General features: G+C 40.5%; 1 protein-coding gene across 5 annotated transcripts; it reads right to left on the bottom strand.

Moving 5' to 3' along the window:
• Positions 1 to 14,916: 14,916 nt before the first annotated feature.
• On the bottom strand, positions 14,917 to 75,766 carry NUDT14 (nudix hydrolase 14). 5 transcript variants are annotated; one of them, XM_061376471.1, is made up of 7 exons: positions 75,614 to 75,734; positions 64,847 to 64,913; positions 51,497 to 51,566; positions 47,835 to 47,878; positions 33,532 to 33,596; positions 27,959 to 28,196; positions 14,917 to 16,866 (listed from the first exon to the last, which is right to left on the bottom strand). In XM_061376471.1, exons 3-7 carry the CDS (start codon positions 51,545 to 51,547, stop codon positions 16,626 to 16,628), a joined length of 639 nt encoding a protein of 212 aa, XP_061232455.1. In that variant the 5' UTR covers positions 51,548 to 51,566; positions 64,847 to 64,913; positions 75,614 to 75,734; the 3' UTR covers positions 14,917 to 16,625. The 5 variants fall into 5 exon arrangements, with proteins under 5 accessions (XP_061232455.1, XP_061232458.1, XP_061232456.1 ...); XM_061376474.1 differs by lacking the exon at positions 51,497 to 51,566; XM_061376472.1 differs by lacking the exon at positions 64,847 to 64,913 and having other exon boundaries at positions 75,614 to 75,727.
• Between the last annotated feature and the right edge of the window lie 60,188 nt (positions 75,767 to 135,954).

Raw genomic sequence — 135,954 nt, 5'->3', positions numbered from 1 at the left:
GGGGGACCCTACAGGCCTGTCACCATCAGGTCTTTGGGTTACTATTCCTACAAGTGAGGAGCAGATGATACCAGTCGTTTTGGCCTGTGGTTGTACTATCTCAGGCTGTGATCCTATCAGACCTCGTGAGCCTAACAAGACAAGGCCACAGCAGCAGCTGGCTGGGAGATTTCCAGGAAAAAAAGCAAGCAAGTAGCCTGGACAAATCTGACCCTCTGCTCAGCTCAGTGCAAGCAGATTTGGACATGGAGCAGTATGGGGCATTAAAGCCTCAAATCTGGGGTCAGATCAAAGACCCCAAGTCCCAGCACAGCTCTGTGACATGGCCTGGGCCGGAGACAGCATTTTCCAGCTCTTTGGGGCTGTTGATAGAGTTACTTCGGATGTTTAAAGATTGTGTCTTCTTGCTTGGACTACCATTGAACAGAGATGGAGAGACCCCACACAATCCCTGAGCAGGAATGGGACCTGCAGAGCCAGAAAGGAGGGCTGGGATCAGAGAAAGGAGGAGGAGCATAAAAGCTTGGAGAGAGTAATATGTTCTGCTCTCATTGCTGAAGGCAAGTGACCAGGTGCTTTGATAACAAACAGCAATCTGGAGAAGACCTGGCAGCTTCCATCTCCTGCCTCCTCTGGGCAAGAGAGATGATCCCAAGGACACAGGCAGCTGGCACGGAGGATATCCCAATGCCCAGGAATGGAGCTGGCTACCCCTCCAGACTGTTTGGCAGGACCAGTGTGCGATGGACCTGACCCTCCAGGCATACTGGTCCATGCCAGTGTGGCACATCCATCAGATGCATATTGGTGGAGCAGCTGCCCTGTGTGCTGCCACTTCTCTGAAGCAGACACCTCTGCTGGAGGAGATATGGGAGGGCACTGCCTGGTTCCTTGGCCTCCAAACACTCCCGTGGCTCTATGGACAGGAGAAATGCAAGTGATAAACTCAAGGGAATAGGATGAAGCTGCATCAGGGGAAGTTCAGATTAGACAACAGGAAAACATTCTTCACTGAGAAAGTGCTCAGTAACTGAAACTGGTTCCCCAGGATAGTGGCCACAGCACCAAGCCTATCAGAGTTCAAGGAGCACCTGGACAATCAATGCTTTTAGTTATATGGTTTAGTATTATGTAGTCCTGTGAGGAGCAGGGATTCCAACTTATGATGCTTATGGGTCCTGCTCCCTCCCCCATGATCCTTATGAATCCTTTCCAACTTGAGGTACCCTATGATTCTATGTATTTTGATGACTCTGGGAACATCTTCCTATAGGAGATTGTCACTGTTGTTTGTCCCAGTCTGTAGTGGTGCAAAGACAGTCTTTATGTCTCCATGCTTGGAGAGAGATGGGGCCCAGTGGCTTAGCAGCTCCCTGTGGGCATTGCTCCAGTGAGTGCTGATTCCTTGTTTCACAGCTTTAATAGACAATTTGTTGTGATAATAAGGTGTGTTTATTTTCATCTGAGACGGCTCGCACATCTCTAGCTTTTCACAGATTAATTCTTGCTCCCTGTGGTGTTGGTTTTTCAATTTTACAGAAACTTGACTCTGGACTCATTTACTCTAGAAAGAATGCTTCTCCCTTCAGCTTCCCGACATGGGTTAAAATCAATAGCATTAAAGTTTATTTTAAACACTTTAGTTTATCAAAGCAATTTTCTCGGCATTCCAGCCTGCTGTCAGTTTTTTCACTGTTATTTGCAATGCATTAGGTGTAGTAAAAGAATGTTTCACAATCCCATCTGCTTTTAAAGACCTTTTTAACAAACCCTGCAATGAGAATATAATTCATTTGATGACCTTGGTCAAAAACAAACACAGGCCCCAAGGTGCAGCATGTGCAAAGGGGTTGATACACTCACAGTTTTTGCTATAAAAATGGTTTTATGTGTCACTGTCTTGCCAAAGCTGACCGGCTTTGTGTACACCCAGCAGCACTGCTGCTGCTGCCTGGGAGGCTAGATATTTCTTTGGCTCATTCAGAAACCATGAAATATATTTATGTTTTTAAATAAACCCCATAGCCTGGCAAATTTCTGTGGCTGTGAGCTGAGGTTTGCAAGTACATTATGCTGTTATCAGCTGAATAAATACCTGTGCAAAGCTGCTCAACTGCAGAACCTGAAAGGGATGATCAGACATTTTTGCCAGTGAGAAGAGTTTGGAGGAGGCAAGGTGGGCTAATAAATTTGCCACAGATGAAACACCTCTGCAGGTAAGTCCCCTAATGTGAGGGCAGTTGGGTTGTATGTGCATGGTTTCCTTCCATGTTGCAGACCTGCCCAACTGGTACAAAACAGGGTTTAAGCAGCTGATTCAGCTGTGAACTCGGCCACTTCTGTGGAGTATCACACCATACATGGATCAGGCTTTGGAATTTCCCAACTTCTGAAAATCAGGTCAACTCTTGGGTGCTGGCTGTGGCATTAAAAGTCTAATTTTAGGCTCTTGGCTGCAGCAAGCAACCCTGTAAAGGCTCAGCTCTGCTGCCAAGCTTCTGTAGGCTGGAGTGGAAATTTGCATCAGCGAGGCTTTAGAGTTTGCCCTCTGAGTTGGGAATTAAGAAAACAAGATACAGAAAGATCATCTGGATAGAGCTACCTCTGACAGGGCAACATATGCAATAGAGACAGAATTAGTTATTTTGTTTTTCACCACAGTTTTAGGGCCAAACTTGTGACTTTCCCCATATTTCTACCCTCCTTGCATCAGCTCCTGGCAGCTGCAGGCTGCCACTGTACTGACTGTCCCTTGGAGTAGGCCATGCTTGGTGCCAACACCAGCAATTGCATGTAGAAACAAAACTGAACCAGAGGGTAGGTGTGAACAGAATGAGATGCCCTTGAGTCTGTTGTCACATCTGCTGCACATGGGGAGGGCGATGGGGACAGCAGAAAACCTCTCTTCTTGTGGGAAGGAGGTGGGCGCAGAACGGATGGTGGAGGCTTAGAGGAAGGAGCGGATGGCTGCTTGCCACCCTATACCCATGTTTTCAAGTACATAACTGATATTCTGAGATGACCCCTGGGTTATCTGAGGATGCAGATCAGCTAAATACTGGTTTGCAAAGGACAATTCTTTTACAGTGAGTTATCTGAGATGCAAGCTATATGCATGAAAATACACTACTTTGAGCTCCTCAATTCAAAGCACTGTGATGTGATAGTGAGATACATATTATAGTGTCTTAAATCATGTCCACAGCACTGATTACAAATTTACATAGTCCTGTCTCAGCTTGCACAAGGACTGAGGTCAGACCTGGAAAAGAATCTTTGGGGATGGACTATTCGAGTGCTCCAAATTCCTGCTTGGTCTCTAGGAAAGGATATTGCTTAAGTGTTACCTTCATTTTCCAAGCCTTTCAGCTGGAAGAAGCCTGTGCCACTTGCAGAGAAGGTCATGCAGATGTCTGGGACACAGCAGTTACATCCAGCCACTGCCATACTCCTTACACAGGATTACAGACACAGAGCAGCTGGCAGAGTCACATACTGGCCCTATCAAAACCAGTGGACTGACTTGTGCAGGACAGGGTTTCACCAGGCATATTCCGGCTCTACTTCATACCCCTCTTCCTGGTTTATTAGAACACAAAATCCAACTGTAAAGACCAGCCAGGCACCACTCAGAGAAATGTAGATGTTTTCCAGTGTTTGCAGGAACAAGGATGGTTACCATGTCCCGGATCTCCTGTGGCCATTTACAAGGCAGCATCTCAATAGCTAACCACAGCACTAACTTCCCTCCAGCTGTTTATTCCCCATTTTACAGGGAACATCTGAACCACTCCTGCATTTGCCCTCACTGAGGGAATTTGGCTTCTCCAAGGATTCTGGAGGATAAACTTGCAACTGATTTTCAGAGGAGCTGTTTGGTTGGTTGGTTGATTTGTTGGGTTTGTTTGGTTGTTGGTGGTGGTTTTGTTGGGGTTTACTTATTTATTTATTTTTATAATGGCTTTACACTTATATGACAATATTAAATTTTTGCCATAAGTTCTGGTCCAATATGTCATATCCGGGGGTAGATACATGGGATGTTTAAGGCAGCCACTCTGATGAAGGATACAGAGACTTCAGGTAAGGAAGATGCTGTAGGTCCATGGAGGGAAGTTAAATGACCACCCACCCATCCTGACCCCTCCTGTGTGTATGCCAATACAGCCCCATGTACAGGGACTGCTTTCAACAGCTGTGTTTTCCAAGGCATATTTCTAATGGAGATAAAAGCACTCAAATCTGAAGACTCTGACTTAGGGGCAAAAAACTCTTAATCTCCCCGAGCTTCTCTGAAAAACCCTACATGTATGAGGCCCAGTACTGCTACCGAGATGCTCTTTTTTAAATGAGCCTTGCTTAAAGAAGACCTAGTTGGTGTGTGGAAGATAACTTTAGATAGGGGAGTTAATTAGTTTGCAACCTACAGCTGCGAATATCAAACGCTGGGAATAGCTTCTTGTCTCACCCAGCTCTGCAACTCTATAGAGGAAATAATGGCCATGCATTGTACTGGGGTAGCCTCCAGCCAGGGCTGCTGATAAGCAGCAGAAGCAGCAGTAGGGCAATAAGGCAGGCAGACAATATCTTGTGAAGCCACAGGGCAGGGACTTGCTGCCAGATGCTGCTGCCACCAGATGCTGCAGACACTTTCCTGACCAGAAAAAGGTTCTGAGCAGAGGCAGGTGTGTCTCTGGAGGGAGGGAAGAGCAATTCCTCTGCATGTCCCCATCCCCATGTCCTTTTTCTGGTCAGGTTTGTGGTCAGAAGTCCTGGAAACCCTGCCAGTACTCCTTTTCTTCAATAGCAGATCTGAAGTTTGGTGTTGACAGTTCCTTGTAAGCCAGACACGTTGCTTCATGAGCTGTGCCAAAACAATCAAGTCAAAGAAAAGTCATGTTATCTTCCTGTGCAGTGTAAGTCAATATAGACACTTCTCTGACAACAATGGAGCTGTATTTATTTGTATCCAACCTAGTCTGGCCCCGAGGCTACAAATAAACCCATGTCATTTCCATCAGGGCAGCCAGCAGCTGAAGATTTCCCTGTGCTTTTGGAGACCTATTGAAATGGGGATACCTCATATTTCCAAGCAAATTATTGAAATTTGAAAGGATTAAGCTACAGTCCTTTATCATTACCGTGTGGGACACCTGCACCTCTCGTGGGGATGGCAGGAGAAGGATAGAATTTGAGATGAACAGAAATCTCTATCTCTGTTCAATCAAGGTCATCTATATATGACCTTGATTGCTAAGGTCATATACATGTCATAGCTGAAGGTATGAGGACAGTGAGGCTCAGGCTCCCCGGCCTGATGCCACTAAACCTGAAAGCATGTCTGTGCTGGGCTCAGTGGAGCCACCAGCTCCGTGGTTGCCCCACCTCCATCCTGAAGGAGCCATACTTCCACATGAGCATGGAGGAAAGGCCTTCATGGTGGATATGTATGGAGTTACGATCCTTTCTGTGGCCCTGGGTGGTGTGGGATGCTTCATTTGTGCTATGGCACAAGTCACCTCAGGCACTGCAGGGTGACAGTAACAGACCTCTGTGCTCCCAAGCACTTTCCTCCCATCCCTGCTTGAGTGGACCTCATCCTTTGGCATCCTGTGTTCTCTGATGATTTTCATGGGTTCTGAAAAGCAGCTAGACAGTGAATTCCATAAACATCCCCTTAGATGGGTACCAACATGCAACTTACTGGGAAAAACACCTTCCTGAAAAAAATACCTTTAAAACACAGCTTGGTTTAACTCTGCCTGCTCTCAGTGCAGGAGGAAAGCTCCCACTGATGGCTATGAGCAAAATTAAAAGCTTTTGGCTTGTGTGTCTATAATTAGACTGAGCAGAAGGCAAAATATTCCGTTATGACAACTTCAGAGTTGAAAGAAATAGGTCTGAGCAGATGTTGATTTGCAGGATAAACAAATTAATTCAATTCAATTTAGTCCCCTCTACTGTTTTAGTCCTTTGTTCCTCGATTTAAAGTGTCAAACACAGCTCTCACACTGTACGCATGACAAGAAACACATGCCAGGACAGACACATAAATCTGCAAATAGAAAATATATCCAGTCGCCTTGTAGGTCTGCTGTATTTCCCTATCGTCCTTTAACCTTCAGGACCTTGGCTTTTACCCAGGTCCGGAGTTCGACAAAGAAATACTCCATTTACAAAGCTTTAGCAGCTTACCAGTGAGATGACTGCCTTTGATGCAGAGACCTCTCAGAATTACAGTGCTGCATTAGGCTTATAAAAGGCTGCTAGGTAGCATCGGACCAACTTGCACGCACATGACAGGGCACCCAGACCCACCTGCACGTCTATCTGTTATCACCTAGGATGGCACAGTCCTTGAGGATGGAGCTTCCCTTGAAGCACTTGAAACAGTGTTCATGCAAATCACTTGGAAATAAGTTTGATTGAAAACAAACAAATGAGAGATCCTGAAGTCACATGCTCTTTCTGAAAATCTGAGCTGGATCTAAAGGTGTTTACTTGCTCAGAGGTCTCAGAGAGGTCTGTGGCTCCTCTGGCTTCCAAGTTTAGACCGAGACATAATTCATCCCTTTTAATAATTGAAAGTCATTTGAGTCCTCTTAGTCCAAAGGAACAGATAAGCAGCTTTCTGAGTACTCAAACTCAGGTTGGTTTTATAAGGGGCATTAGTGCAATAGTCGTTCCATGCTTAATAATCTGTTTTCTAGCCTAATAGGAATATTAGTGTACACACAGGCTTAGAAGAACTGTCTAATATTTTTATTGTTCAGCATTTACCTTTCTTTAAATGTGAATGCTGAGCTATTGTAGGCTAAGACAGCATTATGAACTGAGATGCATGACCTTTGTAGTGAAGATGTGAATACACTGGTACTTCAAACAGCAACAGCTAAATGTTTTAATTGGTAAGGAGGAGGTGAGCACGTTCAAAAAGTCAGTGCTCAAACACAGATCCCACAGCAGAGTGTAAATGGATGGATCAGAGGGGAAAGAGGGATCCTGACTTTTGTGCTGCAGCACAGCTCCTGAAGACCTGGTTCTTTCCTGACCCTTTTTTACTTACTGGTGTTACGTATACAAATGTTGAAAACTACAGAAATATTGGAAGAATTAATTTGATCTAGAGCATCTGCAATCTGCAAGCAAATGGCTGGTGGGTGGGCTGAGCACTGCAACACTTTAATGACCTGGAATACCATTGAGGCACTCCATATAAGATGATGCTGCATGAGATCTACCATCTGAAAAGCAGCTAGACAGTGAATTCCATAAACACCCCCTTAGATGGGTACCAACATGCAACTTACTGGGAAAAACACCTTCCTGAAAAAAATACCTTTAATATAATAATAAATATAATTTACCTTTAAAAAATACCTTGAATATAATAAATAAATTTTAATAAAAATACCATGAAAATCATCAGAGAACACAGGATGCCAAAGGATGAGGTCCACTCAAGCAGGGATGGGAGGAAAGTGCTTGGGAGCACAGAGGTCTGTTATTGTCACCCTGCAGTGCCTGAGGTGACTTGGTGGTGTGAAGGGGCAGGCACACACCCCTGTGCTCCAGAATGACCCATCTGGCCCAAAACTAGTTGAATAGTTAGTTCCTAACCTGCACAGATGCCTCCTGTTGACTTCCCTCTCTAATCCCTACAGCTCAGCCTGGTGTGACAAGGCAGAACACGTTCTGCTTTGCTGGCAAACAAGAGGAGCTGTGAAATGACCCAAGCTGCATTTAATTGCTTTCCTACAGGTGAGCACTTCCTTTTGTTTTGAACAGTTTATAGGATGGAGCAGCAGGTGGAGGATGGCTCTACTGGTAGGGCATGTTGCATGAGACCAGACTACTGCCCCTACAGCCTTGTTGGGCTCTTCTAAGCACGGAAGGCATCCTTGTGCCATGGGAGTCTTGGCTGGAAGTGTGTCCTACATCCCTCAAAGAGTGCAGAGTGGTCCTGCCTGGCTCCAGACCCTCCTTCCAGACCCATCTGCTTCCAGGGGCTCAGCACAGGGTTTCTTCTTGAAAAAGAAAAAAGAAGCCCCAGAATTCTTATTCCACATAACAGATCCAAATATAGAACCTGAGGGAATAAAATGTTCCCCATTTTTGTACCAAGAGTAAATGCTCTGTGTTAGTTCTGCACTGCCGTATGCACTTTCTGCATGTGATTTATGAAGCCAGCGAGGTAAAACCAGACCTGCAAGCACCACCCCTGCAAAGCCAAACCACCACACTCAGCTCTGATCACCAGGATCCTCTCTGATCTTCTCCAGAAACAAAGTTTTACAACAAAACAACTCTTAATGTAAAAATGAGTCACTTCGGTTAACATTAAACTGGTTGCATTGCATATTTCCATCTCCTCTTTCTCACTACCATGCAGCCCTGGGGAGGTGACCAGAAAGCAGAGCTTGGGGTCTGTGTCCATGGGATGCTCATGTCTCCTCTCTGTGAGCTTGCTCCCTCCAACAGCACTGTTAAACCCATCCTGAAGCAGCTCCATTGAGCATGGAGGTGCTGGGGGGTGGGCAGTAGCTGCACCCCCTCACACTCGGGGGCAGGCTGCATAATCCCTGTTTCTCTGGAAAAAGCAGCTAAAAATAGCCAGGGGAGATGTGCCACAGGCTGTGCTCTCCCAGTGCCAGGTCTGGTTTATATTGCAGCAGGCTGGGACTCGTGCCCAGGCCATGCACTGTGTCTGGGGGCAAGGGCCAGGGATCAGGGGGGCACAGGGCTGGACAGCTACAAGCCAGCCCCCACAGCTGGGGCCAGCTCCATCCTTTGACCCACACCAAGAACTGCTTGGGATGTTCATTAGTTCTGAGAAGGTAATGAGGAGGGTTGAGGCAGTGTCAGTTTCTTTATCCCTTGTAAGAGGGTTTGCACTATAAGACGATACCTTACTCCAGAGCAACCTGGTCAAGTGGAAATCAACACTAGCTAAGTAAATGCTGATCATCCTGCTTAGAGACTTGAATTAAAAAGCTTTGCCAATCAGCCTTGATTGATAGAAAAAGGACAGGGCATTAGGATCAGTCATGAGGCGTTAGAAGGCAAGAAGCCAATTTTTTTCTTTCCTCATTAATCCAACTAGGAACAGCCACGTATCATTAACTGCAGAATATTTACACATTGCTTTTGCCAGTGACAAAAAGCAAATTACACATTAGTGTCCATCTAGGAACTAAATCCTGATCTAGAGAGACCTGTCACTCTACTGGGATCAATAAACCCGTTAGCCTTCCCTCAGTGCTTTGGCTCTGTGAGAGTCCCTGGAATCAGATGTTATTATTTTGATGTATTGGTGTTATTTTGGCTGTGCTCATCTGAGAGATGGGATCAGATTGCGTGGAAGAGCAGTAAAAAGAATGAAAAAAAAAAAACCCAGAAGACCAAACAGACCTGAACAAAGACATTAGAGGTAAAAGAAAGCCATTTGAAAGGATGAAGCTGGCAGTATCACTTGGAAGACAAAGCAGAGGAGAACACTGGGTATGAAGCTGGTACCTGGCTCAGTTGTCCCCTCTGCATTGCCCATCTGTGTGCAGCCTGGAAGCTGCTGAGCATGGCACTGCTGCTGCAAAAGGAGGCTGCTGCAGATGGGACAGCCTCGGCCCTTACACAATCAGCTGCTGTGGCATGCAAAGGATCGTGGCTGCTTTGGAGAGCCCATGCAAGGCCATGCAATTTTCATACACACCTGGCATCAGCCTAAATCTACTCTCTTTTTTTGCACTGGGAGCCTGTTGTAAGCCCACCCCAATTCCCCCCTGCCTGCCCTTTAAAGATATGGCATAAATATCAGTCAAAAGTACTGGAGGCAGAGGTTGCTCACCACAGCAAATGGGTTTTTCCTAGGCACTTTCAAGACTAATCACAAATCTCAAATGTGACCTCAGCTGCTTTGCTCATTCCTGAGATGCTGGTCCCTCGACTTCTGCTACTTTGATAGGACGAGACAGAACAGATCCTAACACATGGCCCAAAGACCAAGGAGAGTCGTTACGGATGTCTCCCTCCCTCTCCTGTTTCTCTGGGCTGTTCCAGCTCCAGGGCCTGTATTTAGCCTCCCAATGCTTGGGGCCTCTCCTCTGCTGCTGGAACCATGCAAATCTGCCAGAGTGGGAGCAAATGTGGTGCAAAACCACCCTGGTCTCTGTGCATGATTGATAGCAGCATGGAGCGGTGGGGCTGGCAGAGTGGATTAGCAGCTGATGGATTGCTGTAACTCAAGCCCTTGCATTCCTGCGGCACCTCCAGCTCCAGGTCAGCAGCGTCCAGGCTGCAGTACGAACCTGAGCGGGCCAGGAGGCTTCAGCTTAATGTCTGCTGAAGTTGGGAAGCCACGGAGGGCAAAACCCAAGCTATGTCTCTGGGAAGACCTGTGTGAAGTGCTAAAGTCCTTACAAAGTCCTTTGGTTTCATATTGACTAGAAAAAAGGAGCTGGAGATCATGCAGCATGGGCTTGCAATACCTTTGGGTTTGTTTTCCTGGTTTTACCGCACAAGGAGCACCCTGAAACCCCAGAGAGGGTGCAGGGGCAGCCTGAAGTGGGGGAGCGAAACGAAGGAGGTTAAGAAAGGAGCGGAGCAGGTTATCGGTGTGAGTGCATTCCTGCGGGGCAGGGCCGCTGGGCCCCTTTCCCAAGCCCTGGGGAGCTGTTTGCACAGCTCCCAACGATTGTCCAAGGACATTTCTTAAATTGTTTCTAGCACTCTCAAGTGTGTGATTGTGCCTTGTCCAGTTCTTTTAGTGATTGCTGAAAGTGTTACCTGAACACCCCATCCCCGCTGAGGGCTTTGGAAAGGGCTGGGGATGGGATCAGTGCTGTGCCAGGCACCCTGAAGCAGCAGGGGGGAAAGGCTCATCACCCATGTCTCCACTGCACCTGGTGCTAGGTGGGATGTTGTCCTCCAAGTCTTATTTCTGGGGCATTCATTACTGCTTTTTTTATCCAAGGCCCTCTCCACAGTCCAAGGGAACGGGGTGGAACTCAGGCTGTGCTTGCAGTGTGGTGGACACACACTTGGACAGCATGACTCAGAGGGCTCAGGCTCTCACAAGGGTGGCCTTGGCCCCAGGAGGTTTCCACGCACACACATGCTGCTCAGGGCTCACACAGCATCCCCAGGTTGTTGGATGTTCTTGAGTTGGGGCTGGCTCCTGACTGCCACCAGCATATTCATACTGATCACAGCAATGTTTTGCTCTTGTAAAATGACAAAATCTTATTGCAGAATGCTCTACCCATCACACCCATATCCCGAGCACTGAACAAGAAATGCCCAGGGATTTTCCTGTTAATTAGGCTGAGGCAAGAGAGTGCCCCTTAACCGATGGTGGTTGACAGCCGTTCCTGCATTGCCCATTCCCAGGCCATTGTCATCATATCCATGTGTCCAAAACAGGTTTCTCTGAGCACCAGTGATTTTGAATGTTTTATTAGAGACTGAAGCCAGCACAGGATATTGAGTACTTCAGCAACAAAGCAATACAGTCCATGGCTGGCAGGGTTTAATGTCTATCTGATTGTCTTTCCAATTACGAGAAATGCACTGAAGCCAGTCCTGAGGCAGGCCAGAGAGCTCCAAGTGCTGCAATCTGGGCCATTTAGCTGCGTTATGACTTCTTCTCCTCACTGATGATTCATTTGGAGAGCAATTAAAGCTCTCATAAAAATGTGTTCCCAATTAAAGACTGAGACTGGCTCTGAAGGATTAGACAAATTGAGAAGTAACCTTTGCAGTAGAGTGGGATTTGTACAAGCATATCAAGCTAAATCCTGTGTGAACCAGTGGGATGAAAACTGCTGGAAACCTTTTCCAAAGTCCACAGTGTCCTTCTTTACATGAGAGTCAAGTCTGGACTGGGGCTGTGGTTTTTGAGCTGCACCTTGCTGCTGCGCTGTTTGAGATGTGGCATTCCAAAAGAGAGCAAGCAAAACCCTTTCCAGGGAGGATGAGCCCAAACAGGAGCTAGATTGCAAATTGCTGGTACCTGCTGGCAGGGCCACTTGGCAGCATCCCTGCGAGTGCAGCGATGGGGACCATGCAGCAATGGGGACCACACTGTACTATGTCCCTGCTCAGGCAGCAGCCTTGCGCTGCCCTGCTTGTTACCTCCACCCCGGCGCAGCCACCGAGGCGGAAGTTGCAAATCCATCCTGTGCGCACAGGCCTTATTCTGATCCCACTGAAGCCGATACATGCTTCAGGCGGTGGCTCCTAAGAGCTTCAAACAACCATATTAATCTGTGACAGCCTCCCCTGCCAAAGCACGCGGGTCAGTGAAGGAGCACAGAGCACAGCAGGAGCTGCACAGCCAGACTTTTATGGCCACAAAGGCCAAGTCGCACCTGCTAACGGTTGTGAATAGCCTTGCAGACAGCACCAGGTGTGCCATTTCAACAGATTTCACAACTGGGTGTGCCTTTCATCTATGTATAGAGCCCCAGCAAGGGGATGAAGCATGCTCTGCAATTGTCCTTATTTAGCAAAACCCCTATTTGGCCAGTGGGTTGCTCCGCTCGGTCGGCACATGTATTTCAGGAGCAATTATCCCACTTGCCCTTGGCCTGGCCCCAGCCATGGCCCTGCAGGGAGTGAGGAGCATCGCGGTTCTTGTTAGTAGAGAGGGATGGTAATGAGGGAGCAGGTGAAAAGGCAAGCGGCCGCTTGCCAGGGGAGCATGTTTCCAGTGGTGCTGGGAGCATCCTGCACCCAGGGAGCAAGGGCACCCCATGCCCCATCCCTGCTCCTGCTTCCCTGGCCCTGTGGTGTAATTCAGCTCTCTTAGAGAAGGAGTTTTAGTCATATCAGTGTCCAGTGCTTAGTACCACGAGACCTGGGAGTAGCTCTGGGCTTGTTGATACTTTACAAACAGGTGAAAAACAGTAATAAATTTAGTCCATGTACTGCAGGGTGCTGGTGATATCTCTTCTGCCACCTAACAGCCAGCCTGACAGCAATACTACATTCAAGATGTTATAATTTCAGGCTTTATTAGAAGCCTCAGTCATGAATTCAGGTTCATTAGATTATCTCTACATCCCAAAGCCGCATTGTAAAGATGAGAGAGATGCAGTGATTTGTTTTTTGAATGCAGACCACTCCATTGTACTCAACAACAGAAATACACCAATCTCATGGGGATGGTTGGATGAGATCAGGTGAGAGTTTTGCAGGGTAGTGTCAGTATTCATTAGCAACAAACAGGACCTTGTTTCATGCTGAACTGTCTTCTCCCCATGGACATATGTGTGGTGGCACAGCCAAAGGATGGGTCTAAAATGCAGACGTGATTTCAAGATTCCATTAGAACCACTTTTTTCCTGCCTGGACTTGGCCGATGTATATCAGATTTGCTCTAATTATAATCTTTGAAGTGAGCCCTGATGAGAGAAATGGCATCCGAACTGCTCTGGTTTTATTTTTATAAATATGAATCATCTGTTGGTTTGAAAAAAATTCAGGACCTTTCTCCCACATTTTCAAACCTTCCTAATTCCTTATTAAAATACCCACCAAAATTAACAGGATAAAAAAGAAAAGGAGGAATATATGTTTATATTTAATAGCGCAAATCCAAACACCAGATACAACATTGCTTTATGCACAACTTTTGCTATAATGCCCTGCAGCTCTTTCTGTGGAAAATTCCCAAATTGTGGAAGGAAAACAAACCAATCTCTTGTCCATTTTGTTTCTGTCTGAGAACTACAAATTGTGGGGAGGCCGGGCAGAGCACAGGGCCAGGTGCAGCATTCCTTGAGTGTGAAGTCTTCAGAGGAACTGCAGTCCCCCAGGAGTTTTTAGGTGTCTGCCCAATAGACACCATGGACCAGGAGGCATGGACCGGTAGGCAGTGGCAATCCTGTTCAGCTTCTTGCCTGGCCTTCTGAATTATGGAGAGATGCTGAGGGACTGCTCAGCTCATGCAGCTGCCCTCTGTCATGGGTATCTGGAAAAGAAGTCATCTGAAGCCTGTACCTTGCACTGGCGAAGTCAACTCGGAACACAGTGGAGGGCTGTGCATTTGCACCTTCCCTCCCTGCCCACCCTTCCATGCTGCGGTACCATGTGCTCTCCACCCTCCTGCCTGAGTGATAGGAGCCAGCAGCAGCAGTCTGGGCCAGATTTTGGCAAGTCTGGAGCTGCCCTTGGTGCTTCCCCACCACACACGCTCTTGTGGCAGGACAGTACATTAGAGGAACAGCCATGGCACCTTGGAGGGGGCAAAGCATGAATGTTTCAAACTGTCTGGTTCAAAGATGTGCAGCCACGGCACAACTGGCTTGCACCAGCTGGGTGGTGCAGAGAGATTTTAGGACCTTCATCCTTCCCCTTCTTGTGGATGGTATTGTGATCTCTCTACAGCCCGGCAGCCCCATAGCTCATGATGTACATGTGATGCTGGCACAGTGGCTTACCTGCCTCCTGCAGGGGTGATCTGGTGAGTCCAAACCGAATGCAGGTGCTGAGACTTGAAGGCTCTTCTAGACAGACTAATCAGTGAAATGTGTGTTTAGTCTGATGAATCACACCTTGAATGCCTGTCACCCACACCTGAGGGTCAAAAACACGGGCTCTCACCAAGGTTGTTAACACAATGTGAGTGCACCCTGTGAAGCACAGAGTCCAGGTCCTGGATGCAGCAGGGAGGGAATGGCTGATGGGAGAAAGCTCTCAGCATCACATGAAGAGCCTCATTAGAAGTGGAGTTTCATCCATTTGTAATTCTGGTCCAAATGGTACAAATACATAAATGCTGCTTTGAAAAGTTTCAAACTGTGACACCCCTCCCCTACACCAGTTTACTTTGCCAAATTACTGCATTATACAGCAAGACAGGCTTTTGACATGCATACACATACACTCATTAGCTTGAGACTAAACAGATCAACAAGCTACTGTGTAGCAATTTTGATGGAATCAAACAGATACTTTGGTAACTATAGCCTGGAATAAAGGACATTATTTATTACACACATTGTAGTAGGTCACAGAGGCCCCAGCAGCAATCAGAACACATAGCACTAGACACTATAAAGATGTGGAGCAGTGGAGATCCCTCCCTAAAACAACTTCCAGTGTAAATACATGGACAGACAGAATTTATTTGCTTTTCACAATAACTCAGCCCTTGACTCAGCACAGACCAGGCAGTTTGACACAAATGTGCCTGAACTCACAAAGATAGTGACTCTCACAGGCAAAGGCTGCTCTTTCTTCAGTGGCTTTCTAAGGACCTTTCCTCCCTGTTAGTAGGGGAACCAGCAAGCACCAGTTCTAAAACCTTTTTAAAAAAGAAATTATTTATTTATAAGGCTATTTAGATATGGAGTGATTTTTAATCAGACACTGGATACCATCAGGTATCTGTATTGCATTTATACTAGTTGCTATATGAAAGTTCATGTATTCACAGTGCTCATCTTCTAAACATACTTAGTATCTCAGCAATCCTAGAAGGACATATAATGTAGGCATGTTAATTAGCCTTAAGTCAGTGAATAACATAAACCAGTGCCTCATTAAACTGCCAGATCTGATTCTCTTTCATTCATGCTCTTAAGTTTCACATGACAAATATTCCACATCTAAGCTATGCTGACAAGAAGTAACATACATTCTAATTAGACCACTTTGTTAAATCAAATTGTGTTGCTTAGTATGTCTGTGAAGGTTGCATGGGCTTCAGTGTAATCTGCACAAATGATCAGAAGTAAAGCACTTCTGATCATTAGATTTCAAGGTAAATTATCTAAGGGGTAAGTCTCATTCTTCCCGTTTGGGTGACAAAGAAACCAAGACCACTGAAATCACCTGTATTAGTCACAGCAGAGCCAAATTAAAAGAATTTGCCCTCTCTAGTCCCACTTTTGAGGACAAAGTTTGATCTCATAAGCAAGTATAACCCATAAAACAAACAAAGCAGCATGTGTTCTAGTAGAAGCCCCCATCATTCATCCCTCACCATCACTGCTGCTCAGCATTATAGTGCGAACACACAGAAGCACATAATCTTACAGCTGGTCTATTGTCAAAATGACACATTAGCAGAAGGATTTACAGACATGTTTGCTTATAAAATGAAGGTCTGCATGTCGAGAAATGCAAACATCTCTGTACAGGAGTTACACACCATAGAGAAAGCTACTCCCCGAAAGCTGTGCTAAACCTAGGAAGGTAGTAATTGTATCTGTGATTATTAAGCTTTGCTGCTTCCACCCCAAAATATGTCAGAAACTACAGTGAACACACAGTTGCCAGTATGTACAGACCCCAGTGACAGGCTGACACAGCAGCTGCACTGAGGTCCTGAGTGAGTCTTCAAAATAGTGGCAGCACAGTGCCATGAAAAAGAAGAATGGAACACTTAATTTGACTTTTGTGCAAAAAACAACATTTGCCTCAGAGGCAAATCCTGGCCCCAGTGAAGCCAGCAAGTGTTTTGCTAATGATGGAAATTGGGTCAGGATTTTAATTGAAATTTTATTTCCAAATTTATTTTCAGAAAGATTTGCCCCATGAGAAGACATGATGATCAGATTTGCAGTTTTCTGTATCCAGAGAACCAGCTGGAAAGCTTTTCTTACAATCGTGGTGCTTTGATTTTATTTTTTCCGTAGGTTGGGTGCTATGTTGTCTTGGAACCATGTGAAGCTGAAGATGACACCCATTGTCTTCTGGAGAGTCTCATCATAAGCAAACTTCATGGAGTCTTCTAAAGGTATTTCTACAACTTCAATCAGCTCGCCTTCTTCAGCTTGGCCACCTCCTTCCCCAATTCTCATCTGGTCTGTGACTTCTGCATAAAATAATGTCTGGCTAGAACCTGTCACACCAACTCCAGACCTGGAAAAAAAGGAGAAGGTAAACTTTGTTTTAGATGAAAAGAAGATAGCTAGGAACTAGGAATGGAAACATGGGCCCTTAACTTGAGTCACTAAGCAACATCAAAATGCATGTCCTTACTCTCTGCTAATGTCATTTAGCACCTATAAATGCAACTCTGTTAATACAGAAATTGTTCAGATATTTCATGCAGAAATACCGACACTTTTGAACGCAGTTGCACATGATACAGATCCATCTTCAAATACTCTGCAACTTTGGAAAATGTTAGTTTGGGAAAACATAAAACAGTTTTTGAATTGATGAATTGTTGTTCTACATATACTAAAGTCAACAGAAGCTTTTTCAACTGACCTTAAGGAGAGCTGGGCTGCTGGATGACTCACAGATTTACAAACAACAGTGCATCTGTATGCAATCATGATACATTTGTTTGCTTGTTTTTACACTAATATTTAGATTTTTTTACTTAAGAAGACCATTCACAGCTGGAGTCCTCTGCTGATGGACTGGATAGATACAAGAATAGAAAGGTAGCCTGGGAGACTTTCTCTGTCCTTCCTGAACTTTAGCCTTGGCCAAAATGGACCACTGTAAGCAAATGTGTATCTAAAGTAATTCAGTCTCCCTGTTAAATTTGCTACAGTAGATTTAGTGGGGGATATTTTACATGCTGTAAACTTTCTCCAGCTAGACCACTTGCTGTGTATTATACTTGTTATTCCTTAATCCTCTATTTCCTTAGGACTATTTCATTTAGGTATTATTAAATAGGGGATAAGTACATAATCCACTCATTTAGTCCTTCCAAGAAAATATTCACATCCTAATTGCAACTTCTTCATTTCACATTATTACAAGTGACTTTTCACATTAAATCTGGATCAAAAGTTCACTGAAACTATGAATGAGGCATTAGGGCAAGCTGAAAAATTAGCTTCCGTATCGTTATACATACAGAGGATTCTAAGATTTGTAGCAGTGTTATGATCTTAGAGTGAATATCCATACTTGTCCAACCATTAGTCAACTGAATCTTTCAGTTAACCTAGCATACATCGCATGCCATACCAGGAATGAATAATTTGTCTTTCAATTTTCTAAGAACACTGGCAGTTTTGTTTGGAGAATTAATAGTGATTATTGAAGTTGGTTTCTTACACTCCTTTTTTTAAAGCATAGAATAGAGAGCAAACCAGTGAATTCTTTTCCCAACATTACTTCGGATATCTTGTCCAAATTCACAGAATGCGTTTCACCCCTCCAGGATCATTCCTATATATCTAAGAAGAGAAACTTAATTATCTTCAGCAGTTCCAGGAACTTTGAAGGCTGCTATGGGATTTCTTTCATCTGTGGCTCACCACTTTATTTCAATGTCAGTGGTGGGGTCTTTTGGATACACATTTTAACCAGCAAAATGTGACCTACTAGCACAGTTTTCCCTCTCACTTCCATTTTACCGAAGTCTACAACCTCCTTCTTCGAACTGATTCAGTATTTACATTCCCTCTTTTATGCAACCTCTGTCCCTGGTATACACTGTTCTGATGACCATCAGAGATGGTTTGCCAATAAAAGAGACGTCTGGAGCTGACAGTCAGGGCTGACTGTACGTGGCACTGGCACCAGATCAAACGTCTTCTCAGGATTCCCTGTGCCATGCTCCCTTTCCCCTTCTCTGATGGGAAACTGCCTGGAAAAGTAATGCCGTTCACCAGCCGTGCTGCCACTCATCTCACTTCAGCTGAAGATCCACCCAGCTGACAGCAAAACACAAACACAGTCTTTGCCAGCAGCAGGAGTTGCAAACTGGGTACGCCATGCTGGCTTAATCATTCTGATCTCGTTATAAAAGTATCGTAGACCTATTTTTCATCAAGTTGCCATCAGCAACCAGCTCGCAAAAGTTGGAATGTCATTTTTTATGCTCATATTCCATCAGCCCTTTCTGCCACAAGGACAATGGCACACTTTACTAGATTCCCTTTGTGTTAAAATATATTGTATTTTTCTTGGTATTATCAAGCAATAATATCTGTTAAAAAGCAACACTGGAACTGAAATACTAATCAAGAGACACAGCTCTAGTATCGGTGGACACTCTTCCCCCAGCTTAGTAACCCTGGTACCTGCCACTGACTGATCGTCGGCCCGTGTGCTACCCAGCCGTCACTATTGTAGCTACGTCCCTTGGAAGACTTCTCACTGAGAGAAGGTATTTGTGATGGAATAATAGACTGCTCACTTTTTGTTCCCTCTTTTCTTTCTTCTTTTCTTGTGTTAGGAGGCAGAAAGGATTTTTGTTTAACCAGCGAGAGATCCAGATCTGTTTTTCTCTGTATGCAGTGATTACTCATTCTTCACTTTTTCTGCAAGAATTGCATTTTTAGTAATTAAATGAACACTGGAAGCCTGGGGTTCAGAGATTGTTTTCTGGTAATGATAAGAACAAAACCCACGTGTTCATTTACACTGTGAAATCTGCAAGACAAAGAATGTAGCTTCTAGTCTCTAAAGGTACCATGAAAAAACACAAGACTATGCATAATATATTTCATGTTGCTATTTCTCATGGGTGTCAAGTCTCAGCTTCATCTGGGGTGACACACCTGGAGAATGAATATGATCCTAAATTGATTATAGTCACATCCACTTGATATTATGTAAAGATTATACACAAAACCCATAAGAGACTTTATTTAAGAAGCCCTTCCATAAGAAACTTCTGGCGTGATTATTTCAGTACAATCTCCTTTTATGCCACCTGTGACCATTTACAGATGAAGTAGCTGCAGCTGTGGGAATCACAGAAGTTCACTTTCCACATACCTTTTCCTTAAAGAAAACGAAAACTGCTTCCTAAGATGCCACACTAAGATTTAGCTTCTAGATGTGGTAGCTCAGAGCGTGATTTCAACATGCTGTTACTTCATTGTATGTATTCTTATGATGCTTCTATTAAATTTGTGATTTTCTTCTTACTAACTAAATACATCAAGCATAGCTACTACATTGAATATACTTTAAAAAATGAAAGCACTGGACAACTCACTGGTCTGTTCTTTGTTATGATGCTCAAAGTTATGGCATTTCTTCACATATGCTGGCATATAATTTGCCACAGAAAAAAACCAAAAAGTTTGCAACAATACATATTCAAAGGACCACATACCCACATGCTTATACTTTCTTATTTGATTACCTAACTTATATTTCTCTGGTGTAACTTTGTCATGAGTTGTTCATTAAAAACTAAAAAACTTTCAGATAAGCTGTAAATAAAATCAAAGAGCACTGGTATTAATATTCATGTTATTCTATTCTTCTCTTTCCCTCCCCAAACAGCAAAGATAACTTGGAATCCCCTCACTATTTTGACATGTGGCTTTGTAGACTATTGCATTGTATTATTTATAATGTATTCACTGCTTTTATTTATTGTCTATGTAAATGCCCATTTCATTGGTTTGAGAAAGAGGCTGAAAGATACATTAATATAATTTAAATCACAAAAAAGGCATATTTTTTACCTTTTCTTGCTTGGTATTTCTTTCTCTAAACTCTCTGGCTCACTCTGCTAGTTGATATTTTTTGCATGGATCCACATGAAATGCCCTTTCTAAATTAAATAATCTCCTTGTTTACTGCTGTCTTTCACATTTCCAGACTCTTACCTATTGATGTATCCTGCCTGTCCTTAGAAAATTGTCCAAAATCAATGTTATTGACATTTAATTTGTCTTAGTACCTTTGATTTTTACAGAAATCAAACTTATCAGGTTTGTTGCTTTGATGCTGTTCTGAATCTCCATCTTGTTGAAGTTATTAAGTGTTTTAACATTTACCCTTGGAAAACGTGTACTCATTTCAGTGATTTTGGGTACTGGGGCTGGAGAAGGAAGAGAGCAGAGAGGGAGAAGGTGGGTCTGACTGGTAAATGGGCAACAGGGAGCTAGTATGTTTTCAGTACATTTTCAGGTTTATCTGTCACTAGGTACTTCCTATGCTTTTGCATACTTACTTGTACTTTCTGATTATGATGTCTTAGGAATTTAGACATACCTTTAATCGTGGCTATGTTCCTTTTTCTGCTGCCTTCTTCCTCTATCCTAAGTCTGTGACATATGTTTTTCCTTGCCTTAGTATTTCACATTACAAATAAATGCTTTTGCCATGGTCTGAAATGAGTCACCTATTAACAGATTACAGCTATATTCATTAGCTTTGCATCTGTGGAAATCACAGGGGTCAGCACACCTGAATTGCAAGTGATGAGTTTCACCCTGGGAAAACCACCCTCCTGATAAAGGTGCCTTCTCAGTACAGAGGAGCTTGGTTTGGGGCAGGGCAAGCAGGGTTTGAACTCACAGCACCAATCCACGGGGGGACTTCAGGCTTCAGTCTCACTTCACAGGTTTAGCACTATGTTGCCCAGATCAGGCACGTCATGGTTCATACTGACCCAGACCTACTAAGCCTGGCTTGACCTAGCTGATTGTTCCAGATGTATTTTGATGAGTCTGGACGGTGCTTGACTCTTATTTACCACTGTGTGGCAAATGCAAATGATCTACACAAAACACAGCTCTGTTTTTCTCATCTCTTTATCATGATGATCAGTTTCCTCTGGAAGTTTATAGTTCTTCAAATTAACAGCTACGTGGCTGACAAATACTCTTTGTCAAATCGTTAGGGCTTAAGTTCACAAACCCTGTGACTTCAATAGATATTTTAAAAAATAAAAGTCTGTTAGCACTAAACTTTTAGTTTTGCTTCAGAGACAGAAACCTCTGTTACCTTTGACAACAGCAAGTCTAAGAATGTAAGCATGTCAAAGTAAGGATAACAAAGTGGTATGGTTTTCATCACAATAGCAACTTAAATGTAAGTTTAACACACCAAAACAAGATTGTGTGCTGCATTCCTGTTTTTCATTTTAAATAAAACACTCAAATACTGTGATTAAATCATGCTATGGCTTTCAAAGCTGTGGGCAACACACTTGCAGGCAACAGAAGAGTGGAGAAGCACTTTCTGTGAAATGACTGCAAAGTGCTTCTCCTCACCTGCCTGGGGTGGGACTGGCTAGCACAACGAGGCTGTAGCTACAGTATTTTCTATCCACTTCCTTCTTAGATCAGAGAAAACACAACAGACAGATTGTCACTCCAATCTGTTTTCGAAGCACGGCAATAGCAGCTATCACAAAGCCTTTGTTTAGTTCTTCCCTTTTATTAAATGCATGAGGAAATACACAGCACATGAAATAGAGCTCACAAAATGGGTCTTTTCACTTGCATACCTTAGTTCATAGATACATTACATGTTTATTTTTTATCACAAGGGGTAACAGTATCTTACTGCTCTAAAAAAAAAGTTTAGTAGAGCCTAAAAGCCACAAGCAAGATTGAGCCCACCTTACGTGCTTGCTGATGCTCAGTAACAGTGAGCTTCTTCCTCAAACTGAGAGCATGAGCCCATGTGTGTGCGCACGCACATGTGCACATTTGTAAACAGGGCTGAAATTCAAAGCATGTGCTCAAGATTAGCTTTGCTTTCTCCTCATCTCTGGGTGCTCATCTGTGACAACCAATTACTGCATAATTATTACCTTTTTAATTTGAAGGTACAAACATGCATGAGAAAATAAACACTATCTTTTACTCTATTTCTCTGCTAAAACATGGGGAGGAAGTAAATAGACTTATCAATGTGAAGATTTACTAGTTTAGCTCAGATTTTTGACAGACAGTAATTAAAAGCTAAATTTCTCTTAATTTCTTAATATTTAAGAAATATAAAATCTAGAAACAGTCAACACTTTCCTGTTCCTGTCAACACATAAATAAGTTTTTGGTTTTAATCTGACACAGTTAATGTGAAAAATCATAAATGCAATATATCCTTTTATAAGATTTAAGCCATCTGGGCGCAGAATTTGGGTATATAGCAAATACATAATTCATGTTTACAAGTAAATGCGTCACAAACCTCTGCTATTTATGCTGAAAGCAAGACCTATTTAGGCATGAAACCTGTAAACTGATGAACAGTGACATGCAGCTACTATTGTCACTTCTCAGGACCTTTGTACAGTTCTGACGTTATAAGCAGCAGGTGCAGGAAAAAAGCAGAGAAGTAATTAACATAAAATTATATTACATTATGCCATCACCCAACAGGTGTACTGGCAGGTGATCTTTCTAATTATAATGCACTTCAACATTTTCAAGGCTATTATTCCTTCTGCATAAAAACCTGTGAATACAAACCATTTTTACCTCATTGCACTAAGGCTAATAGCCACGGCACAGTAATTGGAACATCCAGTATTAATTCTCTGAATGCTCTTCTTTGTTGTATACTTTTGGGGAAAAAAAAATAAATTAAATGTATGTAAGTACCTATGTTAGGCTCTTAAACTAATCCATCTGATTTACTTTTGCAGTGGGGTTGAGAACCTCCAGGTCCTATTGTATCCAATTCATAGCCAAGAGTTTATTAGAACCTCTGGGAATAAATAAAGACACAGTGAAGGGAAAAGGAAGTTGAACCAGAAGCTCTGGCTCAGCGTTAGAATGATGCTCTCAGGTGTTATTCAAATTCAAATAAATTTGCAAATATTGCTAAAGATGACCAAAAAAAATCCTGTAAGTTGCAATGGCAATAAGGACACCTTTAAGAGCAACAACAACAGACTTCCCTGCCCCTGCCTGTAAGGAATCAATTCTCAAGAAAGATAGCCAGAAGTACTTCAACCTAAAAAACCAACAGTTGAACCTCACATGGGATTCAAACTGAAACCTGCTGGGATAACATGAGAGACAGAAAGTTTGCCTTATCTGGTATATGAGTAAACCCAAAATTTTTCATTAATCAAATTTTGCAGTTAGGGAAAAACAAAACAGAACACGGAAGCAAGCTCAGAGAGTTCTTCTAGAGCTTTTAAAAATTAGAAATTTAACTGGCAACAATTTTCATGAAACATCGGTTTACAATTATACTATTAGTATTAGCTTCATTTCATTATTGAGCTGAATAGTTTCTTTACACCCGTCACACATCTACCATCTTTGCTATTTTTGACTGAAGCCATATATACAGCTGACGAGAACTCAACACATCGGTAGGTGTCAAAACTTTCAGTAAGCCTCCAAAAGCCAATTAGCTGCTGCCAGAAGAGAAACCAAACTTTTTGTAATACCAAAATGAGTTTACTTACTGCATGCCAAGCACAAAAGTAGCGATTTGTATAAGCATGATGACAGGAGGAAACTCACCACACAGGTTGAAAACAATACAAATTATTTTTTTTCAAACTGTTCCTGCCTCTATTTACACAGCAAAATGAACCGCTTGCATTTAAATTCACCTTCTGGCTGGCATTTTTCTTAATAGGAACAGATATTTCCTATTCTTCAAAATGTAATTCCTCTGGCCTCCTGCATTCAAATTCCTCATAATATGTTTGTCTTTCTCATTGTTTGCCCCCAGTTCAGTCTCCTTCACTCGCCCACACCACACTGTCCTCCTGCTCCTCGAACAACTTGCTCCAAACACCCTTACTCAGCTAGTGTAAATTCCCCAACCCCTAGCTTCTTTCCTGAAGATCTGCTTCCTGAAGATCTCCTGAATTGCTTTCCTGAAGATCTCTTGAAGATCACTCTGAGATCTCTTAATTCAGTACCTCACTTCTAACTGATGAGTGTCATGACACAGGAGCTTTTACAGAGCTTAAGAATGAGGTCCAATGGCTTATTTGTATGTGCTGTTGAAAGATCTGTAGCAGTATTGTGGTTAACCTTTTCTGGTTAGCTGAGATACATTAAAAAAAAATTCACCCAAAATCACTGCTGCAGGCCCTGATAATAAATAAGAAGAAATAAATGCTATCTTCAGATTACCTGTGATCGTTACTGTTCCCACTGCTTTAGAACAAAGTTCTGCCTGAATACAGTCTCTTTCCTCATTTCATTAAAGAGAATTCTTCTCCACCACAATGCACGTACTCCCCTCAAGTCCATTTAGTTTTCTCAGCTCATCGTTCTTTTCATTGTGCCTTCATCTCTTCTTCTTCTTTTTCTACTTGACAATTTCCTAGTCTATTCCCTCTCCCCCCAGTTCAAGTTCTCCCTACACATTGTCCATGCCCTCCCCTTCTTAATATATTAGCCACAGAACTGTACTGACCTCTCTAGCCAAAACCATTTCTCTTTTTACATTGTATTGTCTTCTGCATTCCATGTTCTTCTGTCAGTTCTAGGTCAAGTCCTGCTTTTATTCCAGTCAGGCAGTCTCCTTCTTGTGACCATGATTCCAGAAAGGGGTGTCATTAGAAATACAAGACAATACTTTGCTTTCAGAGTAAAGCGTGTGACAACACCAAAACCCTGGTTTGTATGAAAGCCTTTTCACTGTGCATACAACTCTAAGGTTTTATCTAAAAAAACCTGATAGACATAACTTAGTAATTATTAATTCTAATTATCTAAATGCTTTAATGTGGTTTTATTTGCATCAAGAAAGGAACAACAACTATCAGATTTTTTGGGAATATATCAAGTGCAGTCAAACTAATAACAGCAATAATAGTGTGGATAAGGGCAGCACCACAAACAATACAACCTCAGTTTATCAAGGCTTTGAATACTAACCCATGTGACAATTTCATTAAGAAACTAGGATATCAAGATATACTTAAACATCAAAACTAGTATGAAAATGGTACTCATGGAATGGATATCAGTGTTCAGTATCCAATTGGAAATACAAACTAAATAGGGATTACACTAGGGACCACTCTCCATTCAATTTAAATGAGCATTTTGCTTAAGGACAAAAACTAGGATGCAATTCAGCAAAGGCAAGTTCAAGGCTCTGTGTTCAGGAAACAGTAATGAACAGCACAAATACAGGCAGCAGGTGAATGACAGTGCAGTACTGCTGCAGAAAATAGTTTTGAGACAGGGAAGGCATTGTGCTCCATGAGTCAACAGTACACTGCCACCACAAAAAAGGCAAACATTCATCCTACAGCATATAAATAGAATAATCTTTAAGACAAGCGAAATAATGCTTTCACTTTATCAGGCACTCATAAAGCCCTCACTAAAATACTGTGCTCCACTTTGGGCACTATTTAAGAAATACGCAGACCAGATGGAGAGAAGGTAGAGGACAGCAGAAGGAATGATCAGACATCTATCATTCTATGATGCTATCTAGAAAACATGGTCTGAAGAGAAAGCTTAAATCAACTAAGATAGTTTTGCATAGGCGAAAGTAAAATAAAGGGGAGATATCTTCAAATACATGGAAGGGGCAAAAGTACTTTATATCACCAGGAAACAGAGTAATAAGTCTTAGACTTGAAGCCTTTGCTTCAAAGGAAATTTAGGGAAGAACATGAGGAAAAGCTTGCTGGTCTTTGTCTAAAGGAAGATGAACAGGGTACTCCTAATAGAAACATTTTAGTAAACATTTAGAATAAAAATCTAATCTAATACAGATTATTCTTAATACTTCCTGTATTCCTTTCACAAGAAGCCTGGTTTATTTTGTAAGAAACTGTAAAATACCATCTTTGAGGCTTCAAACTTTCATATTAATCTAGAAAAGTAAATACAATAAAGGCCCTTCTGACTTCAGCATAGATCTCTATGGGCAGAAAGCTATGCCCTGATAGACAAAGCAGGATTGGGTGATTAACATACTAAGTGCCCTTTCCATGGATCTCAACAGAGAAAACTCCCATTGTGTACTCTCTTTGCAAGTCTGTGCAATTAAAAAAAGGGCAACTGAAAAGAACAAACACCTGTAAGATACAAAGACATTTATCAACCAAACAACATACAGTTTTAGCCAGATGTAAATCATTAATGTTGAGACAAACTTCTACACTGAAGCAAGACAGAAATCATATTATAATTTTCCTATTTTGTGTTTCTATATATATACAGGTGTATATATGTATATATGTCTATATCTGCATGTTATAGCCTGTCAGTGTCACCGAAACTGTGAAATTCTATAGGCAGCTTCTGCTCATAAATCTAGAAAGCACTTTTTCTGTCAGTAGAACAAACCCTTAATCTAGTTTCAAGGAGTCATAAAAGACAGCTCCTGTGATTCACCCCCTCCCCTCAACAGAAGCAATGCTTGCTAATCCAGCAGGAAATAACATTTGCCAGGATTGACAGCTGTGGATTTGTATTCAATTCTCAAATTAAAAACCAATGACAGGGCCTAGTTCAATGGAGATGTCAAGCAAAATAAAGAAAGTAAAGAACTTGCTGCTTTCTGTGTAAAATACAAACATACATACATTCTGGGTAACAATACTAAAATCTGGAAAAGAGATATAATGGGATTAAGGCTCTTTGCAAAAGTTTCCCTTGAGGTTTTCTTGGTTTTTGTTTTTTGTTTTTATTTACCCCTACAGTAACTCATATTCTGTATTTTTACATATTAAATTTTCCTCTTACTCCTAGTCTATGTTTTGAAACATGTTAGAATCCATTTCAAGAACTATTTGAAACCCTGAAAAAAAAAAGGTGTAAAATTTTTCATAGTCAAATCAGCAAAGTCCTCGTATATAACGTTATTGTTCAATCTGAAGAAGGCTATTATGAAGAGATCTCATGGTACAAGTTCTCATGCTTCTGCAGAACTGCATTAATGGTAAATCAAGAGTATGTTTTGGGCCGTTTCTATTATTAAATCAGAAAAATAAGAATCAGAGATGGAAAATGCCTAGCACAGTAAAGGCAGCCTGTTTTCTACTGCTGCAACAAGCTGCTCTGAAGAGCCCAATGCAGCTTTTTCCAGTTCTAATAGTCTTTGGAATAAATCACAATAGCATCATTCTTACTGTGAATTCAATCCCATAATTATGAGGTTATAATTCCTTAAGTCTCTGTAAACACTCCTCTCACTTGCTGAAAATTATACCTTTCATATACTTTCAGATGTCCACGTTTCTCCAACCCACAGCTTAAATAAGGGAACAGGGAACATTAATTTACCTTCAGGACACTTCAGCAATCTGTGAAACAACAAAATGCAACATGTTTAACTTACTGCTATTTACCTGTAAGAAGTGATTTTCCTTAGGTCTGTAACAGCAACATGATAGCCGCATTCTTCTAAGACTTCCTCACATGCAATTTCTTCTAAAGAAAGGTCTGGTTTGTCAACAATGCCAGAGCAGAGCTCATAGGTCACTCCTACTGCAGCAGGTAAGGGATCCTCTAGACGAGAGAAGCTCTCATTGTCCTGATTCTCAAAAAGTTGAGGACGATGCTTTTCTACTTCACACATGTAAACAGCTAAAAAAAAAAAAATTACAAAAAAATTACCAACCCCCCCCAAACAAACAACAAAAAAAAAAACACCACACAAAAGAAAGAGGGGGGTGTGTTAGTTTATTCATACTAAACAGAAAAAAAGATGGTACACAAATTTTCCCTGGAAATTTATAACCATCAGTGTACTTCGGAGTAATAAGGAATTCAGTTGTGTTATCTATTAAAGTTATGACATGGGGAAATTGCAATTTTAGAGAACAAAGGTTTGCTTGCAATGTCCGTAAAATTATTCTTTAAACTCTACTTGTGCTTAGGTCATTTGGAATGAATTCATGAACACTTTAAAATAAACAGAAATAAAAAAGAGGAAGCTAGTTCATCCAAGAAATCTACATCCCAGAACTGCCATACAGCTTCCATTTGTTGGGCAACGCGGATATCAGGATTTAATTTAAACTATGCAGTTATCTTGCAGGGAAGCTGGGCTGTACATTATGTACCATGTGCACAATGATGAGCCTTTCAGCCTCTCAACTCAGCTGTTATTTAGAAAGGGTATGAAAAGCATGTATGTTTGTTTGAAAAAAAAATAAAAATCTCTTTTGAACATACAGCTCCTTGCAGAGATTCCTGCATGGTGGCTAAAAAAGACTTCTTGAATTAATCCACAAACAGCTGCCACTGTAATGCACTCCTAAAGAAAGTGCAAATGCCAGATTTTAGTCCTTATTTAAGCAAAACCTCTCATTGATGTCAACAGAAATTTTGCCTGGGAACTGCAGGACTGAATCACTACTGGCAATTTCAGATAACTGTAACTTTAACTTGCTGATATAATCCCACTTGTTTCTTCTTTGAAATTTCCTCATGTCTATCCCTTGCTTTCCATGAAAAGCTACCACAAGGATGTTATAAAGCAACCTGAGTAAATTATTTTTCTTCCATTAAAGCACTTTACGTGCCTATTTCATATACACATAACATGGTTTTTCAATGAGCATATCTTTTAAGGAAGGGTGCTATCAGGTCTCACCGGAGCTTTCTCTTCTTCAAGCCGGACAACTCTCTCAGCCTGTTTCCATAGAAGAGGTGCTCCAGCTCTCTGATCATTTTTGTCACACTCTTTCAGACTAACACCAGCAAGTTCACATCCTCCTTATGCTCGGGGGCCCCAGAGCTGGATGCAGTACTGCAGGGGGGTGTCTCATGAGACCAGAGCTCAGGGGAGATCACCTCCCTCAACCTACTGGTCTCTCTACTGTTTTCTTACTTGAAAGACATGAATAGAGCTTAGTTGTTTGGTTTTTTTAAAATGCAGCATGAAGGCAGGAAAAAAAATGAGTAATTCCATGCAGACTCTGAGGGACAGATCCTTGATAAGCGTCTATTGTCATTACTGCAAAAACTTCTAAAAGCTATGACAACTACCAAAATGACAACTGCCTCCAAGATACCTCTATGAGCCAAATACTCTTAAGGTTTCATTGCTTTTTTATTACTGACATATCCATATCAGTAAATACAAAAAAGAACAATACATGCATTATGCTAAAGGACTTGGACAACAAAACATGATGCAGGTAAGAGTATGGGGTACAAAAATACGAAACTGTGATTGAAGTAGCTCTGTTACAAGTCTGTTGAATCCCTAAAACCAATCCTGTCATTCCAGGAAGCATCTGCTATTCTTCTTTTCCCTCAGTGTAACTGGGCTCCACATAGAGCAAAACCTGCATTCTCAGTAGGACTTAATCCAGAAGTCCTCTTCAGAGCAAAGTCCTGCAATATGCCAACATTTAAAGCCCAGCAACAGCTTTTCTCTGTATATAAGGAAGAAAAGAAGCAGGACCAGCAGCTTCCATAAGAGTCTAAATACTAGAGCATTCACCAAGGACTTGAAGTATGAATTCAATATGATGACGGTCGCAAAGGTTCAAAAAATTTACCTCTCACAGATAAGCAAAGCCTAGAAAACCAAGCTCCCTGGTAGGGAACAGAGAAGACTGCACAAGTGATGCACCAAAGGAAATAAGTCCTGGATGGAAAAGCAGTTCGTGGCTTATTGACTAGGGCACACTCTTTGGAGGAAAACCTGAAACTCTCTTCTTCCTTATCACAGGTTGTCAGCTTATTGCAAATGCACAGAGTGTGTGGAGAGCAGAAACCAGAAGAGCTCAGCTCCCAGCACAGTCACCCACCCCTGTCTGATTGCCCTCTTGTCTCCTGATGGCTTACGCTACTTTGGTCAGAAACTGCCAGTTCATCGTCATCGGTGTGTCGCCTCCATCGTCAGACAGACACATACGATGAGCAACAGCACAGTTATGACTCAACCAACCTCCTAGTACTCATTAAATATCTTGACTCATTACCCTAGAGCCACTCAACTGCAAGAAGTATCAGAGTAGAAACTCCAGTGGAATTGATGTACTTGCCTGCCTTTCTGCAAAGCTGAGACAAAGGATACATGGCTCAACCAAACTCATCAAGTAAGATTGTAATGGTTATTCAAAGCAGCCTTGTTAGATGACTCAGACAGGGACTTGTTTGCTATCCCTTAAGAGAAGTGAACAACAGTACAGACTGAAGGGCTGGTGAGGTTTAGCTGACTGGGGAATGTGCTAGCCTTTCTTCAAACTTCTGATTTCTCTTTGATTGGAACCAGTATTTCATACCTCTTAAAAGAGAACATGGCTTATGACTCAAGTCTTTGATACTGCACATTTTAAATCAATGCAAAATCAAACATTACAATCCATTGAAAGGTCATTGTACTTACAGTGAAAAAACCTATGCACAGGTTTACAGGAACTAACTCTAGCCTTTCCCAGGAACCTATTATTTTATTTGAAAAGGTGTGGCCAATCGACAACCAAAATGAGCACTGCTCAAGACCTTTGCAATCAGTCATGGGTGAAGAGCTAATATGGAAACTACTGAGATATACATGTAATTTTTTTCATAGAAGCATAGAATAATTAGAGTTTGAAAGGACCTTAAGATCATCCAGTTCCAACCCTCCTGCCATGGGCAGGGACACCTCACACTAAACCATGTCGCCCAGGGCTTTGTCCAATCTGGCCTTGAACACTGCCAGGGATGAAGCATTCACAACTTCCCTGGGCAACTCATTCCAGTGCCTCACCACCCTTACAGTGAAGAACTTCCTCCTGTGTAGCCAGCAGGATCAGAGAAGTGATTGTCCCCTGTACTTGGCACGGGTGAGGCTGTTCCTCGAATCCTGTGTTCAGTTCTTGGCCCTTCAATGCAAGACAGACATTGAGATGCTGGAGCAGGTTCAGAGAAGGGCAATGGAGCTGGTGATGAAGGGTCTGGAGCACAGGTCTGATGAGGAACTGCTGAGGGAACTGGGGCTGTTTAGTCTGGAGAAGAGAAAGCTCAGGGGGGATCTTGCTCTCTACAACTGCCTGAAAAGAGGCTGTAGTAAGGTGGAGATCAGTCTCTTCTTCCAAGTAACAAGAGACAGGACAAGAGGCAACAGCCTCAAGCTGTGCCAGGGGAAGTTTAGATTGGGTTTTAGGAAAAATTTCTTCACAGAGAGGGTGATCAGGCATTGGGACAGGCTGTTCAGAGCAGTGGTGGAATCACAGTCCCTGGAAGTGTTCAAAACTGTAGATGAGGACCTCAGCGATATGGTTTAATGGTGGTCTTGGCAATCCTGGGGTAAGGGTTGGACTTGATGACCTTGAAGGTCTTTTCCAACCTAGCTGACTCTATGATTCTATGATCTAAGTCCACAGTGCACTGAAGGATATGGTCCTGTCTGCCCCACTCTGGTTGTGTGCTCCTGCCACCCCACAAGCCAGCATGAACTCTTTCAGGCCGGTCTGATAAACTGCCTAATCCTCAACATTTCTGTTTGCAGCCATGTGAGAGCTCTGCTGAGGCTACACAAGAGCTGGTACTGTCAAAGGGAATGGAGTGAGAATGTACGTACAGGGAGGGATGAATTCTTTTACAAGTTGCACAGACTTAAATGGGAAAACAGTATTGTTACACCTCACCTTAAGGAAAGGCAAGCATGTATGTCAACCTGCACATGTGTGGAGGACGTGCCTGGTAGAGCGAGTGGCAGCTGTATGGTCACAAGTAATGAGCTATTGCTTTCCTGGTGAGACCCTGATAGCAGCCAGCAATGAGAGAAGTCTCAGCCTTTATTTTTGCTTTGTGGAACGTGCACCAAGGTAGACAATAACCATGGAATGGCAATATAATTGTAGTGATGTGAGTAGTGTCAGGGCATGGCTATTATAACTAAACTGCTACGGGGTGTCCGACTGACCACTGTCCCTCTGACCAGGTTTCTGGGCACCTCAAGCCTCTGGAATGCTTTAACTCCAAGAACAGCCTAGTCTTTTGAGGCAGATTTAACACTTTCATATGGATGATGTAATGAACATGTTGATGTTCAGCATATATACATATATATATGCACATATATGAAGGCTTCTGCCTAAGGTAGCCTCAAAGAGAGCAACATCTATATGAGCCATTTTATTCAGCTGGCAAAAAAAAAGACATTGGATTCGTGATAAACAAACACGCACTTTATAATAGTCAATATAGTGCTTCATGGGAAGTATGGACTGTCAGTATAACAGTGCCGCACAACACTGAAAAGCCTGGCAGTAACTGTCAGTAGACAAGGACAGCATGACAACACCCTAGAAAGTTTCCCATAAAGTCTACCATGAAGAGTCTTGAAATGGTCTCTTAGCAACAGCCAGTGAAATATATTCTGATATTTTTAGTTAACATGCAAAGAATATGAATTTAATTTTTAACTTCCAGAAAGTAAATATTGCTTTGAATTAAAATAACTGATGCAAAACTCAGGAAAAAATAATAGCATGCTAAATAAGATTCATAATAATAACTGGCAAAATGAAGCTGCCCACATATACATAATGATGAAAAGCATACAGTCCTGAATTTCCCTCATTATAAATCCCAAGTATACAATGCACAACAACAAGCTTAAAAAAAAAAAGAAAAAAGGAAGAATAATTGTGCTTCTGCACATTACTAAATACTAGATAGGTCAGAAAGGAACTTCAAATAAAAGCATATCTACTGATATTTGTAATTTCACACAGAAGATGACAATGACTAGCCCAAAAGAAGAATGTAAGGCCAGTCTGATAATTCATTTCATCTGTAATGGAAATTTCCCTGGTTAGAAATTCTGACCAACTGAAAGGGGTGGGCCATCATACAAAGAAACGGAATATAGAACAAAGATTTTATCACCACAGATGCACCAACTTTTAACTGCTAAACCCTTAAAAGCTTGCTTCACTAGACAGCAAAAGTAAATCTAAAAAAAGAGGATTACCTGGGCGGAACTGCTTCACCAGAACAAAGCACTGTCGAGAAGTATTAAAGATCAGGATCGACACACTGGGAAGAAGGTAAAAAAAAAAAAAAAAAAGATCAATGCTTTATGTGGGGTTAATGCAGAACTATTTAACTTACATCTTGTGAATTTAACTACATAAATATACAGAAGATTCATTACTAAACCCACAATGCTACAAAACCCTTGTCAAAAAGCCATCAAGAGTGATATATAACAGGTCGTGTTCCCAAAGCCCCTGAGAATTTATCCAAAATTAAGTCACTTAAGACCAAAATGGTCTTCTGCCATGCAAAGTAATCCTGCCACCAATCAATTCCTTCTCCCCAACAGAATAACAAAAAAAAAAAAAAAAAAAAAAAAAAAAAAATTGCCAAACTCCAGGAATGCTGCTCCTAGGTAGTAATAATAAGGAAAAAAATTATTACAAATAGCATTTTCTTCCCTTATATCAGTCCCAGATTACATTTCAGAGCAAAAAACTTCTGTATAAGCAGTGTCTCCTGTATTTGGATACTTGCTGAGCATGGACCTTAAAACAGACACCATCCAAGTCCAATTTTGTACAAAATTAAACCAGAAACAGTTTCAACTGCTACCGCATTCAATAGCTTAAAAATAACATTTCAATCTTTGCCCTGTCCTCTTTGATTGTTTGAGATACATGTCCTAGGGAAACCTGACAGTTTTTGAGTAATTGGTGATGCTCTGAAAGGATGGAATACTGATGTTCTCTGCTCACTTTAAAACTATACTCAGAATTTACTAGTTAAAAAAATGCAGACAAAAGTCTCTCCCCTTAGTTGGCAGCCCATTAAAACCTGCAAAAATAAGTGTACATTGTGCTCCTTACGATTTTAGTAATCTCTCATTTATCATGCCTGCCTCACTGTATGCAACTGGAAAGTTAATTCATTATTCTATGAATTCTACAATAGATGAGTCCAACAATGGCGTATTTGCAGAGGTGAGTCAAACTTTCAACTTCCCTTTTAAAGCAGCTGTATATTTATTTTCACTATTTGACTTAATAATGAAATCTCAAGCTGCCAGAGAAACTGCTATTTGTGATAATTAAAAATAATGTTAATGTTTATTATAACAATATATAAAAACTAAAACAGAAGGGAAAATTCCAGATGTTAACATTTATATTCATTGTTGCTATTCTGAGAGACCTGTACTGCATACTGATGGCTTCCTGCCCAGGAGATGTCATTTGCAGGCAATTTTAAAGCAGAGGTTTTAGCCTTCAGAGAGGCTGGCAGAGAACATTCGCTCTGTTTACTGGCATGGGGATTCTTTCTGACCTAACACTAGAATATCTGGGAGTTAGAAAGAAATTAAATTATACCACAGCCTACAATGTTCTTCCACCTCCCTCCCCCCCCCCCCCCATCTTGCATGGCTGTTCCTCTCCCTAAAGCAGTATTGAGTGTAGACATTTCACTAAATAAAAGGGGAAAAGGAATTAACTGCTACGGAACCTTTGCTTTTTGCCTATAGGCCTAAGAATTTGCACTGCCTGAAACTGGAGCCAGCAGTAGTCTAAAACTGAGATTAAAGACAACAGTGGGACTTCATGAAGCATACAGTTGCCCTTTACCTTTCTTTAAATCCAGCCCCAATCTTTCACTTGGTTTGCCTTCTTCAGCACGTCTCAATAAATAACTCCTATCAACTCATTAAAAATGGCTCAGCTATTAGACATTATTTTTTTCCTAAGAGTCAATCATTTGAGATTTTTACGGAACAGATGGGAAAACTAAAAACAATCTGTCAGAACTAAGGAACAAGATCAAATTAAGCTGGAAAGGAGTAGCAGCAAGTTATTACAATTGTCTGCTTCTCGCACCATCTTGAGATGAGAGGGTACAGATAAGGCACAAATCTGTAGAACTTTCTATTTATTTACTCCTAATTTTCTGAGAGACTGACAAATGATTTTGAACATAAATTTACATTTTTTAACAAACCACAACACACAAGTTCTAATATTTCTTGTCAGAGCTGGAAAGTCATAGAGGAGAAAGTTCAGAATTACACCTTCTTACAAGGAGTGTGACATTATGTATGCCATTTGATATTTCCTATTCCACAAGAAACAATAGAATATAAAATATTTCCACAGGTCCCTAGGTCTGTAACTTCCGAAAACCCATCTGAAGCTGCATTCAGGACAGTTGTTTGGGTATAACAGAAAGTTAGGGCAAGACTGTTCTTCGACCTGCACATGGCGCAACTGCTGCATGCAGGTATCACATTCGCTACCTGCCCCTGCCAGTGGGCTTGCTGCCTCAGCAGGTAAGAGGTGGCTGCGAAGAAAACTCTTCAAAGTGTGCTCTGTGTGTTGTTTCAGAGCTAGAATTTGTTTCTGTGAGACAGATCAACTCAGGCCCATGAAGGAGACTTAGCTCCTCCACACTGTATATGTCAGTGGCTGCTTTAGGGACCACAACCGAACAGCAAGGTACCACATTATGAGATGACAGAGGTTTGTCCAGTGTCTTCCAAAGTTGGTGAAAATCACAGGTCTGCTTAACTTTCAGCAAACCCCTCCTTGGCTTCCCCCTGCAGTAAGTCCCACTCTATACATAAAATAAATTACTACTCTAATTACAGGAGACATTTTCCCAAAGTGAGCATTCATGTAAACAGGTTACTGTGCAATAATGTAGAATACCGTTCCTTCTGTAAATACAGGGACAATTACAGTAGCCTTAAAATATTTTAGGACAGACATGTACCTAAAATGTCAGCAAGAGGTATCTACAAAGATGAGCTAATCTGTACTTGAGCTTTTATTGTACTCAAGTTTGCAGTTAAAAGTGTGCCTGGTCTTGGTATCTACCACAGTGTTTTCTTAAAGGGATTCCAACTCTTCAGTCAAGGATCTCATGTACCCCTTAACCATTTAAACTTCAAAGAAAACCCTGACTGAAATAGGTATTAGGATTCTCTAATGGGTATTTGGCTTCCCTAAAAGGTCTAAGTCAGTGTGCAGAAATTGCATACAACTGACCCAAGAACTCTTGCAACACAGGAGTCCAGAATCTTAGCTCCTCCTCTACCGTTAAGATTCTCATTGAAAGAAAAGATATCCCCCTGAATACAACCTTTGCAGTTGTAAACACCTCCTATAAGAGTTTAGAAAACTCTTTGTTCTATTGGCCTAGAAACTATTTTCACTTTTTTTCTTCCCCAACATAGTACAGCTCAGTATTTATTGAACTCAGTAACTGATGCTTTATTACGTTCCACCACAGCAGACATTTACATAGAAATACCACTACAACTTCACACACTCAAACCTGAGAAAGGAAGGTCATGTTTCTAAGAGCAATGTAAAAACCTCAGTATCTGACCACACCAGCTATGAGGTAGGGAAAAGGTGAAAACTGACATCCTGTTAAAAATATTCACATACATATGGATAGATGCAAAAGTTAATTATTTTTTTGTTTGCCAAAGCTATAGGAACATGTACTTCTAGAGTTGCAACATTTACAAGAAGGTTTTTAGGGGGTGGGTATTAGGGTATTTTGGTTTTGGTTTTGTTTTCTTTTTGTTGTTGGGTTTTTTAAGGTAGAAATGTAATTTCAAATTGTAGTAATCAATTTGGCAATCTTCTATCCTGATGATTTGTCAGTGGTTGACCTGGGCTACAGTTAATCCACAAGCAACTGCTAACACTTACTAATGGCTTTTCATGAAACAAACTGTTAAAATCCTTTATTAAATAAAGATTGACTCAGCCTTCATTATTCTTAGATGTGCCCTTAACGCATACTTTACAAGGGTGAATTTGCAAAATTAAAAAATAATTCTATTAAAAGAAAATACTGTATAGTAATAGCGAAGAAAAGGACCAGATTCTCACGTGTTTCTGTGAATGAAATAGAGTCTCAAGGCTGGAGATGAGGATTTCTAATTATAATCTTGTACTAATACTATAGTATGCTAAGTAATGGATGAGGTAATATGGGCAAAGAAATTAACCTTTCTTTAATCACTGTAAGAGCTATTCAGGATCTCCTTGTATCTAGCACGGGCATGCACGTGTCACACACAAACTGTGATCAGAATTTAATAGTAGAAGATAAAGATCCTAAAAAAAGACTGACATTAACATTGAAAGCCAAAGCCCCCAGCTATTAACCTCAGCCACTTCCACCTACTTTGAAAGGCTTAAATTTATCTCAAAATTAGTTGAAAGTTTGTAATATTGTTTGTGCTGCTTACAAATTATAATCTCAGCCCCACAGTGGAGGCTCCAGAAAGTAACATTGTTTGATTAAGAAAAACACAATAGACAAACCAAATCAAAAAACCAAAATCCCCCCAACACTGTCAGAGCCTGCAGTAATTCAGTTACTATTTTCAAAGATGACAATGAAAAAAGAATGGTGGATTCGAAAAAAGAATGGTGGATTCAGAAAAAGAAACAAAAAAAAAATGGCATGCAGGAATAAAAACAAAAAATTGATTCCATTGGTTCGACATTTGTTATTAGAAATCCCTTTGATACATTGAGAAGAAAATAATCAAATGTAGTGTGCAACCACATCGGTATTTAGAGATTTATTCATCTTGGCGGGAAAGCGTGTGAATATAAAATATACATATAGTATTTTAGCCTCTATGGCTCACAAGGTAGAAAATGTCAAGACTTATGACTCATACTAAGGAAGCATAGTTGTTAATTAAAAAAAATCATTTAGGAGCCCTATAAATGTTTTAGCTTTAAAGTATAAAATTGTTTTTCTTCTTGAAGTTATGGGAATTGGGCATTCATCGCCCACAGAGTGCTGACAAATTAATCTTTCATATTGTTTTCCATGTCAAGAATACAATTCCAGTCTTTTTAAAATATGAAATACCCCAGATCAGGACTAAAGCATGTTGGTGAACAAGTGACCTTTTCTTGTTCAAATCAGAAATTACTTTCAATTTTAAAGTGATAATTGAAAAAAAACCCCAAACTTGTCTGAAAGCTAACAATGAAAAGTAATTCTTTGTGAGGAGTCCTCCTTTTGGGGCAGTTTACTTCATCTGAAGTTATTTCAAAGATATTTTTTTTTGACCATGAGAAAGAATTGCATGTGGTCCCTGTGTCACTTCTGTATTCAAATTAACCATCCTTTTGAGTGGAACACGTCCCTGAAAACTTCTAATGTGGTAGCCAAAGGGCTGTCATCTCCCTTTTATCAAGCAGCACCTAGTATCTTCAGTCAGAAAAAACAGTCCCTTGGTTTTCCGAACGGACATGCAATAAAGCTGTACCCTTTGATTATTCTCCAGTGCAATTCCTTTAGTTTCCCAGAGCTTTAAGTATAATGCAGAAAGTCCTGAGATTAAATGTGTGTGCTTGCACAATCTTTACTGGTTCATTTAAGTCTTCCTTCAAAGCATTTTACATTTTTCAAAGGCCAACACCAATCCAATTGGCTACTTAAAATGCAGCCTATTACAAAAGCAGAGCTATAAGCTCCTGACAAAAACATTTCAGCCTTTCATACTAATCACACATAAAAGTGGATCTGGCAAAAGATAATTAGAGACTTCTAGAAGACTTCTGTATTCTGATGAAATCTGAACACTTTCTCCAATACAAAATAAATATTAAATACTAAGTAAAACCAGAATAAAGGTGAAACACATATGCTTAAGAAAATAAACACTACTTTGGAAAAAATCAGAAGGAAGATTGGTTTCAACAGACTGAACTGCAGCAGGAAGTTGTCATGACACCATAAAGCAGGAAGCATTTGTTCGATTAATCATCAGACCAGTGGAAGAGTGAATTAAGCAGTGCTAACAAATTCATAAACAGGCACTTTTAAAATACAATCTCTAATTGTAAAGCAGTAATTTGTACCCAATCAGAGAACATGACATAGGACTTCTTTGGAATAAACAATCCTCCCAGCACCCTGTTTTCATATAACAAAGAAAAAAAAAAGAAAGTAAATTCAACTACAAAATAAATGAGACGTCAAAGTACATTGCTCTCAATAACATTCTTTAAGTGTCATATCTTGGCCTGTATCCCAGGATACTCTTGGAAATGACACACTTCATCTCAATGGGATTCTTTCAACGAAATATTTTAATAAATAAATTCAGGTTTTATGCTAATTTATTTGATTAAATAAAGCTTTGTGGCCATTACGTGCAACAGATGTCAGAGCCTGATGGGCTTTTGTTCCAATTCCTAATTATTCCTGAAACTGCTATTTATAAGTGATATCACATAGTAAGACCAATAAATAATCCATCTAAAAGGCATAAGTATGACTCCATTCTGAAATGCCAAAAATCAGTGTTTTAAAACAGTATCAGGTTTCAAGGACAGCGCACAAAACAAAAAGCCTGCTTGTAAGGGACAAACCAGCAACCTTCTTTCTTACGCACCAAAACCCAAATCCTAAGTCAATAACACTGGCTGTTTTTCACATTTCACCTAATTTTAACATTTCACCTAATTTTCACATTTCTGTTTCAATAACTGCTTCAATAGCTTCTTCTTTTCCAAGATATATTTTCAGATAAAATTCTAAAAATACAAGCAGTCTGAACATTTCCTAGCTTTCCCAGGTAGATGAGAAACTTAACATAAGCCATCAGTGTGCTCTTGCAGCCTAGAAAGCCAACTGTATCCTAGGCTGCATCAAAAGGAGCGTGACTAGCAGGTCGAAGGAGGTGATCCTGCCCCTCTACTCTGCTCTCGTAAGACCTCACTTGGAGTATTGTGTGCAGTTCTGGTGTCCTCAACATAAAAAGGACATGGAACTGTTGGAACAAGTCCAGAGGAGGGCCACGAGAATGATCAGGGGACTGCAGCACCTCCTGTATGAAGACAGGCTGAGAAAGTTGGGGCTGTTCAGCCTGGAGAAGAGAAGGCTGCGTGGAGACCTCATAGCAGCCTTCCAGTATCTGAAGGGCGCCTATAGGGATGCTGGGGGTGGACTCTTCATATGGGACTGTAGTGATAGGACAAGGGCTAATGGGTTAAAACTTAAACAGGGTAAGTTTCAATTGGATATAAGGAGGAAATTCTTTCCTGTTAGGGTGGTGGGGCACTGGAATAGGTTGCCCAGGGAGGTTGTGAACACTCCATCCCTGGCAGTGTTCAAGGCCAGTTTGGACGAGGCCTTGGGTGACATGGTTTAGTGCGAGGTGTCCCTGCCCATGGCAGGGGGGTTGGAACTTGATGATCTTAAGGTCCTTTCCAACCCTAACTATTCTATGATTTTATGATCATTTTTACCAATCCCAAATGCTGACCATGACCATGCTACTGTCTGTAGACCATATAAAAACTTTTGGCACTCTTCAGACAGATGAGGTCTATTTCAAAAACACCTGGAAGCTTAAGGAAGACTCTTCTTGATTTCAGTGACTATAAGAGAAGAAACATCCACTTAATTTGTGTATTGCAAATACGAAAAAATGAAATCCTTAAAGTTGTAAAAAATAGAGTTCCTCTAATCCAGATACAGAAGCCTGTGTGTAGAAATTTATGACTAATCAGTCAAAACTCTTGTGTAGCTGCTTAGTTTCAAGAATTTTTATGGATTCTATTCTTAAAATTAGGCAAACATGAAACTTTCCAATGAAGTAATGCCTTTAATAAAGATTTTATTGCCATTTTACCCTATTCAGTCATCCAGGAGAGAAGAGTTCATATGCTATATGGTGCTTTCATATCACTTACTTAAAAAGGTGAGATGAGAATCTGAAAATTTGACTTCTGATTTACTGCTTTTCTCTGATAACTTTACAGCATCAAATAAATTTCATTTCGCTTCATTGCTACGATTTAGATTGGATCCTAAGGTAACAAATTAATAAGACATCTTAAAAGACAGTAAATACATCTGCAGAATTCCCGGCACATAAGCAAAGGATGTCAAGTCTTTGCTTAAAAAGAAAAAAAAACGAAATGAAAACCACACACACACACACACACACACACACAAAGAGGATTAGGTCTATTTTATTTGCAAATATCATATGCAAACAAATCATGTATTTACTTGGGTTGAAGGAAACTAATAGGATTATATGCTTTTTCCTTCTAATAGCAGGAAAAATACCACCATCCTGATAGCATCCTTGATAGAGAGATATCAAGTCTAGACCTGAGTGTTTTCAATGGCAGCAATTACAGAACATGCCCTCCTAGACTGTCTTACTGTCTATTCGTAAAAATGGCTTCTTGTTTAATTTTAAAAATACTTTCCACATGAGACACCATTTCTTGTTCTGTCATTGATTACTGATGAAATTAAATTATTCTGGCCTGCTTTATAATATTCCTTTACATTTTTGTAATAAGTAGTGATTTTTCTCTTCAGTTGTGTTATACTTTGCATGAACATGCCCAGTCATCATTACCTTCTCTCAGCTATTATTTCCCTAAACTTTTCATAATTTTTGTTGTTTGTTGAACTACATCCAGTTCATTTTAAACAGTGAATTATCTCCTGCACTATCTTTGAAGATAATAGAGAAAATTCCACACCATTGACACCCTGGAGGAGTCATTACAAAGACAGGGTTTACAGCACAACAGCACATCGTTCCACATAAAATACACATGCCACCCAAGAAATACTTTGTTTTTTTTTACCTATACACATGCTAAAAAGCTGTATTCTACCCATTTTAAAGCTACTGTGATTAATTCTTGGTCAAAGGAAGCACCTGAGTTAAATTTCATGGTGTCTTATAATACACTACGACATAAACCAGAAAAATACATACAGGATTAAGTTTCCATAAAGCCCAAATGATCTGGCATATGAAATAGGAGAAGAAATTTAATCCACCCCTATAATGTGGTGAGGGCAAATGACTTTCACCCTATCTCCATAGCTACCTGCTACAGCCACAGAGCCAGAATAAGCAACTCCAGTTCCTCAAGGCCATTCGCATGGCTCTAGTGACCCATCACCTGGCCGGCTCTGGTGGAGAGGGCCAGGGATGTGGCCAGCTTCAGTGGCCAGGACTGGGGATGTGGCTGGCTCTTGGCACAGTTGCCCAGCAGCAGCATTCCTCGCTACCCCGGGTGCGGCCATGCTCCCCGACTTCACCAGTGCACAGGAGCCAGCACGCGGCCAGATAACTTCAGACCACAGAGTGGTTGAGTATATTCATCTTCCCGTTCTCAGTCATGTTCATTTTTAACTTGCCTTGAGAACTTCATTCTGTTTACCCTCAGCACTTGTACCTTCAGGTGACAACAAGCTGAGGTGCAGATTTCCTTGGTTTCCGTCACCCTGCAAACTCATTCCTGACAGAAAACTATACTTTCTTTGTAAAAGATAAAGTATAAAACCTCTTTTTACTGAGAAAACAATTATTAAATTAGGAATTCATTTGTTTTAAATGTGAAATTAATTAATCTTTTTACTTAAAGAAAGCCAATCTTTTAAGGTAAGAATATTATTTCCGCCTTAGGAAAAGATTTACCCAAGTTAGGAATTACTACTGAGCCACTGTGACATGTTTTTGTAGGTAAAAACAGAACATAAAAGGGTACAGTGCACATCCAGAGCACTAAGTTTTTTTAGTCCAAATGCCTTTTCCTTGTCACATGATATTTTCAGAGGTGAAACTCATGCAACAATCTTGGATGCAATTCAGCCTTTTCAAATTTGTTCTTTCTTAAATGTAATGTACTTTACAGTGATTTTTTCATGCTTTTAAATAGAGAAATAGCTGTAATTTTGCTTAATATTCATTTACAGTGCAATTGGAAAGCTGTCCTTTACTTGTCAACTAGCAAAAGGTATGGTTATGTTCCTGTTCTCCAACGTTATTACTCAAAGCACAAAAGCAAGCACATGACTGTACACTGACCTTCATCTGTTCCTAAATTATGTCTTTCAAAAGCCTTAAATCTGTTTGAGTTGCTGAAACCCGAAACAAACTTGGTCTATTGCCTTATAAAGTAGATAAATGTAAAATTTAAGTATTACATTTCAGGTTCTTACTGTACTAAACAGCAAAATTAGAATGAGGGAGAATACAGCTGGGAAGTGTGTCTGGTTTTAGAGAATAATTTTTTGTTACAGGCATTGATGATTACTTTGTATTATTTGATATGTTTTTATTTCTGACAGAAAATCACCACAATCACTAGAAAGGAAATGTCTTTCTGACCAAGTTTATTTTTAAAAGCAGTGATCTTAAAAAATTAACAACACTTTGCTCCACAAGTCACGACAAATTGCTAACTAATTCCGATAGATCCAAATCTAAGACGAATCTTGAAACACACTTTGCATTTAAAATTTCACTGCTTGCACTCTGCTTGATTTTCATCAGGATATTTTTAATATCAAGCAAACACATCAGCTGAGTATCAGAGTGAATGTAAACTTAATTAGGAAAGCAAGCAGTGGGTAAAATAACTGCAGAAAGCATCTTTTGCTGCATGTCACTACCTAACACAACAGCCCAGAAATATGTAGTACTTACGAGCACCACCACAATAAACTTGTTCAAAAATTTCAATTGAAAAGCAGGAATCAACGATTTCTATTTTAATACATTAACTTTTAGTAATTTCCACCGTTGTTTCTAATGATACAACAAAACCTTGCAATGAGCTCTGGTAACATTCATGTGCATGTTCAAAGAAAGATTAATGTAACTCCACAGGAAAAGAATTATAGTAAATGCATTATTTTCCAATAGAAAAATGGCTTGTAAACTGACAGATTTTAGTTTATAAATTTTAGACAGTTGTCACATGGGAACCATACCATTCAGTAAGTATTTAATCTGCTTAAAACCAGACACCTTTAGGTTGTAAAAAACTTTTGGAGATCACTGGATCAAACCTCCTACCCAAAATCAGGCTAACATCTACATTAGGTCTGATTTTTCAGAGCCTTGTCAAAGTTTGAATTTCTTCAAGGATGGAGGTTCCTCAGCCTCTCTGGGCAAGGTGTTCCAGGGCTTAACTACTCAACTTGGGTACGTCTTTGTGTCCTTTGTGCTTCTGTTACAATTTAAACGTAAATATGGTGACAAATACTGCTTCTTTTGACTTTTCACAGCACAGGTTTTGAAGGTTTGCTTTGGTAACAGTTTATTGTGTGATCAGGAATAATTTTGCACAAAACTTTGGTTTGTCTTCAAGTGGCATGGAGGGATTGAGAGTATGCAATTATTTGTTCAGCATTATTACAAGATATGTAAAGCAGAGGTGACTCCAGGGTTGATACTCTAATTCCGAATGGTCTTGATCTTAAGAAAGCTCAGGAGCTGCACACTGAAGCCCAGATCTGCAATAACTAAGAAAAAAAAACAAAACAACAAAACCAAACAGTAGTGTCTAATAAAGATTCTGCTATTTCAGCATGTTAGTGCAACGCCAACTTGCATATGGTTAAATGATCTTGTCCTACTGCAATGTATAGTAAGATTTTAAAAGATGACTCACACTCTAAGGCAAATGACATGACTATTGCAGTCCTTATATTTTTGTCATTGTATAATCAGCTGTTCATCTGAACAGTTGGAAAGGACAAATCTACACAAAGATAACTTCATCTGTCTTGCTGATTTTATTTATTTTTTTTGCTATATTCTGATACAAATCTATTGAATATTGGCTTGTGTTGACCTAATTTGAAATGAAAACTCTGAGGTCCCAAAGGAACCCAGCACACAATCTCTCCCTGTCACGCAGCAAGGAAATCAAGTCTTAAGCACTCATATACTTGTGCTGCTGAAAGAGTACGAGATAAAGACATGAGTCAGTCTCAGTGTCTGGTTTTGTATGATTAGCACACTTTGTTTGTTGTTTGTTTGTTTTTAATTCAGCATCATTAAATTCATTATACTTATCAATTACATACAAATATATAATATATGCGTATGTGCACTTTACAGATCTGGCATTCTGATGTGTATGCTCAAGTTGGGAAAACAGCTTTAGTAAAAAAACTTGTGAGCATTTAACAGTGTTACAGCATTTTTGGAAGTAGAAGTTTTGAAAACTTTTAAAAAGTATTATGGAAAAAGAATCTTAATTATGGAAAACACCTACATCTTCCTGAAGAAGACATATGCACTAGGAAATCCTGACAACAGGACATATACCCTAGAAACCCCACCTCTTCTTCAAAATTTTATCCTTCATTAAGAGTAATGAACCTCTAAAAGCCCTCCAAGTATGAAGTCCTCTATAGTTTTCAGCAAATAGACAACATGACTTTTCCATACAACTATCATCACAGCTGTCCCATTGAAACACAGTAAAACATAGGCTTTAATGCATTACAAGGGACTTTGAAGCTAATTTATCTGGTAACAATTGGCTTCATATTCACTAATAAAAAAAATGTAAACCCAAAGTCACATTATTACCTCTGGTGTCAGAAGTTGCACTGAATTTACTGCAAAAGAGCGTTAGACGTTCTACAGTTCAACAGTAGTCACTAGTAAGTTAGGATGACAGCTGTTGTACATCTGAAGCTAACAAATGTTATGTGACCAGAGATGACTGGCATGACATGTGGCCATAGACTTTTTATACAGTTATGTTCTCAACTATTTTAAAAATGTCCACAAAAGTCCTTCAGAAATACTGTTCCCAAGAAGTGGGAAAACTGATCCTTTAATATTTACCCCACTCAGTTAGTTGCATATATTCACACATTATCACAGAGCTGAACTGTTTAAACTAAATTTTAAACAAAAATAGTTAATACAATTTTTTCATCTGGAAGTCATGTGCTTAGCACTGTGATTTAAAGCTGGATTCACTTGCTTGAATGGGCATATATTCAATTTCCATAAATCAATTATAATTTCAGCCTTTGTATCTGCGATCATAAATTCAGGCACATGCCCATATGGATAGACAAAGTGCAAAGACAGAACTGTCTTCCAGGCAAATTCCAAAAGCAAGCGTGAAGTTCAGTATTGAAATATCACTCCCTTTTCTGTCCTTATTCACAAGCAGTAAAAGCATTTTTAATCTATCTAATATTTTCCCAGTCTTCCTGGAACTTTTGCCTTCATAATTTTTTTACTGATAAAAGTGTAGCTATCAATTTATGTCCATCCCAGATACTTACACACAAAAAGGTTCACTGTAAGGATTTTCAGGGTTCCAACGAAGAAGAATTTCCAAATATGCAACTGATTTTACCTACTTACTTCGCGTACAAGAAGAATACACCTCTAAACACATTCTGGTTGTCACTATTTCTTTTGCCATTAGTGTTTTGCTACATTTTTTACAATTAATAGATTTAGAAAAGCTTTTTCTATGGAAAAGTTGTTACCTTTGCTTTATATTTTTATCTTCTGGTACCTGAATTTTCAGTGACTAAATATTTATAGTTTTTAAAAAGACATATGAATAGTTTAATATTCAATAACTCTGAGTCCATTTCATATATACCCTAGTTGTTATAATTTTGCATGAATCGATTTCTGAAGTCAGCAGTTAACTGCTTTTCTTCCCTAATAGGAGAAATACAATTGGAAAGACAGAACAAAATTGCTGGTCATCCATTTCTTCCCATGTGCTTAGAAGGCATGTTTGGTGCACAGAATGGAGAGCCTGAAAGGTTTCAGACATTTGGGAAGTTTTTTTTAATTAGGCTTTGACTAAGAAAATCCTTATATAGCAGGGATAGAGCAGATTAAAATAGAAGTTAGCATAATACTAGGATTTATTCAAACATAAAACAGAATCTTTACCTTATTCCAAGTAATTGCCAGTGGAGGGAAAAAAATAACATAAAATCAAACAGTATAATCATAACTTTAGATTGCTTTTTAATAGTCTTTCTATTAGGGCAATACCCGGGATTGTATATTCACAGGTGAGAGAGTCTGGTCACATACTGGGACTAGTCCACTTAATGGCACCAATAACAACAGAGTTATGTATGTGAGGGGCATAGTCTTTCACACTCAAAACAAAAAACGTCATACAATCCAAACTTTCAGTTCCACCTTCTATGTAATAATTAAAAGGTACACTACCTGATGTACTAAAACTCTAATATTTGAAGTCAAGCACAGTCACAACTGACTGAAAACATAGTAAGCCATGAGGAGATTTTAAAATGTCTGCTAATTATGCCTACTGAAATAAAGAACTATCTCAAGTATTATGCAATAACTGAGAATTGAAGAGGAAATTGGGGAAAAAGACTCCACATTGACAAGATTTGACCAATGGAAGACAATACCGTTATGAAACATAACAGAAAGACAGAAAGAAATAATGTGGTTCCATCTGTTACCTGTCATGTATCTTCATAAAATCCCAGACCTTCTTAGTGCCATTCTGGGGAATAAAAAAAAAAAAAAAAAAAAATCAGGAAAATTAATTCTAAGTGAAAAATTACTGTAACAAAATTTAACAAAATTTAACAGGCATTTCTTTGAAAACTTGGTATAACTTTTTATTTTATGAGACCATTATTCTGGATTTCGACAAAAAGTATTACAGATGCTGAGAACTGCCTTAGGCCAGTTCAAAATTTTATATCCACAGTATAATGCTCATAGCTAACTCAAGACCAGGGCAGTCTTGGGCCCAATTTTGGCTACAGTGTCAACTTCAGATGCCAAATTCAATCACTCAGGTACTAGGAAGCTCTAAGCAGCTAAGTTTTAACCAGTAAGATAACCCACAGGTCTGTATTCTTCCATGTCCAGAAATGGTCTTAGGAGGTCAGCTCAGCACTTACCTCCTAACTAAACTAATCTGGGATCCAGGAACAAGACATCCTTCCCTCTAACCCCTTATAAGGCCCCAAAATAGTGATTTTGTCCATGATATGCCTAACATGAGGAGACCATGCTCCTTCTACACAACAGCTGTTACTCGGCACTGCTTGTGGTGGTGATTCTGTATAACAGTAGACTTGAAGCCACAGTGTTCACCTAAGAACTGGGAGGCATAAAATGAATTATTTTCTCAAGTTGGGCCAATTTCTGCCCTCTGCTATTCTAAAAAGAATGACATCCACTATAGCACAGATTAAACTGATCCCTACAAACAAGCATTATTCCACAGTTATGAACATGTACGCTGCTTACATTTATATTCTATCTTCTATGATCATTTATACTTATTCATACTCACCAGTTAAGAGATACATATATAATTCTTCACCATGCTTATTAGAAGTGTGACAGTATTTTTCACATGAAATACAACTGAGATTTCACTCCTAGGTCAGTTTTATGTCTATATAAGGATCAGTATGTAACCAGAGGAAATTCTTTTGGTTGATACCTTTCTCTTATTCGCATGGCAAAAACTAACCTGCTGAAAACTTACACACCTGAACCACACTTAATGTGAAAAGCAGCACATGCTTTCTATGATGAAGTGTAATTAAGTAGATATCAAACCCTAAGCAACTGGTTAATGATTTAAAGCAGGTAAATGTGAGCAATGAAAGAAGAATTAAGTTCAGTTGGTGGGTAAAGGTGCCAAGCAATACAGACAGGCCCTTCAGCTCTATTACAGATGTCATGGCTACCAAGTACACAACAGCTGGTGGGGATTAGATAACAAGCACTCTGGTTCAGAGATTAAGCTCCTGAGCTTTATGAGTTTACTAAGCTTTTTGGAAGAGTGACTGTTTGCTTGCTAGCTGCATTGCTCTTCATTCCCACAACTCTAATTATAAACAGTTGTCCACCTCAAGAGAAATTCTAGTCTACTCTTCCACTGGTGTCTGTACATACCTTCTGTTAGCGTTGACAGGAATCAAACGTACACATTACAAGAGAAGCCCTGTTGCCGTTTAAATGCAATATAATGTAGAAAGAGAAATAACAACAGTGAATTTTCAGTATGAACCAAAATACTAATGCTACTGTTTATCAAGCTGAGTGTATCAGTCTGTTCCACCTGGTGAGACACAGAGGAACAACTTTGAAAGGACTATGATACAACACATAGTTGCAACACTTGAACTTAATAGCATAGGCTATGTTGTATGGCAAGATAATTTAAGGTATTAAATGTGTAAGTTCCTTCTGTAGGTTTATTTCTAAAAGATATGTATTCTAAAAGACACATATTTATTTCTGCAAGACACGTATTTGTGAGATTTTCTCTTGTTTGTAGATTGCTATGCAATTTTCCATTTGACATGAGTCTGGAAAAATGTGGACCAAGGATAATGTACCTTTGTATTATTTCTCTAGTTTCGACTGTTCCCTACCCCAAATGGTAAGATGTGCTACCATCATCCATTCTCCCTTTAGTGTTCATCTGGGAGAAACGCAGTTGTCCAGCTGATGGAAAAGATAAAACAGCCTGAATCAAGGCTCTCCTTGCATTAATTCACGCTATTAGTCCTGTGATACTACTTCCTAACGTATGATCCTACCAACAATCTTCCTGCCTCTTTCCTCCTGCTATCATTTTGCCAATTATAGAACATTATTGCTTTGGAGCACTTATGAAAGGGTTTCAAATAGCTGATGAAAATTACACCCTAGAGAATCATCCTCATCCAGATGGGATCCATCAGATTTGTATGACCTCTTCTCAAGGACGAGCTCCATTAGCATTAACAGAATATACTTTACAGACGTGCACATAACTTTTAACAGGAAGTGAAAGAAGGAACTTAGTATCTAAAAAGAACGTAATAAAAAATAAACCCTGTATTTTCTAAGAGGCTGGACAACACTTGAAGCACTTTCTCTAGAACATGTTCAATCAGTTTAAGAGCCAAATTCAAAACCAGCTACAGGCTAAATTAATTTGAGTCCATCCAAACAAGATGTTGGTTATCATCATACACTGACTGGACAATGTCAGTTAAGCTATTTTCTGCCTATATTGGAATAAAAAGTCGTTTCATACAATCAACCTGCACCTGTCCAAATAAATAAATCAATAAACAAATGAAACATTCCAAGATCTCATTGTTTACAGTGGCAAAAACTCAAATGAGTTCCATTCATGTTCCATTGTTCAAGTCACCGTATGGAGCTTAGTTTCTATTGCACCCAATGTGTGGTTCTCTCCTAACAGACTAGTATGAAGGTTGCTAATTATTAATAGCATGTAAACAGTTACCAATGGTCCTTATGCTGCTTTGCATAGTTTACAGAACATTAATTCTAATCAGTTTCTAACCAACTATATCAAGCTGTATGTAATATCCTATCTTTGAGACAAAAATATAAACTTCTGAAACTGCTCAAAATTCATGCTTTTAAAAGTGAAGCAGCCATGATTACTTGTTACAGTGTTCCATTCCATACATTCTGGCCTTTGACAATGACCTCATATCATCACAGTTACAGATAGTTGTAAAGAATAAAAGGTATCAATGGTCAACATTGCCCCCCCCCAAAGATAACTATCTTTGTGAAATACAAAAGCTCTCTCAAATCCTTAACACTCTTCATTTTAATAAACATATATATTATCATTATTATATAAGTCTATTCTCTAATGTCTAATAAGGAACAATCAAAGTGTTTGATTGCACCTCAATGTGTTCTTTGATCTGCACCTCAGTGAAGTGAGCGAAGTAAGCGTGACTGATCATTGTAAGATCTAAGCACTGATGACAGGAGGGAGAAAGGAGTGTATTACTGAATTTGAGAAACACTTTAAAAAATATTTTTCAAATTGGAAATGGGTCTTGTGATGCTGACTAATATGTCAGAAATATTTTATATTATTTTTTATCTTTTCAGAACACCAATTCTGATATTGCAACAACCTTGTATAATACATATTTGATTTGGGAAATCTTTAATCACAAAGTAATAACACTCCAGTTCTGTGTTCAGTGGTCAAGTTCTGTAATGTTGCAATGCTGAACTAGTGCATATAGTACGTATAAATTAACAAAGCTGTATTCCAGAGAGGCAGCATATGAGAAGGTTTCATTTCATATTACACAGAAGACAGATTACTTACATAAGCACAAATTGCATAAGAAAGACCTATCAGGTCAGATGAGATGTACATCTTTCCTAGAATCCTGCCTCTAATGGCAAAAGGAAAATACAAGAACTGAGGAAGCACACAGCAATATTGTACTGAGCCTTTGACAAAAGGCAGCTGAAGGGTGTCAAAAGACTATCCCTGCAAACAGTATCCAAGTTAGTACAGTCCTCCTCTGACAAGCAAGCACAGATAGCCACTTCTATTCTACGTGAATGTGCAACAGTATGTCACAATGTATGCTCATCTTGTCTACAAGATGACTTGACCATGGCATTGACAACTTAGACAGGATCACAACATTATGCCACCAGTTTGACAGTCTGCACAACTCAATCCCTTTTGGTTCAAGTGATTCCAGGACAACTACACAATGCAAAAACCTCTCTGCTGGAGAAGTGTTGACAGTGGATGCAAGCTCAGCAGATGCGACGTACCACCAGAGCTGTTTATGATGCCACCCATACTTGATCTGTCCTGCTTCCATCCTTGAAATCATTTTCCTAAGACTCTTCCTGCACCTGCTCACTGCCATAATTACAGGCAGGAGCCTGTTCACACTGTCTGTCACAGATAAGTTGGACTTGCCTGCAGCCTATAATCAAAACAGCATTCTTTTTCCCACCTACACTCTGACTAAAATGCCTTAAGAATAACTGTACCAGATACATTGCTGTCCTCTGCTTTCCTTCACTACCTTAGACAACATAACATCTGAAAAGACATGGTCAAATTTCTGTCAGGATACCTACACGAAGGATAACTTTTGCTTACAAAGAAAAACTCAGCTAAGACTTAACCCAGGCTAGCCAATAAAGATGACAGAAAGGACATGCTATGATAACAGTGTAAGAAGAAACATTCAGTGGCACTGGTGATACTGGGTGTGCTCTACATGCAACAGACCCTGCAAGTGCTCTGACACAAGCTACCTGGGCACTGCCTTCTACTCTTCATTTGGGGTGGCTTGAATGCCATCTTCTTTTCCCTGAGGGACAGCACCCATACACAGTCTGCCAGCAGAGAAGCCAGCTCATACATCAGGTAAATGTGTGTTAACATGTAGTAACACTCAGCTCAGTGTTATACAGATTCTATCCTAGGTCTTCAAAAAAAACAAACTAATCCCGTCTCAGTTTGACTGTAGTGTACAGCCCTGCTGGGGCTCTCAATTTCTCTGTAGATGCAGTTTTTTCAAATGGAGAGAATAAGTACTTAAGCACAACTTCAGAGACAGATGTAGGCCCTTTCAAAACGGCCATCTCCAAGGATCCTCCCAAAGATTGGGAGCTGTTTATAAATAATGGAAGTGAACTAGAGTTGTTGTGCCTCAGTTACAAATAAGACCTCAATTTTACAATGCTATTGAGCTTTGAGATAAGGAAGAGAAAGGGATAGTGGTGCAGAAGGCCAAGCCATTTAGCTAAAGGTAGCCTAGGTACAGTGCCACGCTAAGGGCTGACATAGCAGAAGCCTGTAAAATCACAAATGACATGGAGATGGTGAATGGGAAATAATTATTCACTATTTCTCACCATATAGAAGCAGTATGTCATAGCTGGCTTCCCAAGGAGAAAGTCTAAGGCTTATCTGGGCACAAATTTGTCTCCTTTCAAGGAGCCAGTGCTAAAGTTCAGCAGCTGCACAGAGAAGTCTTCATTGCTTGTTTTATGCATAAAACAAGTACCTGATAGCTTCTGAAACACCCACCCGCAAACTGTATACATGTATGTTCTAAACACGTGCAATCAAAGGTTTATAGCTCTTAAGTTTAATCACAAATTTTATTCTGAAAACTGAAAACATGTTACTGTAACAGGTTCAAGAACACTCACAAAACTTCTTCACATGCTTCCTTTATGTAATAATTGTTTCACAACATCATACAAGAGTGTTTAAAATATATCCTCAACATTCACGTACAGCCACAGATTTTTTGTAGTTGCTCTGCTAAGAGTTCAGACCAACTCAATGAAATGCAACAAATCAAATGTTTTGTTGGATCTGCACTGATTTAAGTGATTTTTTGCAATGAACTCTGGACAGACAACACATGACTCAAGCAGAAATGATCTTTACCCAAAATCTGTTTAAAGCTTCTCCTATCTTGTTTGTCTTATATAAGTATTTAATAATTTTAAACCCAACTGAATTAAAGGCACTTCCCTGTCATTTTCCATGTTTATTTACAGAAAACTTCTGCTTGAACAGACAAAGCTGAAATGGCCAAAAATGCCTCAGTAAAAAGGAATGATACCTTGTATTAGATTTTTTGAGGAGACTAGTTAACAGCCCACACAAAAAGATCACTTTAAATGCTGAAGACGTATGTCCAAAATACGCAAACTAACTTCACATATGCCACTAAAAGAGAAAAAAAAAAATCTGTCTGTGACAATGATTAACTTCTTAACGTTTACATTACAGGAGAGACATGATGTTTGGCGACCCATTGTGATAGGAACTAAATACATGTAGTGGGAACAGTTCCTGTTCAATGATCCAATAGTTCAGCTACAGCCCAAACAAAAGTTGGTGCAAAAAAACAGCAGCAGTTAAGAAAAAATGAAGAATATATTATGGTATAGATAAGCTACATGCATGGATTATGAAGGTTAAAATGACAACAGTCATGATACCCTAGCCTCTACTAGTTGGAGTGGGTTTAAAGCGGTCATCCGAGAGGTAAATGTTCCATGTTCATGAAAAAATCCAACTCGAGAAGCTGAAGAAATTATAACATAAAAATACCCCTGTTCTCATTGCTCCTTTTCCTCTGCTTCCACACTAAGACACAAAAGTGGTTAATGTCCTCAATGCAAAGGGATTATGATCATTCTTCATACAATAAAATACTAACGTTATAGGTAAAGAAAAACAGGTAAGAATTAATTGGCAAATAACGGTCTTAAACCAGAGTCAGCAAAGCCAAGCAAGTGTGCAGTCCCTGTTTAATGATTTACATGAAAGAAAACAGCAAAACTCCCTGCAGGAATAATCACATTTTGCTTTTTTCTGTTCTAAAAAAAAAAAAAAAAAAAAAAAAAAGAAAAGTTACAAGGCTATGTTTTTCTTCAAAAACGTGTACAATTTGGTTTTCTATTGCACTTATTTTCACATTCCACCCATCTTCTATAAATTTATCTACACAGTTTAATATCAACGTGCACATCAATGTCTCTATCTGAAAATTCACTGTACATTCTGTTGTTGAGATGCCTACTTGCTGTCCAAGGCCACACGGCAAGAGAATACCAAACTTTTCACTTTATTAGATGGGGTTTCACCAAGTTAATCCAGATGAGCAGCATGCCTGGGGAGTCAAGTAACTGACTCATGAAGACGGACAAAGATCTACACCAATGCAGCCAGCTCCTGCAGCCTCCTTCCACCTTCAATTGCGTAGGTAGTCTTAGCTTAATGCTTTTCAGTCATAGTCTCCTTTTTATTGCAAATAAACGCTGCCAAGAGGTAAATTCACAATAAAAGCAACTCATTAATTCAGTACATTTGATTTATAAAATATATGATCCTACAATGTGAAAATATGCCCTGAAGATGTGCATTAGCTGCTGCTTCTCCTAGAGTCACAGTTCTTGGGCTAAACAGAGTGGACTTTGCCAGCAAGACAGGAGATACTGGACACTAAAAGTTAAGCTCTCATCCTCCTATAAATGAATCTTTCCCTTCCTTTTTCCACCTGCTACAGAGTAAGTGCTCCTATCAGTTGAGATTTCCTTGTTACGTTTCTTTTTCCAGCTTAATGGAATCTGATGCCAATCTGTAGCAGTTTCCAGTGGAAACAGATGAGAATTTATAACCTCATATAAACCATTTCTTGCCAGCTGAATTATTAATGCTATACTCACTGTTATATGCAATCAATACATAATGTTTCCAGTGTCCTCAATGACATGCCCACAGAAGCTGTACTTCCAGGAAAAACTCAGGACTGAATACTTTATACTCTTCACTTTCCTATTGTACATTTAGTGACCAAATTACCTTGCATTATCTTGAGTATTTTTCGTAATATTTCTAAGCACTATGTGATATACAAAAGTGATGCAAATAAATTAAAAAAATAAACCAGCACTTAGACCCCCTAAAATCCACAGTTTCGATTTTTTTTTTTTCTAAGATATAAAGCATTAGTAGTCAACATGATACTGTGAAACCTGTATGGAGAATGGAAATCAAACGGAGAAAGACAGCTACAGCAAGCTTGGACTTGTGATGTTTTCCAAATAAGAATAAAATAAAATACCTCTTCCACATGCTTTAAAAGCTTCATTGCTTCCTGCTGGGTATTTTTATTGGATTAATGAACTAGTGGAGTGGGGTTTTTCTGTTTACAGAAAGTAGAGAGCTGCCATGCTGTATCTAAATCTCTTCATCCACAAAAAAATAAAACAATGCAAAGGAGCAGTCAAGAACTCAAGGACAATTAATATTCATCTTTTTCATGTAAAAGAAAAATGCCTTCCTGAATAGACTATTTTGCATCTGAAATCTGTCTGAAATAATGACTTACCATAGGCTTTTTTGTCAGCTTTAAAGGTTTGATTTGTGGCAAGCAGGAAGAAAGCTGTTTTCTTTCCATGTAATTACAGATTTCATAAAAAGTATTACATATCTTTCAAAATGAAAGCACTTTCAGCCAGCATAAACCTGTGCAACTCAGTTAAAAAAAAAATCAATAAAATAACTCAAATTTGTATTAGTTGATTGCCTGCCACTTCCCTTTTGAATGTATAGTATACATCAGTATTAGGTAACTCTTATGCTTGGCTATCAAATTACATAACTACTAATTTAAATGCAAAGGGAAGTGGTTGGTGTTAAAAGTCACTCAATCTTAGGATGCAGTCCTGCAACACTGTAAGTCAGTTCTACCCCAGCTGCACAGCTCTGCTCTGCTCTTATGACTGCCATTTGTGTAACTACACAGCAAGATGGTTCTGGGAACCGATGTGATAAAGAAAAAAATGTTCTACAATAAAACCTGATTAAAAAAAAAATACAGATTTTTTTGTAGTCAACATTCATGTAATGCCTTTTTATACCTACCAAGTTTTCACCACTGACTATTAAACAAGACAGCCCTGGTCTACTCAAAACTACTCAAAAATAGAGATGTACGTGATAAGGAGTGTTCCAGAGAAAGACAAATGCAAAAAGCCGAAATTACAATTTCAGCCCACACCCACTAATCCACTCCATCAGACTGCACACGCTGGAGTAAATGAAGCTTCATCTTCAAAAGCAATTTGCAGAATTACTTGCTGATGTTGAAGAACTACTTCAAAAGAGTTTAAGTGTTATGGAATTCTACTGTTTTTTTAAACAAGCCACTGTTTAAGCTTAAGAGGAAGGGGGGGGAGTGTTTGTTTTTTAAACAAAGCTTGTAAGATTTCATCACTAAACTATCCAGAATGTTTATTTTAAAAGCATCGTGATTACAAATAATGTCATTTTGCAGTTTTTAACTTCCCATTTGCAAATGTTTGAGTCAGAAATTACTGGTTTTAGTGCCTTTGTGAAACCCGCATTCAAAAATACACAAACTGATGACTTTTCAACAACATTAAAATTGAACATTCTATCTGAAGCACGAATATCACTGCTGATTTGCAATATTAACAATTCAAGAAGTAAGACTAAGCTTATGGGGACAAATTATTCTATGCACTAAAGAACAACATGCCAGTTCCAGCTGACACAACAGTTCTGGCCTGGGCAAAGTTACAACCACTACACACATTTTATGTATAAGGATCTGAAACAAGAGACAAAGGTGCTCAGCTCTATGTGATACCAAACTCTAAGATGGATGTGACTTTTTATCTGACAATAACTGGAAGACATAAAGGTACTTCTTGAAGAAATCATAATGTATACCAGTGGAGACCACACCAGAGATACCTCAAGAGACATAAAATCTACGGTCATAGACCGTAATTTTTACCACCCATATCAATTTTCTCTTCAAAGTGGGGGTTATTCTGGTGGGAGTTTGTAATGAAACTGCAAACAGATGGTTATGGCAATAGAGTTTACTGTTCAAAGGTGAAATTTTTTCACACTTTAGGAGGTAAAATAAACAATGGAGAAAGCATTAATTTATTCAACTGTTAATGCAAAACCGGGCCAAGCCACTCTATTCATATTATGTACATCAACTGCCAGAACAATTACAACTAAGATACTTGATGTGTAAGTAAACTTTCTCGTATAATCCTCTGGAAGTTTACTTTTCAGATCGCAGTTTGGTTTTTGTGTGTACTTTTCAACAATGGACTTGTTGCAGTTTAGCTTGGCATTCAGCTATCAGTAAGATCACTTACTTACCTTTGAAGGAAATTTATAAAACATGAGAATTAAGCATATATAAGTACATTAAATTAAGTCAAATCTCTTTTCTCACCTAGTTTTGTTTTTAATATACATAATTATTAAGAACAATTGCATATACATATCAAATACTTTATTCCAAGGCAAATACGTAGAAGCACACTGAAATCTATACTACAAAGAATAAGGATAGGGTGCTTGAGTTAGGAAACACGATATGCACAAAGGTCAAATTTATGACTTTTCTCACATCACTGTACTGACAGGTCAGCATATAATTTAAGGTTATATGCTGAGCTACAGATGGGGCTCTCCTAGTACTAAGTTAACTCCATTTCTGATGAAAGGAACTAATTGCTAATAGTTAAAAGTTTCAGACTCTGGCATTACTACACATAAATGACAAAATTTAAAGCAAGTGTTCAAGTGCTCTTTGTTTTATTTAAATTCCTGTCATATTATTGACTTCTGCTAGATGTATTTCCCATTATTACTAAACTCTGTTTTCCCTTTGATGCCTGTGACACACTTTCTTACTTTGCAGGGATAAAAAGAACACACTCTTTCCATATTTATGAAATTACTAACACTGCTTTCTTCACAAAGTTATAGTAAAACATGAAATCTGAAACCTCGATTGGACATAGTTAAGGAATATATTCCTAATAATGAAAGATGCTTTAACAGAGATAATATCATTTGCAAACTGTGCATTCAGCTGACATGACAGCAGAATGCTTTCCTGTAAATAAGTACTGTAATTTCAGACAGATGTATTACACATCTCACATAGCTACTTAAATCCATAGTTGCTGGAAACCTGCCTTTTCTTGCAATTTCTTCCAGTATTTTTCTGTTATGGTTGAAGAAAAAAATTTCCCTGCAAAATTACTATCAAAGGGACAAATACTCAGGAATTTAAACCACCAAGATTTCTTCTGCCGTGTTTTCTGCTTACTGCTTAATCTGACCTAGATGAGCACTTTCATCAAAATAGTATCACCTTCTCTTTTCCTGCTTTCAACATGGTCTCCTGCATGCAGACAGCATAAACATTTCTGCCACCACACACTGAGCCACACTAAAGATGTCACCTAGTGACTAAGCCAACTCAGCACAAAAAAGCTCCTCCATTGCACTCACATTGCCACTGCATGAAGGTATGTGCCACATAAAACAGGAGAAAGCTGTACCTGTAATTTCATGTCCCACATTCTACAACTACGATCTCCCAAGTAAGCAAGGACATACTAGACTTGATGACATTCAGTTGAATCAGTACACGTATCTTTGAAGAAGATCAGAAGCTAGAAGCAATTGATTTTTTTCAGTTTTGTCTTCTGAATTCTGTATGAGGACAAGCAAAAGTGATACTAACATTAAAAGCACATCCCTGTGGAAAAATAGCATGGATTTTATTTTTTTTTTTTTTTTACTTTATTGTTCACATTACATGTCCAGTGAGCATTAAAAGAAATGAAAAATAAAATTTCCTGAAGAGCCTAAGAGCCTGAGAAATACAGATACAGGAGGCACACCTGCTGTCTCCAGGTCAGAAAATAAAAACCAGGGAAATACCTCAGCCAGGGGGCTGCTAAGAACTCCTGTGTGTTCTGTGTTTCAATTGTTTTTCTGGAGTTTTTCTTATTTGTATAAATTGTTACATATTCGTTGAGTTAGAAAGAAAAAAACAAACAAGGCCTTTGTAGTTCAGTAATAAATGAACCTGGGGAACAAGAGACACAGACTCATATCCTTGCTCCAATTTATAATAATTCATACAGAATTCCGAAAGATTTAAGAACACACTGTTACATTCAATAACCTTCACTTTTAAGGCACTCACTGGAAAGACGGAATTGCTGAATTCAGACTTTACTCAGAACAACTGTCATTTCAGGTAAATGCCAGAAACCCCAAGTATCACCTAAATGCCTTTATTGATTAATGCCATATTCTGTGGTGGGATTAAAACTGCAATATTTGCCCTAAGATTACAAAACTGTTTCTGCTGTGCTACATGATAAAGCCTTAGTGAAATTCAGTGAGACCCATTCCTGCAAATTCCTTTGGAAAATGGCACTTACACTCCCAGGTCACTAAAGACAACACTTTCCAAACAGCTAATTTTTACTGAGACATAGCTAACTATAAGAAAAAGAAATAAACTCTTTTTATTTTTAGAGACCAAGAGAATGAAGAACATGTCCAGGAAACCTGTTTTAATCTTTTGTGGTCCATTGGCAGCTGCTTCTTTTGACCACAGTTACCAAGATAAAGGATCTGAATGTGAAATTTCAGACCAGTGATATGACAGACAGGGGAAATAATTCTGCACCCATCATAACACACTTAGATCAATTATAATTGTAGTAGTTGTTTCAAGATAGAGCAACATTCAATACAGAGTACCCATTGGAAGTCCAACATCCCACAGCAGATGCTCCTTCCTGTACTCATCCTGTGCACTCATGAGTCAAAATATCAACCCCTTAAGAAGAGGGCTCTCCAAATAATACTGGGCAAATACTGCTTTGGGCCAAATCACATTTCCACAACTTGTGATTCCCCTGACTACTTAGCAGTACAGCACCCCAAAGAACTTGGTACTGCTAATGACAACCCCATAGAGAATCTCTGACTCAGAGACATTCACCCCATTGACTTTGCCAGGATTTAGGGTTCTCACCTTGTATCTCACAGCAGGGAGAGAAGCAAACACAACTATAGTAAGTAGAAGGAGAAAATGAGTCTTAAAATCAAACCCAAGGCAACCAAATACGCCTACAAGCATACTTTCTTCTTTGCTACACTAGGTCATGACCCTCATTCAAAAGAGGAAGGAAAGAAACTGTCCTTTCATCATTAATTTTGTTGTGCCATTCAGGAAAACAACACTGATACCACCATAAAACCACAGTTTAAGTTGCCACTAGTATTTCAACCAAATGCTAATCACCACCATCAATTGTCTAATATTTCTCACTACCTCTTTAGTCATGCTAACAAATTCCACTGCAGCTTATACAGGGTCTGATTAAGATCTTCTCTGGCTGAAAAAGAACCAGCAGTAAAAAAAAACAACAAACCCAGAACTACCCCTCTTCTACTGGACCACTTCATTTTTTGATAGATAATAAAGCTGCATTCAAAAAATATGCAGTTGATGAACATTGTTTTAATTTCTGAAACAAAAACCACCAACCATGTCACCTGAAACAAAACACCGATAAGAAAAATCCTGTGTATAGACTGCTGCATCATTAAAATTGGATTGAAAAAAAACCCCCAACAACAAAAACCAACAAAGAAAACAATTTGTCATACATAACTTCAAAGGTACTTGGTACTGTAATGCACCTGTAAGGCAATAGCATGGGTCACATCAGTATGATTTTTAAAAAGTAATTAACAATTCTATTCATTTATTTATAACTTACAGAGGACAAGATATTTCTGATGCAGAATTTGAATCAGTACAGCACAATAAACTGCACAGCTTGCATCACACACCTGTCTGGTACATGCCCACAGAGCAGCAGCATTAACAAGATTGACTAAGGTTAGCAAGCAGCACTTGGGAGATCCAAAGTTTCAACGAAGTTGGGAACAAAGCCAGGTGCAGCACCATGGTGTCTCCATGGCAAAGTCAGAGTATAGAAGGACGCAGCCCACACACCGAGACTCATAGAAATCAAGGTTACTGTTTACTGCAAGTCAGACACCGACAAGGTCCCAGGATATAGAGCATGTCTCTTCAGCAGTACTGAATACTGTGAGCATATTAAAACTATTTATTGCTATTTCTGCTGGATCTTTCAACAGAATGCCAAGACACCTTAAGCTCTAAGACTTTATCCTGAACATGCAATAGGCTGAACCCAGCATACATAGAAGAGCCTCAAGAGAAAGAATGAAGGTCACAAACTGACTCCACAGATTCATCAGGGCTTGTGTAAGAATGAAGAATTAACTTCCACAAGTACTACAGGCAATTATACACCTTCCCTCGCAAGATCAAGACTCATTTTTATGACCAAAAAGTATACAAAACATAGCACTGCAGAAAGTTTCTTTTCTCTTTCATCCTCTCCCCAAGGCACAACTGTTAGGTGGGGTTTGTCATCCCACTTAGTGCAGTACTGGAAGGCATGCCACTGCTCTATCAGAAGGGCTACAGAAGAATGTACAGAGGGGAGGGAAGACACAATGCCAACTGGCATTCACCTGGGGGTTTTTGAGAAATACTTCAAAAGCAAATATTCCAACAGTTTTTCCATTTAGTGGAATGGTTTCTCTGACTAGCTTTTTTTCAGCCCTTGGGTGTGATTAAATCTCTACTCTACACACCCCAACTCCCTCAAACATAATTCTTACACTTAAATCTTGACATTTATATTATTATTTTTACAAATTAATCTTTCTCTATGGAGTGTACCATAATGCTCTAGGGAGGCTTGTATGTTCCTGTGAGACTTGTAAGAGTTTTGCCTAGAGGTCTGAACTCCTAAACAGATCAAAGAGAAAGCAACAAGATAAAAAGAAACAGGGTTCTCTAGACAGGTCAACCATCTCCCCTCAACAAGAAAAAAGGACAGTTCACAGAAACAATCAGGTTTCAAAATTAGAGGAATTATGCCTTAAAATACCATAGATGTCATTCCTGTACTACTGATTACTGGCTGGTTTCACTGAATAGGAGACCAATAGTCTCATGTTATTCTTTAACTGATGAGTTACAATTTTAGGCTGTACAAACTGCAGTGATATGGAAGAGTCCAAAAAGCCACACAAGCCTCTCAGACGAAGTAAGCCAGAAACTGCCTACCTATGTCCACTGCTTTAAAGCATCAGAAACATTACGATGTTGAGAGTGCTAAGTGCAAACATACATATGAAATTCTAAGACAGATTTGCCAAAAGATTTGATAGCCAACTTTTCTTCCAATTCTGCTGCTTCAAATGTTCAACAAGCTAGGTGGCCAAGCAATAGCACAGGTAGGTCTTAAAGCCAAACCAAAATTGAATGAAGCCAACAGTGATGGTTTATTTCAGCAGAAGAAGATGAGAATTTATACGAGAGATACATAGGGTCATATCCTAAATCTAAAAAAATTAAATTATTTACAATGTTATACTCAATATACAAATTTATCTGTTTACCCTGTTTTTTCCACATCCTGACTTCCAACCTAGTTTGTCAGAACACGTAGTTTCTGGTCAAAAAGCACTGAACTGCTGTGACACTTTTTACTTTCTAAGTAGAACAAACAAACAAAAAATGTGTTGAACTGCTTTAGGCTTTCCCTAACTAGGATTAAGTAGAAACAATGCAAGCAGCCTCACCAAGGAGAAGAGCAAAAAAATATTTTATTCAGCAAGGCTGGAATTTCAAGAGTTTATAAACATATATGCTAAGGATCTTAGTGTCTGGCCAGACCCATTTATAGCCTAGAATCATTTTATGAGACAAAACAAAATGCTACACTCATTCCAAGTTCACAGATAGCTAATACAGATAATTAAAACAGCAGCTAAATTACAAGTGTAATTGCAAAATTCCCTAAAAGTAACAGCAAATTATCAAATTCAACATAATTGATTACACGGTAGATACTCCTAATTTTAATGATCTCATACATCATGAAAGTCCTAGAGAATCACTCAAATGATGTTTTGCTTTTCAGGATATATACCATTTCTAAGCATATAATGTGAAGAAAACCTAGCAATTACATTTACCTCACATTAGGCTCTTGGAAAAAACAATTTTCCACATCAAGAGTCATATCTGCAGTCAGAATCGTGCATAGATGTACGTGTAGAATTCCAGGAAGAACTCGCAAATGAAAACTGAAACTACAACACTGAACATTTCTGAAATCTTAAGATGGATAGCGAAGAATGCACTGTGTGCTTTAGCAGCTTGCTGAGGGATCCTTCTAGTCTTTTAAAACAAATGCTTGTATTTGCTTACTAAATATGCACCTTGATCATATGCAGCATGACATCAGAACAAGCACCTGACTTAAAAAATGCAGCTCAAAATCTCAGTGGCAATGTTTTCTATGCACACTGTTTTCCTCAACTTTTTTGTTAGATCTACTACTCAACTTTAAAATAATACACAATTTACTGGCCAGGAGAACTGTGGAGGCAAAAGAAGGTGGGGAGAGGGGCAGAAAGCAAGAGGACCAGGTTCCAGAAGAAACACAATTACTAAATAATACACAAATGCATTTTGCACACACTGAACACACAGAATAAATTTTATACACCACAACACAAAGAACTACTTCAGAAACAGATAAGAATTTGAAGCACTAGGTAATTAAAAATACCAGAAGGCAGCATCTTTACAGGGAAAGAAAATGAAAAAGCACAGTAACCACCACCACCGTTTTTATGCTTGTGTACTTTTCCCTCTGTATGTAGGAAATAAATGAAACTCTTGAGGAAAAAAAGACCTGCACACACACACAGGGTCACACAAGCTATGAAAGAGATACTTAACACAGGCTCCTGAGCAGATGAGAAGCTATTCAGCCTTCACCTTTAGGTAGTTAGGGTGATCTGATGTCTCTTTTATGGTATCTCCCTTTTTTTTTAATTAAAATCTACAATGTGTTTAACAAGCAATTCTTCCATCAATCTTTGATGTGTTTTATTTATAAAGCAGTGACAATTTTCAGTTCAGACTCCTTAAAGTTCCAGAGAAACCATTTTCCACTCACTTGCTTTGAAAGCCATTATAACAATTTGATGAAGAACAGCAGCAGGGGGCTAACAGAAGCCAAGGCTTAGTAACAATCTTTAGATTTTTCTCCTAAGACTTTCTCACAGATCCTCACAAAGATCCTCAGTGCTTTTCATCCTCTCCTCACAACCTCCCCAGAAAGATCAGTTCAAAGTGACTTCTCCTGGAGCAACTAGCTCCAGGTTCTTATATTTTCATAATTTCACTTTTACCTCTCAATTTTGATAGACTCAACAGAGATCTGATTCCCATAATGGTGGTCAAGTCCTCATCCTTTTCCTGTTGGGAAAAAATAATACACAGGAGGATTCAAGAAGTAACTTGGGAACATCTTCTAAACTGTTATCTATTCTAAAGAGAGCACTGGCAAAGACAAATGCACCCATTACTTAAAAGTCATATACAACTGGCATTCAGTAAATCAAATTAATTAGTGATTAACTGATTAGTGATTTATATACAGTTCAATGTTTTACTGCAGTATTTCTGAAACCTTCATAATGACAGTGACCTTGTAATAGTTTAATTTTTGGAATACAAAAAACCATGCAAGCCAACTGCAAATCATCTTCAACTACCCTTTAAAAATGGGAACTGCCTGTAACAAATGGCAAGTTCTTTAGTTATAGCTTCATGCAAATGCAGAAATCAAAGTTTTATGGAAAACAGAACTATTAGGATAGAATCACTAAAGCATACTTTTTAATCTCTGTCTTTCTGTGCTCACCACCATTTTATTTCTTTATTATTATGGCCACTTGAAGGACAATCTTTGTTGATCACTAATTTTGGGGAACTTCTGAAACTCCAGAGCTCTACAGATTCTTTAATTGCAATATTCAAATGATGCCACTGTGGTCAAAACACCACACATGTAATTTCTGCAATAGGAACAGTTACTTCCATGAAGCAGGACACAGCTATTCCCCCCAGATTCTATTTACAAACTCAGTAGACATGGCTAGGAGCAAACATGGACTAAAGGAGACCAGATACATTGTCTTCTTATCTTGAGGACAGGGGCAGCACATACAAGAAATCTGAGGTCAGAAAAGACAGATGGTGGGGATGCTCATTACAACCAAGTCACCCCTTGTCCTTACACTGTTAAGCTTTATGTTTTCCAATTGGTGACTCTCAGCATGTGTTTCTACTTTATTTTAGCAAGCTTGTATTTGTAAAACGAACTGGGAGAATACACTGTGAGATAAACTTTGAAATGTCTGATAACGTATCAGTACTTTCTCAGAGCAACATTAACTTTCTGCAGCACTCACTTCTGCTAAAGTAATACAGTATTAAAATGTTAATGCAAGGTCTAGGGGGCTTTAATGATATTTTCTTTAAAAATAAAAAAAGGCACACACAAATTCTATGTCAGTGAACTAACTTAAAATCATGTCAGTAAACACATACAAAGTTTCTGTTGGCTTTGAGATAATTATATCCCAAATGTTGGATAAAGGAGATCCATCAATAATTTAAACTAAAGAAGTTTCAAGAAGTACAGAAACAATATCCTGAGGAACAGGAACACTTGTGTATCATTTTCTACAAGGATACAATCACTTTACAGAATTGAAAAAATCTAAGTCTGAAAAGACCTCACGAGATCACTCAGCACAACTCTCAGAACAAATACACATAAGTGCTATGTTACGTAATATAGGCCAGATACAGAATATGCATCTAAGCATTATCCAGTCACAGACTCCATTCAGCCTGTTCCATTATTCAAACTCTTCAACCATTTGTCTGATGTTAGGATTAAAATAAATACTTGCAATACTATATATGTAATTGCACTGTAAGATTGCTGTGCTTGAAGTACATGACCTGGAGTTCATCATTAATGCTACTGTGGAATAATCATTTAATCAAAATTACCATTAGCACTACTTCTTTCTACATTAGTTTTCAAGTATTAATGCTTACTTCTCCAGGAGGGTAAACTTTTCCTTTGCCAGATTTTCTATTTTCAGAGAAAGAACATCTCTCACCTTTAGGAGTTTAGCCTCATTTCCCTATAATGTATTCATCACCGCTCAGCACATCTGTCCCAGCAAATCCCATTTCCTGTTCTATTCATGAGGCTTAGCAACCTGGAGCTTTAGCGATTGCTGCCACACTTTTCCCATGGCCTTCTCACCTCTTACTCCCCCCACGCACCCTGCTCCCATTGTTTATCATCTGTTCTCCCCTGCTGCAAACTGCTGTCAGATGTTCACTTATCCCTAATCTTACTTACTGCCTTTGATATTCTTTCTAATCCAACAACCTGTCAACTGGGGCATCAGCCCATGTCCAGACCAGCTGCTCTGTCACAGGCCATAAGATTCCCTCTCAGTTCCAAGAGGTATTTAAAGGATTTTGACACAGCAACCACAATGTGAAACAAATAATTAATGCTGTTTTGATCAGTGATCAGGACTTTAGTGTGACATAAACTGACCAGTAACAAAAACTGAGCTCTACTTTGTTTAAACTTCAGTAAACTTTAGCGTTACTATATTAACAAGATTTTGATCAATGTCTGAAGGACAGTACCAAAAAGCTAAGTTATTTAACTTGTTCTAGTTAAAATTATGAGAATAACTAATCTGAATGCAAGTCAGAGGGGCAGTGAACTTTCTCTGCCTGCTGTTTAAAACATGCTTATCAATTCAACATCAACTTGTGTAGAGTTTTCAAAGCACCAGAGCTGACCTTTTATGAGTTATAGCTGAAAATATAAATGTATTTTAAATATGGCAGCACTTGAGGTAAAATCATTATTTCAAACACACTTGTATTTTCAGGAATGTAATAAAGCATATCCCATATATATATCACATGAGTTTCATCCCATATAGAAATCAAAACCAGACATTTTAAAGAATATTCCCATTTACAGAAAAAGTCTAATTTCCATAATATTCAGATTTGCTATCAACATTTAAAACGTTACAGTGTTCATCTGCTTTAAAACATACCAAATACACAGTGTCATTGCTGAAATGATTCAGATTACAGATACTTTTGTACTGAGAAAATTAAGTTTCTGCTATTTAAGCAAACATATGTATTTTGATCCAAGGTAGAAAACAAATACAGCACTTATTTGTTGAAGAACATGAGCATGATTTTACTTCTCAGATCTACAAGAGATAGTACCAAACAAGTAAAATAATTCCTACTTTATACCATACGGTAGTTGTATTTCACAAACACATACAAAAGACTATAAAATACTATAAAATCTCAGTGATGGATTTTATAACATGGCTCATTCACTTCAAACTAAACCAATTCTATTCTTAGGGCTTGTCTATACCAGGACATTAATAAAATGAAGCTGAAGTAAGTGCCTTGATGAACTTGAATTCTGCTAGTTAAAACTCCATTAAACCCCCGTGTGGACACAGTCATTCAGTTTAGTTTACTGCTCCCTTAGGGCATGCACTGGAAAGTTAACATGGATTAAGGTAGGGTATAAATTCAAAGTGCAATCATACTTTGAAAATGGTTTAACATAAACAGAACCAGACTCTTTGTTGTAGAATGAGACGTGGAGTTAATCAGGAAAGTCCTGTGTAGACAAGCCCTTGCAGATGAGGCGACTGGAATGGTATTGTCAAAGCCAGTGATTTTCAACCTCTTCATCTGCAGACCTGGAGACATCTTCCAGTGAAGCTGCAGACTTTGGCAGTACATTAAAATATGCTGATAATTGATCTGCTTTTCTTAGCTGACTCACACGGATGACCTACAAGTAATCTAATGGCCCTCTATGAGCTACATCAGAACTTGAAAAATACTGGTTTAAGCTTACTAAACCTTAAGTACCTCTTCCTAATACTCAATCTTAATTACACAGCTATTGCACAGTAACCCAAGTAACCTAGCTATTGATTACATTAAATGAGATTTTAATGTTCATTTATGCAACTGTAAACACATTTTCAGCCCTGTGCAAGGAAGTTAAAAAAGGTGCTCGACAAAGCCTTATCCTTTCCAGTAAGTGACATTTGCATAATATGACTGACTTAAAAATACATTGTTTTGTCACAGCCAACTACTTTTCACATATTTACTTCAAAAAAACCTACACTCACTTGTCAAAGCATGCTGATAGAGAAATTAAGGCTAATACTACATAATATTTGCTAAAGAAAAAACCCCAAGTATTAGTGTTGTTTTCCTCTACTACTCTTACTAACTCTTCTCATTTCCCCCTTTAGCAATTCATAAAAGTCCCATACAAAAATGACTTGTACAAATTTCCAGAGTTGAATTCAAGTTATATCGCAAAGCAGAAGCAGATACACCTAGATTCCTTAATTTCTTCTTTAAACCTGTGCTCTAATTGCAAAAAGCACTGTTTCTCCCAAAGGAAATTACGCTCCCTCAGTATTTAATTCCCTAATGTTTCACTTTTCTTTCACCCATATAAAAGAATTATATTGCGCTTCAACCACAATTCCAGTTAACACAGCAGCCATCAGATCAGTCAGATCAAAAATATGTCTCATCCAGGATTCTACCTCTGGCAGAAACCAAAGTGCCTAAGGAAGAATATACTGTTAAAATACTCTCAGCCTCCTGCAATTTGCAGCTCAGGGACTTCCTGAGCTAGAAGCAGTTATGTTTGTATTTAAGATTAATACTATGTACTGACATAATAGACTTGACAAGCTGAAGAAAATGAGACAAATTCTGCAGCAAAAATGGCATCTTCTTTTATTGCACTGCTTTGAAAAAATGAACTACAAATAAACGTATTACTCAGTAGCATATTTCCTACTACTAGAGCCTTTTGAAGATTCAACAGAAGACTCACTTGTTTGAACATGTAACTTTAAAATCTGTTTACTGCCTCAACAGCATCATTTTTAATTGTCAAAATAGAAAAGAATGTTTTATGTTTAGAAAAAAGCAGACGGAAGTTCCAGAGACTGTTTCAGGCACCTGGGCACATTCATGTTGCTATTTCCATTAAATAAAAAATAAAAAAAAAATCTGAGTGCAAAATCAGATTGTTAATGTTACTGTAATACTGCACTGGTTTGCTTTTTTCATCTTCAAAGATTTCAATACACTAATGATACAGGCCTCACTTTTTTCTGCATGTATACATATTTTAAACTTCATGACATCTCCAGGACAGTTCAACTGTAAGGCACAGAGTGGTTGCTCATGGTCACACAAGAAAGCAATAGCCAATCTAAGGCTAAAACCAGAAATTCCTTCTTCAATGATGAATTGTGCATTACTGCTGAAGTACATTTTCTACCCATTTTAAAGTTCATGTTGTGTTAAAATCTACAGACTTGAGAATTCCTTCAATATGACTGTAAAACTCCAAGAGATTATAACTGAATTCCCTTAACACCAAATGAAAATATCATGCATCAAAATTAAACTGAAGGGCGCATTTTTCACATTCAACTTCAAAGTGAATGGATAAATATTAAATCAATGGTGGAAATGCAATAAATACTCAGGCACTGGACTACTCTGAAGTGCAGAAGGAATGTGAAGCTCACAAACAGCAAATAGTTCCAATTTGCCACTACTGAATGTACAGTTCAGTCGATACAGATGGAGTTTTTGAGGTTTATCCCACATCACTGAAAGAGTTGCCTGCTAACCATCCCACAGGTGATTCAAAATACAAACTCACTCACATGCATACTGGGAAAATTACTGATGGTCAATACTAGTTTAGTAGCAAACTTCTAAAAGTTCCTCGGCAGACTGCAAGTATATGTTTATATAATGCAAGGAAACAGTGGCAAGAACTCTCTTGCCCGAGCAACCTTCAAACACAAAGCTACAGGAGCCTGAGCTAGATCCACAAAGGCTTTGATATGTGAGCTCTGGCCAAAAGTTTTTGTAACAGCTCAAGATATTATTCCGCCAGCTAGATGCTTCCCCTTGTGAGCTGATGCTTTGCCTCCCCTTGAAGGATACTGTCCCCAGCACAGAGGTCACCAAAAAGAATACGCAAATGCAATTCACTTAGTTCTGTGCAAAGCTCAGCAATTTAGCTTAAAGGGCTGCTGGAGGTCTGAACTGGAACAGTGGAGTAAAAGCTGGAGCAAAACTACTTTCTGCTGATTCTCAGAGGATAATAACTGCTACCATGGGGACAAACAATTGCATGCAGTAACTTCTCAAATTATTACAAGCTTGACCAGAGCTCTCTCTGTTAAAACCATGTGTTAGGGTCCAAATCCAACAGACAGAACCACTGACATCCCTGCTCAGGTGCTGATTAAGAAGACTGAATACAAGTTCCCATTTGCCTACTTAATGCTGCCCCAAATCCTAACAACTCTTCTCAACTGTTACTTCTCAGAGTCTACTGCAGACTCAGCAGAATTATTAAACTTGATTTTTTTTTTTTTTTGTCTGTCTAATATATAGGCCAGTGCCTGGATAACACACACAAAAGAGCTGAAGATTTACACACCAATGTTTCCCAGCAGTGAGCACACTCTGCTGTGATGTGGGAAGCAGTATTAATTGAAGCAAGATCTTGCAGCCTGACTCTACCACATCCCAGGGAAATGCCCTAGCCCTTGGGCACTGAGTTAATATCTCATTAGCCACCCCTCTGGTCTCTTGAATACATTATTTATGAAAAGCAGAAAATCTTCAATAGGAAAAAAGTGCAAAGAGATTTACCATGAAGTTTCTGGTAAAGAAGCCAATTCTTCAGGACATGATATATGTTAAAAAAAAAAAAAACAATAACAACAAAAAAAAAAACAAGAAAAAGCCAAACAAACAAAAAAAAACCCACACCAAAACCAAACCCGCTTTAGATAACAAATCAATTTGCACTTTGGGGGCAAGTACACATTAAAACCAGCCACATGTTATCCTATATGTGAGAAAAATTAATTATCTTCTTTCAATACCAAGCAGAACAAAAATACATAAACAGGGTTTCTACCAACAAAATGAAGAGGATATTCATCAGGCTAACTGAGATACCTCATCCATCTCTCACCCTCAGACCACCTCACTTGAAACAACATGGCTTACTTGAATGAGGGCTCCACCTGGAGGAAGGGGCTGATAGCTGAAAATCCTAAGTAGTAAGTGAGGGCCATTTTGAGGAGCTGTTAGATGCCTATTTTGAAGAACACCGTTTAAAACTGTACCTTACCCCTCCACGTTGACCCTAACCAAAAATTCCTACAGTTTGCTGAATTCCATGACTCCTTTACTGCACTTTTATTTCTACCTTTGCACTACAGGAAGAGGAAACAAATAATTTTAAAAAGTGATTGGTACAGTGATTTGTCTGGTAAGCCAGGCTATTCGCCACAGCTTGGATGCCTAACACCAAGCTACATGCTGCCTCAGTCTGCATTGTTCAAAACCTAGAATTCCTTCAGAAGGTGTACACCTACTTTTATGCTCTATAGGAAACATTCATACCTCATCAATTTCACATAAAGTATGAGTTGGCAGAGGAAGAGGATGATCAAAGATCTCACAACCCTCTACTGAGAGCGCAGATCCACCATCAGCATAAATTGCTGTACCATCGGGAACTGCTGCAACTTAAGACAACCCTTATGACAGCAAAATAACCAGAAACGTTTTTCTTGTGGTCTTTTGGAAGAGTATTTCTATATGTAACCAATGTAACAGGTTCAATCCAAAGGATGACTCAAGCTCTTACAACACAGGGGAACTCAGGACTCAAGCACAAACCTAGAAGGACATTGCTGGAGTTTTCTCTAACATGATAGTAACCACTTTAGTTGACTGGAAGTACATATAACTCTCTTTCCATATATGTCTGAACATCCAGATACCCGAGCTGGTCAAAACACCAATCTTTGGGCCTGCGATTTTGAATGTGTTAAGCACCTCTGAGAACAGGCAGATGACCTTCTGAGTCTCTGGCTCCACCCTTGATCAGTTGTGACCACAATTTTCTTTGGGTGCATGATCTGTGTAGGCTTAAAACAACAGTTTGTTTAGATTTATCCCCTCTCTTCCCGCTCCCAAATGGATCCCCTTCTGACATCTTGCAGATTTCTGGTGGTCTGTAAACCTGCTAGAACTAAAGTGTTTAGAACTCAGTGGGGTGAAGGTTGAATGGATAAAGTCACACTAGCAGGGTAAACTGTGATATTAATCACCCGTATCTAAATTTATGTTCCACTTATACAGACTGAACTGTTTTAGCTACAGTGATGGGATCCAAATTACATTCACAGAAGTAGCATGATTTTAGATGAAATGTCTAGGAATCAATGCTGTAATATAAATGTTCATGAAAGCTTAGAAATAATCTTAAAATCACGTGTATGTAAAAACCCTTTCAATTTCCTGTTTGCACAGAAAAGCAGTAGTTGTAAAAAACAAAGTCATAAAATAACTCCCATTTTATGGGAGTTCTTGGGCAAAGAATTTATGTTGAAGTATCAATGTCTATTTTAGGAAAATATCTGTTTGAAAATAGATTTCAAATTAATCTTCAAGACCCAAATTATCCTTCATCAATATTATATGAACACAAGAATACGCATCAGTGAATCTTCTTCAGACTATAATGAACTGTAGGGGACATGTTACAGCTTCACAAAATGTAAGATCACCCAAGCCTTCTGCTTACATCATGATGCCACATACTGCATCCAAACTAGTTTCAGTCTTCATAGTGCAACAAATGACAGTATTTAAGTTTTCCTCATATAGATTGTTCTCTTATTCAAAAATATTTTTTTTATGAGATCTGGGTTAAGCTCAGCAAGCAGGTGCAGGGAATCCATGGAAGGGGGAAACTAATATTACTCTAAGATAGAGCAGCTATTAGGAACTGAGAAGAAGAAAAGTTCTTTTTTTCAGCTAGTGAACAAAAAAAGTTGGACGGGGGAAGACCTACTCAGCATAAAACCATTAAGATCAAGGGCTAGATTTCGTAAATAATTTTCAGTCTTAGATGAGTGGTGGAATTTTCAGAAATTCTTAAGCAGATCATGCACCTAGTTCATTTAGATTTTAAACACTAAACTGTTTAGCTATTTAATAGGGTTTTCAGCAGGCCTAAATGCCTTTGAAACAATTAGTCAAATGACTCAAAATACGTAGTATTTCCTCTGGTTAGTAAGTCAGTTTTTAAATACAAAATATGTTTTTAATAAATGTAGGACTTGTCTCTCAGGTCAGGTGCAGGAAGTTGTGCATTTGTTGAGTTTATGCTCCCAGTAGGCTGGACGCAAGCCAGCTCCTGTACAAATGCCATATAAACTACATTTTCATGTTCATTTTAAGGCAGTGCTGTGGCCAAGAGAAACAGCCTCTGCCCTCAGCCAGCCCCCAAACACTCATCCCCAACCACCACATTACCACCTTCCCTTTGCCAGCATAAGCATTTGAATTAAATCAGAAGATTTTGTTTAGGTTAAAACTAAGGGTTTTTTGGCCAATTAGGTGTGACCTGGACCACATCCCTCATCTAGCTCCATGTTGCGGCACAAACACTTGTGCGAGGACAAGAAGTAGCAAGATGTGCAGAAAAGACAAGTCTGTATCTTTTGGTGGCAATACTGATCTCTGTCAAATCATAGCATGCAACCAAACACATCCTCGTTTCTTCTTCACCATACTCATCTCATTGAAGGTACTTTTATTCAATTAAATGTAATTTTGTAATACTGTTTTGTACATGTTAATTAAATCTCACTTTTTATGTAAATAGGGCATGACTCAGAAATTAAAATAAAATTAAGAAGTAACTAACCCAGAAAAATTCAGAACATGAAAGAATGTTCTTCATGTTTTCTGATCCCTAAAAATAAATCATTAACTCAATGGAAAGCCTTCACCTGTTTACAAATGTTTTACTTATCCCAACCAATGAGAAGTGAGCTTTCTTTAGAAAAATTATATACAAAATGTATTTTTAAAAAAGGTGAAAAGACAGGTTTATCTGTTTTGATGCAAGCTACTTGAACCCTTGCTTTTCCTTATCTCATTGCTGGACTTGAACACAGCTCCTCTATGTACGTTCCCTTTTCTGCGTTTTCAACTGGTGTGTTTAAGAGCAACACAAAAGAGAAGATGTGTTCTGCAGCATGCATTTCTAGGGCTGTCCAAATCCTGCTGCATTGTCACTTCCATGCCTCTACCTGGGTAAGAGTTCAGCCTGGCCGGACAAATGCTGCATCATCAGCTACAGAAACAAGCAGCTTCATCCATGACCTCTCTCACACAAAATGCTCAAGGAATCCTTTATTGCAAGAAGCGACTTCCCTTTCGCACCTTGCCTGCCACTGACGCAGGTACCAGATCCCAGGGATCCTGTGAAAGGTGATTCACATTGACGTAAAAACGCTGACCAGGCATGATTTCTCAATGTAGCAACCTGCTGCGCTGAGGGCTAGCCAGCAATGGGCTCGATCTGAAAACTACCAGCACCAAAGCAAGGCCTAAATCAAGAGGTGCCCACTCTAAGGTGACAAACCAGAACGGGCTTAGGACGACAGTCTCGGACCCCGCTGAGGTTGCGGGCACCGGGGGTCATGGCAAACCCGTGGAGGAGGTGGTGCGTGTGGCAGACCCCACAGCAGTGACCCCACGGCCTTCCGGGCTGCGTCCGCTGCGCGCTTAGAACCCCGCCCGCCCCGCGGGCCGGGGGAGGCTGCGGTGGGAGGGTAGCAGGAGCGCAGCCGGCAGAAGAGCGGTTCCGGGCGGGGCGGCAGGGCGCCATGCTGCTGAAGCACCACTGCCGTCTCCCAAAATGGCGGAGGCGCGGGGAAGATAACAGGATAGTAAAGGGGCTCGTGGGCCGGCCGGCCAGCCAGCCCATTTCCCTCGGCCTCCAGCCCCTCCGCGCGGCGACGAGCCAGCAGAGGCTCCTCCGCCCGGACGCGGGGGAAGGAAGGGGCGGGTGAAGGAACGGGAGGACCTGGCTCAGCCGTAAGGGAAGGGGCTGGGCGGGCGCCAAGGGGCGAACTGCCGGAGCCACTTACCTGCCTGTAACAGAGGCGGTAAGGCCGCAGGTAGATGGAGGAGGTGCAGGGTTTGATCGCCAGATCCTCGATGGCCTCCATCCCTGCTGGGGCAGCGGCCGTCAGTAGGAGGAGAAAGGAGAGAGGAGCGCGCAGCCGCTGGCGGCCAGGCCCAGGACGGCGAGCAGGACCGGGTCCCCGGCGCGGTGCGGAGTCCGGCAACTCCTTCCCTCCGTGCGGGCCGGCCCACGGGACGGGGCTGCGGCGCCCTACTGCTCGCTTCCCTCTAAGAGAAGAATGCTAGGTTTCATTCCCAAAACGGAGACACGGGTAGCAGCACGCAGGAGCCGTCGATTTTACTCCTTAAAACCACCTACTTGTAATGCTGTTTCCTCAAAAGTTGGCAAAGGTTCTCTGAGGGGTCAGTCATTTGCACACATTACACCAAAATGTATGTATTACTCCTCCATTAAACAGAAAACAGGTCCCCTCGCGAGCCTGAAGGCTTGATGTAAGCTGTGTGCTGAATTTTGCTGCGATCCTGGGCATATGTCATGTTTTGCAGAATGATGACCTTGATGAGACACTGGAGCAGATTGCTTCGGAAAGTTGTGGATACCCCATCCCTGTAAGTGTTCAAGGCCAGGTTGGACAGGGATTTGACAACCTGACTGGGTTGAAGATGTTCCTGTCTGTGTCAGGGTGGTTGGAACTAGCATCTTTAAGGTCCCTTCCAGCCCACACCATTCGGTGATTCTATGAAAAGCACAATCTCATGTCTGCCTGCACTGTGTTTTCATGTCAAAATCGGAGTTCTATGAATGGTGTAGAAAATGCAGGTACAAATAAAGACTTGTTGGTAGCCAGCAGTGTGTCCTTATTTTATACTGTGGTATTCTATGTGAAAGTAATGGAAGTCTTCATAATAATAGTTATGTGATTTGGTGCTTTTCAAACTTACCTCTCAGGATCAGCTTCAGTCGTAGCCACATACCCAGCCCATGGCAGAAGAGTAAATGCAACTTCATTAGACTCCTCTGGATGTTTTCAGCAACAAAGTTACAAAATAATTATCCTCCCCCCCCCCCTTTTAAAAAAAAAACCCACGCTATTAGATTTAGTGATTTCCTGATTTTCATGGGAGTTTGATCATCGTTATGCAACATTAGGTTAAATTTCCTTTGGTTCTTTAGTACTCTTGATAACGATTTTCTGTATTCATTAGCAACAGAGCTCACAGTTTGTGGTGTCTGAATTGTCTTCACTTGCCATGCAGATGTTCCAGTGCACAGCTATTTTAGTTTCTGTATAAATTAAATTATTTTGCCAATATTGACCACACAGAATAATCTGAAATTCCTTGTGTTTGTTTCTTTTTTTCTCTTTCAATCTATTTCCCCTGCATCACAGAGAAAGTACCACATATGTTATGTGGTAGGAAGCATCTTAGCAGTATGGCTAAAAAAAGCCAGCTCCAGCAATTAAAAAACTCACTAAGAAGTAAACGAGACAGCATTTATATTGCCAAATGCTTACCATCAGTTCTGATAACAGAAGTGACAGGTGTTTGGTGGGACTGAAAAGTGTGTTTTTAAAAGTATACTTGCAAAGCTGTTGCAACTAGAAGGCAACAATGTATTTTACTAGCTGACTTTGAAAATATTTGTGTAACTATTTGCATCATTGGCTATTTCCCTCTATTCTGGGTTTCTTTCAGAATGATCTTGAGGTCATTCAGAGCTCCTGGGAACTTAAGCTGTATTTTTCTATTAAATTATTTCAGTCTTCCAAGTCCAGTTCAAGTATAAACACAGATTCCATGCACAGCAAGTTTACAGTATCTCTGTTTGCTTATGTTAAAAGTTACCGGCTACCCAGGTTGGTTCAGCCAGTTAGATTGCCATTTTCAATAAACATTCTGACACCACTTTAAGGTTTTGAGTGTGTGCGTGTTTTGGGGAACATGTCATAGGATGTGATGGATTGCTTATTCCATTCTTTGGGGTTGTGATGTGTCACAAACCTGATCTCACTAATGTACCTGGAACAGTTGAGTTCAGTGTCACAGGAAAACGCATTTCAGGGTGCTCTAGCATTACACTTGCAGTTGAAAGTTGTAGACTTCTCTATTGGAAAATGTTCTTTGTAAGTCTGCTTGCTGAACTAAGGGTTTAACAGGGTGAGACTGAGGAGCTGCCTTAGTGTTATCATTTTACAGTTGAAATCTGAGCAAGAAAATAAATAGGAAATATATGCCCTGAGTAGTGGGACTAGGGTTAAGTAGCTGGACCTGATTTTCATTACTATTCTTCATTAAGGCCTAGATACCCCATGCAGCAAGTGGCTTTGCCTTTGTCAGCCCAGGAACAATCCTGAGAAGGAAATGCCCAATTCCAAAGGACAATAATGAAGGGGAACAATTTATATTTGGATGGATGAGATGCACTTCTTCTTTCCTGTTCCCTTGCACTACTTTTGCATCTTGCCTGCACTGATCAGAGTAGCAACACTGACCTGGCCCAAATGTACTGACTTCACAGCGAGAAATATGAGAGGATACAATGCAGAGACACTACTAAGCAGCTCGGCTCAGGGGTCGGGAAAGCCCTGTTCACACGTAAAGTCCCACCAGGGCATGTGCCCACCTTGTGCTCACCACTTTGCTGGAGTAACTTGATTCCAGAGGATGTTGAGAGACCAGGATTGTTTGCTCACACACAGCACTGCCCCATATGGATTTATAACCTCAGATAACAATCAGCTTGCAGATCTCTAAACTACTCTGTTGTGTGTTATTTGTCATCCCTGTGTGCCTGCTCCTTTTTAAAGCAAAAGTACTAGTGGCGATGTTCCTCTAAAATCTTTTGAAAACTGACATTCATAATTCCAAAGTGTTCAAGGACTGTGTTTGTGTCTGTTATATTCAGTGAGATGGTTCTGATACTTAACGTTAAACCTGCAAAACTTGCTTGCAAAATCTTTTATTTTTGATTAGTACTACTCCAGAAATTATCATTTACATTTCTATGATACTGTCTCTAGATCATTAATTCCCAAACTTCTTACATCCTGGATTACTCTTGGCTATCATAGTTTCTTTGCAGAGCACAATCCAGGTTTATGCTCCCAACTGAAAGAAGCTTTCAATGATGTATTCCCCCAAACCAGCTACCTTGTGCCATCATATCTTCCTTGCTAAGTGTTACTGTTACTTTGACTCCCAAAACCCAGAAAAGTGTTAGAATGACAGTTTGCCTTTCAGTACGTTAAATGTGTTCCTTTATCTTCTTTAGAAGAGGCTTCTGTATTATATGTTGTTTTCTTGCCTTTTAAAATAAGAGAGAGAAGGTTGTGAATGTTGTTATGTCTGGTTCCCTCATGGGTTCTTTAGTTTTCTGGAGCTGCTGGTCTCCTGTTATAAGCTACTAAAATCTAGATGTTGTGCTGGCACAGGCTCTGACAGGTCTGAGGATGGTTTGTGTAACAATGTGATAAACAGCCTAATAAATAAAAGGAAAAAAAACAGGAGTAAAAGTTTGTTTCTTTCCTAGAAAGAAGGATCAGCAGAGTAGGTCCACAGGCACAATAGAAAAGATGTCTTGTCTGGATTTGAAGAGTCTTAAGAGAAGATTCACTGGGATTTCTTATAAAAACCAAAATGTTAACATTAGTGTTAAAAACGAATTCTTTCTGCAGGGTAGGGTTCTCTGTTTAACAGACTTTTCTTCAAAGAAGCGTTTGCTCTGTGTTACTTTGTGAGTAACTTTTATTATCAGCAAAATACCCAATCAATTTTTCAGTTGCTGTTTTAAAAAAAACCATCCCCTTGAGCTTGAAGTTTCCGCCAGCAGAGTCCTTCCTTCCCTGCCCCTTACAGACCCAGTCCTTGGGCATGTATTCTGCAGAGGGTCAGGTTGCATCCTCATTAGCAGTTTGTTTTATTGCTGTTTGCTCTGGGACGCAAAGGGGAATGTTTCCTGCACAAGCTTGGCGCTACTGCCCTTCTTCTGCTGCTGGTGGCTCCCGGAGCCAAGCGCACCCTCACCTCCACCTGCGTGCATGGGTATGCGTATGCAGGGAGCCAGGACAGCCCTTTGCCACCTGCCCTAGCCCATCTGTTCAGGCAGTAGCCCCACTGTTTACTGTGGGTGGGCACCTAGGAATGTCCCTTGTGGTACTTCCCTCTTCCTGCTGGAGCTTAGCAAAGTGCCTGAGCTGCTGGGCACTTTTTCCATAGTGATTTTTTGTATGTGTGCATGTCTGCATGTGCTTTTAAATACAGCCAGCAATCCTTACCAGGCTTGCTTTGCTCTTTGACATTCCATTGCTCATGAACAAAAACCACCAAGTCCTCATCCTTTCTTACCTTCAGAGGGCTCCTTAATATATTGCAAAATGTCATTACTTTCTTATATTTTTTTGATACTTACGAGTACTGTAGTTACTAAGATACTGCACGAAAGCAACTAGAGGCATGCTGACTTGCAATTCTCAAGTTTTCATTCTTAAAAAATGCTTTCTAACCCTTATGGTTGCAGAAAAAAAAAAAAACCAGGAAATGTAAACGATGGTAAACCTATGGTTTGTTAAACACAGGACCTGTGGCAAGGCAGTGACACATATTTGGTAGATAGGCTTTGATGTTGGGGTTAGAAATGACCTGAATCTCCAGCACTAAGGGAAAGCAGCTCTGAAGGGACTGCTAAAGCCAATAGGATTTGGCTGACCCAGGATCCAGCTGCATGCCCAGTTCAGCCCCGTGCACCAGCTGGGACACCAGCAGAGCCATTGTCTTCTGCCTGGAAACTGCTCCCAGAACATCCTCCTCCTCCTCATCTCCCTGGACCACATGCATTTTTTGTTAAGGGTATCAGGAAGGTTGGACACCTTTGCTGTACAGGCTTACTGGGAAGGATCAGTGAAGATGTCCAAAATCCAGTATCTCCTGTAATCTTCTGTTGGGAATCCTTATGGTTGGCAGCATGAAATCTCATCCCCTTCATGTGGCTCCTTGCACTGCCACAGAGACGTTAGTTTTGAGCACTTCTCTGGGGTTCCTTCTGTAATGAAGTGGCTGTTGTGAAGTTTGGCTTCTAACGTTTACCCCTTAGGCTTCTTTAGAAAAGCAAGCCTGAAGCTGCCAATATCTAGCTTTTAATTATTATTCAGTTCTGGGTCATAACCACCCTGGTTACATTCATGAAAGTCAGGAATCATGTTTATGCAATTCTTCTGGCATTGTAAATAGAGCCCTAGAGAAATTTGTTTTTATTTTAGTAGAAGCTTTTATGAGAGATTACTTTTCGTTTAAAATAATTTACATTTCTATAACAAAATATAAAATTAGAGGTCTTACACTGGAGTGCATAACATTATGATGTTCCAGCAGTTTAGTTCACCATCAGTTGGTTCAAAGTTGCTTTAATCACATGAATAACCTCAGTCCAAAGAACTCAGAGTAATTATTCATGTATGGGTTTGCAGGATTTGGTTCATAAGGACAGACAACATAAGCAAGGCAGGTATGGTACATGGTATTGCTGATGCACACCACAATGAGTTAGAGGAATATTTCACTTTGTTTCCCTTAGATGTTTTCCTTAGCTCCTCCTTGTTTTCAGACAAGCAAAGTCTCTTTTAAAGAGAAGCAACCATCTTGGTCTTTACTTTGCAAAGTCAAGTACAGTCTCATGGCTGTGGTGGAAAACTTACTTGTGCCTAGTAGAATATTGTGATTTCACAGAAGAGCTAAAATTTACCTATCTATCTATCGGCCTTCTGAAATGAAAAACTGATACACAGCTCTTTTTTCAGTGCATATCATAATTAAAATCCTTGAACTAAATACAGGAAGAAAAAATAATTTAAATATATTAATTGCAAATATGGATGTCATATCATCAAATCAATCTCTAAAAATAGCAGAGAAAAAAACTTCAATATAAATAGGCAATATGTCAATTAGACAGTTCATAACATACTCAATATAATATGACAAGTTGCAATATGGTATAACGTAGAAAGAGGAAGGTGATAACATGGGAAGTAAATCCTCATTTCTAGCTTTTCAGCTGGGGAAGAGCAAACACATAGTCTGAAAAAAAATAAGAAACAATATGCATGCAAAATTTAGATCTTTTAAATTATTTTAATTACTATCTAACAAATGTTGCCTACAGCTAACAGAGTGCAAAAGATTAGAGGGAAGACTTTGATTTTTCAATAAGCTCCTCTCTAATGAGGGAAAAAAGAAAATGATAACACCTTGTTGTTTGCGTTACAGTGCCATGTACAGCTACAATCTGGGTCTCATTATGATAGAAACTGTTCAAATACAGGTAGAGAAATGGTGTCTTTCCCAAAAGAACTGGAAACCTGTTCATACAGAGGAACAAACAAGGCTAATGTACAGTAATAAGGAACAGCTGAAGGAGAGTAAAGGAATAAGAAGAATCTGCTTTTGTTTACTCCATATGTATGTAATAGAGGTGGAAGGAGAAAAGTATCTTGATTTCTCAGGGAACCTTGATGTTCCAATATTTTGAAATTGTCTGCAAAAAGGGCTGGAGCCAGAGTTGTTGGATACTGGAATATTGGCCATGGCTCTAGCCATGCCCCTGGTATCTCTGAGCTCTCCAATCACCATGACACTGTGCTATGCCTTGTAGACTGTCCTGGACTCCAGGCATTGTAAGTCCAAGGGTCCTTAATCTGTAGGCAGTTTGCCTAGCAAGATTTGTTGAAACTGTAGTAGTTCGAAGCCCTGGTCCTTAGGAGACTACCAGCTGGGCTGCTCAGAAGCCGGTCCTGGCATTGCTCCAGTGGAAACTTGCCTGTTTTCCAAAGGAATTTAATTGAATACTTCTCTGTATGAAATTTTTCAGTTTGGTAAATTGAAACATGAAAAAAAAAAAAAAAACAAAAAACAACAAAACAAAACAAAAAAAAACCAACCCCCCAAAAAACACCACAACCCAAAAAAACAAAAACCCAAAGCTCCCCCCCCCCCCCGAATGTAGGGAGCAAGTAGGGTTCTATTTTGACATATTTAAATATAAGTACATGTATGTGTGATTTATGAGATAGAAAGGTATGGAGACACAACTGGCCATTTTCCTGACTATTCTTCATTAGGCATATTGTATTACTTTCATATTTATTTGTATTTTAGCAGTACTTAGGAATCCAGAACTTCATTCTGTTCAGCAGTATCAAAACACAGAACAAAGCAGCCTAAATACTTTTGTGAGATTCTTGTGGCTAGAAGTGAGTTGGAGTAGAGCTCCAAGGAAGGATAGGGTATGCTCTCCGCAACTTAGTTCAGGGAGGTGTAGCTTCTCATCAAAGAATGTGTGTGGACAGCCTGGAGAATGAAGCCTGGGAGTGCTACAGCAGTGAGGAACATGGCCTGGAGATATGGAGCATCAGGATTTCAGCATAGGAGAGTTGAAGTTAGGAAACAGCATAGGGATCAGACTGGTTAAGGTGGTTTAGCAAGTAACCTGCAAGCAGCTGAGCTCATCTGTTATTGAGAGCTTGCTGGAAAGTTAGAGTTTGGGTCTTTAAGAAATGAGGTTTTTATAAGAATCAAACTGAAAAATAAAATCCTAAGCATCTTAACATTGGGCTCTCAAAACTGTTGGCATTGACATTTCATAACTTTTGAGGGCTTGACAGAAGCCTTGACAAGTTTTTTAATAGACGTTCTGCATACTTAGACATTTTCATTTCTTTGGTTATAGTTCAGCAAAAAATCTCCAACAAGGAACCCACAAAAATCAACCTTTCCCCCTCCTTCCTATTTGTCAAATTCTCTTGCTCGATTTATTGTTTTGTGCTGTGTTCTTAAAGGCTGCATGGAAAGTTTCCAGAATATTTTAATTGGAGATTTGTGCATTAGTATGCTCACAGTAAACCAGCCCAGGGATAGCTAACCCTAATCTCTGTCGGTCTCCTGGAGCAGACTATTTTCACTTTACTTTAGCAATGCTCCTTCTCTTAATGCCTCTTCCTTGCCTGTAGCCACTCTATTAGAAAGCCTGCAGAATGAAAGTGGTGGATGTATTTAATATTGATAAGTGTCAAGACCAGAGAAAATACACTGTCTGTTAGGCTACCTTCTTATGCATAGGATGTTGCACCTCAGCTGAACAAGATGGACAAGGCATGGGGCATTAGGATCTGAAGTTTGCTTGTGCTGTGCAAGGGGTATCATTTCTTGTACATTGACAGGGAGCTATTCACTGCATTGCTTTTTTTTCTGAGACTAGATATCAGATTCTCGTAATTAAGCAGACTGTATGAAGAAAACAGCTTCCATAACAATAAGGAACTACATATTGTTTCAACCTTAATGCTCTACAATTAACCACTACGGTTTTCTACTTTGTATTTTAAAGATATACAATCCATGTGTGCTAATATATCTGCATGAGGGATTGTCATGATGTAGAGCCAGTCTTTGGCAGAAACAATAAAACAGACCCACAAACAGGTGGTTCTCATCACTGGATGCATAATGCTGTGTGTATGCATTTTAGCCTTTTGCCTAATGCCCGGATCCTGTAGAGAATGCCATTCTCTCTGGACATAGATGTGTATGCATTTGCTGGAGTAGGTAACTAAGTACCTCCTTCACTGAGGCATCCCACTTGGCTTCTGCATAAATCTGCCTACACAGTCAGGTAAGCCAGTAGCACATAATCTGGCCTTGCTAACGACAACATGCTGTTTTGTTTACTTCAGAAAGGAAAATATATTTAGAGTGAATGTGGATGTTCTGTTCATCATTCGTGTGTGACCAAATTCTAAGCTCTTTCAGACTGCTGTAAATCCAAAAGAAGCAACTGAAGTCAGTGCAGTTCCTGGGGATTTGTGCTACTGTAAATGAGAATAGAATGGAGATTTTTTTCTCCCTCATTCTTGTCATAATGAGAAGAAAAGCTGGAATATCAGCCTGGCTATACTTCTTCGCTGTGCTCACGTTGTCATAAAATGGACATAATTTAAACCTTACATATATATATATATATTTGGCGTAAAACTGAAGAAGAGCCTTGACGGTTTCTTATTTTACAGGAATATAAACATATCAAGTCATTTTTCTTTTACACATGAGTGAGAAATCATAATTTACTTGAAAGGACCCTATTACTTACTCAGTACTGTATTTGTTTATCTAATTGAATAGAGGAGCATTTTCTGCAGTTTCATAGTTAAGCTAATAAACATTTGTCTTTGTATTGTGGCAGTAATGTTTGACAGTTGGGTTGAGCAACACCCATTTTAACTTGGATTTATTTTATGGCATTGATTAACCAAAATTCCAAGTACATTTTCACTCCCTTGCTTTCACTGTTACCACCAGTTGGGTATCTGTCAAAAGATGCTGAAAGCCTTTCTTACAAGTTGCCTGTATTATGTTGTCCATGTTTCCAAAACCACTGGGTCTCCTCACAAACTTTACATTTTGCTTCACATATCTCTAGATTTATTCTGTGTGCAGCAAGGCATAGAGAAATGAGCAGTGGGATTTTAAATGGACCAACATGTATAATTCCTGTTAAAATCAAGAGGAAAGCAGCAGAAAGCATACTGAATCTTTTTCTGTTAATGTGCCACGCTCATACAAATACATCTGCCCATCCGCTCTGCTTAGTTCAAATCCAGGAATACCATGTTTATAGGAGTGCTTTAAAAGCCTTTATTTTCACTGTCAGTTAGATGATGCTGTTGGCATTCATAGACATAAAAATATTTAAGATTGCTTTGCTTATTATTATTATTTTATTATTTTTTTTCTCTATAAATGGCATTCTGAATTCTGCTCCCTGTATCAAATAGCTCCTGGAACATCCCTCCTAATCACTTCCTTTTGGGAGCAGAATCTGTGCTTGTTCTGAAGCTGCACCAGTGCCTGCAGTACATGGGGACTACAGATGAGATCTTTGTTACAGAAGCATGAGATCAATTCACCGTTCCAGGCCATGTAGTAAGTGCATTCCTGACTGAGTGTTACATCGTTTTTATTTTCCTGGGACAGCATTGCACTTTGTCTCCTCACTGAAAGAGCTATGTTCATTAGATACAGGAAGTCCTGCTAAACATCCATAACGTTACATTAACAGCTGCTGGTAGATACTTGAATGCCCAATGATCAGGGGAAAGTTTGAAAGAGATTTGGCGCTTCTTTGCTATGATTGTTTTCTTTAGTATGCTTCAGAATCTAAAGTTCTGTTAAAAAAATGGCAGTTAATCCTTAAGGTTGCAAGGAAAACTTAGAACATGCACCAGATGGAAATCAGTGCAGTAGTGTCTGAAAGCAGACAGATAGATATGCTGAGAAGCAGTCTGAAGGCTGATACTATTTGAAATAAAGGAAAAAGAGTTGTGAATATTTTCCAAAAATTGTGATTATTTTCCAAAATAATCTATTGCTTATGTCATGAGGAGTGCTGCATGTTCATCTCCAATCCAATTTAAAGGACAAACTCTCTGTTGACATAGTGTTGCTGATTTGTTGGAGGAAAATCAATCTTACGTCCACCTGGATGTCAGCTCTGAAAAGGTAAAAGGATCCCTTACAGTGGCTTGCAGTGTTTGGGAGGAAAAACACACATAAAATTACATATCATCCTTTTAAATCCAGATGGATTCCCAGTGCCAGCAGTGAACAGGGGATGGTTTCAGGGAGTTTCATGGGCCACAGAGGTGATGTGGACCACAAGCATGTGAAATCACCTTCATTTCTGGTCCCTCCAACACAGGAAAGTGCCCATAACCGTAAGAGACTGCTTGGGAGTGAGAGTTCTGCCAAACGAATAGCATGGAGCTTGTAGCAACTGATGGCTAAAACTGGTAGGCAGCTGATATCATTATGGACAGTGTCCATAGCAGGGAACTGCACTAAGAGACAGCAAAGGTAAAACAGAGGGATAATCAAAGAAATGCCCATCTGATGGATGTACATGTTTGCATACAGCTCCTTGAAACGCGCCTAGGTGCCTGGCAGCTCTAGGTTGTTGATGTTCTTAATAATGCACATGCGAGACCATGCATGGTACCATTTGCTTTAATAGTAGTAATTAGTATGCCAGCAGAATAAACAAGATTTTTATGAAAATGAGGACTGATCCATTCATGGATGGTTCTGGGACAAAGACTGAATCCTGTGCTCATCATCAGGCAGTGTCCTCCTCAGGGTATCTTTGTGTGCCTTTTTTTTGCCTAATTCACCCTTGCAGAAAAATGTTGTATGGCACTGCAAGAGCAAGTTTAAATAAGAAAAAAGATGTGTGTTTCCAGCAGTGGGGATAATTTACCACTGGAGCACATGTTCCTAGGAAAACCATCTCATGGTGGCTGATAGTTAACACAGTATTTTTTGTCAGTTTGTGGACAAGTTGACAGATTCCTCTAAGTTTCAGCTGTAAAGGGCTGTGTGACCCAAGGCCAGTAGGGATTTACCTGGGGAGAATAGCACAGCAGAAAACACGTTGGTTCCAGTTCTTCACTACCTCCTGTCTCCTCTTGCCTGTTGTCACTCCTGTGGCAGAATCTTGGGAGGACAACCCACAGTGCTGGTGTCTTTTGTGCTGTTTCTCAGTGACAACGTGGCTGCTCCCTTGGTATGCAAGGTGATGTAGAAGGAAGAGGACTTAGGTTTCATGTTTCTGCCTCTTAACCCCTCCTCTTACCTTTTCCACCCTTGATTTTGGGGAGTTAAATGCTGCTGGATGCAAAGAGAGGGAGATCTGGCTTTAAAGGAGATGAGTCCTAGAACAGAACAGTAGTCTTATTTCTACCTGGTCACAGATCATAAAGTAAGTCTTTGCTGTTGTCAGATGCAGAACAAACATGCTTGAAGCCCTTAAGTGTTGTTAGTGTTTTCCGTCAGCCAACAACAATGAAGCATTGAGTCCCAAAGTCCTGGAGATTGGCCATAATGTAACAAAGATTCAAAATAAATAAGCATTTAAGTTTCCCTGCAGTATGAGTGGAGTCTTTAAGGCTTATGTATTTTTCAGCATGAACTTGGAGTCTTGAAATTAACTATTTAGGTGAAAGATGTGTCTTTCTTCTCAATGTGATTTCAGGTCTTCATGAACTTAGACACCCAGTACTGTAGGATAAAGAAATATATCAGAAAACTTGTGATAATATCCTTTAATCTGGCAACACTAGATGCTATCGTACCAGAGAATGGGATTGTTGTGAGACTGAAGATGAAATCCTGCTTTTAGTTGCAGAATTAATTTTAACAGTGTCATGGTTTAACCCCAGACAGACAGCTTGTTCACCCACCCCCCCCTCCTCTTGCCCTCCCCCTGCTCCTGGAGGGACGGAGAGGAGAATCAGAAAGAATGCAACTCCCACAGGTTGAGATAAGAACAGTTTAGTAACTAAGGTATAACACAAATCACTACTGCTGCCACCAATAATAGTAATGGTAAAGGAAATAACAAGGGAAGAGAATACAACACCTCATCACCAGGCGACTGATAACTCGCCCCCCCAGCCCAACCAAGCACTGACCAATACCTCCTCCAACCCTGCAGTCCACCTGCCCTTCCGGGTACCTGCTGTGGTATGGAATACCTCTTTGGTCAGTTTGTGTCAGGTGTCCTGCCTCTGCTTCCTCCTGGCTTCCCCTCCTCCCTGGCAGAGCATGATGCTTGCAAAGTCCTTGGCCAAACCAAACCATCATTGTTTTCAGCTCTGTTCCCAGGCCAAAAGTCAAAACACAGCACCGCACCAGCTACCAAGAAGGAGAAAAATGACTGCTACTGCTGAACCCAGGACAAAAAGACACCCACATGTGTTTAATAAAACCAGATTTCCACCTTATAGAATCATAGAATAGTTAGGGCTGGAAAGGATCTTGAGATCATCGAGTTCCAACCCCCCTGCCATGGGCAAGGACACCTCGCACTAAACCATGTCACCCAAGGCCTCGTCCAACCTGGCCTTGAACACTGCCAGAGATGGAGCATTCACAACCTCCCTGGGCAAGCTATTCCAGTGCCTCACCACCCTAACAGGAAAGAATTTCCTCCTTATATCCAATCTAAACTTCCCCTGTTTAAGTTTTAACCCATTACCCCTTGGCCTACCACTACAGTCCCTAATGAAGAGTCCCTCCCCAGCACCCCTGTAGGCCCCCTTCAGATACTGGAAGGATGCTATGAGGTCTCCACACAGCCATCTCTTCTCCAGGCTGAACAGCCCCAACTTACTCAGCCTGTCTTCATACGGGAGATGCTCCAGTCCCCTGATCATTCTTGTGGCCCTCCTCTGGACTTATTCCAACAGTTCCATGTCCTTTTTATGTTGAGGACACCAGAACTGCACACAATACTCCAAGTGACATCTCACAAGAGCAGAATAAAGGGGCAGGATCAACATCCTTCGATCTGCTGGTCACGCTCCTTTTGATGCAGCCCAGGATACGGTTGGCTTTCTGGGCTGCAAGCACACACTGCAGCTGGCTCATGTTCATTTTCTCATCAACCATCATCCCCAAGTCCTTCTCTGCAGGGCTGCTCTGAATCTCTTCTCTGCCCAGCCTGTAGCTGTGCCTGGGGTTGCTCTAACCCAGGTGTAGGACCTTGCACTTGGCATGGTTAAACTTCATGAGGTTTGCATCATCCCACCTAACAAGCGTGTCAAGGTCCCTCTGGATGGCATTCCTTCCCTCCAGTCTGTCAACTGAACCACACAGCTTGGTGTCATCGGCAAACTTGCTGAGGGCGCCCTCAATCCCACTGTCCATGTCAGCAACAAAGATGTCAAATTGATGTCTCTCCAATTTAGAGACAAGGATGTCGTGTGGGACTGTGTTGAACGCTTTACACAAATCCAGGTAGATGACATCAACTGCTCTACCGCTGTCCATCAGTTCCGTAGCCCATCATAGAAGGCCACCAAATTGGTCAGGCAGGATTTCCCCTTAGTGAAGCCATGCAGGCTGTCACCAAGCATCTTGTTGTTTTTCATGTGCCTTAGCATGCCTTCCAGGAGAATCTGCTCCAAGATTTTGCCAGGCACAGAGGTGAGACTGACTGGTCTGTAATTCCCCGGGTCATCCATTTTCCCCTTCTTGAAAATGGGGGTTATATTTCCCTTTTTCCAGTCGTCAGGAACTTCACCTGACTGCCATGATTTTTCAAATATGATGGCCAGCGGCTTAGCAACTTCATTCGCCAGCTCCTTTAGGACCCGCAGATGGATTTCATCAGGTCCCATGGACTTGTGCATGTTCAGGTTTTTAAAATGGTCTCGAACCAATTCCTCTCCTACAGTGGGCCCAAGGTCTTCACTCTCACAGTCCCTGCGTCTGCCTTCCAAGACTTGGGTGGTGCGGTCAGAGCCTTTGCCAGAGAAGACCAAGGCAAAGAAGTCATTCAGAACCTCAGCCTTCTCCAAATCCTGGATAGCTAGTTCTCCCAAGAGCTTCCTGAGGGGGCCTACGTTCTCTCTAGTCTGTTTTTTATTTGCTATGTACCTGTAGAATCCCTTCCTGTTATCCTTAATATCCCTAGCCAAGTTTAATTCTAACTGGACCTTAGTTTTCCTAACCTGGTCCCTAGCTTCCCGGACAACATCCCTGTACTCTTCCCAGGCTGCCTGTCCTTGCTTCCACTTTCTATAAGCCTCTTTTTTCATTTGAATTTTCCTCAGCAGCTTCTTATCCATCCAAGGAGGTCTCCTGGCCCTCCTGCTGCACTTCCTTCTAGTTGGGATGCAACACTCCTGAGCTTGTAGCAGGTGATCCTTGAAGACCAACCAAGAGTCTTGAGCCCCCCTGCCCTCTAGGGCTATATCCCATGGAACCTTACTAAGCAGGTTCCTGAAGAGGCCAAAGTCTGCTCTCTTGAAATCTAGGGCAGTGAGCTTGCTGCAAGCTCTTCTCACTGTTCTAAGGATCTCAAAATCCTTCCCAAATGCAGTTTTAGTCAGAGCAGCATATTTTGCAGTTCCCACTCAAGCCAAGCCGTATGTGATAGTAATGACGATGTTATTGATGCAGGGAAAGTTGAATCAAATACCATCACAATCTGTCCCATGCTTCTTAGCTAGCAAACTGAGCAGGAAAGTGTTAAATCTGCTCCAGAAATGCTGTAATGGGAGATCAACAGTCACCTTTACCTCCTAGGTCACTTGCATACCAAATAAAGAAGTAGATCCTCCAAATTAGGTCATTCTGTTTGCTTCATTCTGAAAGATTTTTATTACAATAAAAAGTGTTGTCTGTTTCTTCTCCCAGACAGAAAACAAACATTGGCAACTAGAGTGGTGGAAGGCAAATACTTGGTGCTGTGCAACTTGATTAAAATGTATTCCTTGTAATGAGCGGTGCCTCCCTTATCCTGCCATTGTGTTCAGACAAAAAAAAAAAAAGAGAGCCTGCCTTTTCCCATGTATAGTCACATTTTCCAAGTTCAGACAAAATGGGTTTTATAAAAAACTCTAAAAAAAAGAATTAACTTTGACTTTTAGTAAATGAAAAGGCAACGAAAGCAATCTTGTGCATCTTGTATACTAGAAAACTGTTGAAGCTAGTGCTTGCAGAAGCTAGGGCTCTCTAGCCTACTAGAGAAGGAAGATAATACTGATAAAAATGGTCGTGAGATACTTGTTATCTACGCTTTGCTTAAAGGTTTGCTGCTAAAATTGAAGCTGAATTTTGCTTAAAACAGTGGGGAAGGTAGTAGAGGTAATAGAGTGATTTGCAGTAAGACAGTAAGCTTCTACTGTTATATTTTTATCATTGCCATCGCCAATACCAACATCTACATTTATCTACCATTGCTACTAAACCAATAATCCGATAACATATTAACAGGCATGATTAGCTGTAATATGCCAGTTCAGTCAGCTTTAATGGGAGTATCACAGAGTCTCTGTATCGTGTTTGCCGTTATCCAGAGAGAGCTGCTTGTGGGCATTCACCTGTGCACAAACTGGGCAGGAAAAATTAAAATTGTTCATAGTATGCTTACATTTTGGAAACATTAGGAAAAAAAAAAGCTGTAGTCAGTAGACAGATACAAGTATCCTCAAAAAAGAAAACAAACAAAAAAAAAAAACCAACACCAAAACAAAACAAAGAAAACCTGAGTCTTAGGCTTGTGCTTAGCCCTGATTTGTGGCACTTTTATTTGTTTTAAAGACTCAAGATCACTTAAACACCCAAGGATTTTCCTTGATGTCTTTATATGCTTTTACTGTACTGATTCTACCACCATCAGACTCAGTAAACAAGGATGTGCCCAGGGAAAAACAGACATGGTTGCAAAGATCTGTGTTGCCAGCCAAAATATGGTTAGGTTAGTGTGAGTTTCTAGCAACCAAAATAAAACAGTTGTGCAGGGCCAAGAATTTTGAGATACAGAGGGCTGGAGGAATTCTAAGTATGCTACAGAAGTGAAAGGAACAGGACTTGGCAAAATCCTTGGTCTAGTTAGAGAAACAAGTGTCTCACTAGCCAAACAGCAGGGTGGTGTTGAAAGAGAGAGTGAGATGGCAAAACCCTTAGGCAGAGATATGAGAGGGTAGCCAGGAAAGGATGTCTGAGACCTTGGTCTGGATAGAGATTAAAAGTTAGCTGTAATGAAATACCAATTTGCTCAGATTTTTGTTTCAGTGTAAATATAAATTCTTGACTTAAAATTCTTCCTTAGTATGATCAAGGGATCTGTACTGACCAAATAATCCTGAGATTGGTCAGGACAGAGAGCCCACAAAAGCACAGTGACATTCTTGATAAATATATAGAAAAATACATGTATACCTCCATCCGTGCTTACATATATGTGTTAAATGGAGATGGTTTTGACATGATAGTTTAAATAATGGGGACAAATATTTCATATTAGAATAGTATTAAACAATTATAGTGAAGGGTCTAATTTCCTTGCGCTTAACTTTAGTTCTGTATTGACGCATTTGGTTTTAGTTTTGGTTTGTTGGAGGTTTTTTTCTGTTCCTTCCTTATTTTAGGGCTAATTGCATTCCACATGGCACCTCCAATAATAGAAAGAAATTTATCTGTGGAACCTGCATCAGAGAAGCTTAACATATAAATGCTTGTGTCTGTTTGGCAAGAGAATTAGCAAAGTGATGTAGATATTTTTATAGTTACCAATTACACACTAATGTGTATCGATTGAGAGGAAAGCAGTGCACATACATATTTCTCAGCACAAAAGAAAGATGCGCTCAGACAACATGGCATTTTTGTTGTATGATTTTCTTTGGGGGGGTTTTCGCACCAAATTCAGTATAAAAGACATTTACTTTCAGTTAATTAAAATTACACTTTTTATCCAGGAACACATCAATAGATAGGTGTGTAAAAGGTAGAGATTTTATCGCACTCAAAGAGAACATGGGTTTGGTTGACTCTCACTCTTTGAATTTGTGTTTGTGGCTTATTACCATTGTAATCAACAAAATATAAATCTCCTAGGTGCTTGCTTGATCCTGACAGCTCTGAGGGAGCATTTTGCGCAGGACCCTTCTATCCGAGATTCTGGAATGCTCAGGGTCTTTTTTCCTTTTGCACTGGAGTTGTCAGAGCTCACAGATTTAGCACTGGTGTGAGTCAGCAAAAATTAACCCTGTGTCGCTCTACTGGCGCCTGGCATCCAGAGTGAGGGTTGCAATAGCAAAAGAGATGTGCGTGCCCCTGCAGGGCCTGGAGCCTGCCGAAGGGCAAAGACTTGGCTCATGCCAAAATATGCAAAGAATTGAAATGAAGATTCTCCTAACCCTATACAACATGCATTTTTTAAAAAATGCCTAGATCTCTCATCAAAGTAAAATGTAATTAGGGATATTACTGCATGCCTTCTTAATTGGAGCAGCTTGTGACAGAGAAATATTTGGGAGGATTTCAACCCGACAACAAAGTGCAAGCGCTGCTGCTCTGCTTGGTTGGCAATGTCACCTCGCACATCCATGTGCATGCGGCGCAGCTGTATAGCAAGGGTCAGTGGGACTGCCCTGCTGCCCAAAGTGATTCACATGCAGAAAAGTTAGCTCAGAGCTTATGGTCCAGTCACAGTAAGACACTAGTAAGATTCCTCTGGAGTACTAAACAAGAGTATATCATTCCTAGTGAGCAATAGGAAACACATTAACAAGTCATGTATAATTGTAAATGGCATTTTTTTTCCTGAAGTATAAAGGAGGGATCAAAAATTTGCCATTTTGCAGTTATTGTTCCAAACTCAAGCCCAATGGTGTCAACAAAAGAATGAACAAGTGTGCAATCAGTCTGGACAAATTTATTCCCATGATGCCCAACCATGAAAGTGAGATACTACCAAATGTTTGGAGGGAATTCTCATAGACAGAACAGTAGAGACAGACAGGCAATGTAGATGGGATTGAGGCACAGTGAGGGAAGGATTGAAACCATTGACACCAGGGGGCAAAAAGATGCCTTCGTTCTTCTGCTGAGATGGCTCTGCACTGCCATTGCCAGAGGAATAATTCCCACGGGGACTACTCATCCAGACAGTCTGGCTACAGGCCAGGTATTAATTTCTCTGGGTTCCTGTGTGGGAGCAGGGAAAGTGAAAAAAGGTTTTAGAAATTAAAATAAGATAAAAACATTAGCGATGTCTGCCACAGGGTTTCTTTTTAGGTAGTACTGCTCGCACAGCCCCGGAGTAAAAGTAGAAACAAGTTTATGTATTTTATTTTTAGTATGAGTAATTTTTATATGATAAATAAAATATTCATCTGTTGGTTTTTTTCATTTAATACATTTCTTGGTGGAAAAGGAGTGTAGCTAGATACATTTATTTTAATGCAGTGCACTGAGAAGAGCTGTTGCCTGGCATTCAATAGTTAAGTTATGAAGTATTGGACATGGGAGTAATAAAAGCCTACTTGCTTTGATCTTGTAGTTAAAAAATGATTAAAGTATAGAATTGCATGTGCCGACATTAGACCTCCACCCACAGAGAGGTTTAAAGCTGTCAGAGGAAAAAGGAAAGTTGAAAGATAGCTTAAATGTAATAATTCAGAAATGGAACTGCTTTGTTATTTCAAAGATGGTCAGAGTAAAAGGGATTTTTCATACCCTATTTGTCATATTAGATCTATGGACCTTATCCCAAGACATGTCCTCTTGCATACAAAAAGCTGAAAATGGCTAAGAGGTAGCATATCAGAGAACTGTGTTTCCATATTTTCTGTCAAACTGAACTTAGTGAATTTACAGCCTTGAGGATTCCCTCTTCCCCTCTCGATACTACCACACTGCTCAGGGTGAACCCTGCCCTCCCTTCTGCTTGTGTGCCTAGAAAAGACTGGAGCATTCAGTAATGTAGTTGCAGGGATGAAAAGCTTTCTTCTTTTAATTGTGTGCATATTGTTATCTACCAGGCACATGAAATTACCCAGGGGAATTGTAATTATGAACTTATTACTGGTTTATCTAATTGTTAAAGAATACAGAGACTTGTTGAGTTGGGTTTCTGGCCCCAGCCATGTACGCTGTTCCAGTGAAGGCACACCCTTACACCCACACACGGTTCTGATTTAAGTCAATAGAAGCCTCTGGTTTTGCATAATCATTCTGTAGCCGATAGAGAAGACTTAAGAAATGTATTAGCCGATGCTTGCAAGATTACATCTGCTGAGCCAGGCTTCTTAATTCTTTCATTGAGACGCCTTTGCTAGTCCAAAGTCAGTATGTGATCTTTCAGTGTCTTTGATTATATTAGATAATTTTGATTGTCTGCCCTATTACAGATACTTAGCATTTTGTCAAAGATTCTTGAATAAATGCAAAGACTTTTTTTACCCTGGAGATTAGACAGAACATTAGATCAAGGACAGTGAATTGGGTTTCATTAGCACTGCATTCCAGATCAGAAATTGCCATTTGTCTGATATTCATGTTGCTCTTCTCTGAAATTAAAGACCAAGGAAGCACACTATGTCGTCTTTGAGACATAAGATATACTAGAATAAGACTTTAAGACCCAGCTTTCTGGAGTCAGCTTTCATTTACACAGGAATCAACACTTTTGCTATATTAATTGACTCTCATGTTGGCAGTGCCCTGCTGTTCTTCTACTGTATTCCTTACAAGGTGTTCATTTCTCAGAAAGTATGTTGTTTTTAGGGAACAGTAGGAGTTTTGAAACTCACTGTTTTGATACACATTGCCTTTCTCGGTACCAAAGTTTAAACAACCTGAGTCTGGCTGCTAGGGTGGACAAGAAACTCATTTTGTCCTTCCAGCCAACAGGGATCCATTTAGCATTTCAAGAGGTCCCAGCCTGCTGCAGGACAAGTTCCTGAGGCACCAGCATTGTCTTTTGGGAAAGCCACACGTGTCTTCCGTGTGTGGACAAGGGAACTTTCCAACCATGTGGAGTTTCCACTGTGTTTTTTCCTGGAAGGAACGTTCCTGTCCTGATCATCTGCAAAGCACAATGAGGTCCACAACAGGAAGCCACTTCAGATGGGAAAAATAGTGTTAAAATCTCAAATTCTTCTGTCTGAAGGTTTGTTTCCTGGACAAATTTGCATTTCCATTCCTCCATGAGTTGCAAGGTGCTCCCAGAGAAGGGTTTGCTTCTTGGAAGTACAGTTGCACTCTCCAGCATTTCAGTCCATTTGGGGAATTAATCCTTTGGGGCCTGGTTGGATGGACTGGTTTAGGGTATTGCTTAACCTTAATTTAGACTTAACAATAAATGGAAGTAGAAGCATAAAAGCATGATGTAATAGGGGATGTGGTAGAAGTGCATAACACATAGATTAGGTTTAAATTGGGAAAAAAGTGACAATTCCACAGAAAAGCATGGCAAAAGAGATCTCCATGTCTTGGCCAGCATCATCTGCACTGGCAAAATGTTATCTGGGTCTAAGGATATGTCCACTGGGAAATAGGCACTCTCAGGCAGAGCTGTAAAAGAGAAGTACCCAGTCAGATTTGTGGAGGACATCACATGCCTTTGGGCTCCTCTGGAAACGGATAACATGAGGCATTTTCAGTTCATTTCAGAGGGCTAAGGTTTCACCTGGGGTTTTACCACAGCATAATGGAAATGGGCATGTTTTAAATGGTCAAATAGTCTTCTATGCCAATTGTAAATAAATAATGCTTTCAAGTTAAAATAGCAAAGAACATCTTGAAACATATCTATAGAAATAAGCCTTTTAGCTAATAGCAAATGACTATTTATAATTGCCTGTTGGGGTGCCTGACATCAGATGGTTGTACTAGCAACATGAGAACGACATCTGACAGGTTGGGAAAAACACATGGCGGGAGATGGGAATATTGATCTGTAGGCAAAATTTGGAAGGCGGAGGAGGGAAAAAATGGCCAAGAATGTGCTTTACTTTTTAAGAAAGTGACATTACTGCCACCAAAACAAAAGCCTGAGAAAGCACATTCCAAAATGATATCATCACATTCCTTCTATACGGACAAACATGCAGCACTGTAGCTGCTGTTTCCTGCATTTGTGATTTCCCTCAAAGAGTGCTGCAGTGAGAGATATTTTCAAATAGGAAGAGAAATTCAATTTCAATGTCCTTAGAAGCCTCTTGGCAATGTCAGATCTTCTCTCTGAGGCCAAGACTGGCTTAAATAGGAGTGTCTGGGTTGGGTAAGACACCAGCTTGTAAATCTGTGATGTAGGTAGATAGATTTTCCTCTCTTCAGTGACACTTTATAGAGAACATCCATATATTGTGATCACCAGCTGTGATTTCTGGTGGACGCTCTAGGCCAAACGATAGATGCAACATGAGATTTTTGTTTGTATTGTACTGAAAACAAGTCTGCAAAATGTCTTGATTTCCAGGTTTGCAAGCAGATAGGAGGCCTGTCAGGCTTAAGAGGATTTGTATTTAGGTGACTCACTGAGTGTAGCAAACCACTGCAGTACCTGACCAGGGATGTGGAGATTCTCCATCATTAGGAGACTGGAGCAAGCCGTAGATTCTACACCACCTCCAACCACAAATAGAGACCAGAGGGTTGTACAGGAGCTTCTGCATGAATTTCTGCGCTGCGTTACACCAGAGGTCAGACTATCTGATCACGAGATCATGACAACCTCTCTGGTCTTAAAACCTGTCTGGGTTTATTCTTCTGCTGCTAGAGAAGGTATTCAGGCCTATGGAACTATGAATGCATGGGCTACCACAGCCAGAGATCTCTTTGAGGGTTTGCCTGTGCTTTACCGTTTAGGACAGGGAGAAAGGGCAGAGGGGACAGATTCAGGTTCATGTAGAAGTAGTTTACAGGCTATCAAACATATCTTACAGCAGAAATGCAGAGTCTCACTGTGATTTCAAGGCATATGACTTGCCGTTTTTCTGCTTTCTACTGAATTCCATTCTGGTGCAACTCAGTGGTTTTCCATGGAATCACCTCTGCTGTAACTGAAGAGAACAAATTTAGATCCGATGAGTTAAGAAAAGCCCAAGATTCCTGTGCTGTTTCAGAGTACAGGCTGCAAAGGCATGGGTCTCTATCTAATTGAGAGTGTGTTATTCTGAATTCTGCTATGAATTATAATTATGATGTGTTATTCAGTAACCCTGAATTTTATCATCAACTAGGTGATGAATTCTTGGGAGTTTTCTGTAATTATTTCCCTGTATTCCTATCTTCCGTCATTAGCATCCCAAAATCGGAATTTAGGCACTTTCACTAGCCTCTTGTGTGACTTCTGGTATCTCTCACTGATTTGAGATGCTAGTCTAGGGTAGCAAAGTCTGCCTCTGTAAGTATGAAGAGGTCTTGTTCTCAATTAAGGCTGCAATGCAAGCGCCAATAAGAAATATTTACTTTAAAAAGGACAGACATTTATACAGTCCTTGACTCAGGGAAGTAGCTTGATCCTCATACCAAAGAGGTCCGTTTTGCAGAAGTGATGCGAAATTATGGCATCTTCACTCACGCTGGGGGTCATTGTATAACCCTGCTTGGCTTCAAGAGAACTATTTGGGTGAGGAACCACCTACCACAGCAGAAACCTGAAGGTCCAGCAGAAAGAATTGCCATGATAAAACTGTGCCCCTCCTATCCTTTTCCAAACCATTCCCCTGCTGATTGCAATTTAACTCCAAGTCCTGTTCTCCTTTTATATAGTGTGTGATCCTCCTCCATCCTGCTGCCCCCGGACTGACAGCTGTTCCTTCTGTCCTTGAAGCACAGAGGGAACCGTATGACTGGTGTGTAACTCTTCCTCTCCTCAAAGCAAATGACAGGGTTATACGGCAGTTGCATGTTTCTTTTGTTATCCTTTTGTTTGAAGAAATAGGAGTTGCACCTGACCAAGTCTGCAGAGGCATTTAATTAAACAAAGACATTTTATTTTAGCAACCGTTTAATGAAGAGGAAACCAATAGGCAATCTTCTTTCCTCCAGGCAAGGAAAGCACTGACAAATGCTATATTTAGTTGTGAACTGTGCAACCTGCAAAAGGATTTTATCCACCTTATCAGGAAGGGAATCCCCCTTCATCTCTAACAACTTGAACTTCAGGGAATGTCTAGGGTGGCCTAGGGTGAGGCGTCCCTGCCCATGGCAAGGAGGTTGGACCTAGATGATCTTATGGTCCTTTCCAGCCTTCGCTATTCCAAGATTCTATAATGTGAGCAGCTTACACTACAGTGGAAACTCATGATCCTAAATGCATCTGTGTTTGAAAAAAGAAGCATAAAATAAATAAAAAACCACCCCACCTATGGGAGGCAGGGGTGAAAAGGCATTTTTGGGCAAGCAAGTCTTCTATCTAGGTCATAATTTGGGATACACTTGCTGACATAGCTGCAAGGTAGCTTTTTCTCTTGTTTCTCTCCATGCTGAGATAGCCTAAGGGCAGTGATGGTTGAACTGTATAGGCTGTGGGACTATGCAAAAAGAATGGCATGTTCAATGTAGCTCCATCTCAAAGAGTAAGTTTTGGCATCAATTATGCCAGACAGCTCTCCTGAGCTGCAGGACTTTGATGTATTTATTGCTGATGATGATTCGTAAGACACTTAAGAAGACAACTGGTTCCTCATATCCCAAACCAAGTTTCCAAGGCTGGGTAGTATAGCTGTGAGCTGAGCTAATTAAAGGTAATTTTTTATATGTGACAGGAAAAAGCTGATAATATCACACCCTAATGGAGAGAGATGGGAGCATTTCCCTGAGCTACATGTTTTGCTTCTGAGAAAGTAGAGCTTGGCAGATGGAGGAAAATGGAGATGATTTCCAGTTTAGCCTTCTATTAATGTTTTATGATTTTAAATTTAGCAAGCAGTTCACTTTTCTGTGATCTTTGCAGGACTCCTGTTTCCTTTCTGTGGATGGCTAGAAAGGATTCTGTAGAATACTAGCATAAATGTGTACAAGAAATCCCTCCTTTCTAAAAGAACAAGACAGTCCCAGTACAAATTCCATAGCAACTGTCCTTCCTACCAAGTAAGGCTCAACATCCTCACTCTGTCAAAACTTCCTTTGAACCCTGGCTTAGATCCAGGTCTGGTTGGGTCCAGCTTTTCAGGTATAGACAGCTATGAGAGAGCAGAGGACACAAATTGTTCTTCCTCTTTTAAGCTGGCTGAGCAATTAGGCTCTTGGCAGAGAAAGGGTGAGAGATGCAGTGTGAGTCCTTTCCTCTCCACTCTGCGTGGGCTTGAGCTACAGGCAGTAAGATTTTATCGAGTGCATTTTTATGGCATATGGGAAGCGCTCTGGCATCAGGCCATCAAAGCACACTGATGGCATCCTGCGATATATCTTTAGAGAAATGCAGGAAAGTAAAATGCATATCCACCCACTCTGGGCATTAGGGACTATCCGAGAGATGGATGCTGATTCATTCTGCCCAAAAGAGGTACACAGATTGCACAGCATGAATTGCCTTCTGCCTGTCTTTTAATTGATTATAATTTAAAATATATCACGTAGCTTGGACTCAGCAACCTGAGATTTAGAGAGATAAAGCTGCGCAAAAAGCATTCAGCTCAAAGGTGGAAACAAGAAGTGATTCCTCTCATGTTTCCTCCTATGCTTGATACAGTATCAGCATCTCAAGCTTAATCCTTGGGAGCATCTCCATTGCTTTCATACTGCTAGTCCCTATATAGGTTGAGGAGCCATTGTGTGAAGAGTTAGTGCATGCTTACAAGTTAATTGGGGTTTTGGTTATACTGACATGAATCTACGGAAGCTCTTCCAACACCAACAGCAATTGCTGCCTGTGCTGCTGAAACCAATAAGCTACTGAATGAAACACTGTGAATTTTGGAGCTTCAATTAGCAGTTCTAAAAAATGATGAAATCCTATGAGGTAGTGCGTCAGTCAAAAGCAAGCAGAAGGCAACCCAAAATATGATTCTGTAACAACTCAATAAGAAAAACAAGCTGGGGAGGGAATTTTGCCCAGCAGGGTCTCCCTGCAGGAAGGGAATCTTTATTTGGAGAAAGACGACTTCATTGTGTTGATTGTAGCACTTTTTCTTATCTTGAGCTGTTGCACAAAGAGAAAAGAGGCGTCTGCAAGAAGCCCTAATATGCTGGTGCTAATTTAGGTGTCACTGGGTGTAAAAACACAATCACTTTAGAGCTGGGGTAAAGGACTGCTAGTGATTTAGCACTTCATATCTCTGGGTCTCAGTCTGCTTGGGCAGGCTTCCTGCCCCTATCCGCCATTATGTATCAGCAGGAAATTACACTTTTATGAGTGATTTACCTTTAAACAAACACTACTACACAAACAATATGGTATTGAATTCTGTGGTTTGCCTTTTAAGTATTACAGTGAAAGACTGTAACAGCTGTCTAAGCTGATAACTACTACCTAGGATAAGAATATTGTTGACTGAGTTATTAGTCAATTGTTTAACTAAATCTAGCTGCATCTCTCTCTTTTAACTGTGTGACATTTACAGTTTCTTTAAACAATATAGTTCCTTGAAACACATGTATAACTGGTTTTTGGGTGGTAACTTTACGGATAAAGAATTGTTTTGGAGATTAGATCACACTTTAAATTTTGGTGATTTTGGTTTTATTTATTTATTAGCTATTCCTGGAGGGAATAGTCCCTTAGAATTAAATTTCTATGTGGCTTTCTAAGTTCAGCAGAGGAGCTGCAACCACAACTTGTGACTAAAGATGACTAAACTGCACAGCTGGATGAATTTTGACAGAGAAGGATTGAGATAACGTAATGGGTCCACTGCACATCTGCTGTGACTATTTTAAGACAGTTTATCCTAAGATGGGAGTTTGTTTTGTGAAGTGCTGAATGCCTGCAGCCTTGGAGGACAATCTCAAGTCACTGCAAAATAGGACACAACATAGTGAAGGAGGTTGACAAATTGCAAAATCCTCACTCTATTTTTGAACAATTAGGACTAGCTTCTAACCCAGTTGAGACCTCCAGACTTCAAGGCTCCAGAGTTTGGACTGGATCCAAGGCCCAGTGAAGTCACCTACAGATTTTCCACTGACTTCACCATGCTTTGGACCAGGTACTTTGAAAGACTATCCCCATGAACTCAAATGCCTAAAACCAAACATGGCTTTATACAATTGAAAATCACTTCTTTATATGTTTTCAAAGGCAGCTCCACCACTCAGCAGTAACAATACAGAATTGGGTTGAAAGGGTGAAAATGAATGTGGATATGGCGTGACTCTTCAAAAAGCCCATGGTAATGCTCCAACATTGCAGCACTGAAAATAAGAATTTTTAATGCATGCTACTTATGAGTTAGAATTAAAGGGAAAAAATGCAGTAAATATGTAGAACTCTCTTCACGTTTTATATATGTGAACAATTCTCACTGCATTCCTTGAAAAGAAAAATATATAAATGTTTCAAGGCATCCTTTATTTGAATCAGTTCTACTACCATTTTAAAGCTAATTTCTTGATGTCAGTTCTGGCAATACTCTAGAATTGATCTATTCAACAACCCATTTTCACCAAAACACACCTGGAGTGATTTGCCCATTTCATGACAACTCGGAGCTATGCTTCAAAGACAAGCTGTTCTCCACAGCTTTGCATCTGGCAATGGTCTAGTTCCGAAGAGCCAGACTCATCCCTGAATTCATGTAAAATCTAAAAGTAGAGGCAATCTCTTCTATTTTTTTCCACCAGTAGTTTTTTGAAAGCACAGTTCTCCTTTGCCTGTAAGTGCTCTCTATAACAGAAACCCTGACTTTTTAGGTCAAGCCAATACTATTATCTTTATGCTTTTTCTTTCAAACAAGGTTAGGTTTGAAAAATTTTGACTTTTGTGCATAAAATCTATGAGTCCTGATGTGAATGCCAGAAAGCTTAGAGCAGTAGGCCCTTCTTTTGCATATTACATGGATGAAAAGGAGGAAAAGAAAGCTTACAGAGGCTTTATTTAGTCTTACAAGATTCATGATCTACTTCTATTGCTTATTTCCTGCCCACGTCTAAGTTTTCAAAGGCTTCTGTCTTTGTTAGAGGGCTAATTATTTTGGCTACTAGGCCAAAGCATAGATGCATATTGGATTAACAATGCCCATTAACTCTCCCTCAGCAGGTGGAAGATTTGATTCTGATCTGCTTGATGCTGGTGTAAAGGAAGAGTCATGTCCTTGAATCAAAGCGATATGCCACAGTACAAAGGAGGATGAGATCAGAAGCAAGCTCTATTACTGCTATGAGCAGCTCCCTGCTCCCTCCTTGAAAGAATCAGAGATTGACCTTTGGCTTTTCAGCTCCTCATGTATTTTGGGCCACAAGGGCGATTGGTCACAGAGAAAATAAATGCTCTCTGTTTAAACTGTTTTCCTTTTTTGTTGTTTTTTTTTGTTTTGAGTCTGTACCGCAGTGGGAAGAAATGCAGGTGATGATGAGTTTGAGGTTCTTAAATGCACGATAAGGGCAGAAGAGTTTGCGTACAAATAAAATGGGACACTTCTATGTAAAACAAGTTGTCAAAAGCCCTGCCCCTTACTGTGGAACAATAAAATAATCTTTTCAAACCATTTAATGACCAGGATGAATGAAAGAATCTGTGTATGCTTTACAAATGGCCTGATTACTGCCAGCTCACATGCTTGCTACGCAGTTGTAGTACATTAGAATTTGAAGTAGGATGTTGTTAGCAACCCTTTGCGTGGGGTGGAATTTGAATCAAAAGCTATAAATGACCTGTGACAGCAAAAATGAAAGTTCAGTTGCTTTCTCACATGACCTGTTTCTTTTAGTGTCATTAAACTTAATCAATGATTAACCTTTGGTTTAACAGTGCTTGTCATTTCACAGCAAATCAAGTAGAAAAAAGTTGTCTACCTGAATAGTTCCCTAGAAAATGCCTCTGAGGTACATTAATAGTTTGAAAGGTGACAGGCTAGCCTAAATTTGAAGTGCAAAATCTCTGAGTGCAATTGAGGGAATGAGAAACATCTGACTATCCATTTGATTTGTAGAAATCCTGCATGCAAGCACAAATTTTAGGAAGATCTGGTGTCTCCTTGCACAAACAGTGTTCAGCTTACTAGTAATGCAAGAAAAATAGTAATGAATGATTTCACAGACACTTCATCTCATTTAAGTTTTGCATAATAACTTTATGTAGTAAATATATACAAACAATGCATCTTAATCCAAGACTATGTGGATATGGTTGTGTTTTTTTGATCTTCATTGAGATCAAATGAGCTATGTTACTTTACACTGAATTAAGTTCTAACTGGAATGAATTTCCTTTCAGCAACCAATTAGGATGTTTAAAGAATTTACTTGCATTTTTTGATCTCAAAAGTATTCGTGGACAGTTCACACAGACTATATATTACTGAGCCTAACTGCTATCAGCCTGTTTAACTATCTCATTTGCATATGCTAACAAGGTACACTATAGGTATGGTGTTTTCACATGCCTTTTATTCAGTTAGCTCATTGTTCCCACCAGTCTTGTGTTCTCCCTCTCTGTTACCAAATTAATAAGAGTTGTGAATTGAAAATGGTTTCATTCATATGGTGTGTCTGTGCAGACAGACTTCACTCAGAAGAAATGCAGCTTCTGCTGTTCACAATCTTTACTTATTCATTACACACACAGGGAAGGGACTGTGTGGCTCCCAGATAAGCTGGGGAGCTTGATATGGTAGGTACTGACCAAATTCAAAATGTCATAGAAATCTGTGTGCTAGAGAAAGTGAAATCCCAGAATGATTTCTTGTCTTCATCAACCACCTTTCGTCTGAGGTCATGTGCAATGATTAACATTTTCTTGCTTTCCTTCAGTTTGATTTTAAAAGGAAAAGTTGCACATGGTGAGGATCTCCTTCCTCTTTTCTCCTACACCCAAGTGGTGCAATGCACTTTGGTTTGCATTATTAGTTCAATCCCACTGAACTGGAATTCATTCAGGTGATTCAGCCATTCTTGTGTGTCATCGTGCGAAAAATCATACCCAGCTGTGTTCATTTAAAAGAAGAGGATTTGCCTGTAGATTTGCACCAAGAGGATAAAAATCTTAATAAATTTTCTTCCTAAAATATTGGGTCAAAATATGTACGATCTTACACAAGAGTCATGTCATGGTGATATCATTACCCTGTTATAGTATCATTATATCATATATAACATCCTATATATACCATATATGGTATAATATATTACAAGTTGCAACATGATGAACAGCTACTTGCCTAGTATCCCTGTTCACAACTGAGGCTTGGCATACCAGCATGCCTCAGAACTCACTCATTTGCCTTTTCATGTGTGCATGCTGCAGATCATCTAAATTTCCTTTCAGACTATCCAACTTCCATTTCAGCTGCTTCTGGCTGCATCAACCAGGTGTACTTTTGTCATGGTCAGTGGAGTCAGAGCAGTGTCAAGAATGTATAAAGGAGAACAAGGTTAAGCTTTTTATTACCCTCAGAGCTCTTTTTTCTCTTACCCTTTCTTAAATCAGGAATATTTCTAGGGAAACTTCAGTGTCAGTTTCCTTTGCAAAGGAAGGGTGGATTACACTGAGGTTCTCAGAACTGGCTGCTCTTGTCAGTGTATTCACGTGGTCTAAACCAATCAAGTAGGGCACATGTTGAATAGAAGTCCAATATTTTGTAAGAGCAGTACAGGCACAATTCAGGAACAACTCATATTTTGTTGTCATGTGATAAAAATTCACTATCTCATTAACTCAATGATGGCCTAATTAGTCAATGGAACAATGAAAAGAGGATAAAAATTTGGGCAATGCAAAACAAGAGTATGCAGGCAAGAGGGAAAGTAGTTAAAAGAAGTGTGGAGAAAACGGTTTTCAGTTAGCTGTTTTCTCCTTTTCCCTTCTTTCTCTCTCATCCATGTCACTGCAAAGAAAGCGGCTGGCATCTGTAGCCTGTTGTGCAGATGGGTTGAGAGGAGCACATATTCTACTATGTGTCTGGCACACTTCAAAAGTGGCTGGTGACTGATTATGTTTTTGCCAGCAGTTAGTGATTAGGGAGACTTGCTGTAGCCGTGGATGTCTGGCAGCACACGAAGTCAAAGAGACTGAGGGTATGAGAAACCATCAAATTAGTACCTCTCAAAGCACTGACCACATATGCTGTCACTTGCTAGACACTGTCTGCAGGGTGAGCAGGTTCCTTATCGGGCCTTGACAGTTGTATAGAAGTCCTAAGTTTCCATTTTTATTTCTAGGCATATGCACTGTATGTACACCTTATGAGAAATAATGCTTGGACTAAATAACCTGCAGTTTAAATAGGCAGAAGCAGCTGGGAGAAGGAAGATGAAATTCTTCATTCCACAGGGAAGGAACTGAAACATGGGTAAATAGTGTTGTTTGGCGACACATGAGAGTTGTGTGACAGTGGTGAGAACTAAACTGCATTATTTCAAGTTTTCATTAAGTGTCTTAGCATCAAAGTAATTCTTTGCGTGTATGAACAAGGCACACATCTGACTCCAAGCAGGGCTCTAGCATGGGACAGATGCAAACTTCACTGAGCTTCTCCCCCTGGTTTCCACTATAGCATCCCTGTCATCATCACTCTAAAGAACAGTTGGACACAGTTCTTCCTGTTTGCAGAAGGCACAGCAGCTGTTTATCCCTTCACTGAGCTGCTCCCTGCCTCCTGATGAAGGACCAGGAGAGAAAATAAGGCACAGACAGGCAGATGGCAAATGACACTGAGGTGATCCTGACACTGCCAGCAGGACATTCCTGCACAGAGCCAGCCACTGGCAGGCAGCTTTACCACTGTCCTTACCATGCAGGCAGGAGCATGGCATGGCTCAAGGGCTCTCTGGAACTGCTTATTTGTTTCTCTGAAATGGTACCATCACAAAGCTGCAGCAACAGACTGGTGATTCAGACCCAGCGGGAACAACAGGGCTGGACCTTTGCTGTATGCCAAGAGACACTGCCAGAAAATTCACCACCAGCACCATCCTTGCACCATGTTCGGATTTTGGACAGCTTTCCAAAACAAATATATCTGTTTAGAATGAAATTCATCTCTTTGTGAAGCCGTGTCAGGTTCTGCTGATAGGGGGTGTTTACTGATAGTCACCAGCTCTCCAGTGCTGAGGTCTCCAAGTCCCTGCATTTCTTATCACAAAAGCAAGAGCCTTCTTGAACCTACACTCAGGAGTTAAACTTGTGATGTTTCTCAGGAAAGACTAAGGCAGAATATTTTCCTCCCTTTCACACAGCATTGGGTGATCTTTCCTTATTATATGAATTACGTGCTTCTGCTACTGTGGCCCTGGTGAACTGATCTGTCACTGGTTACTAAACCCACCTCTGGCCTCGGTTTCCCATCAGACAATACCAATGGCAGCTTCTGCCCATCCATTAGGTTATGATAAGAAACCCATGGGCTCTGACAGGACCTCAGCTCACATAAAGATACTGGAAACTGAAGAACTTTCTTCTGACCCACCCTTACACCTCTTCTGCACTGACACTGCTCCCATATGACCTGGGAACTGAAGGAGTGTTTGAACACCAGTGACTAAAGCAGCAGGGGCAGGTGGGGGTACATGTTCTTTAAGCAAGTGCCCAGGCAGTGAAGACTAGCTGTCTATGTGCATCAGGCATGGTACCTCAATCTTTGGTCAGTCTCTGTATGTTATTCATTTGTTACAAATTGCTGTTGCAATTGATATTGAACCTCCCCTGTCAGCTACCATTGGAAGCAGCAGAGATGTGTTTAAATGCCTAGTGATTTCATCAGGTGTGATGGCTACCTGGAGGCCTAGGAAAACTAGTATCTTCAATTGTGCTTTTATTAGGTGAAGCTTCCCATGGACAGAGCTTGAGTTAGTGTATGTGGGGAAAAAAAAGGAAATGAAAAGCTGGCATAGCCTCAACTTGGAAAAACTGACACTCAAGACAGCAGTCCCTGGGGAAAATATCCTAATTTAGGGGAGCAGGAGGAATCACTGGGATTGTTTGGTGCAAGGTCGGGAGTGTGGCTGGACCAATACCATGGTGAGAGCATCTGGGCATGGCTGCCCTCTGTCTGGAGAACAAGCAGTGCAGAGGTGGGGGCTCCACATGGATGTTGTATGTGGCCTGTGGGTCTTGGAGTTGTGGAAGAGCAAGTCTGGTTGATCCAAGCAGTAACACAGAGGGAAGTGGTGCTCCAGACTTGCTTTCTTCCTTACAGAAGTAAACTATTCAACCCAGTGCATTCCAGCCCCCCGGGGGACATGCCACCCACTTTGAGAACAGGCACATTTATAAACCAACAATATCTGTGTCTGCATCTAGATGTAATCTATGGCTGCTAAGTGAGATTCATGGTTTCCCACCCCCAGCAACATCTTGGCAGCAGTTTTTGAGCTCAGTCCCTCACCTGTAGTTTGAACATCCCATATGGTGGTGCTCATTCAGCGCCTGTTACTTTTTAGCTGTTCCTGTGAACTTGCATTGGGGAAGTTCAGGTGATCTCCGGCCCTTCAGGGAAGCAATGCCTCTACTGCTTTCACTGGTTAATTCAGCCAACTTTATTCTGGCTTTCTGGATAGACAAGCCCTCATAGGATTTTATCAGATAAACTGCAGTCCTTAGCTGCTTCAGTAAACGCTTTCCACTGGCCATTAATTTAGCACCAGTGTTGTCTGTAGAGAACCCTAGAGAGACCTTGATGGCATACAGAGCCAAACAGCTTCTCTGCTTCCCCAAGATGCCTTCCTGCCACCTCTATTCCTCTCTTTGATCTGAGTTCCAGCTTCACACAACAGTGTTTGGTACTTTCAGATTCATTATTTAGCTACGTTTTGGCCAAAACACTCTAAATATTAATGCAAACAAGGCCTGTCTCTTTTAACTGTTTCCCTCTGCTTGCTGATAGAAAAAAAAAAAAGGAGTGTTCTTCCCTGGGGACAGTCTGCCCATCTGGAGCAGTCAAGTTTTTAGGGATCTGCTTTTCATCCTATTCCCTGGCACTTGCTTCTTGAAGGGCTGGGCTGGACTACATCTTCACAGGTGTATGACATTACTGATAAAACCGCAACAAGCTGGCATTCACCAGGCATCTTAGATGAAGGCTGTCTTTACAAAAGGTAAGGAGAAGGGGCCTGCGCCATGGGAAAAATGACCAGGTTTCATAGTCACTCATATGGAGTTATCTGGACACATGGCTACCTTTCATCACTTATGCTGACGCCAGAGAAGGGATTTGGAAGCCAGAACGCCTGTTGAAATGTCTGTGTATATTGAGCTGTCATGGACTTGTTTTGGGTCAAAATAACATGTGTACTCAATTTCTTTGGTTTTAATTTTCCTTTTTTTTAATTTACTGTCCTGCTTTTCTTGTGAGATTGTGAATAAAGAAGACACCAGCCAGCCACAGAAAATATAAGTAATATTGCTACTAACCAATACTGTTTCTTGAAAGCTGTGCATAACCAAACATACTGTAATCGTAGAAACAAATACAAATACTTAGGGTTTTTGGTTGTTGGTTTTTTTTTTTTCCACATAGAACTAAATACTTCAGGAAATGGGATTTTGAGCAACTTGATCTAGTGGGAAGTGTTCCTGTCCATGGCAGCGATTTGAAACTAGATGATCTTTAAGATCACTTCCAACACAAACCATCCTATGCACTACAGCCTCCTTATCATCACTATCTGTATCATAAGCATAAAACCAGAAGAGTAGCCATACCAGGCATACATATGCCAAGTTCCATCTAGCCTGGCATCCAGTTTTAGACTGTAACTGTAATCAGATGCCTGTGGAAGAGTAAGGAGAGGCCAAACCTACAAGATATGTTCCCCTGATACTCTTTCAGCACCCAGGTACTCTCGGGTTAGAGACTCCCTAAGCTAGGAGGTCTGGTTTCTGTGTGTTTAGTAACCTCTGCATTTCTCTAATGTGAACTTGTCCAGTCCTTGCTTGAACCCTTATAAACTTTTATCATTTACAACATCCTTTGGCAAGATCAGTTCCATAGATCTACTACTATCTATTGCATTCAAAACTACCACTTCTTTTTTGTTTTGAACTCAGTTCATGTACAGCAAAAAACAATGGACAATCCATGCCTAACCAACTTTTCTGTGATTAGATTAAATGATCATGCAAATTGACCCCAATGGCATTATTCAGATTTGACTTTACGTCATTCGTGGAGCTATGTTAATGTATTCCAGGCTAGCAAACGCTTGTCTTCTGCAGAACTTGCTTAGAAAAGACAAACCCCCCATTCAAAAGGTTTTCTGTCCCATATAAATAACTCTGACCAATCAGGACAAGATGTAGGTCTTGGTTTTCCATTGCATGGCACTAAAGGAGTTATACTTGGAGAAACTGTGTGTAAAGCTCTGGATTGGAAAGGAGGTAATTTCCATTAAAATCCTATTGAAAAAAAATAAAGTATGCTGTAGCACTGAAAACAATGTTGTTTTCAAAAGTATGCTTCAAGAGACAAAAAAGAAAGACTATATTAATTTTAAAATGTCATTGTTTGAGGATGTAATGTTAGTCCTTTCAGTTTTTCCTGATGGTGGTGAGTGATACGGCTCTGCTTCGCTTTCTAGTGAGTCAATGGTGGGCACCACCCCCCAACAGTTATGGCTTTTCATTTATCATTGTGCAGCATTTTGCTCCTATTCTTGTGTGTTTCCCTCTGCTACTGCCATTTGTGTCAATCCAATCAAGGTATCTAACTGGGATGCTGATAAGCAGGAGCAAGAAGTGAGGCCCTCAAAGAAGGCACCAGCATCTCCTGTGACTCCAAGGGGAGATCTGGAGAGAATTGCAAGGAGGATGCCAAGCCAGCTGGAGCTGGGAGAGTGGCTATGGCAAGGGAGGAACAAGAAGGGGAGGAGAAAAGGAGAGAGCTTGCCACCTTTCCCTGTAAAGTGCTGATAATGTGTGTTTTATTCATTCCTCACCTTTGTTCTCTAACCATCTCTTGAGAGACATTTCAAAGAAAGGGAGGTGAGGAAGAGACTAAAAGTCTCCTTTTAGATTGAGGAATGCAGGCTCCACCCTTGCTCCCAGCTCCATCCTTTTTTTGCTGCTGCAGCTGGAGAGTCTCCCTTGAGGCTCTAACTTAAACCTGGGGTTGGTCCCAAGCCAAATGGTCCAAGGATCAGGGGAGCTATTTTCTTCCCTGAGCTTAGAGCTGGCCTTTCATTACAGTGTATGGAGCTGGAGAGGGGGACAGTGCCAAAGATCCCTCAGAAAAGGAGCCCATTCCTTTTACTATAGGGGAGCAGTAAAGATGTAGGGGTGATGGGAAATAACAAGATGAATGTCAGCTCCTCGTGCAGTCCCACCGTGCAGAACATCCTGAACATGCACAGGAGGAGCTGTGACCTGGATTTATTTCTGTTGCACAAAAGCACGGGGCTACCGCAGGAATGCTCTGTCCTGTTTTCAAGTCCTCACTTCAAAAAAGGATGTTGACAGTTTGGAAAGGCATCAGGGAAAGGTACATGAGCAATCTGAGGACTTTATGGTAGGAGACAGAACTCGGTGGAATTTGTCTGTTTGAAAAAAGGCTGAGGGGTGACTTGCTTGTGGTCTACAAGTAAGAGCATGGGGAAAATGCAACAGATGTTTCAAGGAGAAAATAAACCCATAATAAAATCCAGTGGTTGGTTGTTGATGCTAGGCACATCCAGAACAGGAGTCAAGTAAAAAAATTAAAGGTAATTAACCACCGTTTACTAGAGTAAAGTTGGAGTCCTAGTTTGAGTTTAAACCAAGAGTGGATGACTTCCCAAGAGCTTCACTGCAGCATCTGAAGATGGAGAGCAGCTCATGAGAGATGATTTCATATCAGGATTATACAGCAGTTGAGATGATCACCATGAAAGCTCCCATGACAAAAATGAGTGTACAGCAAATTTGATCTCCCATGCCAGTCCCCTTTAGTCCTTACTCTGACAAACTTCATGTCACCCTGAATATGATCCTTATTCATATTGTGTTTATATACCCTAGAGAGATGAATGAGAGAAATGTTTCCATAGTGGGCAATCAGAATTAAATCCCACTGAGTTTACAGCATTCAACATCAGGGCCTCAGAAACTGAGGTAAGGAACTGTAATAAAAAAAATAGCCCCCCTTTTTCACACAATAGGTCTGCTATTAAAGGTAATCAATCTGCCAGCAATTGTATCAAAATCTATTGCTATTTTGAGACAGTGTTGTGTTGGTTTTGGTTATAGCAGGTACTCTGCCTAAAACCAGTGAGATCTGGCCTGCTGGAAGTGGTGTGCATTGGAAATACATTGTGCCTGGTTGCTTGAGCTCTGGGGAGATCCATGGTGTTACCTGGAGGCTTTGGCACTGTATATATATATATGTATATATATATTTTAGATATCTGTAACTGTAATTTAAAACAAAAAAGACTTAATGCATGTGAGTTCACATGTGTGTGCCTGACAAGGAAGAAACTCTGCCAGTTTGCCTTAAAATGGTCTCTAGGTGAGCGTGCACACATCCATTCTGCAGTGACCTCTGCTGGCAAGGGCAGACCTAGAACCTTCAATGCTGTTACATTAAGGGCACCTGCAAGCGTATTTTATTAGCACGTTTATCTGAACCTATCGCATTACACTGGGTGTCATTAGCACAGGGCAAAATAGTTAAGGTTATGGAGCTGTCATACAAATGCAAAAAATGCCATGGGGCATGTGAGGGTGGTAGTTAAACAGAGAAAGTCAAATCTGATTAATAGCAATGATAAAAGAATGTCAACATATGCCAGTCTCGATGATTAAAAAAGAAGGTAGCTGGAAATTAGCAATTGTTACAGGTAGCTTAAGGATATTGTTATTTTTTTTCCACCTTTTGAAACATCCCTACAGGCACGTGTCTGCCAGTGAAATAATTGAGATATTTCTACAGCGCATAAGGAACTGCTGTCATGCAGCAACTCATAGAAGAGGCATCTTGCTTTTCTGGAGGGATCTATGCTTTTAATGGCAGAGAGTCTCTGTTGCTATAAATTAGATTAGTGCAATTTACTTCATTGCTTGCTTACCCCAACAGAGAATCTGGCTCCAAAACTTTACGTTGCAGTTGCCCAAGAGAACCTAACAGCACTGGATTAGTTTTTGGCCCTTAGACAAATCCCCAGTGTTCACTGTTGCAACTTGCCTTATATCTGATTCTTTTTTTTTTTTATTTTATATATAATGTGTTTTTCTTTCTGTGATCACCATTTATTTGCCGTTTCAGAAATGCTCTGTTTGCAGCCTTATCTGTAATCAATAAAGTCATATTTTCATGCAGAATGCAGAGAGGAACAGTGTTTCGAGATACTATCTTCAATTTGAATGCAAGTGGAAATGGTAAAGGCTCAGCTGCCTGCCTTGTCCTGAGCTCTCACCTCCTTACCATCACCATCTAAATATGCATGGCTATTTCTAACTGAACAGGAACTCAGAGCCAGAGCACGAACAGAGGAAAGAGAACAAAATTAGCTTACAAATTAACATGCAATGTGTAACCTGATTTTTGGCTACATGTTGGTGCTCTCGGAGAGTAGCCAGGGACTGGTGTCTGTATAAGAGTACAATAACAGGGCACCAGATAGTGGTATTTCCCCAGACCGCTCTGTTAGCTATCAGTGACTAATCTGACCCAAGTGCGGTAACTGGTAAAGTCTAAGATGTTGATGAAAGATTACCCATTTTCCAACACTTACAATGCAAGTGACAGCCTTCAGCTTTTGGAGAGACCTCCTGGTCCAGAAGCAGGAGGCTGCAAGAGCCCTTCTTCAGAGGGCTTCCCCTCCCTGGAACAGTTTTTCCCCCTCACTTTGGGGTTCCAGCAGCAAATGGAGGCAGGATGCATTCCCTCCCCTGCAATTAATGAGGATCATGTGCAATTGTGTTCCCCAAACAAACTGTGCAGGGCCAAGTGCTAGAAGGCAATGTAAAAGAAGAGGGAGCCATATGACTCTATTATGCCTCATCCAGGGCAGTCAGAAGCATCACCAGCTAGTTAGGTTCATGTGTGTTAGACATCCTCTCAGCTGAAGCCCTTCAGGAAAACTCAGTTTTGTCCCTCTGTGGCAGAATGTCCCACCACCTCCAAACTGCTCCATGGGGACTGCTGGGAAGAAGCGGTATATCAAAGTATAAGCACCACAATTGCCCCAGGTTCCCATTGTTATACAATATTCTGGACTTTCTGGTGAGGGCCAAGCCATGGTGCCCCCTGTACGAAGCCCAGCAGCCTTGCCACCTTCTCTCCCTCCTAGGTGACTCACAGTATCACCTGTATTGCTGGCAGTCTCCGTTAGTTAATGTGGCTTTCCAGGGTCTCAAGAAAGACTTGCAGCTCTTCAGGTCTCTTCCTGTGAACTTTTGAGACCTGATGAGCTTACCCTGTTGCAGCCAAGGTGCAGGGGAATCTCATAAATCTTCTGCAGCCCTATTGTATGTTGCTTCCAAGGTGCATATTATCATGTTTGACATCTCTTACAGTAATTAATTTCAAAAATGTACTTCTGCCATGTCAGTAATTAATCAAACGCCTTTGTTTCATTAGCCATAATATCTTCAATTTCATGTTCTTAAGTATTCCTTTTTATAAACCTCTCATGATGAGTGTCTCATCCTTAGCACTCTGTCGCTCCAGATGCTTTAACGTTGCTGATAAGGTGTTTAATGGAAAGCCTATGAAATACTTTTTTCTCATATCAGACTGGGATCTAAAAGGATTGGGATCAGCATCAGGTCTGCTTTGCAGCTGCAAGTACTGGCTCTATTCTTCAAGCTCCTGAATGACTCCAGAGAGCTGTTTGTCTGTGCTCAGTCTCCACACCTTCTGCAGTGCAGATCTTCCCCTGCAGCTCCTATCCCAACCCCTGCCCTTGTACCACACCTTGTGTGAGGTCTCTTCTTGTTTTAATATGAATAGGATCAGTTCCTAGAGGTGAGGAAAACTCCTGACAGTCTGCAAAAGCAAAAATAATGAGTGAACAGATAGTGTGGGTTTTGGCAAAAGTGAAATTAAAAAAAAAAAGGTGTCCAAACCCAACACTGTACCTGTATGAATTAGAGAGTAACACGTGTGAGGATACACCTGCAATACATGTCATTATATGTTTCCCCCTAACTGACGGTGTGCTGGGACTTCACTTGTCACAGCAATGTTCACTGAAGCAATCTACACCAAGCTGACTGGTCAAGCCTGGTTATTCAGTGTCTCTAACTTTGTGCCATTAAGGCTATTACTGCACTTCAGAGTGATGCTGTACAACAGGGACTTTCTTTTCTTCTTTTCTTTTTCCCCTGGGATAATTCCTTTTATAATTTTTAAATCAAGCAAAAGAAATGAATTCTGGCTTACTTCTGAGAGTAAAATAATTGTATAAAGTCATTGGCAAACAATCTGTGCCCAAACATGCATGCAGAAAGCAAGTTCTCACAATTATGGTTAGTACAAAATGAAGTCAGATCATAGAGGCCTCAAGCATGATTTCTAGCATGATAATTATAGGAGGAGAAGATTAGCCTTATCACAGACAGAGCTTACAGAGCTGAAATTTTAGTAATGCAAAACCAGCTGCACTGCCACTTAAACTGCTTATCGGCAGCAAGATATTCACAAATACTGTAGCTTTGCAAAGGAGGGATTTTCTGCACAGTTTTATGCCCTGATATAGCAAAATGCTGTAGTGCAGGATAATTTCCAGCTCCATGAGCTCTGCTGGGAAGTGCCATGTGCCTAGAGGTGCACAGGTGCTGCTCATTACCTGGGTGCTCAAGTGGTTTGTCTTTAGGAGTTGTTTGGAATGAGGCCTTATCTGAACCTCCTGCAGCTCTGTGTATGTGCAGTGGGAAGGCCAGGAAGTCTCAGAGGGAGAAGAGTGTGGCAGGAGCCTGGAGCAACACTCGCCCCTCTTTTGCTTAGCTAGGAACTGCAGTGCAAAATGCAGAGCTGGTCTGCCCTGGTATCCTTACATGTCTATATTCCCAGCCTGTGTGGCACAGGTTGGAGATGGGGCTTGGCTCAGAAGAAATGGATCAGAGTGCTATTTTCTACACCCCAATGAGATCCTGCCAGAGTGATGCAGCCAGTGCTGACTTGGCCGTGGCAGGTGCAAAGTCTGTTTTAGCTCTTGTCATTGCTTTTCCTTTGCAACTATGTCAGGACCCTTGACGTCATAGTACCAACTTTCTCAGCTCTGGTCGCTATGTCTGAAAACTTATGCCCCTTTGACTTTATCCCATTGAGGATTTGTGCTGCTGGCAGAGACAATCTTCTCTTCAGGATAACCTGAATAACACATGACAGCAGGAGATGAAGAAATACAGCTTCCAAGAGGCCATCATGTGAGTTAGCCCAGCTGGAAAAGAGCCAGGCTGATGGAACAGCAGTGCTGAGTCAGACTGAGGGGTCATGCAGACCATATCCTGTGTCTGATCAACCCATGGCGGATGCTCAGCAAAAGAGCACAAGAGAAGAGCAAGTACAGTGATATTTCCTACACTTCATCCTTCTAGCTTCTGGCAATCTGGAGTTCAAGGACTTCCTGAGCCAGGGCTGTATCTTCATCTCTGCAGCCTAGGAGCTTTTGATGGGCTTTTCTTTCAAAAATTTTCTAATTGCTTTTTGAACCCATATATACTTTTGGCCTCCATGACCTCCTGCGACAGCGGGTGTCACAATGTGTTTATGCATTGGGTGTGTTTGCTTTAAACCTGACAATCACATAAAGGCTCCCCACCTCTTGCACTGAGAGACACTTTTGTGACATTCTCCACGCTCTTCCTGATTTCACATACCTCTCTCATCTACTCTCCCAGTGCTCTCTTTTCCAGCTGAACCGTTGCAGTCCATATGATGCTTCATTATTTTGGAGATTTTCCGTATCTTTGATCACTCCTGTTGATCTCCTGTGAAACTTTCTGGTCCTACTCTATTTTCCCTAGTCACAGCAAGCAGCCCTTCCTGCAGTTGTGAAAAGGGAACACAAAATCAATGCACATAGCATTGATGTTGAGTTTTTCTTTCTAAGTGCTGCTGGCCCCTGAGTTACGTACTTAACTGTACTATCCACAGTGATTGCAGGGTGTCTTTCCTGAGCTGTAACAGCTAATGTAATGTCCATTACTGTATAGACATTGTAAGATGTTTTGGGTTATTTTCTTTGTAAGCATGAGTTTGCATTTGTTACCATTAAACTTTTATTTGCTATTTTATCATTTGATAATGCACAATTGCAGTTACTGGTAGAGTGAGATTTTCTGTGACTCTTCACAGCCACCATCATTAGCTGTTTTAATATTCACAGTTAGCATCAGCTTTTTAGTAACCTGGGCAAGATTCATACAGGGCTAATGCTTAGTCTCATCTGAAGGTTTAGTACTGAACACAAGCCATCCAACTTTAGGGTTTGTGCCTCTACGATGCTCTTCTCTGGACCAAAGATGTGCTGAACATCTCAAAAAGAGAATTGACACCAGCAGACTCCCTCATTTCTTGAATTACCAACACCAGCTCTTACCTCATCACACTACAGGGAGTACGGAGTTGAAATGCCTGATTAGTGAGATGAGTGTAATGCACATGCTTGGGGCTATTCCAGGCACTGGAGCTAATCCAGTCTGTGGGGTACAGTGATGGGTTTGGAGCTATGCAGGCTGCAGACCGGATTCCAGGTTGAAATAAAGCTATTGATTTTCTTTGTGAAGTTTTAAATATCACAGAACACTTACTTTTTGAAGGCACAACTCTTCTGATGCCCATCTGTGACAGTGGCAAAAAATGTGCAACTTTGAATCACACAGGTTACTTGTCAATTCTGTCTCATCCCATAAGCTGGGATCTTCATTCCCCTATAGAGTTTCATAGAATCACAGAATACTGGGTTGAAAGGGACCTCAAGGATCATCTGGCCCAACCTTTCTAGGCAAAGCATGACCTAGACTAGATGTCCCAGCACCCTGTCCAGGCAAATCTTAAAGGTGTCCAGTACTGTGGAATCCACACTTCCCTGGGTAGATGATTCCAGTGGCTGATTTTTCTCATTGTGAAAAGTTTTCTTCTTGTGTCCCGTTGGAATGTCCTCAGGAAACACTTGTGCCCATTACCCCTCATCTTTTCCAGTCTGACTCCGTAAATCCTAGGGGTGCTGTGGAGGGCCCATTGATCACCGCTACATTGGGAAGTAGAGACAGAGGGAGGCTGGGATGATTTTTGAGGTTTATATTTGATCATGATTGGCTGTTGCAGGGTGGGAAGAAGAAGTTGGTTTTCCCAGTGACAGATGCTGGGGAGGCAGAGCCAGGATAGGTTGTTTCCGATGGGAGTTCATGGTATGAAATAAATAAGGGGAGAGTGAAAGACACATTGTATAAGATGTACAACTGGTGAGATGCCAGCATAAATATTCATTGAGTATGTTAATTAGCAACTATTGCTGCTACTCATTAACTAATTTATTCAACAAATAGCATTCAGGCCACTCTAGAGCACTGCATACTGTTACTGCTAAAAGGGGTATCAGTTTCCCTGGCTGTCACCTGGAGACATTGATACTCCCCCGTCTTTCCAAGTACTTTGACATGCAGAGATGAAAACTGCTGCAGGGGCCAATGGAGCACTGTATATCTTTTAGAAAGTAGAAGATGTCCAATCTTATTTCCAACAACATGCACAAGAGATTTAATTCATTAGTTCTACCTCAACTGGAGAAGAATGGCAAGTCTATGACAAGACTTCTGTTTGGACAGCAGCAAAAGCATTTAGGTTGCAGATAGTCTGCAAAGACATTGATGGGCAACTCTGTGAACTGACTTTTTTTAAAAGAGAAGAATTAAAGGTGGAATAAAGAGTCAGCATAGGGATTTTCCATTTAATCTGGTAGAACATGTGTGCAAAAAGTACTGCTGACAGCAGAAGAGGTTGGCATTACTGAATGACTAGATGATAAAACAGAAAATGGAATTCAGTGTTGGAAAGTGCAAAGTAATGTGCTGCAGAGAAAAGCGATCTCGTATACCTCCTACCAGCCAGGAAAAGGAAACTGGAGAAACTGGGGAGAGTCCTATGAAACTATCACACCAACAGTGCTTAGTAGTGATCAAAAAGGCAAATGGAATTAGTAATTGGTGAGTAATTGTTGGAAAAAGAATAAAGAAAACAAAACAAAACAAAAAAAAAAAAAGAAAATATTGTTGAGCTATTACTTAGATCCAAATACATTCAAACAGTTTGGTCCTCCATCTGAGAAGCACAGAACAGAACCAGACTAGGTCTGTAACTCTGACAGAATAGGGCATTATAGTTATGAAGGAATAACTTCTATGCAAAGACTGAACAAGTAGACTGGAATCTTCCTTATGGAAAAAAAAAAAACCAACAATGATAAAAGGCAACATCTGATAAAAATATTTTAAATCCCAAATGGCATAGAAAAGGTAAATAAAGACAGATGTTCTTACAACAGAAGAACTGGAAGACATGCAAAGAAATGATCAAGCAGCAAACTCAGACAAGAAGAAATACTGTTTCATACCACATCTAATGGATTTGTGGAACTCCTTGCCTGGGGTGTTATGGAGGCCAAGAGTATTTCGGAAAAGAAATTCCAGAAAAGAAATAGAAACATTCATGAGGAAAAATTCCTTTAGGTTTGTTGAAATCAAAGGCTTAGGAAGTTGCTGACTGCCAAAAGCTGGAAGCAGGATATGCCCACAGAAGGATTACTCTATCATGCCCTGCTTTGGACTTTGCAAACCTGCTGCAGGTCATTGCCAGAGGCTGGGTCCTGGGGCACCTCGTGGGTGACCTTGAGAAGAATTTTTATGTCAATGCTCTGCAGTGCAGATTGAGATCCCCTTGAGGTCCCTTACACCCCATCTTTTCTAATTAGACATTGGAGAAGAGCAAAAGGATTAAAAATCCTGATCTACCTACCTACCTATTTACCTAGCTACCTGTCTACCTATGTGTCCAGATCATGTGTGTCATTAGCAATAGCTTAAGCCTCATGGTGTATCTTACAGTACTTAAGGCAAATGTACCTTGACATGAAATTGAGCCAAAAGTGGTACACTGTCATACACGGCAATATGGATAGCACCATGCTACTAACAGCTTGTCCAGATAAAGCAGTGGGTTGATCCTTATGGCCTGCACCCACAGCACCATCTCTGTAACAAGATACTCAGGCAGCAACAGCTGTGCTAGTGAATTCAGGTATGGCAGTAGGATCCCCAGATGCTGGGCTGTGACGGCCCACACAGTATCTCACAGCATCCCTGCCATGAATTTGGCCCTTTCTAACTCTCTTACTGGGCACAGCAATTAGACCAGCCCAGGGATCATTTCCAGTTAAGTGGTTACCATGTGAACACTTTTAACTAGGCAGTTCAGTAGCACAGACACTGCCTTTCCTATGCCAACTGGCTGCAGTGCCCAGGAACACTGCTGGGCATGTTTAATTTACCAGTGTACACATAGCTCCTGTGTCTGGATCCAATTACAGGATTGGGTCCACAAAGACAGGGGAGATGTATTTGTGAATCAAAGCAGTGCAAATTTGACAGGCAACATTTTCATGTGAGGCTGAAGGAAGAAAGATGACTCTAAAACCCCCACAAACCTAAAGATTCTTAAATCAGATATAAGAAATGTGCATATTTTGGAACTCCATCAGTAATGATATCAGGATGCTGAGCTGGAAAGTAAAGGAGCTGGAATAGGGGCTCAAGCACTCTGAGCTTCAAGGGGAATGGCTTGGAGGAAAGTGATAACCAAAAAACCAAACCAAACAAACAAAAAAAGGAAATAAAGGAGCAAATGGAAACATGGTTGGCATTCAGACAGTACTGAGACAATGACCTCTGTCATGGGTTTAGCAGTAGCAGTCATTTTTCTTTTTCTTGGTAGCTGGTGCAGTGCTGTGTTTTGATTTTGGGGCTGGGAACAGAGCTGATAAAAATGATGTTTTGGTTTGGCCAAGGACTTCGTGAGCCTCATGCTCTGCCAGGGAGGAGGGGAAGCCGGGAGGAAGCAGAGACAGGACACCTGACCCAAACTGACCAAAGAGGTATTCCATACCACAGCACATCATGCCCAGGAGGTAACTGGGGGTGACCCGGAAGGGCTAAGTGGACAGCAGGGTTGGAGGAGGTATCGGTCGCTGCTTGGTCGGGCTGGGGGGGCGAGTTATCAGTCGGCTGGTGATGAGGTGTTGTATTCTCTTCCCTTGTTATTTCCTTTATCATTACTATTATTGGTGGTAGCAGTAGTGATTTGTGTTATACCTTAGTTACTAAACTGTTCTTATCTCAACCCGTGGGAGTTGCATTCTTTCTGATTCTCCTCTCCGTCCCCCCAGCAGTAGGGGGAGGGCAAGAAAGGGGGGGGGAGTGAGTGAAAAGCTAGCTGGCTGGGGTTAAACCACGACAACCTCCTAGCAGAGCTTCTTAGAACTAGTGTATTTTAAATAAAATATAAAGTGAAGTAGCAATTAACTAAGAAGACAATCCAAGTCCAACCCCTACAACAAGTTGCAATATGTAGAGAAATATGTGTGAAATTCTTTGATGGGGTTTTAAACTATGAGATAAAAGTGATGCTGAGGAAACAGTATTCTCTCTCCTGTCTGGTTCATCATCACTAGTGACTGTAAGTTGCTCATGGTAGCTGCCTAGCATTTAGTACTACTGATTTTTAAGATGGCTGAGAACAAGGGAGGAAATGTAGATGCATGCTGTTCCCAAAGTGTTGGCTGCATTCTATTATAGCATGAAAAAGAAGAGTGAGATGACATTACTCATGCTCAAGTTAACAAAAAGCTCTGCATGAAAAGGTGGTCCTCTTCCTGTATTATTGGGTTGCAATGACACAAATTTAGACTTTCAGAGGATTGCGGAGCCTTTCTTCCTAATCTGCGCTATAACCTTGGAGCAGGGTAAATCTGCACCAAGCTTCATGCACAGAACTGTCACATTTTCTGGTGTGGGACAATGAGGGCAGTGACATGGGTCTGTCCTGCTGGTTCATGTGGTGAAGACACAGTGTGTGATGGGAAAGAGCAAGGAGATGTGGGAGCAGTCTGTGTAGCATGGGAGCAGAAGTGGGGGGGCAAAACTGGGTCAGCAATGCTCAGACTTTGCCCTAAGAGATCCTCTGGGCTCCACTTCAGGAAAGGTCCCCCTTGCTTTCCTGTTTTAATTTGCTCACAAGATGTTTTCTCACACCAGATAGGCTCTTTTTTTTATTACTATTATTATTTTTGGCAATATATTCCAGGTTTATTTTGAATTTGGTGCAATGGCTCATACCCAGCAGGCTCTCTTTAATACAATGAGGAGTCTTCTCTCTTTGGATAAAGTCCTCATGGGAGATGAATATTTCAAATTAGCCCAGGGAGCGGGAAAAAAAAAAAAGAGCTTGTATTGTTTCAAAGAAGAGCAACAAGTCTCTGTGAATCAAAAAGATTTCTGCAGCCTACGCTCCCAGGGAGGATATCACCTCAGGGAGAGTCCATCCCTCCCTCCCTCCAGCCCCCACACACACACTGCCTCTGGGTGCAGGTGAAGTTTACCTCTGCATTCAAATAGCTGCAAGCCCTGGCTCCAGACCCACCCAGCCTCTCTCACCTCCTGTGGGAAACTGCCCCCCAGCTCTGTTCTCTGGATGTGGGCACTGGCTTCCTTCACAGTGGGAAGGGGGATGCCAAAGCCCCCGGGGTGAGCAAGTGTGTGGAGGGTGCCCACCATTCAAGCTCAGGTCCCCATCATTGACCCATGTGGTCAATGTGGTGAAGTCTTACTACTGGGGCTTTAGAAAGAAGAGAGGTGGGTGATTCACATCCCAGAGGTTTCCAGGGATATCACAAATCCTAGGGAAAGTCAGTCTCATCCACAGGGGCTGGACATGAATGATCTTACCATCCTCCCAAAGGAGATATATTTCAAATAATGGTAAATACTGTAATTTCTAGATGATGCCTATCTCTACTATGTATCCTTCTCCTGTCCAGTTACCGGAATACAGCATATCATTTAGTAGCACTGAATATAAAAAGCAGCCCCATTTTTGCTCAGAGCAAAGACAGTGATGTGGTTGTCTGTTTTGTCTAGTGTAATGTATGAAGAATTTTTAATGTCTCACAAGAAACATCTCTTTAAAGCAGCCTGTCAGCTTTGCACTTTAATCCATTAGGCTATGAAATACAGAAAAAATGAACAGAATGAACAGAAAAATATCTTTTGAGGTATGAAAAGAATATTATAACTTATAATTTTCTTTATATTTTTTAAGATATTTATTAAATATTTTTATAATAATACTATTGCTTAACCTGTTTCAGTATTTACATATTTCTCAGCAGAGAAATAACAGACTTGCTTATTAGCAATACATTTGCTTTGTGCCACTTTAGTTTTCCTTACAGCTTTGTTGGGACCCAATTGCCCATCAACAATGCACTGGGGGGCTTAATGTCATACGAATAATGTCATATAATATGAATTAGTTACAAGGCACATTGTGGATTTCCAAATGCTTAGATGCATTGTTCCATTCACATATATGGTGTCCCACTTCCTTCTGAATAAGGACAAATATTTTTATATATTCAGGTCATCAGATAGCTCAAGCCCGTTCTATTTTGACTGGATACTGAAGGACCATACTCAGAAACCAGTCACATGGATTCCCACTCCTGCCTCATTGTCCACACTTCTTGACAATTGGTCACTTGTCCTTGGCTTTTTTTGCTTGGAGCAGCTGAGTAAAGCCACATGCTCTCTGGATAATCAAACAGCTGATCCTCGAAACGTGCATTGCCAGTCGTGACTCAGTAGATATGGAGACACTGTCGCTAACTGGCCTTATGATATGCTCCTCGTGGCTACTGAATAGGCAATAGCACAAAGGGGTGAGGAAAGACATTCAGGGCACATGCACAAACCAAAAGTATAGCATGGCAAAGCATATCTTTGTTTATAAGGGATGTGTAGCTGTCAGCCAGGTCTTCATCTGTTGCACTTGAAAGTCACATCTGTGAATACAGTAGGCCTGCACCTACGCATTTCACCCACAGATACAGCTCTTCTACATCCTCTTTGTCAAACGCTTATCTTTTGCAGAGAAAACTTGCTGGAGATCCACTGCCTGGACTGAGGACATAAAACATACACAGAGACTCCATTCTTCTCTTTAATGAGATGCCATCTCCATTTAACTGGTTTCTGGCAGAATTTTCAAGCGTTGCAGATCTCACATTCCAATTACATCATTTCGTATTTTGCTCTTTGGCAAAGGCCACCAACCTCAGCAGCTTGCAGCATTCACTAACAGTAGCAGAGATTACCTACAAAACAGGGCGACAGGCCTAAATAAGCAAGTTACACGCAAGGAGCCAGAACCCTGGCCCAGCTGGGGCAGCTTTGCCCAGCTCTGGCAGCACAAAGCTGTCACCAAGCCAGCCCAAACAGCTGTTGGAGGATTCCCTTGGCGCAAAAGAATTCCTGAATGGCAAAGAGCCACTAAAGCAACTCCTACACAATCTCACTCACTGGTCCCCAGAAATCCCTGACAGCTGGGACAGCACAATGGGGCCAGAAGCACCTGTTACCATTCAGGGCAGCCTAAAGGCTGCTCTATAGGGCAATGAATGGCAAAAGGAGCACCCAGCATCTTTGGGAGCGCACAGAGGCCTGCCTTCATTACCTCGCATCCACAGCCGGAGGTGCACCGTGGGAACATTTTTCCAAGGCACAGCTACGGTAGTCAGAAACTCAAGGCGCTCCATGTGTATCTGTGCTTTCTGATGTTTGCATTTGTGGAAACCTAGAGCAAGGGATGAAGAAAGTCTGAACCTCTGCAAGGGCAAAGAGCCTGGAAGCAAAGCCAGGTTTCACAGCTTGGCATCTCTCTATATGGGCCCACTGGAAAGCTCAGATGTGAGCCTCCTTCCAGAAATCTGGAGCCAACTATTCTGAAAGGAAATACTGTATCTTGGCACCTCATTTAATTTGGCATTTCAGTTAAAACCTAGGGTTTTATCTCAGGCTGAAGTCCCAGCCAGGCATATCAGAACCTTTTTCTTCATCTTGCTTGCCCTTGATGTTAGCTGGCCTCTGCCAGTTCCCTGTTGTCACTGACTGACCCCAAAGAATCATCAATCTCCCAGCTCTCCTCTCAGACTAATACAAGCCCTTTTTATTCAGTGCTTATCTGACATAAGGTTCCTTGCTAATTCTCTTAGGCATTTTACTCTGCTCAGATTTTGGGTCTGATGTCTGAACTTCATTAATCCTTTGGCACACGGTCCAAACACAGAGATATCTCAGGAGCGGATGCTCGTTCCTTCAAATGGCCATAAAAGTCTCTGTGTTCTGCTATGCTTCTAGAGAAGGTGTAAAGCAGAATGAAACCCCGATTATGCTCAGTTTTGGGGGCTAATGTTTAGGCAAATTTATCTTTTTCTCCCAGGATCAAATTATATCTGAATATTTAAAATAAAAATGGTATGTAGTGGGGAAAAAAAAAAAAAAGAGAATAATTTGTTATTTTTACTTTGTCATACATACACTGAATTCCAACTAAATAACTAAAAAAACCCACCCAGTTCTGTTAATAATCCTTTTCCAGTGCTCATCATGGGATTCATCCCTAGCCCTAGACAGACTTCACTCCAATGACAGTATTGGCATCAAGATTTCATGCAGGATCTGAATGGAGCATTGTCTCTGTGCTGTGCTCTTAACACGCTCTTGCCCTTATTAATTGGGTACTTAATAAGAATTTGTGAGGAATCCACCTTTCATATGCTGCCAATGTGAAAGGGATTAATATTGAACAGGTCTAACAAAGGACACAAAGACAGGCCCTGACCCGGAGACCTTCTAATCAAGGATTTAGACAGTACACAACAGGTGAATACCCTGGTAGGATAAATGGAGACAGGAAGGAGGAGTGGAAGACAAGTGCATTTGCCTAAGCTAATAAGCACAGTGATCTCAAGAGTCACAGGTGGTCACTAGCTGAACCCATGACTCAACAGCCAAAAAAGTTTTGTCCAAAAGCTTACAAGATGAATGTGCTCTATGTGAGTACAATTCAAAGCATTTTAAAGCCACTGGAAAGACTCCCATTAATAAGGCCCGAGGAGCTGAAATATTTACCTCTTGGTTTTAATCATTATTGGATACAAAATTTGTGCATGCAGTAAAGACAGTGTTTTTATGGAATGTTCTAATCCATCTGTAACTATTATCAGGAAATACCTTGGTGATCCTAAAGCGATAAATTACCTGTCTCTTTCTCTCTGAACCACGTAAGTTAATGCTCTTCTGGACTCCAATTTTAGTAACAATCACTTGTGAGAGCAGCAAGCCACAGGAACCAACCACCTTTCATTTCAAGAGGTATCGATTGCTTCCTGATGTATTAACTGAATTTAGAGCAGTAGTTTTCAGCTTGCTCCTGCTTTTTTGGCCCTTATGAGCTAAAATTCTGTGGTGTGCTTGAAAATGTTTCTAACACTTCCAAGCACAACAGTTGGTCTAATAAAATCTATTCCTTCTCCCTACAAATTTTGACCTTCCTAACTATTAATTGGATGCTCAGAAATTGCAGATTTTCACCTTTTCTGGAAAATGTGTTCTAAATGCAGAGCAAGCCTAGTGTTTTAATTCATCAAGTCAATGATTTTCCATTGCAGCTGAGAAGAGAATCAATTGGAATAATGCGGTTGGGATCAGGTAAGGACACAATCAAGGAGAGATCAGAAAAGGTGGGGAAGGACAAACAATATTCTGTTTAATAAGAAAAAAAAATACTGTAAGTTGCTGATGAAAAACCATTCATTCCAGCAAAGACATGTCACCAAGACATTGAAAGATGAGGTAAGAAATTATAGTGATGATCAGCAGACTTCTGATTTTGCAGGCAAGGCATCTTTGTTTCGGACAGGTTATGTACTCCCCTTTAGTATATGCCAGAGGGATGTTACTGCCACAGAATACAACTCTTAAAAGAAAGTTCTCAACAATTTTGTTGACTAACACTGTGGTAGATATGGCAAAAGTAACTGACACAAGTCACCAAATGCAAAGCTAGTGGGAGCAGGCTCAGACCTCATGTCTGCTCTACAAAGAGTTGCTGTTATGGCCACATTGGGCAATGCATAGAGACTTCTCTTCCTCACACAGGTCTTACAAACAAAACCCTTGCTTTGCTCTTCTGCGATAACACATTTGCTGGGCTGAGAGCAAAGGTGAAACAAATCACACTGCCAAAAGCACAGTTTTCCTGAAACAAGCTGCATTCACAATAAGGCAATTTATTGGTGAATACTGTTAAAGCTGTGTTGGCAGAGTAGAGGGATGTGGACCTGATCTGAGAGAAGCTGGCAGGTTTGCATACTGGGTATTATCCCTTTCCAACCTTCTCTTCTGAATAAAAAATGGTGTGGAATCTAATTTCCTTTCTGAATAAAACATGAATATAGATAAGACGAAGTAAGGACCCAAAGACCACAGCAGCATACTTTCTTGTTCTTCTTACTATTGAATATCATGGCAGCTCACATATAGAGCAGCTCTAGAAACCATCTGTCATTGAGCAGCTCTTTATTCAAATGAAATCAACTGTGAAGTAATCATGGTTCTCATTTTTATTATCTCTCCTTACAGTGAACTTGATTAAAATCCAGTGCACGGTATGCAAACAGGCTGTTGTAAATTTGTACTCTGACAAAAGGGGAAAGAAAATGATCTGCCCACATGCCTAGAACTTTGTCATTATACATCAGGACAAAAAAAGGAAGGGGCATACTGGGTTGCATAAACAAGTTTGTCTGGACACAAACTGTCCTAGCCCTATACAAAGGCCACGTCTGCTGCGTGACACCACCAGAGGGGCTGAGGAGAAGCTAATTTTACTAGGACATATAAAAGGCTTGGGCATGTTCTGAATAAACTAGATAGCCTGGCTTCAGCAGCACATGCTTTAAAGTCTTTTGCCCAGGAGGATGATCTGAGCTTCTGAGGAATGAACTCAAAACAGACGTGATTCTCCTTTCACTTCTGGCGGTGTAAATGGGGAGTGATTCCATTGTATGGCTGGTATGAATGAGACTGGGAAACAGTCCCAATCAGTCAATCATTCCCTGCTTTGTCTATTCATTAAACCCCTCTTCTCCTCTGCACAGATGGCCAATGTACTATTGTACTCTAAGAACCGGCAAAGCTAAAAAAAAACAACTAAAAGGAGTATGCCTGACAAGTCAGCAATAAATGTTTGTTTTTCAAAAAAAGGGACATATTAGCCTGCTTCTACAGACAAGGCTTAAGCTGTACATACACACATGTATGTAAGTAGATCTATATATGTATATAGATATGCAAAATATATACAACATGCAGACTTAGGTGTGTGTGTATGTGTGTGTGTATATATATATATATATACACCTTAGCTCAACACCCACAGATTCCCCAGCACTAGGCAAAAGGTGTGATTTTTTAAAAACCGTGTTAGCTAGTGCAGTGTTAACAAACCTATCTTTGTACCTTGGAAAAGGCACAGCCAGGGAGGGTGGCTGCAAGCAACAATAATTTGGCAGAGCAGTGTTTTATGGCGGTGCTACCTAAAACCAGGAGCATGTCCAGGAGTACAGCCATGAAGTATTCAGGTTTTGGAGCACTTCCTGGGGCTGCTGGCAGCAACAACTGAACTGGAGAGGTGGAGGATGGAGGAGAAGAATAAGGGGATGGACAGACAGGGGATGCCATGTAATTCCTTCCAATCTCCCAGGGTATAACCAGAGAAGATAAAAAGATAAAGATGTCGGTGGATAAAGAACTGGCTTCGGTGGATAAAGAACTGGCTCAGTGGATAAAGAACTGGCTAGATGGCCGCACACAAAGAGTTGTGGTCAATGGCTCAATGTCTAGCTGCAGACCAGTAACGAGTGGTGTCCCTCAGGGATAGGTGTTGGGACCGGTCTTGTTTAACACCTTCGTCGCTGACATGGACAGTGGGACTGAGTGCGCCCTCAGCGAGTTTGCCGATGACACCAACCTGTGTGGTTCGGTTGATACGCTGGAGGGAAGGAATGCCATCCAGAGGGACCTTGACACACTTGTGAGGTGGGATGATGCCAACCTCATGAAGTTTAACCATGCCAAGTACAAGGTCCTACACCTGGGTCAGAGCAAACCCACACACATCTACAGGTTGGGCAGAGAAGAGATTCAGAGCAACCCTGCGGAGAAGGACTTGGGGGTGCTGGTCGATGAGAAAATGAACATGAGCCGGCTTCAGTGTGAGCTTGCAGCCCAGAAAGCCAACCTCAAAAGGGCTGCCTCAAAAGGAGTGTGACCAGCAGGTCAAAGGAGGTGATCCTGCCCCTTTATTCTGCTCTTGTGAGACCTCACTTGGAGTATTGTGTGCAGTTCTGGTGTCCTCAACACAAAAAGGACATGGATATGTTGGAACAAGTCCAGAGGAGGGCCACGAGAATGATCAGGTGACTGCAGCACCTCCCGTATGAAGATAGGCTGAGAAAGTTGGGGCTGTTCAGCTTGGAGAAGAGAAGGCTGCATGGAGACCTCACAGCAGCCTTCCAGTATCTGGAGGGGGCCTACAGGGATGCTGGAGAGGGATTCTTCATTAGGGACTGTACTGATAGGACAAGAGGTAATGGGTTAAAACTTGAACAGGGGAAGTTTAGCTTGGATATAAGGAGGAAATTCCTGTGAGGGTGGTGAGGCACTGGAGTAGGTTGCCCAGGGAGGTTGTGAATGCTCCATCCCTGGCGGTTTTCAAGGCCAGGTTGGACGAGGCCTTGGGTGATATGGTTTAGAGTGAGGTGTCCCTGCCCACGGCAGGGGGGTTGAAACTTGATGATCTTAAGGTCCTTTCCAACCCTAACTATTCTATGATTCTATGATTCTAAGAGATGGTGTCTGTCATCCAGCAGTCCCCAGCCAATCTATGTGATCCATGAAGCAGGGTCTGTGGAAGACTGGGCCTTAACCCCAGCTCTGTCTAGCCCTAGAGTGCTCAAGTATCAAATCTTGGTACCTTCTTCCAGCAACACCCTATAAAATAACTATCTGGGATTAACACTTACGAGGCCTCAGTACACCCCAAGGTCTAAGGAATTATACCAAGGATGACTCTCCCACGTTTCCATGAGACTTGCTACAAAATTCAATCCCTGCTGAAATCTTAGAGCTCTAGCTAGTTGCATGGGCCCAGAGCACATTTGGCATTCATAACATTCACACAGTGAGTGCATGTCTGCTGAAGTGTTTTGCAGTACTGCCATCATAGCATGCTGCTGCAATGGTAAACCAAGTCACCCCCTGAGTGTCACAGTCTGAGGAATTGCACCCATTAGCAGCACACAGCCAGTGGCTTCTCATCAGTTGGCATGCAGAAATTCACTGAGAAACTTCTTGGGCAGCTTAACAACAGTGTGGACAAGCTCATGTGCAGATGTGCTATACCTAGGCTGTTCAGGAGGCACTAGCAACATAGACAGATCTGCATTGTCTGGGGCAAAACTTGCTTGTGATAAGGAAGACGAGTGCTTGTTGCTCAAGTTGATTGTATTTTGTGCTGACTCCTGCTCAGGTCTGCCCTGGGTAGCTCTGAGGAACAGATACTCTGTCTGTAACACCCTTAACTCAGTTAATTTTCTGTTGCCCAGACTGAGGGTGTCTGTAGGGTCTGGACATGGACATGTCTTCCTAACCTATGTGCTTCTTGCCTTGGCACCCAAGGACTGAAAATCGTAAGAAGCTAGGCACAAGTCATGTCAGTTAAGGTGCTGCTTTTCATTTCAGAGTGAAAAGACCATGTTTTTAAAGATTCAGAGTCTGTTTTGCTGTCAAGAGTGTTCTTCATCAGTTGTTGCTTTACAGAAAATGCACTGAACCTGTAAAGCATACAGTTGTTGCTTTACAGAAAACACACTGAACCTGGTGCATCACTGAAACAGTTATGCATGTAATAGATATACACAGGTAATGGAGTGGTATATGCTGCCTGACTGGCATCTGCTCTCCAGGCAGGGCACCTGGTACAGGTGTTCCTGTCTAAATCATGAGTTGGGGAACTTTCCTTCTTCCCTAAAGGCCCCTTGATGCCCTGTAGATATAATTCACTGAGGATGGATTTCAGAGCCTTATCATATTCAGAGGAATATCAGGTCTGATAAAGACTGGACAGCTTCATGTTAATGAAGCTTCAAGCCATTCTGGTCTGGAAATTTTGAAATATTCTTTGTGAAAAACAAGGATAGGGAGCGTTGCATAGAGATAAAAGGTTGTTCATTGTAGCTCTGGTATGTATCATTGTTTCTTGCACAAACAAAATGTTGCTGTAGTCCTTCAATGAGGAAAATTATGTCAGTAAAAAGAAAAAGGAAAATCTGAGGGAGCATGGGGCACCTCTGCGTGTACAGGATGCAGCTGCAAGAACAACAAAATGTCTGTTTTGTCTGCTATAGGTAGGAACTCAAATATGCAGCACCCAAGAAATAAAAGATTTCACCCAGGCAATAAAGAGAAGATGGTGAATACTTTGAAGCTGCATACAAATGCTGAGATTCCTTGGCAATGATTTCATACCTTTTCCTGAGGCATGCTCTGCTGGTACATAATAACAGTATCTTCCCATGTCCCACAGCAATCTATGTTTTTGTTAGTCACTTGAGGTGGGGCTGTGGGCAGGGTCAAGCAATCCACCTAGAGGTGAAAATGTGGGAGCAGCTCTCCCTCATGCTTCTTTTCTGGGGGTTTCATTTGCTGTGTTTTTAATAATGAAAACCAAACCAAAACAAGAATGCAGCATCTGAAATGTTTAGAAAACACAGGGCCCCACTTAGATGAAAGCAAACCATGCTCCCTCATCAAGTGGATGGAAGTCTGTGCACTCCTATGTTTATCTGCTCCCTGCTAACCTCAATTCACCCTCATGGCATCCAGGGAATCTTTGATACAGAGCTCATGTATCAAGGGCTTCATCTGAGCATCTCATTGCCCCATCCATGCTTCATCAGGTTAGATTGTACATCCTTCCATTGATCCAGGGGGCTTTGGATGTGAGTCCTTTGTGCCTTTCCCAACAACACTGTGACTTTTCTCAGAATTACTACCTTATTTTGGACATTTATAACCCACCCCTCATATAAACACAAATTCTTTAAAAATACCAGCACTTAGAAACAAGTCCCAAGAGTCTCCCTTACTCCCTACCAGTATAATTGCACCCTCACTTAATCCACACAGAGTGAGAGGCAGCAGAATAGGGGTGCTGAGCTGCGTGGAGCTGGAGAGAGTCAGGAACCAGAAGAGAGGAGGGTTTGGGGCTCTTCTCAGACTCTAAACAAGTAACTCATTCTGCTGCTGAATGGCAGGGGCATTTTAACAAATAGTCTAGAGGGTAATCTAAGGGCAAAAATATAGGAGGTTCAGATTTGTGCATGCTACAGACCAGCCCTGACTGTGTCAGATAGTCTTTGAATGCAGGATATACACAGTTACCACACAGCCCTTGAGAGATGTTGAAGAGTTGAAGAAATAAGACATCTCTAAAAAACACACATGGTATAAAGCCTGGCTTCCTGCTTTAAGTGCATATAATCTGGATACATTTATTGCTTGGGTGCTGCATATTTATATATTAGATATTTATTGTGTAAAAGAGTGACTCACAGGGCTGGCACGAGGTAACCACAGCTCTAGGAAGTCTTTGAAAGCCATTTCTGCTAGAAAGGACTTTCTCACTTTTGACCTGAAATGTCTTCTGCTGTCCCAGAGCTTCTCTTAAGCAGACACCACCATTTCCAGTGAAATGCACAGTAGTTTTATAGTCTGTGCAAACTGGAGTATCTTAAGGAAACAAAACATAAACCTGTAAATTAAAATGACTTTTGAAATCCAGCTTAAAAAATTTGCCTTCTTCAGTATTTTGGTTTGGTTTTGGGAGATTTTTTTGTTTGTTTGCTGGGTTTTGTTTTGTTTGGGTTTTTTTCCAAAACTCAGTGCTCCTTTTGCTTTAGGTTGTATGTCTCCTTAATAAATATTTTAAAGCTTAATCTCACATTCTTCATTCTCTTGAGTGATTATATGCATAGAGTCACCATCTCCCCATAGTATAGCAGTGCAGTAATTATGATTATTTACTAGATCAACTGAAGATGACCTGAGATGAAAAAAAGCAGACATGAAAAAAAGCTAACATGCCCCAAACCTTATCTTTGTTTTTCCACCCTTATCAGTTGGTTTAATAAAAAGATACTATCTTACCTTTCAAACAACTGCCTTGTTTATATCGTTAGCTCATCAAGACTTTAACAACTTTCACATTATGTCTTCGTCTTTGGAAAGAGAGACATTACTCGTGTTGCTGCATACAGCTTCTGCACTTAAGCATTATCACTATCTTTATGTCACTTTAGCTATACAAGCAACTAAGCAACTTTGGAGAGAGTCACAGAATAACTGAGGTTGGAAGGGACCTCTCAGTGTCACTTGGTCCAACACCCTGTCACAGCAGAGCGAACTTCAAAGACAGATGCAACTTGAAAGTTAGATCAGGTTGCTCAGGGTCATATCCAGCTGAGTCTGGACTATCTCCAAGGATGAAGACTCCACAACAGTTAATGTTCTGAAGTACTCATTGCTCTCTTAAAGTTGTGTGATACTTAAATACATCCCACCATGCAGCTAATTAGCAGTAAGCTAATGGGAGCTCCTGTACTGGGCAATACAGTAAGAGTCCTTGGTCCTGTGGAGTTGTTGCTGTTGCACATGCATTCCTTGTTGTTTCTCAGGAAAAGAAAACAATTAACCTCAGCACTGGAGTGACTAGTAAGGGCAATGAGAGCTGATGGTACTTTCATCTTCATCTTTGTTTCTCTTGGTTTCAGAAAATATTTCCTGCCAGTTTTGTAAGCATTTATCATATTTCGATATTCTTTGTACCCAGGGAATAAAAAAGAAAAAAAAAAAAACAAAAAAACCAAAAGAAACCAAAATCCCAATAAAACCTCAAACACTGGAGCTATAATTAAAAAACATTATAAACTTCAAAATGAACCTGAGGCAAAATCATAGAGCAAAAAAACCCCATATGCTTGATCCAAAGACTCTTTGCCTGCCTTTGCTTGCCTCCAATTTTACCTGATCTTCATTGACCTGGAGAGAGTTTTCAGCTACTTCACTGGCATGCTACACATTTGTCTTTGGAGCTTTATATGAGGTCCTGTGGACTCAAAGTCTTTTCATTTATCTACAACTGCTTTGTTTTGGTTTGAGACATCACTAGGACATTACCTGTGGGTATCAAGTGGATCAGAAGTAGAAATGGTGGAAGTGATCAGGAGCAGTGTTGCAGAGATATGGCTTTGGCTAGGAGAAGTTTACACATAATTTATAGGGAGAAAAGTGTCAAGCACTCAAGGGTGTGTCCTATTCTAGAAATCACTATTAAAACAAATCCATATTTGTAAGTGGAAGTAATCAGATACATGTAAAAGAGCAGTTTGCTCTTCTAGCATTAATGCCATTAATAGTAAAATGAAAGCATATGTATTGTTTGCAATCCTTGCCAGTATTTCAGTGTATTGATTTACAGCTGTATAATATACTTCAAGAACAAAAAAATCGAAAATGTTTGCATCAAATCAGGGTAAAAAATTTTTTGACAACATTTCTGATAGATTGTTGATTTTAGCTAAATTAGATTAGATTTTGCTGCAACAATTCTTCTGGTAAAACCATCAAGGTTTTAAGATAGCAGCCCGTATTTTCAAATAAAGGATTGATGTTTTCCACTGAGCATTGTCTTAAAGCAGTTTATTTCCACTTTTGTCAATTATTTCCAACAAAATATTAACAGTTTTCTGCTCACTTTGCAAGAACCAAACCCCATTTTAAGGGATTTGGACGAGAGCCTTGCAATTTCTTTACTCCCACTCAGCTGTCCTAATTCCTGTAGTCTAGATCTCTGGCCCTTCCTGATGAGTTGACTGTAACATGACTCATCTCTTTCTTGACCTACCCAGCTGTTCTTATTTCATTTCCCTTTGCTGGGTCAAAGACAATCAGATCATTTATTTCAACCTTTCCAAAATGAAGGAGAGCTAAAATTTTTAAAGGGCAACATATCATGACCAATGACACAATTACAGTCTCAAACACAGATTTGTTGACCTGGATTTTGACTGGTAATATTTGTAGGTGTTTGGATTAAGACAATACCAGAATAATCATGACATACCCTGCTGATTTTGTAAGGCTGAGGAAAAATTTCCTCTGTGCAACATTGCACTGGGGCTCAGTGTAGTACACGGACTTCTCATCTTCCTTTGAAAGACTGATTAGCAGTCACATCTAAAAGCAAGTAACTAGCCCAACTGAGCCAAAGGTCTAGCTTTTACTGCAGTTCTTTTATATATAACTACAGAAATATCAATATAGCTTAAGGCCAACCATTCAGGTTTATGTATACCTGCAGATTCTTGTCATGTTCTGTTTTGCCAGGTCTCTTGGAGGAATTTATTATGCTAGGCATTACCCTTGTCTTGGGTGGAACATCATGAAGCAAAGATAACAGGATGGGACAGTTTAGCTGGGCAGGAAAGAAGGATTAATGAGGGGAATGGAAAAAGACTGGAAAGAGATCGTCTGTTTCAATAGGTTGGCCAAGGCAAGCAACATTTTTTTTTTTGTTTGTTTTCTGTGGCTTAGTGTCAAAAACTCTATTATCAACAAGCAGACAACAGAAGAAACAGTTTGCAAAACATGAATACCTCAGCTTCATGTGTCTGACATAGATCTTCCTGACAATTTTTTTTCCTATCTATGTTATTTTCCTCTTCAATAATAAAAAACTCAACCTAGTGA

The sequence above is a fragment of the Neopsephotus bourkii genome, unplaced genomic scaffold (assembly GCF_033783945.1).
Source record: "Neopsephotus bourkii isolate Nb327-2 ecotype Australia unplaced genomic scaffold, CSIRO-AGI_Nbou_v1 NB_1707, whole genome shotgun sequence".
In the NCBI taxonomy this organism is placed as follows: domain Eukaryota; kingdom Metazoa; phylum Chordata; class Aves; order Psittaciformes; family Psittacidae; genus Neopsephotus; species Neopsephotus bourkii.
This window is presented reverse-complemented; position numbering and strand designations above follow the sequence as displayed.

Bases quoted from the DNA above. Each gene is read 5' to 3' on its own strand.
- NUDT14 (XM_061376470.1), bottom strand. From the start codon at position 75,694: ATGGAGGCCATCGAGGATCTGGCGATCAAACCCTGCACCTCCTCCATC. The intron at 47,879-75,613 runs GTAAGTGGCTCC...TTTATTCCCCAG, and splicing joins ACCGCCTCTGTTACAGGCAG to AATGGCACTAAGAAGGTCTG. The intron at 33,597-47,834 runs GTAACAGATGGA...CCTTCTTCCCAG, and splicing joins TTTATGAAGATACATGACAG to TGTGTCGATCCTGATCTTTA.